Source organism: Neopsephotus bourkii, unplaced genomic scaffold (assembly GCF_033783945.1).
Source record: "Neopsephotus bourkii isolate Nb327-2 ecotype Australia unplaced genomic scaffold, CSIRO-AGI_Nbou_v1 NB_936, whole genome shotgun sequence".
NCBI classification, from domain to species: Eukaryota; Metazoa; Chordata; class Aves; order Psittaciformes; family Psittacidae; genus Neopsephotus; species Neopsephotus bourkii.
Window position 1 is genome coordinate 3,816,771 of NW_026901430.1, and position 124,480 is coordinate 3,941,250.

Sequence of the window (124,480 nt, forward strand, 5' to 3'; positions counted from 1 at the left end):
CGGCTTAAAGTGTGATAGCAACAGCTCTAAGGAAAGAGAACTGACAGAAGCCTTAGTGGACTCCAAACCCTCCCTAAGAATATCCACCTGTTAAGCCTGAGAAGGAAGACACATAATGCCTGCTATTTCCCAAACTGCCCAATGGAGTTTAAGACTTTGTGGCCTTCAGCTGTGTGCACCTAATTAACAAATGAGAAGATAAATTAAGACGACTTTTCAGCCTGTTTTCTTATGGCAAAGAGACTGCCATGTAGAAATAAAAAGATCTGTTCCCTGAAAAAGGTGTCTGTAGCCTGACCTTCCCAAAACCACTGAATGCATACAGTGAGAACATGACAACACCGAACTCCACAGCTACTGACTGGCTCTGCAGACACAACCACTGCTCCCATTAGATGTTCCCATGTTTGAACAGAGCATCCTCTCCAGAAGGGCTGGCATCAAATCCACTGTGAAGTGGAACTGCTACCAGCCAATGCCAGGATAAACTGGTGTTCTGGAGCATCATACCATCTCTTCTTCTTTTCTTATAGGTGGTCATCCTGAGAAAAAAAGTGGAAAACTGAGCATTCCTTTAGGGCATGCACCTCTCCAAGCAGAATACACAGCACATCTGCTAAGGATCAGCAGCCGCAGTGACAAAATTCCTGGTCCCTACCATTTTGTGTCTCCTAGATTTAAGCTCTAAAGTATTTTATTTGTGTAACATACCAGAGGTATGGAATAACACAAAACCAGTAATATACTTTAATATAGGATCAACATACATTGTACCATACCACACTAAGAGACAACACAAGTGAGGCTGTCATAAAAATACAGCCATTACTAATGTTTCAGATGACAGGAAATTAGGAAGTTTGAAAGCAGATGGGGAACTGCCACACAGCCTCCCCTTAGGTTCAGCTACCACAGCCTGAAGGTTATGAGAGGTACAAGAGCAATAAAACCACACTATTGTGAACGGTATCCAAGGCGATGTGCCCACCTGTACCGGAAGGATCATTACCAGAAGACATCAGGTTTGTATTAACTTTTATTGTCATGTATGTACAGCTTAAGAAATAAATCTCGATTTGAAAAAGTTCAGAAGTTGTTTCTCAACAGCACACAATGTAGACATACCTTTGAGGCAGCAAACATTACTCCTATTAAGGCTCTTATGAAAGGATGGATATCATGCAAATGCATTTAAAGAGTACATTACACTTAAAAATATGCAAACCAAGTTCAACTAAATCTTTCAGAAAGAGAACATATCAAACGTTATAACTGTGACCCACCAAAGCATTTACATACATGCTTGAAGCTAAGTACATGGACTACATAAACATAAGTAAAAAGTAACAACTGTCAAGCTACCTTAACCAGGTCAGAACTGGAGTCAGTGATCAATCCCTTCCAACCTCACAAGCGCCAACACCTGCACCAACCACAACATTTTACATTCACACACGCTGCTGCCGACTGCAAAATTCCATATGCTTTTTCAACCTGGAAGGCCCACACTTTTTAGCTTCAGCATTAATTTTTGATCACTGAAAGTACTTAATCCTGCCACTGAACCTGGGGAAGAGATATGCACAGAGAGCCCCTGCATCACAGCAGCACACAGCAGGAGCTGCGTAACACACGTTACTTCCATCAGGCATTTAGAAAGCTTCTGATTAATTTCCCTATGCTGAACCTCTTGCTTATGATTTCAAAGAGTGAAAGCTGGATTGTTTTTAAACCATAACCAGCTAACCAGCATTAGCACTAAATCAAACAAGCAATGCTAATCTACAAGAGAAAATTCTTACTTCATATTTTAGTATAGTAATGCTACTTGTGCAAACAGCATCTATAGATGGTCTAATACTAACCAGCAGGGAGAAAGCTTCATTCCTTCTCTGTTTTTACAATAAACAGAAATTAAATATAATGAATATTGTCAGCTGTGCAACTCTGTCATCACTAACATAACTCAAAGGACTGATTATTTGAAAGTGATGAATACGTGAAAAGAGAAAGAACACAACTGTTGTGACCTCTCCCAGGATGGAAAGTGCACTGCCTGCTGTGTGAGAGGTGCTAGATTACTTTTTGTTTCTTCAAGCCTCATGCTAACACCATCCAGTTTTAGTTACTACTCAAAGGAAAAAATGAATTCTTTCCAAAATTTTATATCATGAAATTTTTTTTGCCAACTCCCAGATTGCCTGAAGGCCCAGACTTCCCAGAAGTTTTGCATCCCATGCCATTCAGTGCTTACAAATTTCTTACAAAAACTATTCCTCATCTAAGAACATATTGGTTAAAAGTAAGAAGACTCCTTTACCTCAGTCCATCTAACTCTGAGTCACAGCAGCATATCATTTAGACACTGCTAGGCACATACTGTGTGTCTATCTGCAACCAGAATGAAAAAGGAAAAGAAAGATCCATTTCACTTTAATCCTGACCAGCAGCTGTTAGCAATTTTCTTTAGTTATCACTGTGGGACATGATGGATGGGAAGACTCAATATGCTGAGGAACTAGTATATAGTGTACAAATGCTCTCAAAGACTGTTGTTCAACAGCACATTCAGTTTAACTAGGAACTACAGACTCGAAGAGATAACAGGTAGTTCCTGGGAGCATCTATCATTCTTCAGAGAAGCTGTCTGATCAAGAGGATAATATCTGGAAGAACAATTGCATGATCTTTTGCTATATACCTAGTATATCATGTCACTGAATGAGGAGAAGAATGAACATTAACTCAGGTGGTAAAACCAAGAAACTGGCATAAAAGAACACATTGAGATATTACCATTTTAAGACTTCCCATACACTTACAACACAGAAACTGGATACACAAATACATGCAAGTCAAACAAAGCTAATCTACAGTAAACAAAACCAGAATACACTTATTTCAAGACTTAAACATTAAAATAGTCACCTGATGCTAAACAGGAGCAATGGAATAAGGTCTAGACCTACCCATATAATTCAGTAAAAATTCAACTGGCTATTCCAGCCCTTATTTCCCACCTCCTCTTACTTTTTATAATTCCAGGCTAGAAACTTACTGAATGACATGGGAGCCAAAACACAAATCTAAATAAGGTATCTTCCTCTCTCTATTAATAGCAATGTCCCAGGGATTTGTGATTATATATGTATGTAGCTGCACAGCCTTTTTCCAACCTATAATTAGATGGGATGTCCTTCTCCCAAAGATAAAAGAGGATGTCAACTACTGCAATACCAAAAATTCTATTTGAAAAGTCAGCCTTCTTTTCTGAGCAGACCTATCCCATCTGGGTTGCATACTCATTTAAAACGTATGCATTGACACCCATCACTAACCTTCTGTCTGAAAGTTGAGCCCCATCATTATTAGATGAAGCTCTCATCAGATGAATCTCAACACATGAATAACCTTTTCTATGCTACAAGACTTCCAAATTAAAGCACAATGAAATAATTAATAACTAGGTCCCCAAACAAAAGCTCCATTCCAAAATACAAATTCAAATCATTCATCTTTCAAAATGCTCAACCAAGTTACCATACCCATTTGCGCCAAATCTTAAAGACAGACTACCTAGAAAGGCTGGGAATTACTTATCAAGCTTACAGAGATTAATCCCGTAATACTTCAAAAGACATTCCAATATATTTTAAGTGACATAAAAGAATATGAGCAGAACTCTGTCCTAAGATTCAAGAACTTTATATTAAGTTCTGCAATTTACAAATACAGAAGAATGTAGCGAATGCAAAGCATGAAATACCAAGAGTTTAAAGAGGTTTTTTTTTCCCCACCTCAAAACAACTCAAACCACAGAAGGAAGCAAACTCTACTAGAGGAAATTTACAATTAGTCTTCAAGGGAAGTACCATGTAAAGCACACTGCATTAATCTAGACTTGACATTATGAGGGCATGTCTCACTGTAGCAAGGTCCATACTAGACACCAGATCAGAGACAGAAGATTAAAGTAAAACATTAGATGTCACAGTCACTGTTCTGCTGATCTGGGAAAGGCAGAGACTCCAAAGTGAGCAGAAACTATAAACCTGCTTAATAAAGGCCATTCTTTGCCTCTTGCAAAGTCAAGAAGTCATACATCCAACACTTTCATCCCTTCATTAAAATAGAAATACTAAAAAGGAGCACACCATAACATATCCCCATTGCTTCCGACTGACATGGTGAATCAAAGGTAAAAGCAGAAAGTTAGCAGAGATAATTAGAGCAACAAAGATCTTTTAGCACAAGCCAGCACAGCTACCAACCAGAAGATGACTTATTTGTTACTTAAAAAATAAGTTGTTAGTTGACGACTTCTGTTCTTTAGGCATAGGAAAGTTCTCATCTAGAGGTCACTCTGAAAAACACCTCACCCTGTATTTCAGCATGTATGAGCCCAGTAGAAACCACTGACAACGAAGAAAAAAAAATCCCCAAGTATTTGCTGGCTTTCCTTCTGAACACTTCAGAGAAAAATGTCAATTTAATGCTGACAGCAAACAAGGATGTCAGTCTAATTAGATTTTTTTGTTCTGTCATGCTCCTGATCCCAAGTACTCCTCTGAAAATAATCTGATCATTGATGAAGGCACAATTATACAAACCTTAACATTCATTCTAAATGTCGCAATGCAAAACAGGAAGAGAGGGGAGGGAGAACAAAGGTGAAGTATATTTCTCTTCAAATAAGTCAGTTTATTTTCCAACAGCCATATAAATTTAAAATATGAAACAACAATAATACAGCTATAGAATCTAGGTTTTCTTTCAAAGCAGCAGCATATAAAACATATAAAAGCTAAAACCTCAGCACAAGCTTCAGAAAAACAAGGACTGAGTTAATTTTGCCAGAGACATGAAACTCACAAAATACAGTACACAAAAATACTGGAATGCATAAGATATAAAGCTACATATTTCAGGTAAAGAAAGACATTGTAAAGGATACAAATTTTGCAAAAAGTAAACTGTGGGATTTGGGGGAGTACCATGATTACAAAGAACTTGGCAATTAATACATGTAGATGGAGAGAAGAACGTGGCAGTTTTATGTTTAGCATTCAATTTTCAGGTTCATGACTTCACTTTCTTGGCATCTTTTTTTCCAGAGTTTTCAGTAGCCAAGTCTGCTTTTCTCTTCTGTGACTAAAAAATGGGGAAGGGAAAATTCATAAATTCAATTAAATGGTGGCATTATAAAAAAGACAAATAATTTGACATACTTCACTATTCAAAAGGAAGATGAGTGACTCCCTCCAATGTACTACATATTTCAGTTCAGCTTGGTAGGATGTAATGGGAGGGGAAACAAAAATCTCAGCTTTAGACACTTAATTCCACTTTCCCTTCTATCTTTTTGAAAGCACCATATGGTCTCAGTGGCACAGGTACCACAGGTACCATGAACTGGATTACAAGATCAGGACCTTGACTTACACAACTCTGTTCTAAAGATTAGAGCTCTTTAAAATAAAACCACTTATTTCTTCTTCCATGAATTACTATATGGGGGAGGAATACTGATCAGAATAAATTAAAGGGCACATATGATGTAATATGTAGGTAGAAAGAGGCCATTGCTATGTTTTCTTAAAGAGTATTCCTCTGATACTTAAATAAAAGACTGGGGGGGGGGGGGGGGCAAAGGCCCCAAAATACTATGAATTGAGAATTATCTACATTAAAACTACATTATTGTCTACATTAAACTAGGAGAGTTGTGAATAGACAAATATTCCAGTTTAATGGTTTATACTGAACCAGTCAGTGCCAACAACTATCTTTTTCCTTTTCTAACAAAATCATTGAACTTCACCCCACTAGAAGTAAAGTAAGTGCTGTTAAACATACTGCTGTCACTTTTGCTCCTCGCTTCTTCTTTTCAGCTCTTTCTTTTTCCTCAATTTCCATGTTTTCTTTTTCTATTAATGATATAAGAGTATTGCAGCGTCTCTGAAACTCCTAAGGAAACAGACAACATCAAATTCTCTAAATAAATTACACAAATTATTTACATAAATATCTTCAAAATTCTTCAATTCCATCATATTTATGTTTCCCAAACACTTTCAATATTCATGTACTAGTAAGATTAGCTTAGTTATTGTTCATCTGTCTTTAACTTAGTGCAACCTTCTTTATAAACAGCAAGAGATATTTACTACAATATTCAAATTCCTGACAAGAAATTTTCAGGATTGCCTGTATCTTCCAAACTGACACCCTAAGATCTTTCATCATGTTTAGACAAAGCAAATTACAGCCTGCCAGCATGCTATGCCAGGTTTTAGTAAAAGAGGTCTCCAAGCACATCTTTAAAGCAGAAACAAAAGGGAACTTCTCTTAAAAAAGGAATCCATCTTAAGCAATACTTTACTGGAGCACAGACTCGCTTCTTGTGATAAGACACTGTAGAGTTCTAAAAACATAGCCAGTCTTCAATTATGAATTCACTGTTGTACTTTTAAGTCAAATAGCACCCAAAAGGTAGAAGGCCCTGCATGCTCTTAGCACTTCCAAGGCTTCCAAGCCACCTGAAATTGATTAAATGTCAAAAGGTCATTTATACATTAAAAAATATTTCGGTATGTTCTATGTACATTGAGAACAGCAATTCCATGGGGTTTCTTTGCAACTCAAAGCAGGAAGCTCTCTTCTCACACAAAAAAGGTGGAAAAATGTGCCTTATCTCTATTAAATTCAATGGAGCAATTTTCAAACAACAAGCTATCCTAGAATTACCTAATAGCATAAATCTTAACCAGCAACTGGTCCATTTGCAATGAAGTGAACAGGTGACCTTTTCTGCTCAGGACTTAGTCCCCATTTTCTCAGCATCTGTAACCTGTATATTGCTTCAACCATCATGTAACATGATGGATAATGATGCAGCCTGCAGACTTTCTTGATCCTGCACATTATGAAACAGTCACGCATATGACTCATCTTTGAGACATTAACACCTTCAAGCTTAATAACCCCATTCCTGAAGTTCTGTGGTTTCCACAGATGCCCCTGCGAAGGGTGCTCCATGGCCTTGGATAAAATCTCTGCCATTCAGAATGGACAGAGAGAATCCTGCCACTGTGTAAGTATTTCCTACCATGAAAACCAAATTTCTTCAGGGTGTTTTTCTTTACAATTCCCTGCTGGAAACTTTGCAGTCTGATACGCACCATTTTGCAAAGAGCGTATTATAAGGAGTCATTCCTACCACATGCATGCAAAAGTAACCCCACACTCCCCTGCCATACAGGTTCAATCATAATAGTTAGCATGCTATGCTTGTGCCCTGGAAGGTGACAGTCCTGCTGGAGCTAAAACACTTCAGCCAACAACAAAAAACAAACCCTCAAATTCCACCCACACAACAGTTTTTAGATAAAAAGGCAACAAGTCTGAGAAACCTTTTCAGTGCAAGCCATCCCAACACTCACTGAATCCCCAAACAAATGAGAACCTCTAACCCTACACTCTGTAGTTGAAAAAATGATAAGTAGAAGTAGTAGAGAGAGGATTGTCTGTATGTCAGAAGCCCTTCACCTAAATTTGCGTACACTGCACTCAAAGACTTAGGAGCTGTAGGTGAAGACTGCTGATAAGCTGTTCCATAATAACAATCAGCTATAACCTTTCTACTATATGAGAAACTGGTTTGTGTTAGATTCAAGACAAGCAATTAATAAGAAAGGACTAAGAAATAACCTTGATTCATCTGCCTAAGGCATTAAGAAAAATCATCCTCCTTCCTGGGGAAAAATACTTGCATAAATACATACATTTATTAAAAGTGTACAGGTTCATGGTTAGACAATCCAGATGGAGTACTCCAGAACATCTGCCGTGGATAGAGGATGGACTCAAAAACAATTTTTCTCTGGAGAATCACAGAAGCAGTTGACAGTAAGATGGGACATGCACACAGGTTTCTTCTACACTTACCATCAGAAAGAATCTGCATGATAAACCCTGCACCGAGCTACTGAAATTTCAATATGGACTGATCCATTCCATTTTATTACTATAAAAATAGACTTAAGAGTTTAAAATGCTTGGCACCTTTCGAGATGAGATTTTATTTAGTGGGGCCTGCTACTTTTCTCTCTAGGATGGAAACAGATAAAATGTACTCTGCTCACCTTTCATAGCTATAAAGACTAGTATTGCAATAAATAAGATGGGAGCACTGAACCATCACCTTCTGCATGACTGAAGGCAGAGATGCTGACCTGGGAGTGCAAGTAGTCTTAAGCTCTGTCAACAGGTCCATATATCCCTGTATTTACAAAGGAGCCATTTGTCTTACACTGGGTAGTTTGCAGAAAGCAAAATGAGAATGTGCATAATTTATGACTTCAGAAAACAGATACATGATTCACTACTGCCAGGATATTTTGCACTCTTCCTGCAAGGCCAGAAATAAAAGAACAATAATGACTAAACTTAAAAAAAGCAAACCTCCAGGCCTGGTTAAATAATTAAAAATATGACCATTTTAGGCATTCTCAATCTCTTTGAAAACTTACATTTTGGGTAAACCATCTGGTTTTGGAATAAATAAACGAAGCAGAATTCTTGTTTTCCAAAGAAATATTCAGAAGGAGAAGAAACAGAAACAAGATGGAAGATAAATTAACTATTATGTGGAACTGAAGAGACATCTAGTGGTTAGTAGAACAAAGTTTTCCCAGACAGCCTGGTAAGGTCTTTTCAGAATTATTCTGCCATTCCTCCGTGTTTTATATCAGTTTGACTGAAAACATGAATTTCAGTACTCCAAGAATTTTTACCCACTTTCACTGAATTTACTATTCATGCCTTTATAAACATTTGTATTTATACTTGGTTCATTATTTTCTTGATACCAAGTGACTTTCCAGCACATTTGTGCATAAAAATACCAAACTGGTGCAAAAATGGACCCACAGAAATTAATACTTCCACAAATGTCAGGATATTCGAATACATAAAATGCATCAGAGGTTGGTAGTTACGAACTATGAAACCACATGTATCATGACAATATAAGACACTTTAAATCAAATACACATAGGAAATTAAAAGACTACTTTAGCTTGGTATTTTCATACTATTCAACTGTGTAACAGCAGAAGAAATGAAATATTAATGAACAGAATTTTAAGAGAAAACGCAGGCCAAAAGTTTCACTATATCCCCAGTGCCTCAATTTCAATATTAGACACCACAGAACATATTCCTATGCTTTAACAGCAATTCACATCTCCTTTATAGAAGAAAGTTATATAGAATGTAAGGATCTAAAAGATCTCAACTGAATATTTACTCAACCTAACTATATATCAACTACTTTTAAATGCAGAGCTACATTTTAATTTCTAGTGCCCATTTCTATGATTTACTTAAATGGATTCCCCAACAGACAATTTAAAAGAAACTTTCTAACAGACTAATATTAGAGGTTTCTCTCTTCAAGGACATAATTTAAAAATACAGTATTTCTTCAAACAGACATTTTAGCATGTACAGCCTGTAATTCTAATTGAGGGCTCACTGCTGTACTATCCAGAAGCACTTTAACTGCTGAAATATCAAGCTGAAATTGTAATGCATAATTACAAGTAGCACTGGGAAAAGAAAATATTCCCACCTGTTAAAATACGTATTTTAAATACTTTATGTTTTATTTCTTCCTGGTACCATACCCAGAACTCTGAAAGCACACTTTATAAACAAATCCTGAGGCCAGGAAATGAAGGCAGTAAACAATAAGGCACAAAGGTTCTGCAACTGTTACATTAAACTACTAGAAAATCCAGATTTGTGTACGAAGTGGCATTTAAGTTAAGTGATTGCAGCACTGCATTTAATTTGCTTAGAAGACAATGGGGAGAAACTGTAACAGCTGTATAAGGGACAGTGTGCTTGACTCTTTTGTATCAGCCAGGAGCAATGTGGTTTTGTATTCAAGCAAACAAAAAAAAAACAAAACAAACTTGTATTATATTCTCTTAAGTATTAGCAAAGTCTTCAGGAAAGCATGAAGAAAGTTCAAGCACTTGAATGTGGTAATCTTTATTCACTACTACAAATTGCTTCAACAATTCTCACATGAATCACTAATTTCCTCATGCTTTTACAAATTAACTACCAACCTTAGAAAAACAGTATAGAATTCAGATGTTTTCAGTCTTTAATATTGTCCACTAATTCTGAAAAGCAGTCTGAGACACTGTTTGACAAAACATTTAGTTTACAATAAATGTAACAAGGACATTGGTAAGGATAGTCTACCTCTGCATCAATCCCTTTGGGTAACATAGGACCTCAGCCTGGCAGGTTTCCTGATATGTTTGTTTCAGCTGTATTGTTTGCTGTACTAAGGGAAAAGTTTATTTCATTAAAAACTAGAAATGAGAATAAAAAATTAAGTTATACTTCCAGTACTTGTTTCTTAGACTTCAATATTCTGGTACAAATCCAAATCTTACGTGATGGCATTTAAAAAAATGGAACCAAATACACGATATACTGGCATAGTCCAGGTAACTGATACCTACCATGGCAGTTCTAGATTTGATGAACCAGTCAAATCTGAACTGGGGAGCATTGCGTACACACTGCCTTAGCTCTTCGTACACGTTTTCTTTGTCAAAGCCCATCTTGTGCAACATGCATATTAGAAATCTGTCTTCCTCTTCTGTGTAGTTTTTCCCTTTGTTTGTTCCATACTGAATACGCAACTGATGAAAAGGCGCTTTATACCTTGCAATCTGAAGGCAAAACAAAAATGAGGACTATTAAATATACGATATTACATCAAGGACTTGTTACATATTAGCACAGATTACTGATACGTGTTATATGCTATATAAAATACTAGAACTCCCATCCCCAACTATTCATTTTCTGAAGGAATATGGAAGAAGTTAGCTGCAAAACAAAAACCTGCAATGATTACTTTGGCATCGAGAGCTTTCTTGATACTGATCCTCCGCTGAATTCTTGCCTCCCCTCGTTCAATTTGAGCCATAATCCTCTCAATGTCCTGTAGCTCATTACAACGTTCCCAGAAAACAGCTAAAAATGCAAAAGATATTTTGTAAAATGCAAGTTTTTCTGTGTAAATACAAAAAACAAAGACACAGTTTGTTTCGTACTAGCTAAAATACCATATATATTCACAGCATGTTACCAATATAAGGCAACTTCATGATTCTACAAGACTATGTTGTCAATGTTAATTAACTATGCCAAGTTCTAAATTTTGACTAAGAAGGGATACAGGCAGTTGAGGGTGTATTTATATGCTGCAAATTCAACCTTTCTAACAGTATTAAGTCTTCTGAAAAGAACCATCATCCGCTTAGAATCATAGAATAGTCACGGTTGGAAAGGACCTCAAGATCATCAAGTTCCAACCCCCCTGCCATGCGCAGGGACACCTCGCTCTAAACCATATCACCCAAGGCCTCATCCTACCTGGCCTTGAACACTGCCAGAGATGGAGCATTCACAACCTCCCTGGACAACCTATTCCAGTGCCTCACCACTCTAACAGGAAAGAATTTCCTCCTTATATCCAATCTAAACTTCCCCTGTTTAAGTTTTAACCCATTACCCCTTGTCCTGTCACTACAGTCCCTAATGAAGAGTCCATCCCCAGCATCCCCCTATATGCCCCCTTCAGATACTGGAAAGCTGCTATGAGGTCTCCACGCAGCCTTCTCTTCAAGCTATTAGTCCTATACACATCCAAATTCTAAATCTTGTAATTTTAAAAGAACATGTAACAAAACAATGGTGATGCCACATTAGTAAGAACCATTTCAAAATATCACAAACCTGAATACTCAATGACCTCCTCAGGTGACTTTCCCTCCACCTCACGGGCAATATTGTCTATATCATCACGGCCATATTTCTCATTAGCTTTAATAAACTGGTTAAAGTCTCTCTTATTCCAGTTTGTAAAACCCTGTGAGCAGCAAGAGATCAAGGTATTACCAGGTAGAAGGGAAACATTTTGCAAACATTTTGTCTTATGCATGTATCATTTGCCCCAATTGGCAATACCTCTGCAATGGCACATAGTTATGGTGGTTAATGGTCTTTCAGGATTTCCATAAACTTGTATAATCCAGGGTTTATTACTGAATCCTTAATAGTCTAAAGAGTTATTTCTTTGCATGACTCCACATGCATTAGTAAGAACTCTTTAGTCTTCTTTCTTTTTAAACTTTTTATGTGGTATTATTCACCAAAGAAACGAGCTCAGTGACAGGTTACTATAATTTTAAGTCACCCTTCAACAGATATAAGCAACAAATGTCTTTGGAGTATGGGGTGCAGCAATGCAAGTGTCATTAGAAGTTCTTAGAGCAGTGCAAGTACCTAGAGCAATAGCTCCTACTTCGGACATTTACAAACCTTGAACAAGACAAACAGTTGGATGAAAGCATAAGTATGTCAAGAAATGATCTCTAGTCCAAAAAGCTGCATTCAGATGGAAACTCTATAGCACTGTCAAATAGAAAATTTGTTACGTACTGAAGAAATGAATCCAAAACTGAACAACAGTTAAGTGAGATGCAGTGCAGAAAAGCATCATCCAAGAATGAGACATTACAATTTAAAGATAGGGAAAGGAGAAAACATGAAGAACAAGCAAACAAACAAAAAAATCACATGCCTGAACAGTGATTTGCAGTGCATTGAGTTTCTTTCATCACAGAAATACACCTACAAGGAACTCTGTCAGTTCTCCACCTGAATAAGCTCACTCCACAATTAGACAGCATCTTTACAAAAGTCAACATACAGACATATTTCTTTTTAATCATTAACAGCAGTACTAACATGTATATCAGCACCAGCTGAAACACTTCCTCCACTATAAACAGGTGAAATTAACAGTCAAATAGTGACCTTGCAAATTTCTTCACTAGGTACACTACCCCCAGTTCTTTTACAGGGAATATGGCAAACCAGAAAACCCTGTTACTTTGAGACACAGCCTTCTCCTTAATGTTTAGCTTTTAATAAGCTTACTCATCAGGACAACAGTTCAAAAAGCCAAGAAACTAGCTAGTGACAGGGATTCAGTCCCAGTATAAAAGGAACATGTTTAACAACCCAACTAGCACAAAATTAACGGATTATGACGTGTCTTATGCATCTGTGTAAATAAAGTACATGTTTTAAAGTACAGAGAGGCTTGACCTCTCTGATTAAAACCCTTTTTGATAGAAAACATGCAAGGTAGATACACATAGGAAAAACGCACTAAGTGGATCCACTATACAAGTTCTTGCTTCAGAAATGTTGCAGATGTTCAAGGAAATAGCATGTGACTAAGAAACTTGTTCAAGGACAGGAAAGGTCCCTCAAAGCAAAACCAAGCAAAATCATTACATTTCTTCCTTCTGCAGCATCAGTGTACCTTTCCTGTGCATATTTATCAATATTTATACTCCATAGTATTAAAAAAATAAGATGGAATACTTCAGCTGGTTTTATTTTACCTGTGTAAGAAGCTTTTCTTTCTCTTCCGTTTCCTCAGTATTCAGAGGCATAGACTCATCTATTTTCTTTTGTTCCTCCTTTTGTACCTGAGCTGCATTTGGGAGGTCAGGATTCCTGGGGACCTAAAATCAGGGGATCAATAAGCAATAATGCAGTAACATTATTAAAGAGACCATGCACTTTTATGTCAACCTTGGTTTACAATTTATAAGCACATTACATCTGATACCATCCACACCCACTAAGCATTTGTTGCTACAGAATAAAATCGAACAAAACAAAACCTGCACCCCACACTCTGGCTACCCTGAAGAAACCGAACCACCATAAAAGTATTTAGCTACAAAACTGTTCAAAATTGAAAATATCCTCCAAGAGTATGAAATACTGTCATTTATTTATGTTTGTTCCTTCTTGTCTCACAAGTTTCATCTTCACCTATAAGTAACAGAGGGGTTCTATTTATTTTTCTTAAGAAACTTCAGTGAGAAACACTGTATAATACATGTAAATATCGAATACTATTAAATATTAAAGCACTGATCTGTACAGGTTGCCAACTTGTTTTATCTAGGTCCAGACCTTGTTGCTTTAACCCCTCCTGCCAGAAGTAGGACTAGATTTTGTCAAACATATGTTGTAGTTTTGTTATGCCCTGTACTCCCCACTTCTACACACCATACCTTAGGGAAACTGGGGAGAAGCAGAGCCTCCCCTAGGGTCAGCCACCACAGCTCACTGATTTCAGTATGACTTTTCATTAACTAAGGATCGGCTCTCCTACATCCAACACCTTATAATTTATGACTACAGTGAAATATTAAGTTCTGACAGGTTTACTATAAAGCTACACATGCTGCCAAAGGACGGACCACAGGCACAACATGTAAACAAGGCCTACCAACATTTTATCTGTCCCTCTCCACACTGACACCAATTTAGTACTTGTGACCTTTAAACCATGTACTGCAATTCCATGGCACATAGCAGCAAACAAGTCAGAAAGCAGTATCCAGTAAAGATTTTGTAGACCTTAGGTATTTCGGCAGCAAAAGGCAAAGGAAGTTATGAGCTGGTTTTAATAGCTGGCTAAGAACTTTCTTGGCTTGGGTGGTTCAAGTTAAGCCTAACACAAAAAGCTTGGCTTTTACCTGTTAGATACCTTCTGATGTTGCTTATGGCAGTCTTCAGTTTTAATAAACTCTCTTCAGATGGAAAGCTATACTTCCGTTTCAAAGCAGAAAAACTTAATCACATTTATCTCTTTCACCACCAGCGAACAGTCATACTAAGTTTTTAAGATAGCAAGTATGCAGGTTTGACCTATGTAGTCTGACAGATTTCATTAACAGGACTGAAACACCTCTCTCTTTACAGGCATGTTGTCAACATTAACAATTCCTTCAGCCTTATTTGTTGAAGCATTAATTGAATAATTTCTTTCCCTAAGCTAATTACACTTCCTTTAATTCTTATTAATTCCACCCTGCCATCCACATAAAATTCTTCTTGCTTCTAGATTCTAAGACACCCTCTGCTTTTCCTCAAAAATTTATTTTGCTAATATTAATTCTACTCTTTGGCAACACCAATTTCCTATCTCTTGCTTCATACGACAAGTTTACATTCTCCAGCACATTTTATACGTGACTTCTTGCTGCAGTCTGCCATGAAACATGAGGCTTTTCAAACTAAGTTACGTGTCTGCAAGTAGGGGATCCATTTGATTTACTCAGCCAATACTTGCACAAGTAATGAAAAGCAACATCAAAACAGAGTCTTGTGTTCAGTGCTTGTCCAGTATGTCAGCAGGAAAGCAGGAGAAATTTAGCTAAGGCATAGTAGGAAGAGAAAAATAAGTCTGTCGCCTCATTTTCTTTTTACAGTAGTAATACATTCAGACTTCTCCACACCTTCTAACATTTTATATCCCAGCAAAATGCAACGAAAATTGCTGTCACTTTACCTACCTTCATATCAACATAAAGTCAACTCCAGTATTACCTTAAGCTACTTCCTGCCTTTCTGCACAAGATATACAAAAGCTCTAACACAAAAAGAAATAAAATCATATCCTGGAAAGCGATCTTATATTTGCCAAAAATCATTTTTCCCCCTTAGACCTCACCTCACACTTTTGGTTTTGAGAAGAAGTGTATGAAGCATCAGAACTGTCACTTTTTTCTACTCTATTTTCTTGCCAGAAACCCACCACAAAACATAAAGCTACACATATACAAAGTTTTTAATGAAGGAAGGAATTGCAGATTATTTTTTCTGTTCCACTGCAGAAAAGAAACAGGAGAATGGGGGTTTTAAGCTATTTCCTTCACAATGAGAAGCACACTGCAAAAAATGAGACCGGAATAATATGTATTTTTCAGCTGCTGTCTCATTTACTTCATTTAGCTATTGTCAGGGTTGCAGTAAATCCTTAAAGAATACAAATACATTTCACTAATTTGAAGAGGGGGAAAAAAACAAACCAAAAGCATTACCTTATATCCTATAGTCTTACGGTAATACAGAATTTCTTTTTCCAGAAGTTCAAATAACCGTGGTGGGAAAAACTGGAAATCCTGAATATTTGGTTGTTTTGGAGGTCGAGGAGCCTTCAAAAATACATTAACAATATATAAGCTTGATTTCTGTGCAATTAAACTGCCATAATTCAGCAGCATTGGCAACCTGTCCCTTTGTAAATACATGCATTTTATTACCAGCACAGGGTGAAAGCTAGGGATGCAACATGGGAGAGAAGAGCAGAAGACCAATATAAAATGCTGTCTATACTTGCCAACTTCTTACCTTTGGGACTTTGGGCTCGCTGACACGTAGGGCTTCTCTGAAATATGCATCGACTGCATAATTAGCTTTGCGTTCTCGTTTGGGAGGCTCTATCCATTCCATCATGCTTAGCTACATGCAGTATAGAATAAAAAAGTAAAGTAACTGTATGCTTTCCTAAAGTCACAAAAATAATGACCAATGTGGCACTGCAAAACAGAAATAGATTTCTGCACAGGAAATCTAATTGTTGTGTTCAATTTGGATACTATAACAGCTCAAAAATAAGCCAGCAATTATTCCCGATTATAACATGTATTTAAACACATAAAAGACTATACACAAATAAGGCAGTGCAGTGTCATGGATGGGTCCTTTCACAGTATTCTACTTACTTCAGACACCTGAATAAGGTTACAATTCCATCTACTAAAACATAATGGAAGGACTGGCCACTTGAGCTCTGAATCTGTATCTTGTGGTATTAAATATTTGCTGCTATTAAATTGCTATTAAATATTTAATTTAAATTAAATATTTAAATATTAGGTAAATCATTGTACAAACAAGTTCACATTAATGCTTATGACTAAAACCTTTACCACAAAGAAGACTTAAATCCAAGTTCTATGTATAAAATCATCATCAGGCCTGGTTCTTCCCCCCCCACTCTGTTATGTGGCAATAAAATAATACTGACTGCTGCAGTATAGCAGGATGCAACACAGTATTTTTGATGCAGAAAGGATAAAATTTGTGAAGAAAAACAGAGCTGAAAGCTAATTTAACAAAAATTCAGAATATTGATGCTTCTGCAGAGCCAAGTGAATTTTTCAGTAGCTCTAACCTTTAGAGCCATAAAATTTCTACTGCAGCCTTTATGCTCGACTCTAACCTCATCTTAGAAGACTTTGGGAAAAAAATTACCTTTTGTTTCTCTCTATAATCTTCACCTTCAAAGTTGTATAAACTCATTTCTGTGTCCATCGTGAAATTTCGTAAGGAGCTCTCTCCCATTTTCTGCAATCGTTCATTCATTTCAGCTGTCTAGAAGTACAAGAAGATTCTTTCAGGCTCACTCAAGCCAGGCTCTTCTGAAAAAATCAGCTTGCATCATTATTACAACATTCCCAGAGTCTTTTTCGAATTCAAGCTTTTACTTACATTTATCTTGTAACAAGAAACACCCATGATACTTTTCAATTTTGAACAATCTGACTCCAAGACTTTCCATTAAACTAAATTTATTATGCAGGAATGTAGCCCTAAAACTGTATCACTTAACTTTCACATTTAAATTCAATTTATGCCCAATTCTTTGGAACTGAAACAGCAGTTCATTTTTCCATAGAGCTATCTATTCCCTAATAAAGTTCCATACAGGTTTTGAGTATATTAGACACCAATTACGTCATTTATGGCTGGCATAAAATTAACATCTTTTTTAAAGACCGTGAAACAAATAGCACCTGAGATGCGGTGCACCCAGTCTGAAACAATTATAACCCACTCATCATTCTACTCTTCAAAATTTTCATAAGCCATAAAATATTTATGAACAATAAATAATTGGGCATAAAATATATTTACATAACCAGATTTCATTTCTGTTTTGTGCACATATATATTTAATGCTTGACACACTTCAAATTCCACATGAAACTGTTCTCTAACCTTCTTTTCACCTCTTTCTAAAATAGTGTTTATATCTTCTTCTGTCAGCTCACTATCTTTGGAAGCAAAAACATGCGTGGCTCCATGCCGGATCATCTGCAGCATTTCATCTTTCGCCAGTTTGTTGGATTGCTGGTCTATGAGCCTTCCTAAAATTAGAAGAAACATATTGAAAGTTACAGTACAAGAGTTCGAGCAGGACCATGCAAGCAGTAGCTTTTTTAGTTCACTGGCAGAACAAGAAAGAAAAAAATCATAAGAACCATATAGGAAAAAAAAAAATTAATTTCACTTTAGCTGAAAACATACAGAAATCAGGGACTTGAGGGGAAATAAAAAATAAAATAAATAAAAATTAAAAATAAATTTAAAAAAAAACAAACAAAAACCCAATGAAACTTTAGATTAAGACGTAACAAAGGATGTTTCACACTCAGATAGTCCAAATTTTATGTTTAAGATTTTATTCTTACAAGCTTAGCTGAACTTTTAAGACCAAACCTTTATTTCAAGCTGAAAAGTGACAAAGTATTCTGTAATAACCATTAAGAACTGCTACACTCACTTCATTGATTACAACCCAAATCTCTGAATATTCTTCCCAAAATTCTAGTTTCTGTCCCAAAAGTTCACTTCTTATCTCTTCAACGAACACCAATATTTTGATCAGCATCCTTACAATAGCATATATTTTTAGAAATATAAACAACCTTCAAAACTCAGCTTGAAAACCTTAGTTTTTGTGAAACTATTTTTCCAAGAGCTTCTAAACAAAGACACACAAAGCAGCTTTTATGTTCAATAAATTCAGATGTGGTAAGAAGCACATCTATGTAATTATTTTTAACTGTCAAACAGTATCTTTTTTTTCTTTTTTAGCATATCCCAAGTATCACCTATTCAGCTGTGGTTTGCTTTCCTCATTTAGAGTTTTTGTGTAAGTCTATTCCCATGTTATTTAGGCTAACATTTTTTTCAGCATTTTCAGCTGAACAAGTGCGTAACTTACACATTATAGTTTCTTTGGTTGATTTAGTGTACTGCTATTATACACAAGGCCTGCATTCTCTCATACTGTACATATGTACAGTTAGTTAACCCATACTTTCAGGGACTGAACAATTGTGTTGCAGACAAACATATATAGCAGTTGATACCTTGTTGTATAACTATAGAGTCCAGCCTCAGTTTTATTTCAGCTCTTTCTACAATCCTCTCTTCAACAGTATTATCAGTGATTAGTCGAAACACCCGTACTGGTTTCTTTTGACCAATACGATGCGCACGATCCTAACAAACATAAATCAGTGAGTGTTCAGCAACAAAAACTCACAAGCAATAGACAATTAGCTTGCAGAAACAGCAGACTGAAACTAGCATAGATTTCTTTGTTGCTTGCTTAATCACAAGTATACAAAAACGTAAAACCAGTATAGTAATATTTACTTATATCTGGCTATTACACCTTTTAAGTTTAGGTAATTCAATAGCAATAAACACATCTAATTGTAAATGAACATGATTCAATGTCTGTCTAGACTGCAGCTGGGGAAGTGGAAATACAGCAGTATATATACACAAACATCTGCCCTGCTTTCAAACTCCTTCTCCCACTTGACATAAGTATTGAAACTTTTACATCCCTAGCCTAAGCATATTAATTCCATGGGCAAAGTCCATGCAGCCACTGATTCACTACTGTAGTTGTCCCAAGCTAACTATAGTGAAACATCAATACACAGTTACACAGCTCATGTACAATACACAGCAAATGAAGTCATACCACGAACATGCTATATTTATTTGTAACAGAACTTGTGTTTATTCTCTCTGGAAAACACAAATATTACCTTGTCCTCTTAAATAAAAAAAGTTAAACTGGCCTTCAAGCTTGTTGGTACCAGGATTTTCTGACTGTCCTTTATATGACTCATGTCATTAAATCTTTTACTGTCCTGCACAATATTCATTTCTTCCTGAAAATCCTACTAAAGCTCACAAATCACACTCATCAGTCTCCAGGAAGTCAGTCTACTGTTAGTAGTCAACATGCATATCAAAACTTATTCACAGTGAACGATGAGTTATTCACAGTAAGCACTTGATGTGTTCCAAGCTCATTAAAACAATAAAAAAATATCCCACAACAATAAAAAAAATACCCCGACCCCCCAATCATGCAAGAATGATCATGTGATATTATTCCACATGAAAAATCATAGACTTGATTTTTCACCACCAAATGATTTTACACTCATGCAGAAACAAGGTGAATTGCAAAAGCAAAAGCTTTCCCAAAAGGGAGGAATAAAAAGCTACATGCTTTTAATTCTTTGCTATTATTAACAGCCCTCTATTCTTTGTTTACTGTTGTCTCCTGGAAATGCAAAATTAAAGAGTAATTCTACAGCTAAATAATACTGATACAGCCTTTTGACAAAGTAATCTTATTCAATTATAAAATAAAGACATTTATAGAGAAAAATCTACAGTTTCTTTCACAATTCTGTTCATGCTCTGTTTATTCCATTCCTTAGTTTCTTGGTAGTTAATACAAAATGAACAACAAAAAATCCAAGTTCTGCAAACACACAAGACACAACAACAACATTAAATAAATGCATGTTATGGAGTTCACTCACCATGGCTTGCAGATCTACTTGAGGATTCCAATCTGAATCATAGAGAATAACCACATCAGCAGTTGCCAAATTAATTCCAAGACCTCCAGCTCTGGTACTCAGCATGAAAATGAATTTACTGCTGTTGGGAGCATTAAATGTGTCTATTGCTTCCTAAGATAAATAAATAGAAGATCATTGAAGCATCAGAGTTTTCAAACAAGCTTCTAATATGCTGGTGGCTTTTCAATGAAATTTCTTGAAGTTTACAAAATTTCCATACCCAAACCAGTTTTCCATAGAAGTAAGAAACTAAGTTTGTGCAGGTGGGAAAAATCCATTCCAAGTCCACAAAATTACATTTTTCATTTAGCTGAGAAATGAATGAAGCCTACTTTACTATGGACTTTGGTTAATAAAAACATACCCATATCAGCCTTTCAAAACTGTAGCATTTTTGTTTTACTTTGAACAATGATGTAGCTACTTACATATATGTAAATAACTTCTTAATAAACTAACACATAAACCAAAGACATTTCTTATTTATATGCAACTTTCTCACCTCTCTTTCTTCATGTGGCGTCTGTCCATCCAGCCGGCAGTACTCATAACCACGCCACATGCAATAGTCTTCCAAAATATCCAGCAAGCGAGTCATCTGACTAAAAAGTAGAACTCTGGAACCTGACAGAACACCACAGAAGATTTTATGATTGGTTTTATGTTTTCACATTGATCTTAACACAGAGCCTACCATGGAGCAGGAGTAAAAATTCACGTGAAATATTCTGTACTATGTCTAACTTACTCAAATCAGTCATTCTTCCGCAGAGTTAACTTTTCTGGTATTGATTTAACTTCAGGTTATTTGATAACTAATATAGAAGAAAAACATAGCTGAAGAAACAGTAACACTTAAAATCATGGTAAGATAATTAACTGGCAGCTGATGCACACAAACTAATCCTCTCATCAGAAATTTTCTTGAAGACAGCAGAAGCGAGGCTCTGCTCTTCCTTTCCTACTGCTTCTCCATGTTTTTAGTCTTCCTTATCATTCCTGTAAGACCTCCTTCCCTCCATGTGTCAAGGTGTACAGAAAAATGATTATCACCTTGAACCTCATTGACAGTAATGAACATATGCCCTGGAGACCAAACAAGAATGAGTCTATGTTTAAAAGGTAGTTTTACTCACAACGAGCATTCAGATCACTGCTGTTCATAAATGGTACTCACCTTGCTCTCTGAGTTTTGCTAGCAGTTTATCCAGAACTAACATTTTACCACTGTTAGTGATGAGATGCGTGTCAGTGGTGTAAGGAGGGCCCGGCTCAGCACCATCAAATAGGTAAGGATGGTTACAGCATTTCCGCAGCTGCATCAGAATATTCAGCAGACGCATCTTATCCATTTTCCCAGCTGAATTCAGGATATCAATGTCTTTCATCAGGATCCTTGTATACCTGAAGTTTTACAGGTAATTTTGAAGAACTCTCAGTTTGTATTTGGTATTTAAAACATGAATAAAATCCTGCAATAACTCACTTATTTCAGGATGTGGGAGTTTCACTTATAATAATGAGCTATATTATTATGAAACTTGGTGAAAATGTCTGACCAGTAATAAGGATTTACAAATCCATATACATGAAAGACAATTTGTCTGTGAATAACAATGGCCTGTCATTTACTATGTTATCTTAGACTTCCATTGTAGGACTACAAAGTAGATTAAATATATCATTTGACTGAAGCTGCTAAATTGACCTGGCTCCTTTTCTCACATCTCTTCTGGGTTTGTGGCTCCTCAAGATTTTATTTTAATTTCAACTCAGACTTTTACTGGTGCATACATACTTGGAACAATGGAGGAAAACTTAGCAGGCACAAGTTCTTTCAAATTAAATTAAGGAAGGAAAAGAAGTTTCTGCTTTCTTCCTCCCAACCCCTTTCATTACCCTTCCTGAGCTCTTCGTAACTCGTGCATCTTTAAAAAGAAGCCCCAAAGACACCTATAAATAGACTTCTCCATCTGACTGTCTTAACATGCAACTAAAAGGAGAAAAAAAAACAACAAGAAGTCAGTGTCAAGAGCTGTAGTGTTCTTTCACAGAAAACAATCTTACTTTGCAGGATGTAAAGAACTTACCATTCCCTCTGCATTTTGCTGAGCCCAAGATAAATTTTTACTTCCTTCTTTGGAGGCAAACTCTTTTCTACTTCAGCTTTTATGCGACGTAATAAAAACGGCTTCAAAACCTACATAAATTAAGAGGTTTTCCAAAGATAAATTTACAAAAGTGATTGCCTCAAATACAAAATCAACAGATTCAGTTATCTGATATTTATTCAGAACTATCAGCAACTATTGCCATGGTAACTCCTTCAGGAAAATTCTGCTGAATTCTGCAAAATAAAGCTGTCCACTGATAGTCTAAGCTCACATATAAGTAACACTACATAATGAGTGACATATTCATTCTAAGAAAGGGCCAAACCCATGCTTTTATAGAATCTACTTACTGCCTTTTAACATAAGCTGCTTGAATTTTCATCAGCAGCATATACAAAATTCATAGTTCAAAGATAAGGCACATATGTTGTATTTCCACCTGATTTGATTTGTTACTGTATGAGGAAAAATATCTTTTATCTCATGCACAGTACAACAAAGGTAAAGGCATGCCTTTTTTTCAGGCTAGCATGACATGGTTATCCGTATATTGTTCTCAGTAATAAATGGTTTCAAAAAGATGCCAAAATTCTTCATTTTCACATTTTAAGGATAAATTTTGTCTGCTTCAAACAAATGTTGCAAAACACATGTTTTGTAACAAACCTAATGTCACAAAAAGCATCTATAATAGTGAATTCCAATATTTAATTCATGAAAATTCTGCCAGGCATTTCTGTAACTAAATACCTTCATATTCATCTTCTCACCTTGGAGATGAACAGAGAAATACCTTCATATTCATCTTCTCAACTTGGAGATTAACGGAGAAATAATCTGTTGGGGGTTCTTTTTACACTGAGTATGCTATTGACAGCATGTGATTACAGCTTTGATTACTTACAGCATGAAGTCTTTCCACAAGTTTCTGATCACCAAGACAATTTTTGGTGTCGAACCATGAGTCAAAATCCTGTAGTGAGAAACAGCACAATTGGAATGAACAGTTTATCATCTGTAGTTTTAACAGACACATATTGGCTCTCTCTCACTCCAGCTGTCAATCTTCAGACAAATGGCTTCTACAACTGAAAGAAATTCTGTGCCAGTTCCCCATCATGTTGTAACTTTCAAAGCAACTGAGTAACTCTACAGACAAAAGTACTACTACCCTGCTTAATTTACAATGGCTTTCCATGCTCATCACTGCAGTGTCCAAGTTCTTCTCATTAGTAATTGTGTAATGATGTGGCAAGAAGGTAAAAAAAAAAGAAACCAGAATCCTTAAATAAAGGGGATGGACAAAGCAAAACCAAGATAAGCAAGCAGTAAAAGGAAACATTAACGGTAACAGAGAAGAAAGATTACTTGAATTCCAAATGAAAAAAAGGCTTATGCATATTTGGATGCTTCCTATTCTTCATTCTGCATTGCCTTCACAAATTTTGTTCCACTTTTAATAGTTCAAGAATTAAGCCAAGTATTACATTTGCTATTATTTGTGTGAGACATCAGCATTAACAGAATGCACTGTTTCAACTAAGTAGAGCAAAAAACAGTTAGGTAAGCCACAGAGCTTCTACTGAATCCAGGTCTTTCACATTACATCCCTTACAAGGCTGGTCTTTCTTCTCTTTTGCAGATAGCAGCCTGGGAATCAAAATAACAAGAACAAAACAGTAATTCCAAATCTCAACTTACATCTGCAGAATTGAAGACATCAGGTAAAAGAAAATTGAGCAATGCCCACAGTTCATGGAGGTTATTCTGTAAAGGAGTTCCTGTAAGCAGCAATCGATTTGTTGTCTTGAACTCACGTACTATCTCCGACAGCTGGAAATACAACAAATATTTATCATCATCATGTACATTTAAGCACAATTAACTTTGTCAGTTTGAGACTTGAAACAATATCAGATAAATTTAAAGACAGTGAGTTACCTACAAAGTGCACATCTACCACCCAACAGTTTACCACTTATATTTGAGAAACCCCCACAACTAACAAAATCTGCTCAAATGAGGTGGAAACTTTTGTGTCAAATTATCTTCAACATAGCAAATATTTCTGAACTTACTTTTGACTTCTCATTCTTTATTCTGTGGGCTTCATCAATTACCAGGTACCTCCAGTTAAATTTTTTGAAGACAGATTTCTCTTTAATCACCATTTCATATGATGTAACACAAACATCCCATTCACCAGGCATCATAACATCACGGATAAAAGCAGCCTAAAGCAGAACAATGGAATTAATAAACATTTATAAATATGATCAATTTATATGTAATTCAGTGAATCCGATTTCTACCAACATTACTAATTCACTAAGGTAGCACAGAGAAGATGACTCTGAAACATCCTTTCAGTAACTGAAAGTTACTGTAACAAAAGCCTTCAATTCTTTGTACTTTAAGGCACAGACAGAACATCAGCTGGGGTTACAAAACACTTATTTTCTCCTATTCAAGATTAAGTATTTACTCTTCAGCATATCTTTTCTGTAATTTAAATACAGTACATGTTACCAATAGGGGAAAAACCCACTAAATTCACTAGTCCAATGATCCACAAAAAGTCAAAACAACTCATGCAGCCCACTCCCATCTCCACTCTTTCTAAAAGATCTTCCTTCTCTGTCCCACCTCTATTTTGTAAGGGGTACATACCTAAACATATAAATCCTTTTACATGAAAGAATATCACCTTATCAAAAAGCCATACATGCAGGTCTCCAAGAACTTAGTAGTGTACACAGATCACCCCAGCAATCAGGACTGAGAGAACTGTTCAGGTCTGCAGCCTTGAAGAGCTACCCAATAAAGCTGCACAATACAATTCACTGATTTACAAAATTAATGAACACTGTTGCAATGAAATACAGAAGAGAAAAAAAAAATAGGTGCAAAAATCAAAGAGGAAGACAACAGAAAAAAGAGGTCAGACAGCTTCCTTTGATCCCAGCCTATTATTTTCCCTACTGTCGTGGTTTAAGCTCAGATGGTAACTCAAACCTATGCAGCCGCTCACTAACTCCCCCTTATTTTCTCCTCAGTTACAAGCATAACATTTTGTATTTTCAATGCTAATACAGTTAAAGATGACTAAAATATTATAACTAAGTAGCGCAGGCAGAATTCCACATAGCCAAATGGGGTTTTTTGACAAATAATATCTTTGAAATGTAGAGCACTTACTCTGGCATCTTTATCTCCAATAAGGCAAACAGCACGTAACGATGGAACCCAGCGTTTGAATTCATTCATCCAATTGTGCAAAGTTGATTTTGGAACCAGGACCATGTGAGGCCCAGGAATGTTTCGGTAATGCTTCAGATAGCCTAATAATGCTATTGTTTGCAGAGTCTTACCAAGGCCCTGCATTGACAAAGAAGTGGGAGGAAAGAAACATGCTGAAATAATGTAGAGATAGTTTCAAACAATTTTCTTACTACATAATTCTGCCACTTAAGTTGTTGAAAGCAAACTACACAGCAAATGTTTGCAGTACAATTTCTTTCACTGCATTACAATTCCAGTTGTGAAAAATCTGTTGTAGAATGATGCATACTACTGCATGCAGTCTGAATACTATATGCATTTTAATGCTGAATTTTGCTGAGCAATTACTACAAAAATTCCAGAAGATTACTGCTTACCATTTCATCTGCCAGAATGCCGTTGACACCATTTTCATACAATGATATCATCCAGTTCAAACCTCTAACCTGATAATCTCTTAGTGTTCCTCCTTTCACGTCTGTAAATGCAAGATTCCTCTAAGTAGAGAAATACTAAGTGGAAATTTTAATTACAATCTGCTCAGATTTTAATTGCACCAAAGCAATCAGAAAGTTGTCAATACAACACTTACATGAAGGAGACTCCTCAAATCGAATACACACATTAGATGTTTTTCGACTCTCTGACAACAGTTCTTCATCTTCTTCTTGTTCCGTGCGCCTGTGACGGTAACTAAAGAAGGAATCCAAGATTCATGTTTATAGGAAATAACTGCAAAACACCAACTATAAAATCAAGAGAGAAAAATTATAACAGAAACAATCACTCATCTACAATGTGTGTGTTCTAGTACCCTGACCAAAATCATACCCTGTAAATAAGGTGCTCCTTATGGATCAATCCAGCTTTAATAGGACTCATATGAAGCCCTCTTCTCCAGAGCCATAACTACACCCTGACAAGTGTCACGGTTTCTCCAAGGCACCTTTTAATGAGCAACACAGAAATATAAGACACATATCCATGGTTGCCTTAGAATCAATTACTTGGTAACTATATAATTCAGTAGAATCACATATTCAACTAAAAAAAATAAAAAATAGAAAATACCATTTTGTAAATGTTCCAAAAAACTAGTTGCTTGCTATTACAAGACCCCTTAGAAACACTACATGCAGGCTATGCCTGCATTATTAAAAGAGACATGGTGGATCAAGACAATTGGTGCTGAGGATCTCATACCAGCACTACATGTGCATTGTCATGTTTTGACTTGGTCTAACCCCCCTCTGGCCCCACTGATATGTCTTCTAGCAAATGGAACACCAGGTGTATTTCTGGAGTGCACCTTGCAGTTCAGCATCATGCAAAAGAAATTCAATCTGTGTGCTCCAAAATCACTCCACATTAGGGACCAAAGCATTTTAAGTACTAAGAATCAGGAATTTATTTTAAAAGTGGACTTCTGCTGAAGTGCAATACTAACATTAATAGATCAGCATGCATACACCAAGCAGCTTTTAAAGAAATTATGAGACACCATTAACAGGAAAAGCTCTGGATTTAATTAAATCTGTATTAACTAAATAGATGTGCTATACTGCATAATTTGTTTGAAAGCGTAGGTTATAAATAAAACATACTCCCCAGCAGAAATCAAACTCTGTTTTTCATCCTTCTTCACCCGTGGCCGTCCCAGCTTGACTTTCAATGGAGATGTTGGTGACTTTTGTGCTGCAGGCTGAATAAAATGTGCAAAAAGTTCTGTCTGCTTCAGGAGGAATTCAAACCTTTTTGCTCGATCTGCTTTCTAGTTTCCAAAGTGGGGAAAGAATTAAAAAAAAGAAAAAATAAATAACTTTTCATAAAAAAGTATTTTTATTAAGAAACATGAGAACAACTTACAAGGAAAGAATGAGAAGACCACCTGCCAACTGTTAATCCAACTCAGAGGGCTACAAGCATATGAAATATGGTGTCCCTGCCCATGGCAGGGGGTTAGAACTAGATGATCTTGAAGGTCCCTCCTAATCCAAACCATTCTATGATTCTGTGAACAGTTGCTGAGCTGCTTCAGCTTACAGCTAAGCATGAACTGCTTTAGAGAACCCAAATGTAATACATGATAGTTCAAATAAACCTTCATAAACAGGACAGCAATCTGGAAGACATGGCAAGACGTGATAACCTTATCCCTGCAACTTAGTTGCATTCAAAACTCAAAGATGAGTAAAATGACTCAAAAGCAGTTTACCTGTACAGATTGCTTAAGTGTGCATGGCACACCAGCAACTGTGAAAAGAAGGACTGTCTACAAAAGATAAAGAAAAAACTTAGGTTCTGACTTACTCTGAGGAATGAAACCCTAACTTTATTCAAGTCAGTGGCAAAAATTTCCATATCCTCAACAGGATATCCTCACAGCTCAAGGCTATCAGGATTTGATAAACACAACAGTGTGGTAGTTCTGCCTTAAGAGGTAAGACTACAGCAAGAGATGCACCAGCCCAATACTGTTTGCATGGAAGTTTGTGAATTTTGCTGTCGGATCTCAAATTTCAACCATTTCAGATATGCCATATCAATGAGGCATATACACTTCTCTATAGAAACACAGCAAAACACATGTTCTCCTCTATATATAAAGGACAATATGTCACATATTTTTTAAGAAAAATATGCTAAAACTCAAATGCTATCTGACAAAATGCAACTGCCAGTATCTCTATGCCATTTTCATGTGATATATACCTTGCTATAAACTACAGAAGTGAACTCGTAGTTCTGCACCATAACCCTTCTAAGAAATATACACACAACAGGAAGCTTTTCTGCACGCAACTTACATGCAAGTGAAAGTGCTCTAACAGCAATAACAAACTGAAGGGCAATCAAACTGAACGTGACGTGCAATGCATGATCTTGCCACATGAGGGCAATGCATTACTTGTAATAGCGCACAGCTTACCAGCAAACAAGCATCTTTCGAAAGATCTCCTGAGAAAACATTACTTTTTTTTCCCTTGCATTCATTATTGGACCATTCTGTAAATATTTTGAAAACCAAATAAACTGTAAATAGAAACTAAAACTAGGGGGGGAAAATCTAAAAGGAAGAGTAAGGACATAGATGTTTATACTCACACAGGATAAGAAAAATATCCAATCAGAAGGGTTATTATTAAACTAATAATACATGCTATTTTTTGCAAGCTAACCATAACTGTAAGGTTCTATACTGAATGCTACAACAGACTTTTCTGCCTGCAGGATCATTGGCTGGGTGTAAGCAGCATGCCTTGATAAACAGTAAAGGTCGAGCTCACAACTGATGAAAGATAATTTTTTGAGACCTATTCCCTTTGCCTCTTAGAAAAACTGAATTAGAAGTCTAATTTAGGAAACCAACTTCAGTTACTTACTCAACTCATTCTCAACAAACAGATTTATCCATGTGACTTCTCTTGCCAGTAGGCATCCATTTTTCTAACAGTGATACTCTTCCTTGGCTTCTATGGTATCCAGTCCTTTCAGACTCTACTGTAACTATTAGACATCCACTTAACATGAAAGCTTTTAAGAAAAGAATATGTGTCATTCAAGAACAAGTCTTGTAATGGACTCTTGGTTTCAGCCTCTTTGTAATACATCAGCTACCCTGTTCTGCCTCTTCTCCATCACTACAAGCACCCTTCATTTGTGTTATGGACAGATGCTCTTTTGCATTTTTGCAGCACATACCTTAAGGGGCATATCAACATTTAAAACCTTTATGTTTTTATATGCTGAGAAACTGGCAGCTTCAGTATTTCTCTCAATTAGTGTAAGGATGCCTCTGACAGAATTCAAGGGGTCATCACATGAAGCTAGCAGAGACAAATTCAAAACCAAAAGGGGAATATTCTAAATATAAAATGGAATTGAATAGAAACTCCTTTCCCAGGAGGGTGTGGATAACTAAACTAACATGAGGGAAAAAAATGCCAGCAGACAAATCCATGGGGAAGGGTGGAGGAAGAGGACAGACAAGGACATGACAAAAAAAACACACAGTGACAACTCAGAATATAAAAACCACAGTTTCCAACTCCAGAAATCATGCAGACAAAAATATTCCTAAGGATGGGCCAGTGTTTAACAGAATTATCACTACCTGCTGCTTCTGTTCTCATATTTTTCTCTGTTAGTCACTACAAGAAACACCAGACTGGACTAGACATTTAAATGAATCTTGCTTTGTTTTCCTTTTCTGACACATCCAGTCTGCAATAACTCCTTGATCTAGTTCAAGCAAACAAACACACATCAAAATGCTGCAGAATGTTTTGCGGTGAAAACACTTACCATCTTCTCCTCATATTCTGGGTCAACTTCTTTGTCAGGTCTAGCTGCCTTTGGAGGAAGCTTGAGTTGGAATGGGGGATCATTCTTCTGGAATTCAAATTTTAAACACTTTGTAAGTATCAGATTCTTTATTCCCCCCTTTCCCCCCCTTTTTTTTTTTTTTTGCAAAAAGGTATCAACCTGAACAAACGTACACACTACAAGAGAAGCATGCTACTGTTTAAAAATAATTATTTCAAAATGAAGTTGACTGCATTGGTTAATACTATTTCACCCACAGCAGAACCTAATATCCATGATAAAACGAAAGCGGAGATATGACCAAATAAAACAAGAGTTGAAGATTTGTCTCATCCTCATGCTTATCACTACAAATAGGATCCAAGTTGAAAGTGTTGCAAGAAAAGTACTGAAAGAGGGTATAGTTTAATCTTTCACAGAGATCCTGATTTAAATATATAAATAAAATTTAGTATCTTGAAAATGTATTTTTAAAAGTTGTGACTTCTAAATGCAAAATTTCTAACTATAAATTTCTGGCTCTCACATCTCGGCTGGGTTTTGTTTGTTTTCGCTTCTACATGCATAGTCAGGAGCTCATTTGGAAGAACAGGCTTAACTACATTTAGCCATACCTGGGAAGAGCACAAATTATAAACCAAATCAATGGATGCAGCAACCACTACAAGGTATGCTCTTCAACAGGTAACAAAGAACTACCTTATTTACTATAAATGAAAGAAACCTAAAAAACAGTAATAAAACCAGCTGACTTTTGTGGTTTATGAGATTCACTTCTGTCTTCAATTGGTAAGCTCCAAGCAGGTTTCCACCATTTCAACTGCTACACTGTTGTATTAAAAACAAACACACAAAACCCACAAATCATTATCTTGGCAAAATATACATATATATATATATATATATATATATATATATATTTAAGACTTGTGGGAGAAATATTTGGTTGATTTTTTCCTCTACTCAGTCTCTGAATTACACCTTTCTTAACACACCTCCTGCAAATAAAAATAGTATCAATATTTTTTGGAAGACATTATAAAAATGTTTTTTAAAAGCACTGAATAATCTGAAAGGATTGCCAAAGAGCATGTCTGTATAAAATGTAACAGCGTCTTAATCTGACAAGCACTTTAGGTACCAGCCTCCTATAAATACATTACAATTAAATACTAATTAATCTAAATCATTCAGAGTCAAGTAGCAAAACAAGACCAAAGTGGGACTGAATATGCAGAAGTCAATATGCTTAAATTTCAGCATTGTTGCTGAAAAATATATATGCCAACTTACTCCTTAAATTTAAGCACTATCATACAAATGGGAGGAATATTTTCTAAAGTCAGAGATTACATTTTCAAGTTCTGGCCCAAAGGCATAATTCTCAGCAAAGGTGAACAATACCAAATATATAATGAACTTGTTTGGCAGGTTAATGATTTTATAAATGCATGAGTTCATCTTTGCAGGGCCAAATGATTATGTTGCAAATAGGTACAATTAGAAATATTCTACACTTAACAGCTTCTTCAACCACACAGGTAATCAGCTTATCTCAGAAAGCAATGTTAGGAGAGTACTGTTACACCAACATGCCAAAGAACAGGCACAAGTATATTCACACCTCCACTATATTACTATATAACACAGACTCCAGTAAATAAAGAGTGACAGTGCTTATTATCAGGCCCAAGCCTTGTTATTAAAGTGACAAAATACTCCTCCATAAAGGAAAACAAAATTGACAACAGGCCATTTCAGACATCTTCCTCACTTCCCCCAGAAACCAATTACACAGACAGGTGCTACTGGAAAAAAGCTGTCTGTCTACCTCAGGCAAGTATGAAGTTTCTCCTGGACACGCAAACAACTCAGTATTATGAGAATCCCTTTTAACTGCAAGTTTTCTAAATAATGTTATACAACATTACTTATGCCCCAAGGCAGATGGCTCTAGTGCCAGTTCTATTGTTATTCTGGGGAAATCTTATTTTCCCAGAAAAGCAAAACTCCTGCGGCATACAAATAAAATGCATTCAGAAATAAGTATACGTGAATAACACACTCCGAGTTACAGGAGTAAATGAACTGACACGCAAACTTACTGCAGTACAAGAATCACATCCTACACCTTATCTTTCCTAGACAAAACACAGTTTCCCCCCCACTCCTCATTGCAGTGTTTCTTTCAAACACTGATGACCCCAAAATACCAGAAATAAGGAATGGGAAACAGTCAAAAAAGAGACAAGACTTGGACACATGCATCCCAATACCCTTTCTCTTCCTCACAATTTACAAGGGAAAAAAAGTATGCTGCAGTTTCACTAAAGTACTGCTCTGGGTAGTAGGGACAAATACCAAACTGAACTCGCTTCTGCGTAACGTTCTGAATTATAAAAAAATCTAGATGTTGAAAATTATTAAATTTGTTATGAGTAAGAACACTTCTCCCTTACTACCAACTGGCTCACATACCGAATGCAACACAGAAACACAAAGTATTTCATTAAATGTAAGTTTTACCCTAGAAACTTTAGACAATGCATCCTCATCCCTTAAAGGGCTGACTCAACAGGAAACAGGAGGATCAGCTGAAGCCTCAGTACTAACAATTAACCAGCAAAAAAGGTACTTTTCCTTTTAACTCAGGGAGCAGGTGGCAACAATCTGCCACTACCTAAAGAAGGTTTCCATTAAAGACTAAACCCTAGGTAAGACAGTCCCCTGAAAACTGGTGTCACTTAAATACCTTACAAGATAGATGACCATGCAGCACTTCAAAAAGTAACAGACCCTGAGTATTCTAAGGATCCAAAATACTTCCCCAGCCCAGCCTAAACAGAGCTACTAACTTCAGGCTGAGAGATTTCTACCCAGTAAGTGCAACAGTTAGTTCTAAATTGGACAGGCAATGTGAACGCCTACATAAATGACTGGGAATACAAACTGCTGCTGCTTTGTTGACTTTGCTCTTGTAACCTGTGCCATTGAGAACTTTAAACAGATGCATTAGGAATAATTAGAAGGACCCTTTTTGTTTTTAACGCACACATATAAGTGGGAAAACATTCTGAAGAGGCATTAAGGCACTGGTTTGGTACTACAAGCAAGACTATGTACAATGAAGTAAAACAGTGAGAAGGGAACAGAGCACAACAGTTGTATTATATGCCATTATTACACAGACTGTGCATGTAACTGTATAGGTATGTAACACACCCGTGGTCCAACACTAAGTGAAATTCCAGTCTGAAGAGAAACCTCCAACAGCAAAACCTGGTGGGTTTTTTTCCCTCAAGGTACATATGGCACAGGACCACAGTGTTGATAATATTCAGAACCACTCACTGCTTTCAGATGATTTCTCCAAGCACGCCTTCCCTACACATTCAGCACCAACTTTTTTCCAGTTGACATGCATAAAATTTGGCAGAGTAAGTTAGATCCAGTACACAAACAGCCCCTGAACACTTCCCCCTGAACAATCAGGTGATGGTCAGAATTATCCTGTTCTGTATCTCATAGCTGTTTGCCTCCCATAAATAATGGAATAAAGACTTAAGCATTCTCTTCAAGTAAAAAATGAGCTTTATCAACTGGAATTAAAATTCTGATTGCACTAATGTAAGTATTTCTCCAGTGTTCTCCAATATCATAAATACATGCCAGACAGTCATCACTCTTATTAAGTTTCTGTAAGATTCATTCTTCAGGTTACATCTTGTTCAGTTTCCAAGGATACCTAAATACGTCACTTTTTAACCTCCTTGTGCCTTAGCCTTTTTCCCCAAAAACCTAAAGGGAAGAGGCTGGCAGCCATATGCGCTCCCCCGAGGGGTTCACTCAGCACCACCGCTGCATTTCAGCTGGCCAGACGGCAGCCTGCAGCCCCGAGGAGTGAGGGCATGGTCGGACCGCTGCGGCCCGACCCCCGCGGGCTGCACGGCGGGGAAGGGGCTCCACAGGCGCCTGATGGCGGCAGCCGCCACGGCGATGCTGAAGAACGGACCAGCGCCCTGCCTGCGCGGTGGGGCCGAGGGTGTCCGGGCAGGGGCCGGCTCGCAGTGCCGCCGCGCAGCTGGGCCGCGGCCCCGGGCCCTCACGGGCTGCGCAGGTCGGCCGGCGCGCTGCCAGCGGCCCCAGGCTGTACCCTCATCCCCGCAGGCTAAACCGCCCGCCCTCCCCCGTAGCGGTACCTCCTCGGCGCCGGGCTCCTGCGCAGAGGCTGCCGCGGCGGAGGTGGAGGGGAGCTCGCCATCCGCGCGGGCGGCGCCGGGGCCGGTGTCCATGTTGCGCACGGCGGGGGGGGGGGCCAAGGCCGGCCCCACCGCCCCAAACACCGCGCGGCTCCGCCCCGCAAGGCTCTCGCGATACTTCCCACACGCGCTGGTGGGACGCGTGTGCCGGCCGGGGTCGATGGAGGGGCTAATGGTTGGGAAAGGCACAAGGGCTTCTGTCTGCGGACGAAAGCCAAAGCACAACACTTCACCAGCTACTTGGAATAAAGATAGCGATCCCTGCTGGAACCTGAGCAGCATGCTGCTGCTGAGCCTCTGGGGAGGCTCCAGGCGCCGATTCCTGTCCGTCCCTCATGGGATGCTCGGCGACGCCTCGGTGTCTCCCTTGCTGCCGAATGTCACCACAGCTCACATAGAAGGCAGCGGTCAGGGCCGCTACACACATAAGGATTAGGTCTGGATGTGCAGAAGGGAGGTGCCACAGGTGCCTCAAAGGTTCCCGGACACCTGATGTGTTTGGAAACAGCGCTGGCTTTCGGGGCATGACCCGGGGCTGCCGTTGCTGAGGTCCTGCCCTTGTCCCGCCTGCTTCCTTCGTGATCTCCAGGGGCTGCCAGCCTCTGCTCGTGTGCGAGTGGCAGATGTGCCCTCCTGCCTGTGGCCACGGCACTGGCATGCACAGCTCATGGAGCTCAGGGAGGCAGCAGGGGCAATAACGCAACAGCTGACATACGGATAAGGTGCTGCAGGAGCCGGACAGTAAAGCAATGGTACGGGGCAGAGAGCTGCTGACCTGCCGTTTGTTTTCCTTGTTTTCAAACTCTGTTGCAAATAGCAAGCGCATTTTCCTAAGTGCCCAGGGTGTATTAGCGAGAAAATCATCTCAACATCTTCAGGGCTGAGGTACCAGCGGAACTCCCAAGCAAGAGTGGCCTATGAAAACAAAAGTAATGTTTTTTTTTCTTTAAGCTGTTTCAAATTCAGCAGTGTTTGTGTGCTTCATATTGCAAATGGCACTAATGAAGCCACTCAGTTTGGTTACTGTCAGCGCACACAGTTCTGACCGTCCACACACGGCATTCAGATTATCAATTGCTGAGCTGTAACTTTGTTCATGCTGCTGAAGGATTCCAAATCAAGCCCTGAGATGTCAGACTTAAAAAGCTGAGCGCTCGGAATGAGCTGTTTTACCTGGTGATGTCTTACAAAGGCAGTACCATGAGTATTTTCTCCAGAGAAATAGATGTAACTCTGGTGCAGGAGACAGGATGAGCCATAAAAGTTTTTTCATTCCAGTAAAAAGCTCATTAGCTGTTATCAAGATCTTTTTGCATAACACAACAACTAAGCTGAGCAAATGGGTTACTGCAGCTCACATACCCTGCATTTAGAAGGACCCCTGAGACCTCTTTTCCCTCCATACATTGATTCCAATAAGGTGCCATTTTGTGAGGAGCAGCTGTATGGCAGAACTGTTTCCATGACTGTCTGATTACTCTGAAATTCCGTATCTAAATTACGGCCCAACACAGAAGATTTAAGCTCTAAACTCACCCTTTTCATGCTGTGAAACAGCTGCAGAACAGTAACAGAGCTGCTCCGAATTATTTAGCATCCTATCGCCTCCTCTCCTTGTTGCATAGTTTGCAGCAAGGCGAGGCCCACAGCATCTGCAGTAGCCCTTCCACGTGATCTGTTTCTAAAAGCTTTGGGAAGTACATTTTTCATAGCACAATTGAGAAGAGTGACATGACTGGTTCTGAAAGCATACTCCAAATAGCTTTTCCAAGCAGGGCTATCTAGAAAATGAAGTTTACCGTTAGCTATGCAAAAATTCTCTAAGGTGGGAAAATTCCAGTCTATGTTGTTTGCCCTTAACGTTTACAGAAAATAGCTCAGCAACCATCTTTAATATTTGACTTCCCTGCTCCAGTTTCAAATGCTTGTAGCTTCAGTTTATGCAAAACACTCTCAAGTGTTTGTCACAGCTTGCTTTTTACTTGAAATTCACAGGAACATTATGTGCTGTACAAACAATCAAGCTGCTGCTTTCATCAAAGATCCCCTTTGGATATTTTTTGCCTGTGTGCTTAACATTTGCATTTGACACTTTGCATAGATGTTCTTAGTTGCTTCTCTTAGAAGATGCTGTGTACTCCTGTGGACCCACAGGCCATTGGCTGAAAAAATCTTAGTCATACAACAGTATTATAATGTGATAATTAATGAAATATAAAAAATAGTGATATTTTTGGTTTTTTACTGTACTTACAATTCTGCAAAATTGCAGAATTTCTCCAATTGTTTTTATTTGGAGGTTTTTTAACAGGGTTGGGAGGCAGGAGGCAAGAGGTCAGTTGTCATAATGAAGTTGTAGATTGAAGTAGTAGCTCTTTGTTTTCCCAGGATTATGATTCCTTATTTTACAGCTTGCCAAACACAATCGCCAGGGCGGAATGTGTAGTCTCAACACACTAAGGTTTCACAGCAATTAAGAAGGTCTCCTCTGTCCAACTCAGAAAAATGGCACTTGACATATTGTACGATGAGAATTATGTTTTCTTGTCATATGCAAAAAGAGACATTGCAAACACTTGGGCTCACTGTTACTCATTACTGCTGAAATACATCAAGAGCTGATGAGATGCAGATGCAGGGGCATTTTCATACACTATTCAGGTAAGGCTGTAAGATTTTTGACAGTTTGGACTGTGGCAACTCAACCTTTCCCAAGCAGGGGATTAATTGTGGTGGTCTTAATTTCTCTCTCACAGATATATATGGTTTGGGTAACTTTTTAATAATAAATCTCACTAGTGTCTGAAATTACCTTATAACCAAGTTGTTATAAAAGCCCCTTTTATGTGGGCTTGTGTGGACAAGTTGTATAGGTACTAACCTATACGTGTGGATGGAGTAATATTACCGACTATCAGACTGAAGAGAGAAATAGTACATGCTGAAAGACAGCATGTAGCAATCCCCCAAGAACTGATAAGCTTGAGAGACCACTAGACCTGTTGAAGTCACAAGAACAGGTAAACTCAGTGTACCAGGGGTCCCAAATCCGCACAAGGCCACCAGCACGCACAAGCATTAACAGATTGAGTAACTCAGACGACAGTCAAAAAGCAGTAGCTATGGCTGCTAAATACAGCTGGAGCTACAGGGCTCTGTATATACCTGCTGGGAAAAGAGAAGCCCTTCAAAGGCATTCTGAGCCCCTTAGGAAGCAAGTGAGGTTGGCTTCGCAGTTTAGCACAAACCAAGTAACTTTGTGTGTGTGTGTAATCGATCCACGTGAATGCGCTGTGTGGATGGTTACCTGCTGTTAGCAGATAACTTGATTCTGTGGATAAGAACAGCTTAAATAATAAAAGGTGTCTAATACCCTGGTTGCGGCTTGCGCCTTCCCTGCCTTCAAATCGGATTCACAAGTGAATGTACCGCAGTCAGATGCCACTAGGTGGCCACACCGACCTGTGCCGGCTGCCGGCCCTGACTCCAAGGTGATCCGTCAGCCTTTCTACTGTTTGATATGATTGCAGCTCAGCCTTAACACGGGTTTCATCAAGAACAGGAAAAACATAAATTAGATTTGAAAACCATCTTTTAGCTGCCGTTGTTTAATTACGTGTAGAGCTATATCATGTACATTCAGTACCTTCCCACTGAACAGTGGAAGTGTCCTGTTAAGCAGTGCCTTGAGTAGGTTGAATCCTCTGGTTCTGGAATCTGTTCACTCCCTTCTGCACATTCAGGAGGCTTTCCATTAAATGCCATAGTCCAAAATCCACATCGACTACTGGACTTCTTCCAATGAAGAAATCACTGTTGTTTCTGTGAAGTCTGCTTCCTGGCTGGAGTGGCTTGTTTGGCAGAGAAACCATCTCTCCCAGATTCCGTTATGATGTCTTCTGTTGCAAAGAATTCAGAATGCTGCCTTCGTTCATACATCAGTGGTTATGTCCTTACAAGTAACTTTGGTTATGCCCAGTGGCACAGTGCTGTGCATTCTTGCACTTACTGTGCAACCCCGTCTTACTCAGATTCTTGTTTCATAGATTCCCTTCCAAAATTTACCCACTTTAAGGTTCCAGATTCTCCCTTCCTCATAGGATTAGACAGAAACCGAGGCCTCCTCCTCTGGAGATTACAGTATAAAACTACTTCTAAAATGAGCTCTCGGTGTATGCCACACTCACTTGTACCCGGGTTTTGCTGGAGATGTCTTTTCTGAGGATGTCCCTTGCTGCAGGGCTTTGTGGATACTGAGCAGCTGAAAGCAGTCCAACCCCTGCATCATTCACTTCATGGCTACAAACAGTAAGTGATTACCTGATTCTGCCTTGGTTGCAGGCACGAGCACATCCAATGTACTCTATTAATCTACACATTCAGTATTCTTATAGAAAGGGGATTTTTGTTTGGTGCTGCAGACTTCATAGTCACACATCCATTTTCTGTATCAAGTTTTCATTTTACCCAACAGACAGTCTCTGGACTTGCCAATAAGGTTTACAAACACAAGACTTCATTCAGCATTGAAAACCATAACAAAATAGCTAATACATCCCTTGTATCTGGTTCAGAGAGCTGATAGCTTCACAAATACTCATTGTTTTTTTCCATCTTGTGTGCAATGTTTCATTTTTAATTCCAAAAATGTTGGGTTTAGCAGCCAAAGCTTTGCTGCTATACTGCAAGGGCTTCTAATATAGCTCTATTTCCCATCCATACACAGGTTTTGCCACACATCTTTTCACTTGATATCCACTTTTCTTGTCTGTGTGTTCATTTTCCCAGTGGGAGAGCCAGGAACACTCACAGTTTGGTAAATTATGGAAGTGAGAAGACAATCATTTCTTCCTGGATGTGATGAGCCAGGTTTATGTGATCACATTAGAACGTGTTAATTTACTGAGCCTCATCAGGAACTTGTTGCAGAGATACCTCAGTTGCCTGTATGGATAGCTTTACTTCTTTGCAGCTGTGAAATTAAACATAGCAGCTCCTTCCACGTTTCTGTGTTCCTGACCCCTTGTACTGTTACTGCTGTTTCTGCAGGTGACTGCTGGGTTAGTTCCAGCTTCTAAAAAGCAAAAATCAAGCCCAACAAAGAGAGTTCTTATTTTTTTCTCTCAGATTAGCACAGCAAAACAACTCAGCTGCCCACACACACAAGGGCCAGTGCCAGCACAGCAGCAAAGCAGACACATGGCAAGATGGAAGGTGGGATTGCAGCCACACTAATTTGCATCAATTTAAGCTACCATAAACCAGACTTTAATAAACAACTTTACAATTGTTTATTCTGCCCGGAAATCCAGATTTTGCCCACCTACAAGCGATGATGTCATGCAGATTTTCACAATGATCAGGGATTCCTTTGGAGGTCATACAATAAATCCTGATGTAATAAGCTGCAACTTTGCCAAAACCTGGAGTGTTGTGTCAAGAGAACCCCTGAGCAGAACAGGATAGTTTTGTGGAAAGGGAAAAGCACTTTAAAAGTGATTTTAGATCAAAGCAGAAGCTATTGAGAGAGATTTTTCCAACTGAAATAAATCTGAAGCACTTTGCTTCTCACTGCAGTGCCATTCTTTTCTCCCCTAACCTATGCAGAGGTTCTGTAATATTGAAAACCTGTAAATAACCTGCCCATAACACAATGTTGACTCTGGGAGTATCCAGCAAGCAGGCCAGTGCAGTTCAGCCTTTAACTCTCCTTTATAAAGGTTGAAATCCTTACTTCACAAGTTCTCTGCCCAAACCAAATTATCTCTTTCTTCATCAAAAGCCTGGGTCTGTGGCTTTGATTTCACACTGTTATCTCTAAGCTGATCACAAACTATTTGTAAATATAATAGTTCTTTTTCAAAGGTTTTAGCATGCACCAGGATCTCCTTCGACTACAGGAAATGCACAGAAGGATGCTGTAAAGTGCTGCCTCCATTAGCCTTGCAAACATGGCAAATGCATTGCATAAGCCAAAAGCCATCACTTTAGTTGCCACAGGCTTTATCCTGCTGTGAAAATAGTTTCAATCCTGTCCTTCCTATCCATTTTTACTTGCCAGCATCCACTCACTGTGGAAAACTGGACTGAACCTCTTGTATTTTCCAGAGAACCATACATTTCTGCTGAAGGATCTTTTTAAACTAGAATAGCTGCTTTTCATTTATTCTACTCCACATAGAATCTGCTCCTGCCTTTCCCCTCTCTCGCCCATTTTCTTTGCTATTTTGCTTCCCTGGCTGCCTGGGCCTTTTTTCTTCCTCATCCTGTAATGATTCTTCCTTTTTTGTAACAGTCTCAAACACACAGCTGCCATCAAAACAATTCTCCCTTTCCTGCATTTACATTCTTCACACAGGGCAACCTTGTCTGCATGCAGTTCAGATATCTGGTCTGTTTGCTGCAATGCCCTCTACACAATCATAATTAAACAAAGTAGTATTTCATTTTGTCTTCAATTACCTAGGAGGAGTAAGTGTCTGTTTCACCCACTGGTTTGCCATCAGCATGAAAACTTCTTGCAGATCACAGTATGAGAGTTAGGGCTCCTGTAACACATTTTGGGGCAACACAGAGACCAGAGGCAGACATTGTCCCGTGTTAATTTTCCTCTGTTCATTTTCTCATCACTCTGAAGTATTCTCTGGCCTCAGTAAGAACATTTTAGGGAAGCCGAGGCCCATCCTGCGCTTTGTGGTGAGCTTCCACATCTGTGAGCCTGAGAAGAGCTAGGTAGATATTTTTCACTTAAACATGAAACTACAGACTTGTGTTTTCACCTGTTTCTGCGGGTCTTCCCGTGACCTTACTTTGAGCTTCACATCCAAACTTCAGGCTGCTTTGGGTGATTCAGAGTACACTGGTTTCAGTAAATCCTCATTTTCAAGAGATTAAAACTAAAGTTTACTAGTGATCTGCTATTTCTGCTCTGGAAGAGGCCCCTCATAATCTTGATGTCAAATGGATTATTTTGGATTTCTGGCTGTTGCAGATTTGACTCTGTCATAGCAGCAGGATCCATTCATTGTGCACAGGTAAATTCCTCCAATTTGCCACATAATCAGTAGACCCTCTCACACATGGGCTGAGTAGTATTCATTATTGCTGTATATGAAAATTAAATTGTTTTAGCATCTAAAAGCAATTAAGACAATTGGAAAAGCAATTTTAGCTCTTTAAAGAAGCCCTCATCTCTACTTCTATATCTCCTCCTTCAGCCACCAGGATTATTTGCTGACCTTGAGAGGTCATTGATAAAATTGCCCCACAAGGAAATCCTCAAAAAGGGGCAATACGGATGCATATGGAGAGAATAATGGCTGTGACTCACTTGAGCTACACAGACATCAGGAGGTTGTTACTATGCAAACAGAAGCTGAAAAGTAGCAAAAGTGCCATTTTTAATGTGTGCTTCTGTGGATGACAGAGAAGAAAGAAACGTGTCTTATGGCAAAAGTGCCAGGCTAAAGGCTTACACCAAAGTGAGCCTCTGTTTGTTACCCCTCACTGCAGAAAAAGGCAGTTGTACATTTGCAAATGCAGCAGAACGCCAGCTCTTCCACCAGCTACTGTCCTGAGACTTCCCTATGAGATGCTGGATGTCTGCTGCCGTTTCCCAGAGGAGATGAGTGCCAGAGGGCGTTGGTCTGTTTGCTGAAACAGATTGACAGAGTTCTCCCTATGTGTCATGAGAGCTTTTGGTAAAATTAGATTCTGCCCTGTCCATAACAATAAAGGCCATACCCACGTGCAGCTTACACAGTTCATACACTTCCTGGAGCAAAACCACAGCAACGTTCAACTGTCTCTGTTTTCCTTTTCTATTTTCACAGTGGCTCCTGCATCCAAAGCAGGTACCTGACCCTTGGGTCCCACTGCCAGTGAGAGCCTGTGGGTGACCAAGTCTGCAGCCAGCTCCAGCAGGATATCTTTGTTAGTGAAGCAATGAGTGCAGACAGGGTCGGCATCATTCTATGCCAGTGGTCAGGCTTGTTTATGTAGTTAATTGTTTCAACAGCAACAACAAACCATGTGGCTCATGATCTGTGCGTGTTCCTCTGTTAGACCTGATTTGTATGGTGAGGACAGGCTACTGAAAGGAAGAGAAGGGGCTCAATTATCCCCTGTGACTTTGCTGAATTTGTCCTTGTGAATGGAAAGAGAGTGAAATATTTGTCTGCAGGGGGGAGCTGGGTGGTAACTGTCAGGAACAGCTGGAACATATATACTGTGTCATGTCTTTCTGTGGGACTGGGCTTTTCTGCTTGCTGTGGGAATGCTGCAGAGGCATGTTAGCATTTTGCTGAGTAAGTGTGGTGCGAGCTCCATGTGTAAACAGGGATCAGTCACTAGATGAGAGAAAAGGGCTGTTCTCCCAGTGTTGTGGCTGCCTCTTGCATACACCTCCACCTTCAGAGCCACTACAGGGTTTTGTCAATTAAATATGGAGCTATATCCTAGGAAAAATAAATGCTTGTGGGAATGTCATTGTAGCTAGCTCAGGTGTCTCTTCCTGCTTTGATACCTATACATCCGTGAGGAAAATAAATCCTCCTGGTTCTTCCCATCCTCTCCACCCCAACTATTCATCTGTCCACAGTGAGCAAGGACATTCACTGCTTTCAATATTAATAACAGCACCAGTTGCTCTGCAGCATGGAAGTGGGCAAGCTTAAACAGCACACTGACTTCTTTAAATCAGCTGCCTGTAGGGTCAGGAAGGAATTTCCCCTCAAACGCAATTAGCCAGTCTGTTCTATTCTGGTTTATTAGGGTCAGGCGTTGCTCTCCTGTGAAACTTTGATAGCCTGAGTTGGGCAAGAAGAGGAGTAGACCAGTACTTCACGACGAGCAGAGAATTCCTCTCAGGTATCTGGCTGATGTGGATTGCACACACATTCAGGATCAAACTGATCACACTTATTCTGATCTTTGCTTGTGGCACATATAAGAAGGTTTTATTTCTCATTACCCTGCTCTAATTTTATTGGTGGTAAATTTATTTTCCACCAGGTCAAGTCTCTTTTACCTGTGACAGTAACTGCCAAGTGGTCTCCCTGCCCTTATCTCTACCCATGAGCTGAGAGCAGCTTCAGTGGGCACCAGAAGGACAAAGACTGTGCCATGATCCAAATAAAGACAGATTCCTGCAATTTACTTGAGCCATACCATAACATGAGTGACCTCTACAATTAGTGTAGAACAGAGAACGATTTTACCTTCTGGGATTTCAATTTTGTGGTTTACATTTTATTTCATTTCACTTTCTCTGTAATCACATCGACAGGTCATATCCATGGAGGCTTCAGTCACTTTTGAGAACGTTCCCGTAGCTCTGCCTGCAGCAGATTTGGGGAGGCAGGTGCCACTGGATGAAGTTATTGTTACCAAGCAAAACCTGATCTCTTTCAAGGTAACCGTGTGATACCTATCGTAAAAAAAAAGCTTAAAAAGTGAGACAAGCAAACCTCAGCAAACATTGTAACTCTGCACTTTCAAACCTTGGCATTGCAGAAGTATTAGGGAACTATTTCTATACCTTTTAAGTTGGGTTTTCACAGTGATTCCAGCATATTCAACGTACTTGAAGTCCGAAGCTAAATGCTAATGGATACATGCAAAAGCTGGAACTAAAATAGAACAGCCCTTGGGTTTTACAGAAATGTTCAGGCAAAATACATTTTTCTTTGCTCCTCTTCCCACTCTGTTTCCAGCTCATTTTCTACATGTCTTCAACTGTAAGGTTTTTAAAACAAAGACCCTGTCTTTCCTCAACATGATGAAGGACTTAAGTAAAGACTCTTATCATTTAAAAGTGGTTGAAAAAAACGTGTGCATGGAGCAGGACAGAAGTGAAATCCCCCTTCCTCCATCAGGGCTAGATACTGCTCATTTTTAAGCCTGCAGTTTTCAAACACGTGACTGACACATTATGAACACAATGAAAATCATCAGGGTAAGAAAATAACTTCATTTGCTCTCTTCGTGTTCAGAGCACAAACACCACGAAGCCACAGCAGCTTTCATAACAAACGCGTTAACCCCCACGTGCTCTGCTTAATTACAAGTTCTGGCTTCCTGCATTTCCCCTCAGGCTACTGGCACCATCAGCAAACTGGCACGGATTGTATTTATTCTGAATGTGCTGAGCTGCAACGTGCAAGTGTTTCGGCAGGTGCTTCGCAGGCAGCTGAGCCCTTCTGCAGTGAGGACAGGGGCGGCTCACAGAGCAGGGACACAACCAGCAGGGAACAGAGCCGCTGTACCCCTCCCTGTCGCCATGGCTACCACTCAGCAGGCGGGTTTGGGGCAGAAGTGCCAATTTAAGCAACTGCTGATTTCTTATAACTGCCCCTGCATCCCCCATCCGTTGGTCAGGTGTGAGTGTGTCGCAGGCCACAGCATTTATCAGACCAGGAAACTAGTCCTGATCCAGATGGAAAATCATCGTTTTTTTCTCTTTTTTGACTCATTCTTTTCCACACAGCCAGTTTGGTGACTCAGTTGACATGTAGCCACACAAGCACACTATGCCTGTGTAATGAAGCAGGTGGCAGAAGGGCAGGGACAAGTGGCTTAAGAGCTGAGGACTTTTGGTGATTTAAGCAGCATTATCACCAAGCGCAAGCAAGGACAAACCTGGAGCTCTCCTCAAGGCTGTGGTTTGGTTCAGATCCGTTCGGCACTCCGGGCTCCTCACCACCCTGTCCTGCCCCATCCATACCTCCTCTGCTGCCCTGTTGCAAGCAGTTACGCAGCTGCATATGGAATCCGACATTCCATTCAGACCCAGCTGTCTGAAGAAAGATCCAGTAAAAAGTGGGTTACATGAAGTTTATCACAATTCATTTTAATTTTGGCAGACTAATGTTTTAAAGCCTTCAGATGTAAGGCTATTGTATCCGTCAGAGTGACACAAGTCACATGGGGAAGGAAAGTGTGACTTTCCTTCCCTAAATAAGTTCCATGGCTGGATGCTTCTCTCTGAGGAGAAGTGTTGCAAAGCCTTGTTCACAGGCGTGCTATTAAACATGTGAAGTTGTTAAATCATCCCTATGGATAAGGGATAAATGGAGCTGAGTGAAGGTGGTAGTAGAACGTAAGGTTGGGAATTAAGTAATAATGCAAGGCTGCATGAAAGTCACTCTCAAACAAAAACCTATCTGGAGAAGTCAGAGCACATTTTAAATATGTTGTTTATAGTCTATTCATGACAGTTTTCATTTATGGCAAGATTCCTTTATGACCAGAAGTAAAGCAAAGCACTAGCAAAAGGGATGCTATGAGTATATACAGATCTATTTGTATTGTTATGTAAATGTACATAGGGCATATATTTATGTGCCATTTATAGTACATATCATCTTAAGTACAATAAATACATATTGCCACAACATTTTTGTTTAAAATCACGAAGAACACAAGCATGGGTTCCGGTTGGTCAGATCCAGCAGTGACACTGGGAGCTGTGCCCAGCCTGCCCTGCCAAAGACCCACACATGTGCAAAATGCCAGGAAAACATCAAAACTCTCACCCAGGTGTGATGCTGCTGAGCACCGCTGGCAGAGCAGGTCTGCACCGCGAGTACTGAGCCTCGGCAGAGGCATATGAGACTTCTCACAAATCAACTGTAAAACTCAGTGAAGAATCACTGCATCCACTTTCAATCTAAGTCAATGATATATAAGCAGCTGCTTCAAAATGAACACAAGCTGCTCCGTCCTTGAAAAGCCAGGAGTTTCCTATGCTGGAGAGAGGCGCTAGCTCCAGGGATATCAGCAATGTTATGCACTGGCTTTCAGTTGTGACAGTGGGATGGCAACCTGTCTCCCTGCAGGCACTTCCAAAAAGGTCTGTTTGTGACAGGAAACTTAAGTTTATTCATAAAATCACAGAATGGTTTGGAAGGGACCTTAAAACTCAACCTATTTCCAACCCCCCTGCCACAGGCAGAGACACTTCCTACTAGACCAGGCCCCTTAAAGCCCCGTTCAACCAGGCCTTGAACTCTGACAGGGATGGGGCAGCCACAGCTTCTCTGGGCACCCTGTGCCAGCTCCTCTGCACCCTCACAGGGAAAAACTTCTTCTTTATATCTACTTTAAATCTTCCCTCCGCCAGTTTAAAGCCAATCCTCCCTGTCCTGTCACTACATGACCTTATAAAAAGCCCCTTTCCAGTTCTCTTGTTGGCCCCTTTAGGCACTGGAAGCTGCTTTAAGGTCTTGTCAGAGCCTTCTTTTCTCCAGGCTAAACAAGCCCAGGTCTCTCAGCCTAGCTCCAGAGCAGACGCTCCAGCCATTGGAGCATCTCTGTGGCCTCCTGCAGACTTGCTCCACCAGCTCCACAACCCTCCTGTTTTGGGGATCCAGAGCTGAACAGCGGGGGAATCTGCATTTAATTGTAGTAAATTGATAGAGGGGACCAAATGCCACTGAAAAACCTCTAAACCCACAAGCTGCAGAAGTTCGGGAGTAGTGGAGCAGGCAGACGGTGGGAGCTGAGGCAGACATCTCAGTGCTGATGGGGTCGGCAGGTGTGTGGACCGGAACCGACACCGGCACCGGCATCGACACCGGCTGGGCCTCAAGAACCGGGCCACGGCTCTTCTCCTGCCGCCTCCGCTAACCCCGCCGGGGGCACCGCGCCCAAACGGGGCTCCCGGGGCCGCAGCAGCACCGCTCCCTGCGGGGCGAGCGAGCCCCGCTCCAGCGGGCAGGGGCCTCAGCATCCCGGGGCGCGGGGCTGAGCTCAGCTCCTGGGGCGGCGCGGCGGGGCCGGGGGTGCCGGTGCCGGTGCCGGTGGGTGTCGCAGCCGCCGGCTGCGCGGCGGCGGTCCCCGGGCGCCCATCACGTGCTCGGTGTGTTGCATTGTGTTTGAGGCGGAGGGAGGGCTGGCCGTGTCAGTGATCAATGTCATGACTTCCTCCTCGGGCTGGAGCAGTATCAGAGCACAGCTGAAGGAAGCTGATTACTGCTGCTTGCAAATTGGCTGGGAACAATACACGCGCGCACACAGCCCCGCACACACCCGCACACACAGCCCGCACCCTGGCTCCCGCGTCGCCGCTCCGCGCCGGGGGGGAAGATGAGCTCGGGGGACGTCGTTTGCACCGGATGGCTCATTAAATCACCCCCCGAGAAGAAACTCAAGAGATACGTAAGTGCAAAGGCTCTGCCGATGTGTTTTTTTTTCTCGCTAAACGGATTTGGGCATGTGCTCGGTGTCTTGCTGCTCCTCTGAAATGTCTCTCCCGCTTCGGCTTTGCCCCGGACCAAAACAAAAAGACTCGCAAGTCCATGCGCTTATGGAGCTTTTTAGTTTTCACCCATGTTATTTTATCTTTGGAATTAACCTTTCCCGGCTCGTATAAGATTATAATACTTCAATTGTTATGCAACGTGTCTTAGGTTAAAAACCGCATTTCGGTTTCAGTTAGTGTTGCCGTAACTAACAGAATTGCTGTAACAGAATTTCAAATGTCACTTTTCCAGGGAAGGGCAAGAGCCTCCTTATAAAAACAGCCTAATACTTCAAATTCTGAGTCTCTCTTTGTTAAGATGCTCTGTCATTTCCATGACACTTGCTAAAGGCAGCGTCTGCAGTAGTTTTATTTACCCATTTAACGTGCCAGATGCAGTTGCTAGCAGAAAGCTTGACTTTGTGTCTGAGATAAGGGGTGCTAGGAGATGCCGTGCTGTAAAGTTCCCGATAGCTGGAAGGTGAAGGGGGCTGGTGAGAAGCAACGAGCTCTGCGTGCATGGAAGCTGCAACTGCAGTGTGTGTAAAGGGGGCCCCTTGTTTCGTTCTCTATCTGCCTGGTTTTATGAAGAAAAAAAAGAGAAAAGGGTGTGTTGCCAACATAGGGAACTGTATCACTGCGAGGAAGCCTCTCTGGGTAGAAATAAATGACCCTTGGAAAAAATGGCTTGGGACAGCATTATAAATGTAAGCCTATGGCGGGCCATTTTGCATACTCATTTGTGATGGTTCTTCACCAGGCATGTTGTTACTGTTGTTACACTTTTGAATAGTACTCGTTTGAGTCATGTACTTCTAACCTAACTTACCCCCTGGCACTGCACTGTGCTGGAACGGTGCCTCCATACGTGCCCACTGCACTCCCGAGCCATATGCATCACTTACATCATTTGTCGTGTTCACTTCTGTTTATCAGCATTTTTCCTGGACTGCTGATGTTAGCTTTTTCTTGTAATATGAGGAATAACTGTCTCATGAAGAATGTGGCTGATATCATTTGGAGTGTGCTTTCTCTTTACACTAAAAACTAGGAGGAAGGAAAATTTACTGATGTTCGAATTTACTTTCAACTTATTCTAAGCCAGAGTTTCTTCTTTTAGCTTGCAGTATTGCTTTGAAATGGCTGAATATTTCCTCTGTTCGGTTAGCATTTTCCAATTCTAAAATAACCACTACGACATGTCTCAAGGGAGCTGCAAATAAAATGTGGATATCTAATTTTTGTTGTATTTTGTAATGAGCGTACTAATAGCACTGTATAACTGGCACTAGACAATGTAAAAGCCACTGATTCACCCAGCTGGTATCATTAGTAGCTCTGTCAGTGAAGCTATTTTTGATGACTCAATATTCATAAAAGGGCAAAGTAGAGAAAACAGAATGTGATAAAGCTGGGATTTGAAAGCCCCCATTATACAGTCAAGATAATAGTCACAACAGGGGCTCTGATCAGCTCACAAGGCTAGTAGCAGTCTGCTCTGCTCACATTTTGCACTACAAAACCCGGGGAAATTGGGTCTGTGTTATTCTTCAAACATCAGCCACTAGATTAGCCAGTTCTCTGCAGATTAGGCTTTGCTTTCTGGTTAGGAGGATAAACTACTGCTTTGTCCGTAATAGAGCAGAAAGAAATCTGCTGCAAGTACAGCAAAGATTAATGTCCTTTCTGCTATGACTGGTTACACAGTGAATGCTACAATCTAAATGGAAAATGCCTCTTTCCCACTGTAAACTGTTTCCCCCCAGTTTTTGCATAGTTTCACCGGCGTGGTAGCTTGTGCCTTTTGCACTCGGGTGGTAGATAGCTCGGGCTGAATCACAGTGACTGCTTAAAAACAACACAAGCTTTAAAACAATGACTGTTTAAACTGACTTCAGTAGGTGTCAAGTGTCAACCGCTTACAGGAGAATGGTGTTGGCTCTGGTTCTGAACTGACAACGTGCATAAATCCCCAAGCTTTACACCTCCCTTTGTGTTCAGCTGGCAAACCCCATGGGCTGAGCTGAGGCTGCCAGGGAGCTTCACATGGGGGCTTGCTCTGCTGCTGGCTGGGACCCCTCTCGCACTGGAGCGACTCGGCTGCTCTCACAGGGTTGTCTCCCAGTTTACGTTTTCCTGAGTTCAGCATCCGGCCTTTGTACGGTCTGGCCCGAGGGTCTCTTGTTTTACACACAGATAAATTCTTAATCCTCAATCCATCACAGTCACTAAGAAAATCCAATTAATTTGGAATGTGTAGTTAAGAGACCAAAGTGATGAATTCAGGTTGTGAGACTGGGAGCTGCAGATGGTCCCACTGAAGCCACTGAGAATATTTACAGTGTTTGTAAAATTAAACAAATACATCTTTACAAGATTGGAGCCCAGAGACTAAAGTATCACTTCACTGACGCTTGTTTCTGATGAAGCAATTAGGTTTTCTATGTGTAACCAAGTCAGAATTTGGCTCTAGGTAAGCAAAATGCTATTTTCAAAACTTTGAGAAGCAAAAAAGCAGGTGTTAAGAGCCTATATTTTTCCTGCAATGTCTCACAAAGCTGATGCTCTTAGTAGCACTATTCTTAGAAGTGTCTTATCATTCCCTAACAAAGGCTGCTCTCTTGCATGTGCAGGAAACGAACACGAGATTAATTACCCAAGTGCAACTTTCTGTAAAAACAGACAGCTTAATGCTGAGCACAGAGAATTCATTAGAAAGCACAGGGAGCTTCACTTCAGCAGTGAAATGCTCTGACAGTGCTTTAATAGCATGTACAATGCTTATCCCCCTGCCTGATACCTGAACCATGAATCCACCACGTCAGCCTATCTAAAGAGGCAGTTGTGCAAGGAGTCTCCCGGGAGAGCCTTTGGTGTGTATTGCAGCTCTTTGTCCCCTAAGTGTGACCTGAAAGCTGCTCTGCTCTCATTTCCCCACTTGGTTCCAGCTCTCCTCACTGTCTGGGGCTGTGTGGGTCTGCGGGGAGCTGGGGAACCCCTGAAGCTCTGGGGAGCTGGGGATGGGGCCACGGTGAGAGAGGAAGAAGCTGCTACCAAAAACTAGGAACTGGTGGTGGTGGAGGTGAAGTCCGTCATTCTGTAGACCAACAGTGCTAAGTTTCAGCACTGATGCTCAGCCCCACAGGAGGAAAGCCTGGCCCCACTGGAGATTGTTGGCATTGAGATTAGTGGATCATGAGTACCAGCTTCTGTAAGAAGTCAGATGTCATGGCAGAGTCTGCTTCAGGTTTGATGGGGGTTGCAATGCCTTATATTAGTGCTAAACATCCAACCAGGGGTTTAGATTAGGCATTCAGAGTGACAAAGGGAAAAAGTGTTTATGCTGATGGTTTTCATATGGAAATATATCTGCTCACTGACCGGTAATATTTGTTTTCTGTTTATTGGAGAGGGGAGAGAATAGTTTCATGGCCTAGAAAACAAATAAATTGCTACAGCCAGTGCAAAAAGTCACTATCAGGGGTAAAAAAGACATGAAAGAAGGCATAGAGGATGTCTAATGAAATCAGTGCCATTGAGAAGTCACATTATTCATGTGTTGATTAGGTCAAGGAGGGGGATTTTTAACAGGCAGTTAATTTCAACCTGTCCTTGCAACCCTGTCCTGTAGTTTATGACACCTGTGAGGAGCAGCGGCAGGAGTCAGCCAGCCTGTCCCCCAGCTCCTGTGAATGCCACGCCAGCGCTTACTGTTAGTGTTGTTACGTGGTTTGCAGTAGTAAAGGTCTATATACAGATGCTTTGTTGTTGTGAGTCAGTGCCGCTCCATTTAAGTCGATGCTGCACAGCTGTACCCCAGCTGAAGAGCTATTTTTAATCTTCAGTACTATACAAATTGATGAGGGAAGACCACTTGCTCAAAAACAGGCAAGTTTCCCACTTTACTTGAGTGACTGGTTTGTTCAAGCGTTATTGAAAGTCAAAATTCTTTATCAGCATCTCTAGAACAAGAATCCAAAATGGACCTGCGTTAGAAAATTGAGCCTTGCACTTCTTACCACACTTCTCGGAGTGTCTGGTTTGGGAAGACAAATAGAGGGGTAAAATAATGTACCAGCTACAAAAAGCTAGCAAAGCAGTGTGGGTTCCTGCTGTCTCTGTGCAAGGGGCACTAAGTGCTGTCAGAAGGGCAGAGAAGCAAGGAGCTGCAGGCGGGTGCCTCTGACCGTTGTGGGGATCTGCCAGAACTCGACCACAGCGCACCATTGCCAGGGGTTTACAAGATAAGAGAATCTAGACAACTTCTCCATTTTTAGCTGAAGTTCTGGTATTTATCAGGAGAACAAACGGGGAAGTTACTGGCCACTAAAAAGAAAAAGCATGGTAGAATTATAGAAGAGTTTGCTCAAGTAATAGGAACAAGAGTCCCACAACACTGCTAAGGGTGGGTGGGATGCGGAGCGTCTGCTGTCTGATCTAGCCATGAGCTGGTGTCAGCAAAGGACATTGCTACCCTCACCTAAAAGAAATCCCCAAGTGCTGTGTGAAGCCAAGTACTTCTGCTGCTGGTTTGGGCTTTTGGGGAAATTTCACATAAATAGCTATCAAAGAGAAACCTCAACTTCATTTGTGTCCATGCACTCTTTTATTTGGAAACGGCTCCTACAAAACCTCACCCTTGAGCTCTCTCCCCTCTGAACAGTTGCAGCTACCTTTTATATCCTGCTGGAACCAACATCCCCAACTCTCATTGAAATATCTGAGTTCATTTAACCAATTTGTGCAGTTTTGGTAAGTCTGGTTTGCAGGCTGGGTGAGGAGTCCCGTGTGATGGAGAAAGTTGACAGAGCCTTTTAGCTGGTTCTAGCTGAATGTTTTGCACCTATGTTTTCACTGCTGTTACTGCATTTAAAAATCCAGCAGATATTCTGTCTGGTTTGTATATTAAGGAAGAACTCAGTCTGGAGAAAAATAATACTTCCATACAGAAGCTCCCGTGCTGCAGACTACATGTTATCTTCTCTATGAAATCCTGACCAAATTGATCTCACTGGTAAAATAACAGCAGGGTATTTATTTTAGGGAGGAGTTTCCATTAAACATTTGTAATTAGCTAAGTACAAATCAGACCCGTTTTCCACCCCTTAACCTTGTTTTGGTAGTTTAAATGAGATGTTTATTCTAGACCATTTTCTCCCATTTTAACCTTGCTTTGCTAGGTTAAGTGCAATGTATTTTATACCATTTTCTCCCATTTTAACCTTGATTTGGTAGGTTATGTGCAATGTTTATTCTACACCATTTTCTCCCATTTTAACGTTGATTTGGTAGGTTATGTGCAATGTTTATTCTACACCATTTTCTTCCATTTTAACCTTGCTTTGGTAGTTCAGATGCACTGTTCAATGAGATAGGCTGACTTCTAGGAAAAGGTGATTTCTAACAAACACTGCTGTTCTTGGCAACTTGTGTATCAGAATGTGAAGCAGAATAATTTCCCTTGGATTATTTATTTGGGTGGAGCTGTAATAGCCCTGAAGCCCCAGTTTAATCTTGGACTACATGTTTTCAGTGCACAGGAATGTCCAGCTATTGGTTTCTATTCAAAACAGAATCCCACAAGTTATCAGGTCTTTGCATTCAAAAATAAGGACTTAAAAAAAACATGCTAGTTTGAAATAGTGAAGGAAATGTTACCATGAGTGGTAATTAAACATGCAATCAAACATGTCTTAGAGGAAGAGGCATTACGAGTAGTATTTTGGTGAACTCTTTGTTATAGCATGAAAGCTATAATATGGATAACCACATTATTTCTACCAACGATGCATTACAATACTATGAATGTGTATTATTCCAATTTGATTGCTTTTAGGGAAAGGGACAAGTTTACTCCTATAGTGCTACTCAGTAAAGAAACAGTCGTTTTATTTTCTTTCTTGTCCTTTTCCTTTGAGTTGGAAATGAATTAGTAATGTGACAAGACAAGGAAAAAATGCCATCATTGGAACGAAACTTGCATGTCAAAACATTACATCCAGCCAGATAAAATAGATTTTCTTCTCTCTCATTTAAATGTTGGATAAAACACAGCGCTTCAACTTTTTCAGTTCTTCTGCTTTACAATAATATCCTTCGCTTGTTTCAGTTTGTGTTGTGTCAGAAAACCCAATGAAACCAAGAAACAAACAGCCATGCAAAACTGGGCTCTAAAATTTGCTGCAACTTGGCGCTTGTTAAAAATAAACCAGCACTGGTGTCTGGGCTGCATGGCAGAAAAATGCTCCCTTTCTGAGACTAACTCATTTGTATCTTTGTAATTGTTAGAATGAGACAACTGTTCTAAGAGATCTTGTTATTCCCATCCCTTCTGATGCCAGAAACCCCACCTGACCCCTGCAGTCAAAACAGCTTTGTAGCTTTCCACAAAAGCCTTGAGCAGTGCGCTTCAGCTACCCAATATCCTTTCCAATAGAGCATTTTACAGAAAGGCAGCAAAACGACATTATTAGTATGAATTTAAAATTACTTAGATGAAGGTGTTAAATGGAACTTAGGCTGTCATCTGGAAGTTTTGACTCGGTTTTGACAATGCTTTTTAAAAGACAGTAGTTTCTGAGAGCCCTGTTAGTGACAAATATTATTCATCCTGTGACTTCCAAGTCTCAGGGACCATGGGTTATGCATTCACATTTCTGTTGGGCACAATAATTGACATAATGGGACCCTGTTGTAATCTCAGCAGAGTGCCTAGCTCGTGAGCAATCCAGTTTTACATACCAGGCTTGCAAACTGTACAAGTTCAAGGATCTTACAGTTGTGAAGCCATTTTTTTCAAGCTACATGAATTGGTCATGCCAAGGAGAAGCCAAGAGTTCAGAACAAACACGAACTATGTTTTACTTGCAGGCTTTACAAACTGCACTAAATTTACAGGAGTGTTGAGTTTATAAATGCGGGGAAAGCTGAATGTGCGTGCCTGCTGTAGAGCTGCGCTTTCAAGGTCTGTTGCTGATTCCACAGAAAAGCCGCTGGCATTCAGAGGTGGCTGTGCTGATCAGATCACTATGCGACAAGAAAAAGCATCTGAAGAGATGCCAGCTGGGTTTACAGTAGCAATGAAGGAACAGTTTCAGGAGAATTCCTACAGTGCTTCAGGAATTGCTCACTGGTAATCCAGCAACCACATCTGTATTGTTTAATAATAGTTACAGTGGGAGCTTTACAAGCTGAAGAAGTTTTATCTTTGAGAAGTTAAACATTTTGAAGCCATCCTAAGAAAACTATTGAGTTGTCGCTGAGGCCTGAGGTTTAAAAAGAAGTAGCACTTTAGTAGCTCAAGGAATGGCTTTCTTGAGATGCTTAGGCACTTTGCTCCCGCTGAAATAGGATTTGCAGAATGTTATCTCTGGGTACTCCTCTGGTTCCAGGGCTGGTTTTGCAGGTCCTCCCTGGCTAACTTTCCCTGTAAAAGAATAGGATTTGGACTCTGACTCCAGCTCCATTTTGTTCCTTTTGAAAGTGCTCCTTTTGACAGAGAACTCCGAGCATCATATCACCCTTGAGCTATGGGTTATAAAATAAGGGTGATCTGGGTTTGAAAAGTGAGGGAAAACTACCAGATAAACCCCATCATTATTTCAGCATCCGCCCAAACTCCTGCTTGCGTCTGCACTGAGCCTGAGAAATAGTCAAGCTGAACCATCATTAAGACAAACAAACAAAAATGTTAAGGGGCAGTGTGACTGGCATAGAAAGAACAGGCTTCATGACAGTGACACTGCTCTGGATCGCTGGTGCATCCCTCTGCATTGGGCTGGCAGACTGGAAACCTAACGATACTGGCTTTTAAAGGGAAAAATAGGAGCATTTATTAAAGTGTTACTAGACTGCAAAGCTTTAACAGTTTTCTTATGAAAAATATGGGGTTTTTTCTTTTCTTTTTTTTCAATTTCATAACTGAAAGTACTGTTGCTATGTTACTGTAGTGCTGTGTAGGCTGCTAAATAAATACAGGGAGTTTAGTCCATGCCAGAAATAGAAAGCTGGGTCAGAGGTGACACTTGGGACATGTTGAGAAGAAAGAGAATATATAATTATTTCTTTCCTTCCTATCATTCTCTTCAGTCTCATTAACCCCAGACTACTTAGAAGGAAATTACAACAGAACTTCTGGACATGTGAAACTGTGAAACATTGACACCTCTGGAGTTCCATTATGTCTTTTGGCTTTGTTTTTCGCAAGATCATATTTGCAAGAGAAACTAGTAACACCATGGTACCTTGCACGCTTGTGAGCTGAATAGCTACTTGGAGGTACCAAAGGGCATGGGGAACTGTTGAAAGTTCACCCTGCAAAGGTATGCTCAGAGAGAAAACCTGGCAGAGGGAACAGGCTTTAAGAGAATGTGCTCCAGCGTAGCCAGAAACAGGAAATTTGAGTCCATTGTGCTTTTTGGGGTAGTCTGGCAGGTTACCAAGGACCAGATATATGAAAAAGTGCTTTGGCTGTTGTGGAAGCAGCCCTAGGTACCCACTTGCACCTTCAGCTGCTCTGTAAATGTGGCTTGTGGAGGTGCACGAGTGCCTTGTTTCTACATCTCAGTCATTTTTATCCCTCCTGTGCTGCCTGCATGTGCTCTTTGTGTACAGACCTTAGCACAGCAAGCTCTCCTTTAAGCTCTCATGGCTGATCCAGTAAAGGTACCACCAACTGAATGTACTACAACTGTAAGTCACTGATGTGAAAACTAGAGCCTCCTCCACCGTGACAGCATGAAGCACCCCTTATCCTGGGGACGAGTGCTGCAACCTCATCACTCGCAATGAGCAGCCTTGACTTTATGTCCAAAATGCTCTCGCTGATGCTGGATGCTCCAGGCCAAGCTCCACAAGCCACAGAGCTCCTTAGCCCCAGTGCTCTGGGCCTGCCTTGCCCCCATGAGCATCAGCAGCCCTGGCCCCGCAGCAGAGCAGCTGGGAGCTGTCAGACCTTCCCATGAGCAGGAGGTGGGACACGGAGATGCGGACCCAGCTCACTCCTGTGTGAGCTAACTTAGCAGATCTGTAATGAATCTGGAAGATCTGCGCCTTAAATATGTATGTTTACTTATAAGCAAATTATTAATGTGACACAATATGAGATGTCTCACTGCTTTGTGAAGTAGGGAAGAAGCCCACAGCCATAATCTAAACCAGTTCAGCACATGCGTTCCCATTAGATATTCCTTCGTGTTATTTTTATAGTTCCCCCTACCCAAGAGACCTTTGGGACTGAAGCATTCCCACATTTACCATAAAACTTAAATTAGAAGGCACAACAAAAGCCAATGCTGCCAAGTACATTTATTCTTGTTCCTAAATTGCACTTTTTCTTAATTTTCTTTTATTTGTTAACACTCCTTGAATGGAGGGCTGGAGTTCAAATGTCTGGGAGTATTCCCTAACACAATGGATATGAATAGCTGCTTTAATAAGAAACTTTCATAATTTTCAATGCAAATCCAACCCTTAGTGCCTTAGACCTTGAGAATTGTCCGCACAGTATCTGAGGTTCTGTGTCAGAAATTGGACAAGTAGCTTGGCATCCATCAGGGCTGTTTATTTACTTACATTAGGAGCTTGCTGCTGCTGCAGTTGGAGACATTTCTTGTTTTCTAGCACAACCAGTATTTAGCCTCAGGCTGGAGGAGAGGGTGTTAGAGGCTTTCTTGTCCCCTATGGGGTTGAAACCCTCATTTCGGCTCTGTCAAATCCTTTATCCTTGCCAGAGACTGCATTTATCTCAGACCCTAAAGAGCAATTATTGTGATTTATCTGTCTTTGGAGTGAGTAAGATTTTACCAGGCATTTTCTACACAGAGTTCTCCAGTGGGAAGCCTACAGCCTGTCCTCTTCAGAGCTTTGTTGCCCAAGCTCAGCAAATTGCCCAGTTTTAACCAGCAGCAGCAGTATTGCTAAATGGAAAGAAGGATGAGTTATACCCTCTACGGTTCTGTTACGTTATCCTCCTGAAGGACCCATTTGTCTTTCATTATATTTCTAGGTCCTTTGTGCTTGAAATGATCTTCTAAACTTTATAAGCGAAGTTGGTTTGCTGGCTAGTAAATTGAAGCTGTTTACCCATTAGAGTATTCCAAGTGGGCTGCAATGACGTTTGCCTGTGGTCTTTGTCAGGGTGAAGAGCTTGGTTGTTAAAAGTGGATGAAATTATGTCAAGGCAGAAGATTGCAGACATGTCCAGGTTTTGCATAATCTGTATGTAGCTGAGTGAAGATTAAGTATCTGTACACTGCTGCTTTAAATCCTTAAGGACTCCCCTCGCCATAGCACTTACCTTGTCGTGAGCTCAGAGACGCTCTAGTGAAACTTGCCATTTGAGAACGGGCGACATGACTTTGGGAGATAAAGAGCCAGAGCAACCTTGTGTGAAGCAGTAGCTGTGCGGTCCTTTCCGGAATAGTGATGGAGAGAGACAGTCACAACCCAGTGACATGTCTAAGGAACATTTCCAAGCAAATGATTTGCATGTGCTTTGGCAACCTGAGCTATGTGAAGATTTCAGCAGTGGCAGCCCTAATTCTCATATACTCAGAACTGACTGTGCACCCACAGGCAGGTTTCAGTTTGACTCGTTCTTCAGGTTTACTGGATTTAGAAATGGAACTGGGATCTCTGTATGAGCATATCATTGTACATTCTAGTTCAGAGATTAATTTTTTTACTTTAAGAAAGTAACTGTCTTATGCGCCATCTCTGCGTAGGAATAAAAGATAAGGAGCATAGGAAAGCACTCGGATATAAGAACTTGTACTATTAATGGCCATAAGGCCTAGAATCATTTACCAGCTAGCAACTGGAAACTGAAGGCAATGAATGGGTAAGAATATGTGAGAATGCAGTTTCACTTTATTTTGTGTAACATCTTTTGCTCAAAACTTTCCACTCAAAGAGATCACAGACAGATAGAATTATGGTGAAAAATAAAAGCAGAGTTGCAGAGAAGTTGGTAACTTCTTGAAAAGAGTAAACATTTAAAAACCTCACTTTCTATTTGAGAGATAAAAATCAATGCATGGTGCAGCCATTTTTGCTTTGCCTGGTAGAAGATTTGCATGACTCACAGCCAGCAGCATGCTGAGGACCTAGAAATACTCAAGACAAAAGCAGACACTGGCTGCTGGCCGCTGGCTGGGGAATTCCCATAGCATCTCTGAAATGATGATCCTGTTTGATGGGGCAACACACAGAGCACAGGGCAAGTGCATATGATGTTTCTCCCCTAGGTGAGGTTATTAATCTGAAGGGTGAGAGACAGTGTGAAGGCTGCCGAACACCTACTGTCATAGCAGTCAGTCCCAGCTGGTGAGGCTGGGTGATGTAATGGATCAGGCAGGAGGAGAAAGTTTCCAAATGGGAGGGTGTAAAATCTGAAAGGCTGCACGTAGGAAAAGAGTCGCAGTCCTAATTCGAGTATGCAGGCAGCTCAGCAGATGGCCCAGCAGATGAGTTGCTATGCACCGCTCTATGTGTGAGAACATGAGAGTAACAGCGAGGCTCCGTGCAGAAATGTAGCCCTGCCCGTTGCATGGCATGGTGTAACATCAGATACTGCATTCCTTGCCCCAGCTGCACCCTCCGACCCCTATCAGGGTGCTTTGCTGGTCTGCACACTGAGCTTTCCACAACAGTATTTCATATTGCTGCTCTGTGTTACTGCAATTTCCTCCCCTGTGCTTTGCCTTCCCTCTCCAAACACAGCAAGAGCCATTCCCAGAAATGCAGGTCCTTGCCAGTCACACTAATACCAACATTACATTTCTGATTTCTCCTGCCTGAGGCTGCAGCTCAGGATGAGCTGGCTCGACTCAGAATGGGAGACCTCCACCTTTGGGTGGCCGAACAGCCTCACAGGGGTGTTTTGAGTTTATTTCCTACAATTCCAGTTCCTCCAGCAGTGAAGTCCAGTGGCCAGAGAGAAGTCATGTGCATCCTGTGTGCTTCCACCTTCCCTAATAACTGCAGCTCTTCGGGAATTTTAGGGAAAAACTTCAGAAAATCTCTAAAAATCCATGGTTTAAGAACTGAATGGTTTTCACATCTGACTTTCTCCAGGGCATGTGTTTTGCTGCTTAGTGTTTGTGAGACTCTGGGGCACCATTTGCAAATCATCTATGGATTTGCAGCTAGATCCTGGAAAAAGCCTCTTTACCACTAACAGCTTGGAGTAGCCGTTGACACCTTACAGTCATGTTATACTGCTGTTCAGCATACCCATGTTAGGAGCTTTTTTTTTTTTCCAGTGGTTTTCTAACAAACCTCTGTTAATCCAGAGCAATATATTCATATGGGAGATTCGAATAATCCATGTTTTGTGATACAACAAAATTCTGCCTTACTAAGTTTTACCACTAAGTTGGTTCAAGGAGCTCTATTTCCAATGCAGTCTATGGGGGAAACTACATAGGTGAATAATGATGCGTGAATTTAAATCACTATAATTATGCTAATAAACATCTCCTCAGATATTCTTGGGATGAGTGACATCTTTTTGCTTTATCTTAAACCACTTCTGAAGCAGTGTAAACTAAACCAGGAACAAACAATGTCCTTTTTTTCCAGCATCAGAGTGTTCCCATGGCATACTCCTGCCAGCAGATACATGGCAGCTCAGCTATGCTAGTAAAACTGCAGGCAAGCCCTTGGATTCAAGCAGCAACAACACTAGCAGCAGTAATCCCTGCTTTCCCACATACTATCATCTTGTCAGATTCCTTTTATCATCTTGCAGTCTTAAGGTTTTGTATCTCCTTTGCCCTTGGTATATTTACTTGAATTGCAAACAAAGAGATTAAGTAATCCCTCCTAGTTCTGTTATAGTCGCCTGGAGCTGGCACTAAAACTACCAAACACACTGAGCTCATCCAAGTGTAGACTGTCATTTCCACCATGAGTTGGCCACTCATTGGGATGACAGTAATTCTGTGAGCCTCTAATGAAGGCTGTTTGAACAAAGTGATGGACAAGGATGCATGGTTGAGGGTATTTCACTATTGGACCTTTAAAGTGTCTTCAGTAAGGAGAATGCTCTGATCTTCCATAATTAAATTCTGTATATACAACAGCCAAACAGCAACACCAAAATCCACAGTCTGTACAATAAAACTCTCTGACATGTCTCTTGGCATAAGGACTGTGAGTGAACGTGAAAGGTTTATGATAGTAAAGGAAAAACTTAAACATGATGATCTGTCTTACTGTAAAGAAGCAGAAGGATGTTAAAAACCATGTTATGCTGGCTCTCATTTTTCTACATAAATTAATATTTTGGACATTCTGCATGCTTACAGTAAAGCAGTTAAATAGGAAATAGTGAAATCCACTATGAGTTTTACATAACTTTTTCTTTCATAACATACTTGTGCAATAGAGGAGTCAGAGTGTAATAATCAAACTATGCTTTTTCCGTGACTGAACATTAGTGGCTGTCTGGAAAATTGCATGCCACCTATATTCAGTGAGCTGGCTGAGCAAGGAAGTCACCTCCAAGGAAACTAAACCATAAAATTTTATGTGTTTGAGTAAGTTGACTCTTGCTAGGAAGTAACATAAAGAGGACAAAAATATCTTGTTTGCCACCATTCCTCTTTGGAGATGGTATCAGTCAGCACTGGAGTGCTAACACTGCTCACAGACCTGTCTGCAGCCGCCTGACTTGTCCAGGGATTGTCCTCGCATAGGAATGATGGCAACAGACCCGATGTGTTTCTGGTGAAGGCACTGGAGGAGCCTCCAGAGCAGCAAAAAGAAGTGCTGGAAAAAACCTTAACCTTTTGTAGGAAGATCTTTTAGGAAGCAGATGCCCTTTCTTCCTGTAGCACTTACATTTATGGTAGTAACTCATGTGAAAAGCTTTGGCTGAAACAGCCGGTTATCACTCTGCTAGTGCAGGGTGTTGCCTGTCTCTTCCCAGTAAAAAAAGTGAGCCACAGACAGGGTCTGTTCTGGGAACAGGCTACAGGTACTCCCATTAGTCAGCAAATACCGGAGCCCCAGCGCAGGGAGTTAGCAACAGGGGACAGGGAGTGGGGGGGACACTCCAGCGCCTGTTGGTAACCCAGTTATTAAAAATAAATGTTGACTCGATGAACTTCTAACCCAAAACCTGTTGTGTCAGAAAGGGACTCTTTTAATACTTGTCTCCTAAGGTCAGGGGTACAACTATGAGAAGACTGGGGACGTCTCAGCTGGGTGGAAAGAAGAGCTGAGCTATCCAGTTACCTAGCTACACAAGGCCTTGGCAGCTTTGACCTGTGTCCTTTTGAAACCCATGTCTCACTGTGTTATATACTTGGCTTATTATTCCTGGATTTGCTCATCTTTTTGGTGAAAATGTTATTAATAAGTAATTTAGTTCAGGGGAGTAAGAAAGAATCCAACTCTTTCTCGTAGCATGTGTAGTGCATTTAGTGGTTTCAATCCTTAGCTTATAATTGCTCTTTCCTGAATATGATGCAGTTGGGAAAATTCTTAGTTTCACCATGTCAAGCCATTAATTGATCAAGGACCAAAGCAGACGCAGAGCACTGTGGAGAAGGTTCTTAAGTATTGAAAGTCACTGATAGTAAACCTTGGTGGAAATGGTGCCTGGCTGCAGCTGGGGTACTTGCCTTCCAGTTGCACATTCTGCTGGCTGCAAATGCAGTGCTGCTGCTCTTTCCCGGTGCAAAGACAAGTCACAGCCACTGAATGAGTCATGGATCTGTGCTCAGCTATGTCTGACACATGAAACGCTGGAGCAGGACAGAGGCAGCAGCTTTGTGGTGTGGGAATGCAAAACATACACACACACAGACTCTTATGTCCATGGCAGCCCAAGACCTGAAGGTCTCTTTAGAAGCCTTTGGCTTCCAACCAGCTCCGCTTCTCCCACGTTCTTCCTTCTAGTGATTTTCAAGGCTAATCCTCAGCATCCACGCGAGTGTTTCCCTGGCCTCCTTGGGTGGCTGCAGCCAGTAACAGCCCCACATAAAAGCAAAATAGCCACAGGCTTAGAAAATGGCAAACAAGCAGGAAGATCTCTTTTTACCATTTCTCTCCCTTGATCTGCAGCTTACTTGATCACACGCTGTAAAATGGATTGTGGGATGCGGCTGTTTTGCTTGTGAGTAGGGCTGTGGTCCTGAACATCTAGAGAAGCAGAGATGCTCCTCTGGGAGGGTGTTTCAAACACAGAGCACCTGACATCTCTCACATAAAACCATGACAAAACAGATGTTTCTAACACAGATCTGAAGCAATTTGTGAAGTGAAATTAATTATAGGTATATGTTGTGGGGTTTGATTGAAACATGGATTAGAAAGTATGTGAAGCAACACTATTTCTAAAGACATTGATTCTTTACAGCAAAATAACGAAAGTGAAAAGAAAACAAAGTTTTATAAAACAATAAAAACAGAGTACTGTAACTCTGGTTCTGCAAAAATGCAAACATTGTGCACTGGATGCAAGAAATAGCATAGGGAAGGAGCATGCGATTATTTTAGTGATTCATTCATCTTCAACTTCAGTTACACATTGTGGATCTGATTTTGCACTTGAGAAAATCTTGAGTTCTCAATGAACACAGAATCAACCATGAAGAAGGAGTCTTGGATTAAACAAGTGTGAAGTCCTAATCTAGCTGTCTTTCAAGGCGGCTGGATTATTCTGCTTGATTTTAGTAAGAATTCAAATAAACTACAGTGAAGAGGAGTCTCAGGTTACAGGAGAAAATTAGCATTCAAAGAGATGGACAAAGATGTCCTATGGCATATTTAAAACACCAGCAGGATAGCCTTCTACAGGCTTTATTGAAAGACGAGCACCCAAATATCCCCAAATTCCCAGAGAGGCTTAAAACTCTGTCTTCATTTTTGTTTTTGTCACTAAATCATTGTGTAAATAATGCATATTGTAACTTCATGACAGCAGTGCAATAGTATGAGTAAGCACTGTCACTCTCAACTTTTATTGAGAAGTAATAAGAAAGTCACAGAATGAAACATGAACATATGCGATGGGTTTAAAAAATGCATTTGAACAATCAGTAGGACCAGAAGCATTGCAAGTGCCAAATTATTGTTGCAGAAGTATTCTTTTTATCTGTGGGTCATGATTTCCAAGAAATGAGTGAAAAATGTAAACACTTCCAAGCATTTGTCCCTTTGGGCAAAGGGAGTATTCGACAACAACAACAAAAAATACTTCGTGGACAGAAAAGAATTGCTGGCCAAGGCATTTTAGACAGAAGCCAGTAATGCCGAACGTGGTGAACAGTCAAGAAGGAAAAACTTGGAAATGGTTTTATCACCAGATCCTTGGGAGTGCTCCCTTCACCTGAGCTTTAAAATGAAGTCTCCTTCAAGTTTAAAGAAACAAACTGGAAAGTTCTTTTCTGTAGTAGAATTCAAAGCAGGAGATGGTTGTGGTAATTACTGGCAAGCAAATAGTAAATACTCTCAGAGGTGAAAACCACAGAGCTGGAAATCATGCCTCTGCTGAGCAGGGTCAGATTCTGTGCTTGATTACACTGCATGAATAAATCATTGGAAGACACATTTCAAGTTCTTTTTTTCAGAAGGGAAAAAATAAACTGAATTCTTTTGCAAAGCAAGGCAGAAATGCGCAGAACAACGTGGCATCATTAGTTTGTTGCATTATTGGTTTAAAGATGCCCTCTAGTAATACATGTGCAAGTATCCCATTGCTCCTGTGCTAGATTGTAAGATTCATAAGATTGTTTCTAAGCATTTAAGTCCATTCTGTTTCCTATACCAATTCTTTGATGTTGGTTTGATACTATGAGAAAAAGTTAATCAGTGTATCAAAGATCAAAGGCTGAGAATCCATCTGGATAGGATGAACGAAAATAAGCAGCACAGTCTTTTGTTGATATGCACATTAAATAATGGTACTGGGACTGTTTCATCTAAAGCAAGAAGCACATTGGAAGCCATAAAAATCAGTAAGGTTGCTTTTTCTTTAAAATCACTTGGAATTCACCCGAGCAAATGCTGTAACTTTTGGAGCTGCTTAATGCTTCGTGTTTCACCTCAAGTCTTCATCTATCCAACTTCTGCTCTGCACACAAAAATAGCTATGACAGTGCCACAGGAAGGACTAAAGTGAGAGCAAAATTCTTTGAGTTGTACCTGGTATAGAGCAAGACCCTCAGAAACCACACATTTCAGCAGTGTTGAGTGCAAAACCCGAAAGTGGCCAAGGCGTTTCTGTCTGTTGCAATCCTTGAAATTTCCCCAAGAAAATACAGTTTCTGGGCAAGGATTCACGTTATAAAATCTCCCTTGCCTTCTTTGGAAGATTTTCTGCTTTTCCTCCACATCTTCCAGTCAGTCCATCGGCTCTTTGGAAAGACTACTTTTCAGCATACTTCCATATTTGAGGCTTTACATTGTGTCACTTGTGTTTATCATGCAAAGTATGGGTGGATTTTGTGTGTGTCTGGTTATCCTTGTAATCTGCTGAAATCAGAAAAGGAATTTTCCCCCTTGTTTCACTAAGGCCGGGGTGCTGTTCGTCAGTTTCCTGTGTGATACTCTTTTCTTCCTCTACAATTTTCCCTCTGAATCGGAGTCTTTGGGAACAGAAGAGGCTCTTCCCTTGGCATACCCTTGGGAAATAGCTCCCTGATCTTTTGCAGTGACAACAAACATCAAGACAACATCACCATATAACTCTTCCTGGGCTTTACCAACTATTAAAAAAGCCTATTTCCTAGTTAGGAAAGGCTTTTTTATCTGCATAAGGATTATTAGATCAACCACTAAACTTCCTTACAAGTTCAAGAGTATGCTTGTCTTTTACCATCTCTCTGCCTGCCTTTTAAAAGCCTCCTAAACAGCACCATGTCAATGCCTTCTGAATTGCTCGCATCTTTGCTGCAGCCACACTTACTCTTTGCCTGAAAAACATCCGTGTACTTCTATGTTAAAATTCACTTACTTACGGCTGATCTGTGTAACAGAAATCTCTGTCCTGCCCACCGGGTGTTTTACCTCCCAGTCAGCTTCATTTGTTAGATTTAACATTTCTGTAACCTCATCAGCAACACACAGCCTGGTTGGCTTACTGACTGTGGCATACATGTTCCTTTTTACACTGCATCCTCACAAGTCACATTTACAAACTGCTTCTCTGAGAAACATGGTAAGAAAAAGTCATAAGCAAAGGAGAAGAGTAGGAGTAATTCCACATTCAGATCTAAATTTGTGTCAAGTGTGGGATGAAGTTTAAAATAAGAAAAGATAATGGTTGGGGTTCTGTTGTTTCTTTCCACCTCTTTGAAAAGTCATTTTTGTTCATACTCTTTACTTCTTTAAAAATGTATATTCAAGTGACGGACCCTTGCTAAAGTGTTTCATGAGTTAAAATTAACCTTAAAAGTTAGCAGGAGGTGATACTTGCTCTGCATTTATTTCTACTTTATTTTTTCATATCTGACCAGAAATGGGTAACATGCAAATGTCTCTGTGGTTTAAGCAAATAAGCCATGAAGCTCAAAAAAAGGAAAGCACTTACTGCTTTCTGTGTACAACCACTGCTTTCACATGTCTCTTTTGTATCTGCTAATGCCTGTGACTATGGCTCCATTTTTGCTCAAAAACATTCTGTGTTGGGGTGGGAGGCATCAGAGGAAGGGATTTTACTTGTTTGGTTTTCTCCTCGAAGGGAACTCCTCCAGTATCCGGGGAATGGCACAAGGATGCACCTTGTCTTTCCCTGCAGAGTGCAAACTATTTGTTATTCAAAGTGTCAGTCCACAGCAGAAAGCTGTAAAGGTTCCAAACACGGTGCCCATCCCCAAATGGCCGTGACAACATCCGTGGTTTTACAGTTGTCTTCTACTCACTGTTCCCTGCGCTGTTGCTGTGTGCAACACCCAGACAACAAGGGCAACACCTTAAAAGAAAACTTCTCATCCAGGGCCACCCTTTTGGGGTATTGTGTGTGAGAATTATGTCAGCCTTTGCAGAACAGAATCTCTTCCCTCTGTGCAGCTCTGGCTTCAAGTCTGTAGCTTGAATGTGGCTTAAATCACAACAGGATTTTGCGTTGGTATGTTTTAATGAAAGCCAGAGGAAAACAGTAATTTCATTATAATTTTCCTTTCCCTCTTTACTGTATTAGTTTATTTTTGACAACTTTGTGCTTTTGGATTTAGTTTAGCTCACATAATTTTCAGTTAAGATGAGGCACATGGCTTTAGCGAACTGTGAGCTTTCACCAAGTCGGCTTTGCTGCTCCTGTTAGACATTTTCTTGCTCTGATGGAAGGTTTGATGCTTCCAGGCTAATGTTTTTGTCTGGGTTATTAGTGAATCATAAAGGTCTTGCTCCACTGTATTCTGATCTATTTTATTTGCTGATGGAACCATGCTTCATGGCCCTCTAGTTTTGCAAAATTGTTTTTATAGAGAATAAGTAAATCAGAAACACAACTGATCAATGACCATTCTCTTTGTTTAAAATATGTATTATCCTCCATATTCAGAGTTGTTCAGTATTCTTCGTACTTTCACAGGTCTCCAGAGATTGGGTCAGATGTTTTTATAATTAAGAGTTAAGTATTCTAATGTCCAAACCACTTTGTTCTTCATTTGTTATTAACCTGGCTTATCACATTGCACTTGAGGCTTTCATTTACATACTTTGAAAGTGTTCGGTTACTGAGCTTTCTTTATTATACCATAAAAGATCAAAATATGTTGTAAATTTTGACTTTTTTTAGAGAGGGAGAAGAGTTGAAAAAATGCATTGTGCCAAGGCAGCAACACAATGCAGTCTTGCATAAGCAAATGTATTTTGGTTAGGATTAAAAAGTAAACTTTTTGAGACACATTCACTTGACTGCATTCTGGCTTCTTTTAGAAGAGCTTAGTCCTTCCAAGTTTAAGTTTCTAATTACTGACACAGCTGATAGTGACCTGACTGCTGCTGCAGGCACAGAAAGACTGAAAGGAGGTCTAGAGCTTGAACAAAATCTTTCTCCTAATTTAATAATAGTGAGAAACCCTATAAAAACACTCTCTGAGACGTATGGATTATGAATATATGGAAGAAGAAAGATCAGCTCACAACATTCATACAGTCCATTAGCCTCAAGTGGATTTACAAGGTGAGTCTGATGATATTCTGGGTGGAGGCTGCCTGTTACACAAGGGAGCTGTGCAGAGCCCACCCCTCAGCTCCCCCGTGGAAGGGGTGAGCATCTAACAACATCTGTGCTGAGCTTGTCTCATTGAGCATCTTCTAGGTAGCTGAGAAATGCACTGTTTTGCTGTCCAGACTTCAATTCCTTTTCATAAGTATAGGTAAAAAATAAGTGTGTGATTCAGAGCTTGGCTTCAGCTGACCCGTGGGTCGAGCTGCTGTTGTTTGTTGCTGTAATTTCTATAGTTACACTGGAAGCACTCTGGGCATTTAGGTATTCTGACTGTCGAAAGCCAGAAATAACTAGTTGGAATAAAAGTGTTAATAGTCTGATGGCTGTGTGTGAGTCATAGCCACAGTGGCCTTTGAGACAAAAGAGAGATTGCTCTGAGTACAACAGTGGAGAAAGCCCTTCCTCTGTGCAGCCATGCTTATTGCAGGTCAGATTTAAACTTCCTTACTCAGAGCACAAACAGCTCTTCTATTTATACAGTCCAAGCTCCCATACCTCAAGATCCTTTTATCATAAAGTCATGGAAAAGACCTTTACGACTGAGTTCAACTGTTAACCTAACACTGCCAAGTCCTCCACTAAACCATGTCCCTAAGTGCCTCACCTACACCATCTTTTATATATGTCCAGGGATGGTGACTCAAAGAAATACTTAACGGATCATTGCAAGGCTTGCAGAAGCAAACACTGACTTCTTCCCAGAGAGCTCCGAGACAGGGAGAGGTTAACCATGCCTGATGGCTTTGCATGGCCCACTTGCAAATCAAAATCAGTGGTCATCCAGCATTCAACACCCAAGATTTCCAGATACCTCTCATTCACATGTTCATGTATGGTGCTTACTTGTCTGTCTGTGGTGCACGGCTTTTGCATTAGAAGAGGAAGTGTCCTCTCATTTTCATGCTATACACAATGCATATATTTCAAATACATACTGTGAAAAGACATTTTTCAGAAAGAAAAACCTTCACTGTCTTTAAAGTGAGAAGATGGTTAAATAAGAGCACGTCACTTAGTTGGACTCAAGATTCTTATTTCATCTTGCCAAGCACTGCTCAGACTTTGGGCAGTGAAAATGGCAGGGAAAACTAGATTATAGGCCAAAAAAAAAAAAAACAAAAAACAGGCTCAATTCCTTAAAATATTTTAGATTAAATGAGGTCGAAGGCTATTTCTGATCTTGCTGTGAAGCATGTGCTCAAGTAGGGTCCTTTCTAATTGTTCTAACCTCACTGAAGTCTCAGGATCAAAATGCTCAAGGGTGTTTCTTTGCTCCAAAACAAACTCCAACAGCCCTTATCTCACATCACTTTTTGTGGGATTCAGTTAGCAAAGCCAGTTACTGTGAACTTCACGCTTCTGCTTACAGCTCTTGACACGATCATTGCTCTGTAGACAGAGCAGATCGTGTTGAGTTTTCTTGTCAGCGTGAAGATAGAGTGCCAGGGGCTGTGGCATTGCAGCAGCACAGCTTCCTGCGCTGTGGGCAAGCCTGGAACTAGGTCAAACAACAACAGCAAGAGATCGTTGAAGTATTAGAAGATGTGTATCTTCAGGAATGAGACAGGGGACTCTCAACTCTGTAGCCAGACCATTTTTGTGCAAAGAATCCCAGGAACTTCATGAGGATGCACATAGAAATTAAGGATTATCTAACATTTTTGATGACATGAAGATTGTCTGTTGCCATGAGAGAGCATCTTGCTGCAGAAGGATGGAACAGTAATGTGGTGTATGATTCTTCCCTGGGTTTGTGTCACAGTGCATTGTGCATATCTGGGTTTGCGTCAGAGGCCCAAGAGCTCTAGATGTTGAAATAAACCCCTGGATGCTTTGTGAAGAGGAGTGCAGGAAAAGAGCTGAAGACTGAAGCAAGTCTGAGTAACAGGCTTTATCTTCTGGGGCTTTGTTTTTCTGCTATAGTAGAGAACAAGCCTAAGTCTACAAGGAGCTGAGCAGGAGTGTTTTGCATGTCTGTTTTTGTTGGTTTGGGTTTTTTTTGTTGGTTTTGGTATGGGGAGGCTGCTCTCACACCTACACACTGAATAGCCACCCTCATTGCTGGACTGCTTTACACTTGCTTGCCAAGGCGTGAACTATTCTATATATACCGTGACCCAGTCTTTTAAATGATAAAGTGATATCAGGCATATTTAGTCTTAAATAAAGTTCTAGATGTGTCTGAGTTGTGAATGTAGTCACTGGTTCAAAATCTGCCAACGATGAGAGCAGGCGGAAAAACCCACGTGTATGAGAGGCTCAACAAGATCTTGTTAACGTGCCTTCTTCTCATGGTCTTTGTGAAGAGGTATCATGGCTTCCTGCCATACATCAAGTAAAATTATTGGGTCAGATTGCTGGAATTAAGATGTGGTGAGAAAGACTACTCAGCCCATAGATAACTTTCAAACTGTGGGGGAATAGATGCCCCTTGCTGTGGTGGTCCATCACTGCGCTTTTCACATATGTGATGAAGGACAGAAAAAGAGCATTGCATGCAACACCACTGATCACAAGCTACAGGGTTTTACAGTCTGGGAGTGCTAGTAGTTTTATTTTCTATTTCAGCTTCTTGCCTCATGGCACTTCCCCAAATTAGTCCAATCACCTTGAAGACATTTCCCTACATAGAGCAGTGATATTGCTGATTTTCATAATAGTTTCATTGAGAAGGTAGAAATATTTGAATTAAATTATGATTTTTTTAATCTTGTTATTTTTCTACAAGTACTTTTTCATTTATTTCCTTGAAATACATTTTAAATAATTGCTGTGTAATGGTTTACCACTAAATTGAGTTTTCAGAATAAATGTGGCACTTACTTTTGCTAACAGGGATACTCTATATCTGCCAGAAATACCTGGGCATTTGTGTAGCTTAGTATACAGTTATTCATGTTCATTATCTTTTAATTCTGATGTTAAAGAGGTGCCATTGTGAAAAGCTCTCTTTCCCCCAACAGGGATTATTTTATATGATTTGAAACAAGCTTCATTTAAGTGGAATTGGAATTCAGTAAAAAAGCACAAAAGCAGTTAAAGACCTTTTCAAAGGACTTTAATTAATTAAGTGAAATTACCTACAAATAAGCATAAGCTCGATAGGTTTTTCTGTGTTTAATTTTTCACCATTTTGATTGCAGTTCTTTTTTTTTCTTTTTCTTTGGTGAAATCATATTCAAATACAAAATTCCAGTTCCTTTGACACTATCTATTTAGAAAACAGTAAGTGAAATGCATGTAGGAGTCAGAACTTCAATGCAAACTGATAAACTGCACAGTCCAGTACCACTTCCTTCTGCTGTTTAAGGGAACTGCTAAAGCTGAAAGCGTGATGTCACCCTTCTTACCACATTATAGAATTGTATTATAAATCTCATATGCTGATACCTTTCAGTAACACCCTTGAATTTCCTTGAAGCTGAAAACCCGTGAATGGTGTCTGCGTAGAAGTGCTGCATACGTTGAACCTGTGGGTTAGTGCTTCTTTGCAATAGTACTGTGACTTGACTTTGGGACAGCTCTGCCTTTGCTGGGCAGGAAGAGTCAAATCTCTTCTTTCTTGCACACTATGAAACACAGTCATAGAATCACAGAATATTTTGGGATGGAAGCGACCTTAAAGCTCATCTAGTTCCACCCCCCCTGCCATGGGCAAGGGCACCATCCACTAGACCAGGTTGCTCAAAGCACCATCCAAAAATCACATTTACAGCCCAGGATCCTGTCCACCAGGTTATATATGTTTAGTTGTTTAAGGAAATACCAGAAACAGGCCACGATCATTCCTACTCCATATCCTGAGAAAGGAGAGTCAGAAGCAACCAGTCTGCGGGTGAGTCATGCAGGAATACACTAGCACATGACTTGTATGTAGTGGTTTTGCCGACTGATGAGTAAAATACAAGAAACAACTAAAAGCTTGCTTTGAAAAGCCTTTGTTTGAATTATGTTTCCTTAATTCCTTGGGAGCTCCCAGCAGATCTGCCAAATGACAAAAGACCATCTATGTTAGGTCCTACCTTGCCTTTATCAGCACTGGCATGGTGTAACGAAGCCAGTGTGTGGAAGGACAATAATTGCGCTCTAGCACTGAACAGCTATGTCACTGACAGATGAAGGCCATCAAGGGGTATTGCGATACCATGTCTGCCTCTCTCCTTTTTTGAGTTCCTAGGGATACATGGGTTTGTCAGCTTCTTTCTTGGCAAGACTGCTCCAGTGCTTTTCTCCAGGTATCCCCCACCCCAGCCAGTGTAAGAGCCATCAGCCTAGCAAAGGTGATGAGGCTCCTCTTCCTCTTCAGCCAAAGATTGTGCTGAAAACCTCTGACCTGGCAATGTCACTTTTAAAGGCTGCTAAAAGTTAGTTAAAGACGTAGAGAAGGGAATGCAGAAGGCTGTTAAAGATGCAGGGAAAGCAGAGTAGTCCTCCCTCCCCTCAGCCTCAGCGCCTGCCCAGCGTCACTGACTGCACTGGCTGCAGAGGCAGAGGGAAGCTGGAGGAGGAGGAGGGGGAAGCTTGCACATTACTTGCTCTCACCATCCCAAAGGATCAATTTTCAGACCATTACCTACTTTCCCACACATGCAGACACACATACTTCACTGATCTGGAGAGGATTTATAAATTAGCATCTGAGGGATTACTATCAGTATACAGACACCCATTTGCTTTAGTGGTTGTTAGCGGTTCTCCAGTAATGGCTAATGCCGAAACCCCGAAGCAGCTCGGGTTCTCTTGTCCTGCTGGAGGCAATGCACGCTGCTATCAGCTTATTTTTCTCTAAGGCACATGTGGTGTCTTTGGGATCTTTTAAATCTGTCTTCAGCTTAGTCACAGAGCAGAGGCTTTCTCGATTCCTAAGCCAGCCCGACAGACACAGCTATCTACCGAGCCAGACTAGCCCTCTCCAGCACAATCGCAGGAAGTTATTCCAAGCCTCAGACAAATCCCATTTCTATCTCTGGAAGAGTAAAAGGTCAAAAAACACCAGGCTGTAGCTCTGCCAGCAATAGCAGCCCAGGCCGGCGCAGCACCGCGCCGAGGCTGAGCCGAGCGGAGAGCAAGCCCACGGCTGTGTCCCAGAATGGCTCTGCCCTCCCGGCAGGCCCATGGCTCCTACCCGCATGTCTCCGGGAGGAGGTGGATGCATGTGGGGCTCCGAAAGGGCTCCACAGGCTGCGTCATTCCACAGGCAACCCCAGGAGAGGGAAGAAGGAACGTGTAACTACCAGGTTACCAAAGCTGACTTTCTCTGGGAGTCAGGAGCCCTCTGATCCCGCCTACCATATTGCTGTTGGCGTCCAGCCACATCCCCATCCTCTCCCAGCAATAGGCAGCTTAATTAGCACAAATCTTGATTAGCTCTTGCCCTCTGCTTGCAGTGTGTTAGCAAAACAGGAGGTATCTAGGGCTCCCTGCGATTCTTTAGCAGCAGCCAGGTGCCCCAAAGCCAGGTCTCCGAGCTACCCTGGCCTGGCCATGCCTGCCTCGGACACTTTGCTGGTGCAGTGGCTGCTCCTGCAATCAGAGCACAGCCTTTCACCCTTCCTCACTGTTCTCATATGAGTTCAGTAACAGGCGCTTCCCCCCCTGTGACTTCACTGGCTTTTCTGCTTGGCTTTAGCAAAGAAGATACCTCATAACAATGCATACAATGGCCAGCCCACGGCCTGATGATTCAGAGCGCGATGGGGCTACTCCACCCATAGTAAAAACTTGGGTGTGATTTTGAGAAAGCCTCGCCTGAGGAGCTGGGAGAACTGCCTCAGCCCGGGACAGGGGCTGTGCTGCTGGGAACAGATGGGGATGGAGCTGCTCCTCCCTGAGCTGGAGCCCACTGCTTTGGCTGCATGATCCCCACAGCTTGTTTTTCACTTGTCCTTCTTCTCTCACCTTTCCTGCTCCTCCCATTCCTGTCCTCCCAATTCTCCTGCCCGTTTGGGGCTCCCCTACTCTCCCATTGAAGATCTCACTATAACTCTCCCTTTGACAGGCTGACAGGCTGAGAGAGCTGGGGCTGTTCAGCCTGGAGAAGTGAAGCCTCTGAGGAGACCTTAGAGCATCTTTTAGTGCCTAAAGGGGTTGACAAGAAAGTGGGAGAGGGGCTTTTGACAAGATCATGTAGTGACAGGACAGGGAGGAATGGCTTTAACCTGACAAAGGGGAGATCTAAATTAGATATAAGGAAGAAATTCTTCCCTGTGAAGGTGCTGAGGCACCGGCACAGGCTGACCAGAGAAGCTGTGGCTGCCCCATCCCTGCCAGTGTTCAAAGCCAGGGTGGATCTGGATGACCTTTAAAGGCCCTTCCATTCCAAACCATTCTGTGATTCTATGATTTGAAAACAATTACTATTGTTCTATTTTTGCTTTGTTCCTAGGACATAAACACCCTTGAAATGACACCTGTTTAAACACAGCCTTCATTCCCTTCTTCCATCACTACCTACAAGCGCCAACAGGCCTGTGATACCCCCATGCTGTTGCTCCTAAATTAACCAGGCAGGAGTCTAAATAGCAGAACCAGAGGCAAAGTATTGCCTGCCAGAATAGAAGTGGGTTTGGGATCTGTTAAAACAAAGGGACCTGCAGTGATCTGTAGCTCCTGTGTGCATGTGCAGGGCTATGGGGAGAGCAGCACTTACAACCAGTGGTGGCTAAGGCCTGCTTTGGGGATACATCTATGTGCTGTCCTCGCCATGGGTACCCAGGTACTGTGTTTGGCCTGGGAATGTGTTTTAGCCACTTGCTGACAAAGCTCTCAGCTCTACTCCCTACCAGTGCCGGGCAGCTTCCTCCCTCCAGGATACTGTGTTCTGCATGAACAGGGCTGAACTGAGCCGCATGGTTCCCAAGCACCACATTTCAACTGAGGGCAGCAGGGAAAGTCTCATTTGTTTTTCTCTAATAGACTGAGGACTGTGGGTTCAGCCCAGAGCCGAGGATGTTTCATATGGTTTCTTTGTTGTAAATCTGCCTGTCTCCACACCCTCCCTAAGAGAAATGCTCTGAGCATTCTTTGTTTGCCAGCGCGAAGGCACTGGCTGTCAAGGATCTGCACTCTTTGAAGCAAGCTAAAAGCAAATTGTTGGACACAAACCTTCAGTTGTTCACCGTTCTGCAGCTGGAGCATCTCTGGTGGGAAGAGGAGGAGGAAAATTCGGCCTTGACGAGGAAGGGAGTGCAGTGCCCTCCACACAGGCAGGAGAGCTCCGTGTATTAACTCTGCTTGTACATTCAGCTGATCAGGAAATGGTTGTATCTGTGGAGAACCTGGATTTTTTATGTATCTATTTTGTGGCTTGAGCAGATCTCAGAGGATAAGGCTATCTTGGCATTTCTGCTGCTAGTTTCTCTGCTTTTACAGATCTCTCCCGTAGGATTAGAAGTAATAAAACCCACTTAAAAACTGAAAACGAGGTTATAGGATTTCAAAAATTGACAGAGGAACTTCAAGCCAGCCTGAATTTCACTTCAGCTCCTGTTTTGCAGTTCAAGTTGACAGCATCATATTAGCATCAGCGTTAGCCACGCTTGCATTTGCTTCCTCCTGAAGTATATGCAAGCACTGCAGACATGCAGAGGAACGTACACTGCTGGGTTTGGACACAGCCTTGGGCAACATGGTCTAGTGTGAGGCATTCCAGCCCATGGCAGTGGGGTTGGAACTGGAGGATCTTAGGATCCTCTCCAACCCAAATCATTCTATGATTTTATGTTGGTTCATTCAGGGCCAGCAGCAGCAGGTGGGACACCCCTATGCAATAGCATTCCAGCCTCAACACCTCCTCCTCTTCCCTGCTCCTTTCCCTTTCCCTCGCTGCATCCAGGCCACAGTTCTCCTGCCCTGGATGGGATGTGCAGCAGGGAGGCAGCCAGCAGCCTGCAAGTAGAGAATGATGTAGGCACAGACGGCATCCTCGTCCTTACTGCTCCTTGGTGACCTCATTCTCTGGGTGTAGCTCAGAGTGCAAAAACCACAGAAAAAAAAATGGGATAGGGAAGGGAGGAGAAGAGCTAGAGAAGAAGTTGCAGAAAAGCAGAAATAAATGCTGTAGTTTTGACAATGACTGTGGAAAAACCCAGATGGCTCATTGTCCTAACTTTTGTAACAGTAACATTGATCCCATTTCACCATCCCACAAGCACATACTCTTCTGATAGCTTTATGGTTTTAAAAAAGATTAAGACCCGGATAAGCTGCACAACACCACTGCCCTCAACTGCATTTACCAGTTTACATTTACTGAGAATCTGGCTTTTGGTGTTTCATAGATTGGTGTGCTGACAGGTTGAAAAATGATAGAAAGGGAGCTATTACCCTTCTCCCACATTGCTCATATTTAAGATATTGCTGAGCACATTAATTGCACGTTGTTCCCAATAGATCAAGCTGAACTTTCATTTCTGAAATCTGTTTTCACTCCCAAACTGTTCCACTATTTGTGGAGTTTGGCAGAGTTTTACTCCTGCTGTACTCGCAGAAAATCTGCATTACAAAATCCTGACAACTGACTGAATGTAACCCCAGTGAGAAGGCACCTGCTCAGGAAGGCTGGCCCTTCCTTTTGCAAGCTGCAGCTTCACAGAGGAACCGGCATGCTTTGGCTGTGCCTGAGGAGCCGGACAGCGTGCAAGGCCAGGTTTGCCAGCTCCCTCCAGAGCTCCACCACTAGAGTCTGTTGTGGCACCTCTCCTATGGAGCCAGGCTGAGAGAGCTGGGCTGGTTCAGCCTGGAGAAGAGAAGGCTCCTTAAGGGGAGACCTTAAAGCAGCTTCCAGGACTTTAAAGGGGCCAACAAGAAACCTAGAGAGGGGCTTCTGACAAGGTCATGTAGTGACAGGCCAAAGGGAATGGCTTTAACCTGCCAGAAGGGAGATTGAGATGAGATCTTAGGAAAAAACCTTCCCTGTGAGGGTGCTGAGGCGCTGGCACAGGGTGCCCAGAGAAGCTGTGGCTGCCTCATCCCTGGCAGTGTTCAAGGCCAGGTTGGACACAGGGGCTTGGAGCAACCTGTTCTAGTGGAAGGTGTCCCTGCCCGTGGCAGGGGGTTGGAATTGGATGGGCTTTAAGGTCCCTTTCAACCCAAACCAGTCTGGGATTCTATGATTCACCCCATCACTTGAGTGCCACCTTGAATGTTCTACAGCACAGAGACAACAGAAACTACCCAGCACTAGGTTAGGCACATTCCTGAGTGACACCAGTCTGCTTCCCAGAGGCCAGCAGGTTGGAAGCTGGTTTTGGATATCCTGAATATGCTGCCTGGGTTATGCAGTGCTGTGGCCACCTGAAACCCATCTGTCCAGACAGAGCTGTTGTTTATCAAATCCAGGGTATTTCCTAGGAAATAAATCATGGTACATGATTGTTTTTAATAGTGCCGTGATCAGAGTGCAAGCCTGTAAATATGAAGGGATACCAGAATTTGGAATGTTAGGGATAAAGTGTGCAATGTGCCAAATTTAACTGTTTTCCTTTCTCAGCCCGTTATATTCAGATGTTGAGGAAATGATTTAATATTTCTGAACATGTTGTGATTTCATCGTTTGGTTCAGCAAAAGGAAGTTTGAGAAGTCATGCAAATTAAGATAAACATTATTTGCCATGCTGATGTTTTTCTACAGCAGTGCTTTACAGGGTATGGCAGCCCAGAGCATGTAGATATCTTCATGTCAAGACAAAAGTTGCAGCAGTAGCAAAGGACTGAACCAACTTAACCTATGTGTGACTTGCGGCTGGAAGAACCAGTCTCAGGAGGAGACAAGAGAAAGGACTGAGGAGGAGCAATGCAGCTCAGAACAGTTCTGAGCCTGTGCCAGGGACCACAAGGTTTGCATGGTGCTCATACCCAGCTCCATCAGAGCATTGTCTTCTGTGGGCCAGTGTGAAGAAGGCAGAGCATGGAACAATACACTGAGAAAAAAGGCACAGCTCTGCAGAATTTCACAGGCAGCAGCGTTGCCGTCCCACAGCAGAGCTGAGAAACGTGCAGCTATCTCCTGAGCATGGGAAGTTTACATGATGAGTGTTTGGATCTCAAGCTGACTTTAACCAGCTGACTTTGTGAAACGCACCTAAAATGTGAAGGGGAGCGGAGCTCGCAGGGTGTCAGTTCTTCAAACCCCTAGCCCTGAAAACCTTTGGATGAGGCACAGGGAGCAATGGCAACAGAAAAGATTCTGACAGCCCAGAGAGAGTTCTTCAACAAACACAAGAAAACCTGGCACAGGGAGCACTGTTTATAGTTTTCCCTAACATTTATGTATTTTAAAATAAAAAATTGCAGGCAGTGGATGTTGTAAATTATGGGCCATATGAGCAATGGCCACTTTTCCACAAACTAAGGAGAATGAAAAAATCAGTCTAAAAAGGTTTAAAAACCAGCTCAGCCTCCTGTGAAGTGTAAAGCAGAGATGAATTTAAGACAGCTTTTAAAGAAGAAAAACCAGTTCTGGAAATGTAACACTGCCTAGCAGAATACTTAAGGGTAAACCGGCACAATTTAGTTGATGAGAAGACAGCTGAAAACAGCAGAACTGCAATCAAAAAAGATTTTTATATTCCTTAGAGTAGCTTGTTTTCTAATATTCAAGTCTGAAATGAGCAAAACCAGCTATTGAGCACTTCCAGCTTCCTCTAGTGGTGTTGAGGTTCAACTCAACCCTCTCTGGAGGTAGCATGTGTCACCTAATATACCCCCACTCCTCCCATAAAACACAGCTGTGCTTGCATACATGCAATATAGGGACAGACTTCAACGCATGTCACCATGTGTTTTGGTTTGTGTCTTACACTCTCGGTGCACTCTTTAATGCAATTATGATATTTACCAAATAGGTCTCACAAATAACTCTTCATTTATAATCTGTTTTGTTTTCTGTAAATATTCAGTGAGAGAATGTGGTTGGTGATGACTGGCTTTTGCTGAGCATTTGAATCACTCAGTGCTGTTTCCAGCTTGAGACTGGAGAGACCCAATTTCTTGAATCCCATTTCTTTGACGAATTTGGACCTTTCCAAATTGCAGCTTATTCCACCAGTAGATGTTTGATGTCTGGCTGGAGAAAACTCACTGTTGATGGCAGCCTGTGTATGATGCACAAAACCCAGGCTAGACCCAGGAGGGGAGAGTTCATCTTCTGATGGTTTTGATAGAAAGGCTGCTCGTCAGTGCAGAAGCAGATTTTCTTTATTCGTCTGATTTCTTCATATCATGTTTCCATTTCTGGGAACCTCTGCACTTCTCAGAGCTTCCTGTCAAAAGGAGGACCTGCTCCCCTCAGAGCAAATGGGAGCATTGCCATTTGCATCAGTGGATTTTAAATGTCACCACAAAGGCCAGGTGGCTCCCATGGGACTGTTTGCAAGCCAATACATAGGTCCCAGCGGAGACCTTCAGAGTGTGTGTAGCTAGGAGTGTGCAGTGAAATCAGTGCCCCCCTCAACATGCTTAAATCCAGAGCCCATCTAGATTGCTGTTAGAATACTGGACCTATTTCGGTTTTTCCTCCTATCTTTGTACATACGTCCAGAAAGGTTGGTTCTTATTTTCAGCACGTGTCCTGCTCTGTCGGACAAGTCCTCCCACACATGCGTGCCTCCTCCCTGTTTTTCTGCTTGCCTCCTGCACACTTCCTTTCTCCAGGCAATTTTAGGAGTGAAAAGAAGTGCAAAGGTCAAGGCGTTTTGCAGAATGTAGCCGTGAATTCATTAAGGATGTTACAGAAAACACCAGCCCAGATTTGTCCTGGAGTGGACATGGAGGATACGTCTATTTACTCCTGTGCGCACCAAGCTGGGAGATCAGCTGAGCTGCTGAGCGAAAGCCTGAACGTGGGTTCATTTCCCTACATTGAACCACGTTGTTATGATCAGACAGAAGTGTTGCAGCATAAACACTTGCAGTTTTTATTCTGGTCCTGCTGGCTACTCTGGTTTTCTTCATTAGGTCTGACAGCATGTTGTGGAAGGGTTTAGGTTCAAAAAGGAATGAAAGCAGTGTTGTGGTCCCCTAATAAGAGTCCCTTTGCCCTATTTCCTGTTTATGTCAGAGCTGCCACATCATGTGAACACAGACAGTTGTAGGTAGGCTGCGTGACTGTTGCTGACCTCACGCCACATGTTCGGTTAACAAGGTGAAACAGCAAAATGTGTTGTTTGTGCAAAGAGTACTGAGAAAACTGCCAGTTCCAAGTAAAACAGAGGGAGAGGGAGTCCCGATAGCCTGAGGCAGGGCGCAATCTCCAGGCAGCTCTTTCTGGTCTTTAACTGCTTTGCACATCTGTATTTACATCGTGCTTGCGAGTTACAAGAAAGGGGATTAGCCCCAAATCTATTTCTTTCTTTAGCAAAGCAGGTTTGGAGTTCTTCCATAAAAGCTATTAGTTTAGCAACCTTGTTCAAAATCTATCCAAACCCCAGTCCCTTTGGTATATATTTTCCTATACTTGCTTCCAAAAATGACTGAAAACTCCTGTGACTTAGCTTGCTTCAGTTATCCAGCAGATGATTATACCCAGTATTTGTACTTCAGAACTGTTGTTCCTTAGACAACTGAAGAGCAATCTTATTTTTATTGAGGTTGCTCTTCAATAAAATGGGAGGATTTCAGGGACCCGCGCAGAGCCTTCTAAAAATCCTTTAACATTATGCAAGCCTTTTGGATTAAAGCCATTCTAAGAAATGGAAATTTACCTCTCTCTAAGACTGTACCTTACTACCGTGCTGGTATTAAAGAATTTAATGTGAACATGTCAGAGAGATCAGAAGGGTTTCCAGGGTGTTTTACACAAGCAGTTTTCTTGTAACAGTAGGAATCCCTATCATGCGGCAAGAGGTTTCAGTGGCACTTTTCCCACTCAGATAATGAAGTTCTGTTGTTAACTCCAGGAGGACCTGTGTCTGGGTGTTAGTTTTTCCTTTCTGCCTGTTTTCAACTTGTTTCTGTAGAAAACCCACTCCTGCATCCTGAGAAATCAGAATTTTCTAACTGACCAGAGGAGTGGCCCTAAGCCAGACCAGTGGTTTTCTGTCCATCGACCTGTGCCACCTTAAACAGATCAATAAGGATTCAGATGGAAAGGCTGCACACAGATGTAAGTGCATACAGATGTGGGTGTACGGATGAGCATCACGATTGCCAGGAACACAGCATAACTTCATAGGCAGGTGTATAGCAGGTGAACAAACCACAACACATGCAGCACGTAATGATCATGTACCAGTTGTGAAGTGCTTTAGGATTGAAAGGTGAAAAAAAAGCACTCCAGAAATCTAAGCTGTGTTCAGGATGATAATAATGTCATTTTAGATACTACTCATAAATATGCTGTGAGGGAATATGGAACTAAAACCCTTGGCTAGCTAGCGAGGCTGTAAACATCCTCATGTAAAGAGTCCTGCCTGTAAGTCTTCACTGTCAAGGAGCTTAAATGCTGCAGAGATGTAGCAGCAGTCAGAAGGTGTCATTTGTGGGGCAGTGAAAGGGAATTAATGTTTCACTGTGCCCACCCTCAGGAAGGAAAAACCTGGCAGAGGAGGGCTCTGGGTGGGAGTAGGTCCTTGAGTGGCTTTAGTTGCTTCAGTGTTGTCTTCTGCTGTTGGGACCTCTATTCTGAGCTGTGACCTACTTTACATCCCCATTAAAGTAAAAAAGACAAAATGAAACAGAAAGGAGAGGATGAGGATGTTCACAGTGCAGTCAGTGTCCACACCAGGCTGTCCTAGCAGTTTGACACCTCTCACCCAGCATCAGGGCTGCTCAAATTGCGTCATGCAGGGATCCTGTCTGGCCAAAATCAGCTTTCCTCCACCCGGAGCTTTTGGACACTCAGCTCAGGACCATTGTGACAGGAGCTGGTGGCCCACAGGAGCGCTGTCAGCCCCAGCAGCGGGTGGCCAGCCTGGGGCTGAGGCTGCACTAAGAGCACTGCAGGCTCTGCCCCTCCTGGGGGCTGCCCCAGCTGTATGGATCCCACACCACAGCTGGCTTTCTTTTCCTTAGCTTAACTTCTCAACGGTCCCCCAGATCCCTCTGGGTGATGCTTTATAGGGATGCCATGTCACAAAAATTCCAGTTGTTTCTTGCAAGTGTGAGACTGCCATTGCTGTCTTCTTAGCCCCCACCAAACACAGCCAAGAGCAGTGTGCCTTACAGCCAAGCACAGTGCGGTGGGAACAGTTGGGTCCTGCCTGCACCACATGCCCCAGGGCAGGGCAGGCAGCCCTTTGCAGCCGTTTGACACATTTCAGTCCCCCAGGTCTTGGTGCTTTCTAGTGTGGTAGGGCTCGTTGCAGCTGGAATCCAAGCTGGTGAATTCTTTCCCCGTAGCAAGATTTTGCGGAATGAGATGCACTGTCAGCATCTTCCCCTGTAAGCTCAGGGACCTATCTGAGCAGTGTGACCACAGCAGCAGCATTTCTTCTCTGCTGGAGAGCCCCATGAGACCCACCTGCTGGGAGCCATGAGGACAGCAGTGTGCTTTGTCAAGCAGTTCCTACTTGCATGAGGAGCAAGGGGATGCTCTGCCAGTATGCCAGTGTTCTCAGAGGAAACTCCTAATCCAAATGTCTGTGAGAAGCACAGCTCTCTTTTTTTCCTGCTCTTACTAAAGGACAGAGGACATGAATAAAATGCCATTTCTTCATCCAAGCATCTGCCTTCTTCCTCCCTCCCCAAAATGCAGTTCTGTTATTAATTTTACTTTCAGAACTTGTTTTCTTATCTTCCACAACAGTTTAAAGAACTTAGAACTCCCAAGTTTTTGGGTCACTGTGGCTTTGACCCTTCATGCCCAAAGGAACCCATTAGCTTTACAAAGAATCTGTGTGTTTATTAACTAGCAGTGACTCATTCTGCTGCAGATGTTTGTATATGTAAAGCACCATAAATATTATGGATTAGGATGTAGAGCAGGGAATGGGAACGTGTGTAGGTTAGCAGGCAAAGTATGACTATGGGACTTTTTCTTCTTTTCTTTAGTGTGTGCCATTTTTAATTCACAAACCACAGGTTTCTTTTTATGAGAAACAGAAACAAAGGAACCCTCTTTGCTGCTACAGGACATCATCCTGTGATGTTTTATTACAAAGCTTTCATTGCACTTACAGCACAGGAAATTTTCTGGTTGCTGCTTTTAGACAATTCATGTATCTGTATCACCTTGAAAGGAAAAAGGTATTTCCTCTTCCACTCTGTGCCCTTTGCATCTCCTCTGAGAAAGACTTGTGCTGACTTTCTTGAAATAAGGTTCATTTAGAGTCATACTGAAACTACACAGTCAGAAAGCCGTGTGACTCAACAAAGGGCTCACAATTTAACAGATGGAAATACACTGTTCAGTGTTGTGTGTCCTGAACTCACTGTAGGATGGTCCTTTGAACAGGATGAGCCAGCCTGTTTGTGCTAGTCTGTGTTGAAAGTTGCTTTGTATGGGAGCACTGGTTGGCTCACAGCTTCTTCCCACCATAGCTGAGCCCTAACCTCAAGAAAACAGAGATGTAGTGGGCATGAACAGGCAGGGAAGAGAGAGCTGATGCCTTTCCAGCACCTTAGTTTCCTGGCACCCAAGGGAGAGATGGCAGAACATTTCTCCTTCTGTTCTCTAGGTTAAATAGAATACATGCCTTTGGAGGCAGAGGAAGCCTCTAAGGGAGGAGTGTTCCTCTCTGAAACTGAGTATTTATGGGGTTTTCTTTCCCATCCATAAAACATAAGTTTCAGCCTCTCACTGCTGAAAAAGTTTGTGAGATCTGAGTCGAAAACCAGACAGTAAGGGAGACAAAATCCAAGAGAATTATTGAACCAGTGTGTGATGGGCAATGAGCTCAGCTGTTCCCGGAGCGCTGCACAGGGACATGCTGGAAAGGACAAGCAAGCAGCCTCATTAGGGAGAGATTTATTATGCAGAGCTGATGGGAGCTGCAGACCAACAGCCACAACTGAAGTAGCAAAACCCTAACTCCAGCTGGGTGGTTTACGAGGTCCTTTTCATCTCACATTTCTGCGAGTGAGTTACTCGAGTGCTATTACCGAGCAATGCAGACTACCGAGCAGAAGTACCGCAAGCCTTCTGCAAGGGTCTTGCAGTCCAAGGAGCACAGCCTCTGCAGGGCTGGCCCTTTTCTCTTCAGAGTGGCTCATAGAGCTCCCAACAGTGTCCTCAGCTTTTTTAATGCAAGGATACTGGCTGGGAGCTGGTCCTGACTCCTTCGTGATGCACAGGTCCCTCTTGCAGGGACCGCACTCTGCAGTCCCAACACCTCCCACTCTGTGCAGGCAGGGGAAACTCATAATTTATATGGTCTTAATGGTATTAGACAACAGCTGCTTACAAACCTGTCTACATATGAATTTTAACTTCCTCTTTTAAGTCATTTAAGGGAAATGCTATAAAGTTCCGCCTAACTTTTTCCCCCAATAATATGTTTTAAAATTGTTCTTTAAAAAAAGACAAGCTTTGAAAACTTGTGTCACAAATGCTGGCATTCATGCAGGACCATTATCCTGCTGCTTCCCTTGTCCCAGGGCTGAATGTGGCTCAAGGCTGCAGAACCACAGTGAGCAGCAGGAGGAGTGCAGTGCACACCACCAGCCGCAGGAGACAAGCCATGCCAGACCCTTCTCTGGTGGGATTTGCTGTTTCTCTTCCCAAGGGAGTTTGCAGATGGGAGGAATCCCAACTGTTCGAGTCTTTCACTGTCCTCCCCATCACTGAGCTCTCAAGCTCTTCTCTCAGTGTCAGACCTCCCCGCAGCAAGCCTAGGGACGAGCACATGCCCTTTGCCCAGAAGCACGGCTGCAAGGCCGTCAGGCAGGCGAGGAATCAGTCCACATCCGCTGTTCCTCCTGCTTCCCTTGGCCGTCCCCTGCTCTGAGTCCTGTAACATGAACATTATCCTCATGGGGGAGTTGTGAGCACTAATTTAGCTGGTAAAGAATTTCAAGTTTGTTGGCTATTCCCTGTTTTGTTATTGAAACCAGAAAAAAAATCAAACCCCCACAGGACAAGTTATATTTCAGGCCAATTTAACTCATTTAGCTGGTATGTGCTGTAATTAATTTTTTAGATGTCAGATACTGGATATTTTGTACATGCAACTGAAAACATGATGCTCAGACAGGAGGTAAGTGATGAAGATCCTTGGCTAAATCTCAGCCCCATCTCATTCTGGCATTGTTTACCAGCCAGCTGTTTTCTCCGCATGTAACAGGTTTTGCTCACACCCTGATTTATCTGACACTGCAACCGTTCACATGTACCAGCAGCCCCTTTTTAAACCTCACACCACTTACTCAGCAGAAGCAGGGACATCAGATTGTGGAAGTAGTGATCCCTTTCTTAGAAACCCCACTGAAATGGAAACAGAGCTATTCCTCTTCCCTTCAGAAGTGGCCCTGGAATTCCCAAAGTGAAAAATTCAGGAGCAAGAGACGAAAACACTGTTAGCTCGTGTTGCACAAAACAACATGCTGGCGTCCAACCAGCGCTGCTGCAAATTCTTTCTTCCTTTTGGCACTGAACTATTCCACTTACGAAGGACAGATGAAAATTGTTCTAGATTTATGCTGGCTCTTGTCTGAGCGTGGTTGTGCTTTCCTGATAAAGCCTCCTCTCTAATGCCAGCAAAGCTTCAGAGGACATGTAGACGTATCATCATCGTATCATTCCTTCGTCAAGAAGGAACTAATTTCAAGAGGCCCACATGTAAGTGTAATATTTCTTCATGACATATAGATCCTTTCCATAGTGCAAGTGAGGAACCTAGGCTGAATCCCAAGAATTGGTTCCTATTTAAGTATATAGGTTACTTAACCATGGGAGTGCAATCTTTCACCCTTAAACTGAGCCAAATTCCCTTGTAAATTTGGCAGCGTGTGCAGCTCCAGACTAACTATTGTCAGATACCATTGGCTCTGATGAGCTGGAATAACACCCTTCTTCCATAGCCCCACCATTCTGGCCATGCTGGCTCCTCCACTGTCAGCTCAAGACACTGCAGGGGATGGAAGGTGCTCTCTAGCCTGACACCAGCACCCCACAGCAACACAGGGACTGGACCTCTGCGCAAGGCTCATGGTGATACCGACTGTGCCATTCCACATCATGCCCTATGCCCCCATCGTGTGGGCATAGTTAATGCTGCAAAGACAGAAAAACAGGGATGGTGGGAAGAGCTGTAACAGGGAAGGAGGAGGCAGTCTTGTGACTGGTAAATCATAGAATCATGGAATGGTTTGGGTTGGAAGAGACCTTAAAGCTCCTTCAGTTCCAACCCCCTGCCATGGGCAGGGACACCTTCCACTAGAGCATGTTGCTCAAAGCCCCATCCAACCTTGCCTAAATTAGATGGTAACTGCACTGGAGAGGAGCTGCTGTGGGGCATGACTGCCTGCCCTGCACGGGGGTGCTGGGCACCCTCTTTACCTTTGGCCTGGGCTGGGGAGCCCTGGCCCCCTTACAGCAGAGCATAGTACAGGAGCTGCCTGGGTCCCCTCAAGCCAAAAGCTTCTGCCAGCATCTTGTGTGGCCAAGGCCTGCCACAGCTGAGATCCCAGTGCCTCTAGTGTGCTGCATCCCTTTCCCTGGGGAAAGGAGACACGTAGTTCACTGCAGGCAAATGCCAGGAAAATGAGGAGAGGATGTTCAGCTCTTGGAGATAAAAGCCTCATGCTGAAAGTTGTGTTAAAACCCCTGCTTTGCCTATGCCATGGAGCAGGGCGATTCCTGTCTATTGACAGTGTCAAATCTGCTCGTGTCCTTTTGCAGGCAAGCTGAGAGTGTCTTAAAAACCTGGCACATTGTACACACAGCATTTCAGGATAGGCAAGGATGCTTTGTGAGTAAAGGCACATATCAGTGAAAGTTTCCTAATGGAAGTGAGCCACTGGGGAGAGACAGTGACAAGACTGGATATGTCTGGTGGTACAATGAAGCTGATATTTAGAGCAAGTACCCAGGGAAGATCTGGTCCTGCCCCTCCCAACATCCTACCCGCTTCTTGGTGCTGGTCTGCCTGTCCCCCAGCAACCTGGCTGCAGTGCTCCCCTTTCTCAGTGTGGGATAGGATGGTTTCCTCTGGTTTTACTCCCTTAGGTGGCAGGCTAGGAGCAGTGTGGCCACAAGGCAGCAGGCAAGCCCATCAGAGACCATCGCCCTGTCATGGCACCAGCACTGGTTTCACGAGGGGCTGAGTGCTTGTCTTTGAGCCCTGAGCCCGTGAGTGCTGATTCACTGTGCTGCTGACTCAGGCTGTGCCTATTTAAAGGCTGCTGTCCCTGGGTGCCTCTCCCTCCCCTCAGCTTCAGGTCCAGCATCAGGTCAGTGGCACAGGCAGGGTGTTTGCTTCGGTCCCTGCAGCTCACAGTGAGATACCAACCACCCTTGGGTGCAGAGCATGTTAATATCGGGGCAGTGAACAGTGGCAGCCAAGGGCTGTTAGCTTGCCCGGGCTGACAGTATCTCCACAGGGCAGTTCCTCTGTCCCTCTCACCCCCACCTTCCTGTGTGTTGCCTACAGCTCATGTGCTACTCCCAGGAGAAAAAAGCCCTCTGTTAGCAGCAGGACAGGGCTGGCTGGCTGCACGGGACACACCACAAGCTCAGGGAATGCTGTGAGGGCGGCAGTGCAGGAGATGGAGCGGGGAGGCCCACCCTTCCCAAGGGCAGTGCAGATCTGGGCAGCTATCTGGCATTCCTTCCCCTCAGCCCAGTTGTCAGGGCTGCCCAGCTGTGATAGCCAGTGTTTTCTCACTCAGCCTCTGCTGCTCTCCTCTCCCATCATGAGCCGCGCTGACAGGGCACCTCTCCATCTCCAGTCTCACAGCGCCAGCCAGCTGATAAGCCTGATCACATTGTATATCTGCAGGGAAACAGGTCAGCAGGCAGCTTCTTGGCTAGCACAGAACCAAAACCAGCAGAGCCACAGCCGCTCACACCATGCCAAAGCCCGCCTTACCCTCCAAAAAGAGGGATGAGAGCTTTCCCACAAAGCACAGCTGCAGTTTTCTCTCTCCTGTCACGGGCTGCCCAGGTTGTGCAGAAGCTCCAGCCCCCTTTACACTCATGAAGGTTAAAATGCTAAGGAAACGGGGACAGGTACTGGGCCATCCTGCGTAAGGGTGTTGCACAGCCACTGGCAGTAGCTCTGAGCTGGCCCCAGCCTCCGGGGCTCAGCTCCCCACAGCTGCATGGGTGTCACGTAGGCAGGGTGTCCCCAGCTGCCCTGATCCCCTCTGTCCTCACCTTGCTCATATGCAGGTGATTTCCTCCAATTCCCATCAGAAGGAGACAGGTATTTAAGCTGCAGGGAAAGGAGTGAGAAGTGGTCTTGCAGTCTTGGGGAGATTTCATAGTGCTTTTCTCTCTCTAGCCTAGTAGCCTCCTTCTTTGAGAGGCAAAGGAGCAGGTCTTGTTTGGCTCACACCTCCCATAGAGTTTCTCTTTTGTTGTTTAGGGGTGAGAGTGTGTCAGGGATTGTGACCTTTCTGTTCTGATGTGTCTGTGGGGTGTGCATTAAGCATTTACTGTGCAGCACTTGGACTGCAGAAGGCAGAGACGTGGACTCTTTCTAAGGCTGTATATATGAGATACCTGCTGGGCTGTGTTCTGCTGTTGGAGCTTGCTAGGCAGGAAAGTGTTTCCTCCATTGAACATTTTTCCTTAGTTTCTATTTCCTTTGGGGGTGGGGGGTGTTCTTTTTTCTTTTTCCCTGGCTCCCACACCGTGAGCCTGGTCTGAGGTCTCGGTGATCTGTTATCTCAAGCTACTGTCAGCAGGGACCACATCACTTTCAAACCTCAAGAGGTCATGAGGACAAGACTTCAGTTTCTTTGTGCAATGCACTTTGCGCCTTACCTCTGCTTCCTGTTTATCCCTGAGGTGTCCCCCCTCTCTGAAAACCCCTCCTTTACACAGGGGGTATGTGCTTGGTCAGCCTTGCAAGAGCTCCCTCTATGACATTTCAATCTTTGCTCCCTGTATATTGCTCTTGAAGACTTTTTTTGCTTTCAAGCTAGATTAAGGTGCTACCAGGCTGACTTCTCAAGGAATGTTTGGGTGACAGACTGTGGAAAGCTGCACTGAAGCAAGTCTCTTCTGAGTAGGAAACAAAAAAAAACTCCAACTTTTTCTTGACAAATGATTGTTGCTATTTTTTGTTGATCATTTTAAACTATAACCATGCCCATAGGAGCTCAGCGTCAGCATAATCTTTGGTGCCTCTATTGATCCTAAACTGTGCCAGCAAGGATGCTTACAGCTCAGTGAAAACGTCCTGAACTCAGTTATTTTGCCTTAAAACCAAATGGTTGGCTGTCTTCGAAGTGACAGACAGATCCACTCTTTGAAAAGGAGCATGATTTTTAACTCAAACACAAGCCATCATCAGATTTACATTGCTGTGACATGTCATTTTGTGAAGACTAAGATTCAGGTAGGGCGGTTGTGGTGATGGTTGTTCAGATGTTCCTTTAATGAACTTTAAACTTGTGGGGAAGCAACTAAAGCAGCCAGTGGCCGTAGCGCCCAAGTTATTGCAAGCACTTGGGCAGTGCATGAACCCCTGGGCACCTTTCTGCCATCAGAGCTGGGGCAGCCTCAGCCTTAGCTTCAGCCCCTTTAGTCTTTCTGTTTTGGGCATGACTCTATCCAACACAGGGTGCATGGACTTCGGTAAGGGGGAAGCTCCTAATGTCTTATTTTAGCTATTCTCTGTGGAACAGAGCAGAGGGTGGATTTCTTTGGGCCCTTGGAGTAGGTGCATTGGTGACAGCTGTAATCAACACAGAGGTGCTTATACTGTTGGTGAACAAAAACAGCTGCTGGGCAAAAAGAGGAAAAATAGGTTATTTTGTTTCTAGAAGCTTTGTAAAGTGATGCTGCATCTTAGTCCTGCCAGGACTTCCTCTTAACCTGTATGGGACCCATACCTTCAAGTCACAGGGGTCTAAAAGATATCAGTGCTTGCCAGGTTTGCTTTGTGTTGACGGTCACTTGAAGTAGTGCCTGCATAGATCATGTGCAAGGTTTGGGAGTTTTCCCTTTAACTTTTTAGCACTACAACTCCCTTAAGGTTTGTTCCGGGCTTTCAGAAGTAACTGGCAGCTCATTAACAGCTTTTTATTGGCACTGAAAGCAGTAGGAGTGAAGCTGCACAGGTCATTAGCTTATGTACTGCAACACAGGGTGCAGTCCTAGGTGTTTTCAGGAAGAAAAATGTGTTACAATCTCTTCTAGGAGAGATTATAACACCATAGATGAGATGGCGAAGTACTGGGTTTTGATTATACCACGCTGGCAGGCTAAGGATGAGAGCAGCGTAGAAGCGCCACTCCTATTGACCTCCAGAGGGACAACCCTCTGCTTTTTTTCCTATCATAAATGCAAGCTGATAGCAAGCACTTCATACCTAAGTGGCATTTTGGCCAGCTTATCAAAACAGCTATAAAGCCTAAAAGAGAATGAGCATGTGTGTGCTGATTGATGTATTGTGTGGCTGGCACTAAAAGGACCCTGTTTGTGCCATTCACAGGCATGGCGGAAGCGCTGGTTTGTGCTGCGCAGAGGCCGCATGAGCGGGAACCCGGATGTGCTGGAGTACTACAGGAACAACCACTCCAAAAAGCCCATTAGGATCATCGACCTCAATGAGTGCGAAGTGCTGAAGCACTCAGGGCCCAACTTCATCAAGAAGGAATTTCAGAACAACTTTGTCTTCATTGTGAGAACCACCTACCGCACCTTCTACCTGGTAGCCAAAACCGAGGAGGAGATGCAGATCTGGGTGCACAACATCAGCCAGATCTGTAACTTTGGACATCTAGAAGATGGCACAGGTAGGATCATGCTCGTCTTGGGGGTTGGGAGGATGACCAGTGGTTCACCACAGCAGAACACTGTGTGAAAGGAAGCATAGACCTTGTTGGGCTGGGCAAGGTAGTGTGAGACTTAGTTTCCTATAGCTCCACAGAGCACTGAGATGCTGCTAAACCCTGATTTGAAAGCTATCAAGGATCTCGCTACTGCTGGATACACTTAATAGCTGGCCACTTGGTCTCATTTTAATGAAGCAATTCCTGCTAGAACAACAGCAGGTCCTTAATAAGAAAAGGTACTGTTTATGTGAAAAGCTGACTGTTATCTTCTGGGGCCATTTATTTCATTACATGTCCCATATTTATTTAGTTTGGTTAATGTAAGACACCTGTTCCAGGAAAGGGTCCTGCAAAACTCACATTTTCTCAGGCTTTGCTGGATGTGGAATGTGCACAGGCCTGGGTGTATATGCATGCACATAAATCAATGACAAAAACACTGAGCTGTCTTAGGCTTTTAATGAGAATTAAAAGTAAAGAAAAGGCAAAGGACAGGAGAGTGTTAGTTAGAAGTGTGTGTCTGGACTTCAGAGATGGTCCTGCCAGAGAAGCATAAATTCAGCTTGTTTTGCCAGGACGTACACTTGTATATACTCAGTAGGGTGAATTTCTTGGAAAGCTTCCAAGAATTAACTGCTCCAAGATGGATGTAGCCAGTAATTAAAGTCAGGACCTGTATCATCATTAACTTACCTTACAAATGAGACAACCGGGCTCAGATAACAGCAATCTGTCTTCCTCTTGACATTTCCAAGGGGCAGATACAGCAGCAATTTGAGAGCTTCTTAGGAAGTGAGTCAGAAGGCAGTGCAAGAGCAGAAAAGGGTGGTGATGGAGTGACTTGATCCCAAGGGCAGCAATGTGTTTGGGGGTATCACAGTGTGCCATGGTCCCTGTGCTGCTGTTCTCAAACTGCGCCTGGTGTCTGGAGCTGCCATGTAGCCATACCATTACCTTGTAATTTGAAAAGAAGCAGAAGTCTATGATGAGATGTTTTGTTTTAATCTATCCTAGTTCCTGGCCTTCTTTTAATCTTCTCTTCAGTAGTTTATCCTGAGAGGAAGTGGGAGTCGAAAGAGCACTGCAGTGGTCTTGCTGTAAATGTGATGTGTGCTCTGTTCCCATTCCCTTTAGAAACTGCCAGGAAAACATGCTGACATATTTTTATGTGCCAGTACAAACTGCTCCTGAATGCAACAAGCAAACTAGAGCTGGTAGCTTTGAGGGACTGGAGTCAATAGCCCTTTGCAGTTTGGATATAATGTGGGATATTCAGTAACCCCCTTCCTACAGATCTGTCCTTGCTGAGCTCTTGTTCGTGCATTGCTACTTCTGATGCAATATTATTTTATATATTATTTTAACAATTATTCTGAAATTAAGGTAAGTCTGTCCATGCAAAACAGCGGAGGGAAAAGTAATCTTTGTGTCTCAGATGTGCATGCAGGCTGTGAGGATGTGTTCAGGGAGATGTGATCTGTGACAGAGGCTATCTGCCACAGAGGCTATCCCAGCAAGGATGCATTTGTACTGGGAAATGTCTATTTTGTTATGCTGCTACAGTGCAGTATTGCTTGTAAGACTTACAGGTGGGCAATACTCAGAGTGTTACACAGTGTATTTGTCTCCCATCAAAGAGTGCGCTGCAGAGCCTTGGTTCAGTATAAAGTCTGGCTCCTGACCTTACAGCACACATGACAGATGGCATATGCTAAGCTTCCAGACATGCACTTACTGTATCTCTAATGGTGAGTAGCTCCTTCTATTTACCCTGCAGTCCATGCTGCTGAGGTCAGGTCTGGAGTGTGTTCAGGTCAGGCTGCAGGGCACATTCAGACTCTCCAGTTTAAATCTGCACAGTTCCATAGGTTGCACACTACATTTCAAACAGTTGCTAATTGCTTCGGCTTTTTGGAAGCATCTAAATCCCTCAAGAGCCTGTAGGTTTAAACAAATTACCCTTCAAAATTAACATAAGAAGAGAAAAGCTCTGTTAAATGCCATATGCTTTTTTGACTCGAATGATACTGTGTTAAAAAATAATAGTCCCTGAAATGAATCATCAAAAGAAAGACACATCAATTGCAGGGAATTTTAATAAGCAGTTCTGTATATTAAAATAAATTTCAAATCCAATATTATATTATGAAATCACTCTTAATCCTTGCATCTCTGAAAATTTGCTGTGACTTCGAGGCCAAAACCAACACAGAAATCACAGCCACAGGTCCACTCCATGACTCAGCTTTAAACACTTTCCCGTTGTTCCCAGTTAGTCCCTTACAGTAGCAAAGAAGCTGGATCAACATCCAGGCCGTTGTCATCAGGGCCCTCGGGGCTGAGATGCAGGCAGCCAGATGCAGACCAAGCAAACCAGCGGCTAAAGGACAGTGTTCTGTCAACAGGAGAGGGACGGCTGGGACATGCGAGCGGCAGGCAGATGTCAGGAAGCACCTGGGAGGGCGGCTGTCGGAGGGCCCTGCCAGCAGCAATCAGTGCGCTGCAGCACTCGCTGCCGCCTGGAACCGTGTGTGCTGGCGGTGCTGAAAACGACGGGGGAGCTGGCACCTTCGGGGAGGGAGGAAGAGGCCTCTCCCTCCCTGTTTTCCTACCAGATCTATGTAAGATCTTGTTTCCACCTCTGGTGAAGGCTCCCGAAAGAGCAGTTGTTCTGCACAATGGACGTATGGCCATGCAGAGAATTGAGAGGACACCTGGGCCAAGAGGCCAGGCAGGGGAGGGGATTAAATGAGGTGGCATCATGGGCATGCTTTATCCCTTATTCAAGCTGAAATCACAGTTGATTGACACAATGCAGTATAGCATCTTTCCACTGGAGAAACCGCTGTGAAAATTGTTTATCCTTGTTCATATCCATCCTTGCCCACTGCTGGGACTTTTTTCCTTTCTGCCAGCTCCTCTGGTGGTTTCTTTGCCTCCTTAAATGTCTCCCCATTTGTTTTTTTTCTTTGTCAGTGTGCACAGACCCTGCTATGGCATAGGGATGCTTTGGTTCTCCGGGACCTTGCTGCAACCACATTGGGGAGCATCTCCCCGGCCAGGGCAGTGTGGTAGGAGCAAGGGCAGGCAGGACCACTGCACTGAGGGGCTACCTGGAGGGACTATTCTCCTTGCAAGCATGCCTTCTCCCGAGCATCTTCACATCATTTCCCCCTCCCTACAGAGAGGGGCAGGCAGTGCCCTAGCAGGCTGGCTCATGGCAGCGCCTGTCTTTTGTGCAGAAGCTCAGGGGAGGTGTGACAGCTCCTCCCAGTCCAAGGGAGATGCTGGAGGACAAACATGGGGGCTACTCGCTCCATACCCCACCTTCAGCAGAAGAATATCCCTTTCCAGCTACACAGACTCAAGGCTGCTCTTTAATCTTAGCTCTGGCCCCTGGCCAGGAGGGTGGGTGGCATTCCTGCCGCCTTGGTATGGCCATGCAGCCTGATGGGCGGTTGCTGTGAGCAGGAACCCCTAATTCACCATGTCCCTGCACTGCTGCTGCACCATAGCAATTGTGGGGGAGTGGGCTGGGGTCTGTAACAGTAACGAGAAGCCTTCTGTTCCTCCAGCCAGTGGCCCTGGCATCGATGCAGGGCAGAGATCTTTTGGGTTAATACCCACTGAAGCAGTTATTTTGGCAGCTGAAGCCCCCCGCTGTGTCTCTGGCAAAGGGGAGGGCAGGCACCAAACCTATTCTCTGCCTTCTCACTGTTGCAAGTGGCCATGCATAATTTATACTACCCAGCTGCTGTCACTGTACAACTTTAATGTGTGCTGATCCAGTTACCAGCAGAGCTGGCAGGGACAGGGACAGTCTGTTAAGAGCTGGCTGCAGGTCCCTGAGTCCCCGAAGGTTAGAAAAGGGCAGGGCTGGGCTCTTCCCATCCCTCCCTCCTCCTCACAACACTTGCCATGTGGTCTGCAGCTCGAAGCCTTTCCTGATGGGATAATCCATGGCTAAACCCTGTGAGTACCAGATGGAGTTCAGGCCTGTTTGTTCTCTTGCACTAATAATCCAGAATGTCATTAATTTCTTTCTTATGCACTGTGGCAGATTTTAGTTGTTGGTTGTTGTTGGGATTTTTTAAATATGTGGTCAGATGGTGACGTGAACGTGCTTCTCTGAGATCCCTATGGAGTTCTCTGGTGCATATTTGATCATCCTCAGCTTGCAAGACAGCTCCTGAGTCCAAGGTTTGAAAGCAGAGCTGCTGTCTGAGCCAGCACAATGAACAAGAGAAAAGTTATGTTTCAGATGGAAGGCTGCAGCTCTCAGCTCTGCTTTGCAAATGTGAAACCCCATAAAAACCATTCCTTCCAGGTGCTCACTGGTGAAATCCTGCTGCTATAAGCACCTGCTCAAACTTAAGCAGATAAGAGAATCACAGAATGGTTTGGGTTGGAAACGACCTAAAGCTCATCCAGTTCCAACCCCCTGCCACAGGCAGGGACACCTTCAACTGGAGCGGGTTGCTCCAAGCCCTGTCCAACCTGGCCTTGAACACTGCCAGGGATGGGGCAGCCACAGCTTCCCTGGGCACCCTGTGCCTATGTCTCATCACCAACTTAAGCACTTGCTTATGTGCTTTGCTGACATGAGGTCCACCACTGCACCAGACCTTGAAACTTACCAAGAGGAAGCATCAGTGAGTCAATACTGGTTGGTGGGAAGGAAAGAGGCAGCTCCCTCCCTGCTTTAAAGGAGTGAGGTGTGGGGTAGTGCAGAGAGAAAGAAAATCTGCTGGTTTACTGTTCTCACTGAGATCAGCAATAGGCCTGGTTGAAGCCCATGGTGGCCGGTATGGAAGCCAGGGTCATTAGAGGGGATTTTTTGCACTTAGTGATGTTATTGTCTAACCCCCCCCCAAGCCTTGGCAGCCCCCTCCATCTCTCCTGACATGGTTGCACATACAGCTAGCACCTCCCAGGGTTAAGAGGTAACTGCAACAACCCATTACGGTGCCAAGACTCCTTCATCCCTTCTGCTCAGCTGCCCTGTCTGTCCAGCAGGGATGGAGGTGGGTGCGGAGCTAAGCTGTCAGACAGCTCTGTGCGGCCTGGGCCAGCCCTGCTGTCTGCAGCCCAAATCTGCTCCATTGCCCTCCACCACCCCTCTCTGTGCTGGGAGGACTGGAGTGCTCTGTCACTGAGCACAGGCTCCCCTGAGCCTTGTAGCCTCTAGAAACAGTGTCCCTTTTCCCAGCAGAACCAACAAGCAATGACAGCTACACCACAGCTCTCCTGGCTTTCATGTCTGATGAGACAGGCATAAGGAGTTTGCAGACAAGTTCAGAGGTGCAACAAATACAGCTACCCCATGAGCTGCAAAGCTCACTTTTGTCCACTGAGATGAAGAAAGTGGGAAGAAATCAGTCCTTTCCCTTGTCACCATTATTTGAATTGTTGGACATGAATATTTGCATTAGGTCCCAAAAAATACTTGCTAAGAGACTGCTGTGCCTCAGCAGTCCCCTGAAAAAAAGTTGTCTTCATTACTGTCTGCAGTAGGGATGCTACAACTCTGCAGGAGCAGGAGACCCCAGAGCAAGGTGGGTCTGCACCTTCTGCAGCCCCTCACTTTGGCAGCTGGCAATGGCCAGGGTGAGCGAGAGCTGTCCCTCATCTGGGGCCATCCATTCCCATTGCAGGTTCAGTGGAGAGCCTGTCTCACACGACCTCATCCCCGCAGCCATCACCAGCCACCTCTACCCACGCCTCCCGCATTGCTGACCCCTCCTTCTCAGTGGACCACACTGCTGCTGATGCATCTGCTGCGGAGGAGACCCCCAGCGAGTCGGAGTCGGTCTTCCTCCCCGACTACCTCTTCCTCTCCAACTGCGAGTCGGGCAAGCTCAGCCACAACAGGTAGGTCTGGGCTCCTCCTCTGCCTGCCCAGTGATGCCCTGGGAAGCTGGGACAAACTGGTCCTTGAGCCCTGCCACTCGGGGTTGGCTCCTGAGCACAACAGGAGACCATCAGCCTAATCCAATTTACAGGGTATTTTTCATAGCACAGATTAGCAGTCAAGCATTGCATGTTGGTGCTGTCACTTTCCTGGGTGGGTGGCTGGCAAGCTCACACACAGCCTCCCTCCAGATGCCCGTTTTGCTGGCTGATGCCCAAAGTGCCCCAGTCCAGCTCAGGGAGAACTTGCACAACCATAGGGAAGGGATGGTTTTAGTCCTGAGCTATGGGGTTGTTTCCATTTTTGCTGTATGCTTACTCAGTTGCAACCAAGAGGAAAGAAAAGCACAGGTCCTAACTCTGTCTCTGTGCAGGTGTGACAGCTGGTCAAATTCGGACAGATCTCTGGAGCAAACCTCATCAGATGATGTCTTTGTCGACTCCTTGCAGTCCCAGCCTTCCTTATACCTTGTACAGCCGTCCAGTGCAGGCACTGTGCACCAGGATGGGGCCCCACTGGCCAATCCCAGCACCGTGCCAAGGAGCATAGACGTTAACGGGCCACCCAGTGACATTTCCTCCTCTTCTCCACTGCTGGGGACACCACTGACTCCAACCTTTCAGATTGACAAGAGCCAAAGTGTGCTGCCCTACGGCGTGACCCAGCTGGACGTCCTCTCCAACACCCCTCCGCCGCGGCCACCCAAGCCAACCCACTTCTCAGACAGGAGAGGGGAAGAGGTTGGTGGTGTGGCCCTTCAGAATGGCCACGCAGGGATCTGCAGGGCTCAGGTTGCTCTGGTGCCCAGGAGGATCTCCTTGTCCAGCTTAGACAACGTGAGGAACTGGAAAGGTGAGTGCATTTCTGAGAGCCAGAGAAGCAGGACCGGTAAGGGATGGAGCTGCCCCTGAGCACAGAGCGATGCCCACCTCCAGTTGTGTCTTCCTGTCTTCCCCACTGTGTAATCACACAGCACCCAAAGCTACCTGAAATGCTTGTTTCAAACTAGTTCAGACCTGTCCTTCACATTCAGCTGCTGCTCCATAAAAGCCCCCTCAGTGTGTATACACATGGGCAGCAATTTGGCTGTGATCTCTTCAGGGTGCCTCATGGCTTGACAGTTTTCTATGCCCCCTCCCTCTCCAGAAGGGAAAGCAGTAGAAAAAACAAAACTTAAAAGCCAGCCACAGAATCAGGCGATGCCAGACGCAGGTCAAAATATGGGCTTGCACATGGGAAATGCCTCTGTGCTGTAGCTGTGCTGCTCCACTACTTCCAACACTTTCCGTAACAGCAGCATGTCTTTACGCAGCTTAGAGTAAAGAACAGGAAGCCAGGGAGACACTGGGGATGGGATGTAATCCCAGTGCAACCAGGGACTCTGTCCTTGAGTAAATCCCACTCTGTCCTTGCACTTCAGTCAGGGTAGCCTGAAAACCCGCTGCAGACTGAGGCTCTGCTGCAAAGCAAGGTCTGCTCTGAGCTGAGGTGACTTGTTCTGGAAACACCATCACGGCAAACAGAAATAAGTCAAAAAACAGAACATCAAGGTGTAAAAACCCAGCATACACAGTATGAGAAAGTCTTATTTTGTGGAGCCACAGAATAAAGAGAACAGAGGGAGGCACCTGGAATAGCTGCCTGGAAATCATCAAGTATTCTGCAGTGACGGGGTATTTTTGACAAGGAAGAAAATGTAGGTTTTCAAGGATAAGTGTCCTTAAGATTCCTGTAGTTTGAACGCTGAACCATTTGATCTTGCTCTTAAAGCTCAGAAGCTAAAGCAAGGAGACCTCTGCCCAGCCTGTTTATCAGTGTACAAACAATTCTTGGAAGGCTTATGACGAAAGAAACACCCATCAGAGGAATTGGTATTCTTACTTATCAGTTACTTTTGGTTACTCCCCAAAAGGTGCTGCTCTGCTCCTGCATGGGTGCTGCTCTAACGCCAGTGTGTGTGAGACAGTTAAGGTTCCTCCAACCCAATTCACAACCAAATGTTTTTAAGAGGATTAAGTGGCCAAATGTCATGTTCTGCTACAGTGCTGCAAGGTTATCTCTGCCTGACAGGGGGCAGCAATGAATTAATAAGTGGTGCTATTTTTTCTTCCCCTAAGTGCAGATGAAACTATTCGAAAGGTTAAACTCTGAATTAAAATGTGCTTAACAAGAAAGATCAGAAACAAGGAACAGGGAGAAAGCAGCTGCTCCTCACCAGCTCCCCGAGTGAGCCCACTCCAGTTATTTACTTCATGTTTTGCCCTTGGCAATCTGTAAAAGCTGAACAGATGTAGTGAATCCAGTGCAAAGGCAGTGTATGCTGATGGCAGTGCCATGAACGGGAGCGAGCTGTATAAGTGTAAGGCCCCTGTATCCTGGCATCTGCTGGAGTGTTCTGCCTCAATGTCTTTTTGCCAAACTAATAAATAAATGTAGCTGTCCCAGGACAGTGACTGTCTCTGAATGTGTATCTGTGCTAACAGCATTGCTTTGTTCTTGTTTAGCACCTTGGCCTTTTATGCTGATACCAACACAAAACTGCAGTGCAGTATTGACATCTCCACCGTCAGAGCAGGGACCGGATTAGCATGGTTGCAGGGTTTAATGCATTCTCACAGAAAAGCTATTTTCTGCACAGAAAATCCTTTTCCAAAAAAGAATGGCAGGTGTAAGCATCTCCCACTGTTGGTAATCTATGCACTGAATTCTGGATTTTAGGGGGTTTGCCATTTGCTTTAAAATTAAAATTGACCTACAGCAAGACAAAGGCCAGCCTGCACAAGGGGATACACTGACTGGTGACCTTTTCTCTGGCTGTTTCATCCCCATCAGTTTGAACCACTTGTACCACATCAGCATTTCTGGGTGACAAAGAGAAGAGTTTCTGTGTTACCATTAGGTTTCCCCATGAACCGTCTGTACAACAACATGTGCTTCCCTGGCACCTTACATATGAGGCTCCTAAATAACTTTCCAAACAATAATGAATTAATATTCCCTGCAGTGCTTCTTCATATAATTTATCCAATCTGACATGGGAAACAGAGTGGGACTAGAGCAGGAGCTGGGTTTAAATGTTTGCTTTGTTGCTTCCCTTCCACACCACACCAGTCTTTCTCCAAGTGCTTGTGTTACAGGAAGTGTAAGTTACACCTGGATTGTGCATGAGCATGTTCCTCAGTTTCATCATGCTTAAAATAGACGTAATCACTTTTGAAATGCTACTGAGTTAGTTCTGGTCTTAAGTGTTATTGGATTTCCTCATTTAGAGTAAATACTAGGAGTTATGGAATCTTTATGAAACTCTGGTTAGATTAAATCCATTTCCTTTACTCCAGCATTATCTCCGTACAGTGGCACTGCCTTATCACATTTTTAATCCCTTTAATTTTTCCCTTGCAGCAGATATGGAAGGCAGCTCCTTAAGAAGTCGGGATAAGAGGCTTAGCTTAAATTTGGTAAGTAAAGTACTCTGCTTGCATAAATTTAGAAGGCTGGCACAGGACGGACTTCAGAAAGTGAATCGTGTCTCATTCTGATATCCAGTCAGTCCTCCCCTGTGCTCAGGGGAAGAAGCACTTGGCTTTGGGCAACTTCTGTGCTGCTGCTTCATGGCCGTAGAAAGCCTTTGAGAAGAGAGGGAGGGGAAGGCCAAAACCCTGAACACACTGGTTTTAAAGCAGATGAAGCCAGGTTTATTATGAAAAAGGGTACCAGTAGCCTCAAGAATTAAACTGTTGACACAGCACCTGAGAACACTGCTTATCTGTTGAAAAAAAAAGGACCTGAAGAAGCCTATCACTTCATGATCTTGAGGGATATCTGTTCTTTAAGGGTCTTGGCTCACAAAGCACCTGTGATTCAGGACTCTTGTCACACCAAGCTTCCTGACTTTGCCTTTGACAGCCATGGTTGTATGTAGCACCATTACACATCCCATAGCCAGTCTTCTGCCTGGTGCTGGATACTGCCTTCTGTGTGAGTTGTGGCTTTTTGCTGCTTATATGTAAGCTCTAGTGGTGGGCAACATACATTTCTCTCTCCTTTGAACACTTGAAAGGTTTGTAATCAGTTACTCTTACGATTCAGCCAGCACTAACCTACATTAAATGAATTTCTAGTGTTTACTCTCATCTATCAGAAGCAACCTGTAGGTCTGTGTCTGCTCTCTCAGCTTCCACATTTGCAAAGATCTAGTTCATCGTATGTTCTCCTTTCACATGTTTTTTTATATGTAGGAGCCTCCTTCATTTTATAGATCAGAATTACTGCTGGGAGAGGCAAGAGCAGCCTCACTGAAGTTGGAGGATTTAACCTACTGAAGTCACCAATAAGTTTGCTTCTAGTTTACAGCAGTGACTTGTAAAGCTCAGAAGTGGACTTCTTCAGAGCTGGAGTGTTCATCTAAACTCAAACATATGTCTTGTGTCTTTCCAGCTTGAGCCTCTCATGTCAGGACCAGCCTTGGGCTCAGATCTCTTGCCAGCTTGCAGGGGTTTAGCTGTTCATTTGTTGACCAGTTTCTTTTCCTCCTTTGATTCTGAAGCCCTGCCGGTTCTCCCCACTCTACTCGACTGCTTCAGACAGCACAGAAGACAGCTATGTGCCCATGCGCCCCAGCACCTCTCCCTCTGCGCCTGGCTCCGACTGTTCACCCGATGGCTACATCCCCATGAGCCCTGGCTCAGCCACGTTTACCTTCCCTGTCGTCAGCACTGAAAAACTCACCAGCCCCTTACCTGAGCTTCCCTCGGACCTGGAGCCCCCTCCAGTGAACAGAGACCTCAAGCCTCGTAGGAAATGTAAGTTCAGACCTAAAGTGCAATTGGCAGCCAAGGGAACCTGATAGCAGGGACAGGGGTGGCCTCCTTTGATAGTGCCCTGGGGGTATTTTAAAGGGCTTCCACTCTAGAAGAGGGATTGAATTGCTGTGTAAGTGCCTTATAGTGCTGTAACATGGGGTGACTCTGCAGGGTTGTTTGTGAGCATCAGAAGAGTGTCCATGCCTGTGTTTGCAGTCAAGAGCAGCTGACTGCATTAGCATGGTGCATGGCTTCAGGTCCACTCTGACTGCAAATGACCAAATGGACATAGCCTTGGAGAGACAGCACATTAAACCCTGCAGCTCGGAAGTACATGTACTGCTGTCTCACCAGCTCCCTGACCTTCCAGGAACAGAACATCCAAACACTGAAATATTCAAACTTGATGTGTGGGCTGTTGGTTAAAACTGTATTGGGCAGGCGCAGCTGTCTTGTTTAATTAGGAATTTCCTGCAGATGCTTTTACTGATGGTAATTTTCCACTTCTGCTTTTCATGGCATCTCCAGAATCTGGGTTGCACTTCCAGAGGATATACTGGGGACGAAATTCAGCTTTGCACTGGAGAAATTGCCTAAACCTAGCCTGTATTAAGATTCTTTGGGCTGCAGAGCCACAGGGCTACTCAGAAATTGGTTCAGAAAACGCTACTGTGAAATGGAGACAGAAATCAAGACCATTGCCAGGAAGCAAAGCTCAAGCTTAGAGGGTTTTGGGAATGGAGTGGAAAATGGATGTTGACTGGTGAGAAGAATGATCCTCCATGTGGAGGATGTTTTTATCTAGAAGAAAGCCCAAAACCTGTTTTTACCTGTAGGCTGAACTGTCTGCTCCTCTTGAGGGCAGCATATGCAGAGCAGATTTGAGACAAGCATGTGGACCTAGTGGGGCACTTGCTCTGCTTATGGCTGTTGTATTTATTGTGTTATTTTAGGGTAAATGAGGGACTTTGCACCTGTCTTGGTTATATCTATTATATTCTGTGAAATACTCTGTTAGGTTCTTACTGTTCATATAAAACTGTGTTTTTCTGAACTGAACTGAACTGAAGCTGGTACATTTCTTTAGCTCTGCTATTGGAAATGTAGTTCCTTTTGTATCTATTTGCAGCACGGCCACCTCCTCTGGACTTGAGGAACCTCTCCACAATCCGGGAGCATGCTGCTGTGACCAGGATGTGGACCGTGCCTTAGTAAGTCATCAAGAAACCTGCTGTTCCAATCTTTTAAGCATTAACATTGTGGAATGTGGTTTAAAATAACTTATCACATCCCACAAGAAACAGTTTCCTGGCAAAGTCCACAACAAAATTTCCCCAGGGTTCCTTCTAGGATCCCCCAGGCTTTTGCTGTCTGTAAAAATCAAGGCTCCCTTTCACAATGGGAAGCTCTGGGGCATTCAGCATCATGCAGTGATGCTCAGTCTGTTTTGAAGGTTCCTTTCAAAAAGACTGGAGCTGGCCTGCACTCTGGTGTGGCTGCTGCAATAGGTAAAAGCTTCACATGCCTAAATTATTCCTTTCAAAGCGATAGAGCTATTTTTGTTCCTGAGAATTAATATAGCAAAGGAAAACCAAATAAGATAAAGATCTGCCTGACTTGTAACCTGGGTGTAGACTTCTGTGCTGCCACACAGCAATTCCAACTTCATTTGTTGTTTTGTTACTGGAAATTAGTTTTGGGGTAAAACGAATGCATTTGGTCCCAAAGCCCAGGTACAATGAACAGATGACACTGTTGGGAGCCAAGGGCAGTCTCCAGGGAGCTCATGAGCAGGGGAGGACTGCAGCTTGCTGGTTGGGGGGATCTTGGTACTGTGGGAAAAGGCAGAGAGGAGAGCCAGCTGCATGCAAAAGCAAGAATTCCCATCAGCCTACTCCGCATACACCAGACACTCCGGGAAACGTGCAGTCTTGCTAGCATAAGTGCCAGACAGGCATTTCCACTGCCCTGCCTTAGGTAGCCATTTGAAGGGCAAAAGGGACATGAGGTGGACTTTTTCTCATTGCAGACCCCTCTCTCAGCTGTACAGCCCAAAGCTGGTTAAGCCCTTCAGTCCTGCGTGCTGCCTGTTAGGGAAACCCAGTAGCCTGCCCCCCAAGCATCCCTGCCAGAGCACTGTGGTTAATTAGTGCTGACACAGTGCAGAGTGCTGAAGGATAACGAGCTCGGAGGGAGTTTGCCTGTTTTACATTAACAAAACTAAAAAAAGAAGTATGCCCGGAACTAATAAAGCAAAGGAATTATAGTGCTCATGCTGCACAAAGTGGCCATCTAATTTCCTAACAACTAACCCCATTGTGCTAGCCTGCAATAATTTACTCACAATATACCTCTGGCAGTTATGTTAGCGGGAGAGATTTCCTGGTACAAGGGCTGAGTTGCAGCCCTCTCCATAGCACAGGCAGCATGTGTTTACACTGTGTTCAAAGCCAGACAAGTTCCTCTGCATGCACCTCCAGTAGCTGATTAATTCACACCAGTCTCCGAAATGTGGATGCCCACACAAGTGAGTAACTGCCCCATTGGCATATATTACCCGAATGAATGATATCTGTCTCTGTGCCCCTTGTTGAGTTGCTCAAATGTTTTATGCTTTCTGTCGTATCAGAGATGACAAACTTTCATGAATTTCAGGGGAAAAAATCAACACACAGCCACATAGCATAATTTTTATAGAACTAAGGAGTGGTTTTGGACATCCTCTCCATAAAGGCTGCAGCGTTAGTGTGAGTTTATTCACCATATGGACTGTGTCAGGCTTTGGCTTCATTTCAGAGCATCTGTAAGATGCTTCCTTAACCTCTCCTGTGTTTTTCTTCATAGCAATCGAATGAGCTTTATCTCACCAGAAAGAGACGGTATTAATTCAGCAAGAATATTTGCCAATTCAGTTTCCGGAGAAGAGGAAGAAAGTTACATTCATATGGTAATCTTCATTTTCACACAGCCATCCTTTGCTTTATTCTGCTCTGTCACATTGATGGAGAATGCAGAAGTTTGTTTTCTAAGAAAAAATGTTGAGGAGGTTTGTCCTTTGCCTTCTGTGTTTTAAAAAAATGATGAAATGGTTTTAAAGCAAAGACAGTGAGACCAATTTACGGAGAGATGAGGGGAGCCCTTCTTCTGCTCCGCAGAACTCAGCTGTTCGCCCACGAATGTTGCTGAGCAGTTCCAAGAGATCACAGGGATCAGCCATATTTACATGAGAACTCATTAAGGCAAAGGAAAATTAAATCTTTTCACCTTTTAAAAGTGTGCCCCGCAAAGTCTCCTAGGAAATGACAGAAAGCCGTTAGTGCACTTCCTAAAGGAACACACCAAATATTGTGCAGAAACAGAACTCCCATTAAAGTCTCTTATTGCTTCTGCTTTGGCTGGTGGCACTAACCCCACTTCCCATCCCATGAAAGAAGAACATCTGGCTTTGTGGCTTCCTTTTCTTCATTCACTCTTTAGCCGTATCTTGCAAAAAGACCAGAATATCAGTTTCCTTTGAATTTTAGGTGGAAATAGATCACAAATCCCTTGATCTGAGCCAGTGTCTACAGATCTGGCTTCAGAGCCAAAGCCCAACAGCAGTGGCTATAGAAACATACTGCAAAACTGACCACAATCTCTGTGAACCATAGTCTCAAATTTTAACCACACCTCTACTAAATCCAGGTCTGCTCAGGAGGTCAGTTCCAGTTGTAACTACTCCCCATTTGATTTTTCTAGTCAAATAAAACCATCCATACATTTGTGGTCATCTGTGATTTTCCTGAGATTAATTTTCAGTTCCTAGATTTGAACAGAATTATCACCATTTTTTCAAATTCATAGAACAGTGATGATTAAGAGGGCACCCTTGCAAATCTGAGTCTTCCATGGCCTTGGGGTGAGAAACTGGACACAAGTCCTTCCTGGTGACATTGTATGAAGGTCAGCCCCTTGTTTTGCCATAATTCCCGGGAGAAGAAGACTCTCACCATTTCTTTATGCTACTCTGCAATCAATCAATGTTACCCTGTGGTTAGTCACCAAATGGCACCCTTGGTATAGAAAATTACATGGGTGCTGACTCCTCTCACTTGCGTTCTGCCAGATGAGTCTCCCACTTCACAGTGTGGCCCTGCTTCCTTTTAGGATCATGTTTTAAGAGCCTTAAGTGTTTCTCTTCTTTCCCGACAGGAACACAGACAGGCAACATCTCCATACAGTGGTGCTTTTCCATGGACAAGGAAATCTAACCTTGATTACTTAGCATTGGATTTTAATTCTGCTTCCCCATCCCCTGTACAGAAGGTATGAGACATCTGAAAAACCCCACAGCCTCCTGTCTTTTTGTCTGTTGGGAGGAAAACAAGACTGAGATTCACACTCTCTTAGGTGCCCTAGGTGCCACGATGAAGTCAGTTGTGTTTCCAGCTGACTGCATTTGTGGCAGGCTCAAGATTAATGTAATAAAAGCACTATTAGGGTGATAACAAGGTGCCCTTAGAATGACTCATGGGGTCATTAACACGAGCAGAGGGCAAGAGGCTGTGCTGGGATGTGCAGCCATGAGGGCAAGCTGCTTGGTGCTTGCAGGATCTCGGCATCTCTCTTTTCATCAAGTCTCCACAAACCCATTCCTACTATTTTTCCCCCCAGTCTCTCTGCCGTAACAAGTTACAGCCCATGATAAGTTCACAAGGTGAAACTCTACCATCTCTTGTAACATGGCAAAATGTGCATCCTTATTCTTGCACCACCAAAGGCATTTCAATTTCCTTAGCCATGCTGAGAAAATACATTTCTTCTTCCAAAGAGCTTATAACCTGCCCAGGAGGTGGGTAGATACCACTGCAAAGTGATGAGCTGTGGTTGGTTTGGGCCATTTTACATCATTTTCCCAATCAGCTAATACTTCTAGATGCAAAAGACTACTAAAGTTCCTTATTTAACTCCCCCCCCTCCCTGTAGTTAAAATGCAGTTAGGTTATCCCTGCAGCAGGATTACTCAGATGAGAAGGGGATGATTGTCTGCATGGAAATAGCCAGAACAGCATGTTTCCCTTGCTCGCTGTGCTGGGCTGAGTGACAGGGTGACAGATGGATAATTATAGCTAAAGCAGGCTGTAAAGCAATGCTTTTGTCAGCTGATGTCACTGTGAGCTTCAAGGTGAAGTGAAGCAATCAAGGAACAAGGGAAAGGGAAAACAGAAAATCAAGACAAGTTTCACTAGCATCCCTTTTCAACCCTAAAATTGATATGTTGGTTTTAACTCTCTCCCACAGAAACCATTTCTCTCTGAAGAGCAGAGAGTGGACTATGTCCAGGTAGATGAACAGAAGACTCAAGCTTTACAGAACACTAAGCAGGAATGGACAGATGAGAGGCAATCGAAAGTCTGAAGGAAGATGATCTGGGATCTGGAGAGGGTGGGTTTTTTTTTGCACTGGAACCACAATGTTAATGAAGCAGCTATCACAGTAGAGTTCAAAGGCAGAGAGAGTTGTGAGATGCTACGATCTGTAGAGGAATGGCATTTTTAATGGAAACCTTTGATTTCAGCTGGAAATAGTATGTTGAAAGAGTGAGTGGTTCACTGATGATTAAGTAATGCATTACCCTTTTTACTGCCCTTACCAGTAAGCTACATGGTACCATTTTCTGGCATGATTCTGCGACGAGTCATACACTTAATGTTAACAAATCCACTACATGTTGCATTAATCTAGTTAGTCCCGCCTTCTCCCTCTGTTGCATAATTCCTAGTTGCTAAAGCTATTTTTTTGATATTCCTACAAATACTGCAGGTGCTAGAGTGCTTTTACAGCAGTGGGCATCCGCAGGTATTGGTGACTAATCAACTAAGGGCTAAAATACTGAAACAATAAAAAGGACTTTTTGAATATACAGTTCTTAAGCAAAGAGAATCTTGGAAAATATTTTTCCCCTGGGTTTAAAGGGTCTGACTCTGAGCTGATGCTGTCAGAAACTCAAAACAGGACTATGTACCGATGGGACTGGAGCTCATGATCTTTGGCCGTCTGGGTGACGGTCATCATGTTAAGTTTCTCTCTGTTGTGGCTCATACTTGTTGCCTTTCTGTCTGATCCCTACTGGTGTTTTCTCCCCTATCTTGAGGAGCTTCTTCGGCACAACACAGCACAGCACAGCTGCTCCTCTAGCAGGAGGCTGCAGGCACACAGCTCTTGGCTGGCCAAAAAATAGAAAGGGAAGCTGTGAGCCTGTTTCTGCAAGTCTTGGGAAAACTGGCAAAGGATCAAGAATGCTTTCATCTGAACTGCAGAAGAAATGCCATTGGAATTGCTGGTAGCAGCCCTCAAACTGATTGTTTCACTAGACCCACCCCAAAACAAAAAGAAAGAGAATGAGGAAGTGCAGTGTTCTCCAAGAGAGGCCAGCAGGCCTGCCAGCATAAAACAATGCGCTTACGCAGCATGAGGACCTCTGGATTCAGGAAGCTTATCTACCTTGGGACTTGTTACAGGCACTATCTCAGGATCGCATATGTGTATAGTTTATGACATACTTAACTTAAAAGCTTGGCTGCAAATTTCATCTTAAGGTGGTTCACAGGCACCTGATCCATGGAAGTCCGCAGTACCGCTGGGTGACCCACACTGGATTTGATTGCGCAGGCTTTGCTCGTGTAGGTAAGTCCCACTAGCTGTAAGAGGTCTGATCCTGTCAGTACCCACAGACAGCTAGGACCTTGCGCAAGATTTCCTCTTTGACAGTGCCCAGTCCCTGGCCTCCCTTGACGTGCCTGTTGCTGCCACATGCGTTACTGTAATCTGACATCCCAAAAATGCTGATTTACCAAACAGAGGTCGTGGAAATGTCACCGCAGAAACCACCAGCGTTTCAAGGCTCCTGCTTGCTGTCCTCCTTGCACCCGTTCTGCTTCAGCCCTGTGAGCCCTCTGGGAGGCTGAGAGACACGTCCAAGTCACACGTCCTGCTGGGAGAGGCAGTGTCGCTGACACAAACACCATTTTTCTCCTACCTCAAGAGAGCTGAAGTGCTTGCAAGTCTCGCTGCTGCTTTAGCGCAAACGCAAAGCTGGGGATCCCTGCTGACCAGGCTCTTATTAGCTTACCCTGTGAGAACAATGAGGTTCACCAGCGCCTTTATTGACTCTGGGGCAAACTGGGCACCCAGGCCTGTGGACATGAGGTGTCCTGGACTAGAGCTGCTCGGATAAATGGTGTTTATACTGCAGATAGCTGACCTGCTGCTTCTTTCTACTCTGTTTCCCCCTTTCCTCTCCTCCCCTCCCCAAAGCTCTAAAGTGAAAGTTAATGTTCATCAAAGTTTTGAGAAGAGTTCAGACTTCTCCACGTAAATCTTGTCTGTCTGGTGCAAAATTTGCCTTGTGAAAACCCAGCTCTTCTGTTTTAAAACTGCTTGAGGAGAGCTCTGAGCAAGCGTGCCCTGGGTGTGGTACTGCTACAGGGGAAGTGGGTTTGGGGAGAGGCGGCGGAGAACTGCGCCTCTGCAGACCTGCTGGAGGGGAAGTGAGGAAGGGCCACAGTGACGGAGGTGTTTGCCTTCCTGCTCCAAAGAGTTGCCTTGCTTTCAAGGTGTGCTAGTAATACATGTCGCTGAAAGCTGGTGCATGCTGCGGGACTGAAAAAGTTAAAAGACCAGCTAAGATGTAGGGGACAAAAAGCACTCACAAAAGACAGGTAAAATTATGCTATGCTGCCACAGATCCCGAATTGCCAAGTGATGGGATGGCAGCCTCCAGTGCGGGTGGCAGTAACACACGAATCAGCTCCTGTTTGATTGGGAAGTTTCTTATCATGCTGTCAGAAAACCCTGTGAAGTGCAAAACCACCACGTTACAGGAGAGCACTGACTAGCTTGTTGTTCCTGTTTATTGTACAAACATTCAAACTTTGGAAAACCTGGCTAAGGGATTGTTCAGAAGTTTAGGATAGAAGGAGCTCTTTTGGCATTTTGTTTTCCCTTAAAAGGACATAAACATATAGCTTGACAGGGTCTGTCCTTGGACCTGAATGGCCTCTGTTCAACTTCATGTGTCCCCTGCTTGCCCCCAGTGCACTCTTATCTTGATCAGATGCTGCTCACTGGTTCCTAACTTTAACTTCTAAACTAAAAGCTAGGTTTGGTGGTTATTCCGTTTTTTCCTGTAAGGTCTATTGTACCCCCTGCTCCAGGGCCTGTGCCCTGCATTCTTGTGTAAGCACAACACGCAAACAGGAGCAATTAAAAAAATACCCCCCAAAAAAGTGTTTGGAAGCAGAGCAATGCTCCCCCAAGGCTTTTATTCTTTTGTTTTAGTCAAATTTCACAATACTTTAGAGAAGGAAGATGGTGGGAGAGTTGCAAAGGCCAAATCTGCTTGGTGGCCACCCCATCATGAGGATTTTGGTGTGAATGGAGCCACAGCAGCGCCTGACATCCCTGTGGGCTGCCAACCACTGCAGCACCCCTGGAACTTGTAGGTGGCAGAGGAGTGATGTTACAGAGCAAAAAGGAGTCACTGCTTCAGTAAGTCTGTTCTTAAATACTGAGCCCTTGGCCAAAGAGAAGGAAAACCTGTGACAGCACCTGAAAACCGAGTCAGCTTTTGACAGCTTTGTGTCTGAAAATGTAGTCCAAAGCTGTACATTTTGGCTCTGGGGTCAGGCAGGCACACTTCTGGTGGGGTCTGCTTTTTGCTGTGGGTCTGCTCTGTAGTTATTTGTATGTATTTCTTCAAAAAGTATCATGAGAGCTGATGCAGAGTGAGGCTCTGCACCTAAGTGAGCGTGGGGTAGCCAGTGGACCCTGAGGAAACCCTTGTCTGCTGGGGAGGGCTGGCATTGCACAGCTCAGGACTTGTAATGCCTTGTCCAGCAGTGCTGGGGTTTCTCCTTTGAAATGAAGCACCGAATGAGCAGAAAAGCTTTTGTTTAATTGGAAGTGTCACTCTGTGGAGTTGTCAGATGATGCTCGGTTGCAGGAGGACGTGGAAAACCCAAGTCAGTCCTGCGGCTGCTGTCAGGGTGATGAGCTGAATTCCCCCACAGCTGGTGAGTGAGCTGGTATGCCAGCACCCCAGCATGGGAGGGAGGAGACCAGGGTGAGATGGATCTCTTACTGACATTGTCTGTAGGCGCTGAATATAGAAACAGCCTGCGTCAAGCACCTGCTTGAAATACACCCTAAAGAATCACAAAGAAATCAATCTGGTCTGAACTTCCTCTGTTGAGTGAGAAGCATTTCAGTGCTTACTGGGAGTTACACACACTCCCAAGGTCTTTACTCCGTTTGGGTTTAATATGGCCTTATTCTGCAGTCTTTCAGTCATCGCGCATTTGAGCAAGGCATAGCAGGATCCAAGACGCATTTTCTTTTAGGTCTGAACTGCACTTTCCAATTATAATTCCTTTCTTGCAGGAGGCAGCATCAAATTCCTTACTGACAGATAGGAATACTTTCCTTGAGAAATCACCATTGAACTCGAGCCTGGTGTTGTCACTCAGCTCACTTTTGCCAATGGTAACGCACTCTCCCTTCCATGTTACTAACTGCATTATAGACGTAGACTCTGGAGTTGCATTCACTTGAATGGTCAGTGGTTTAGGAATTCAAAGACCATCGGATGCTGTGATGAGAATGAGGCACAGGGCAATGCCTTCCCTTTGTTCCCCTGTTCCGCAAAACTTGCTCAGGTTTTTAAGAAGAAAACAAACAAAAAAAAGCCACCAAAATAGCAGACTTTTGCCATGTCAAAGCCAGAATATTTTTTGTTCAAATCAAAAGAAACTTTTGTCTTGTGCAAATGAAGCATTATACGTTTTTGTATTTGTAAATCTGTGGGGAAGCATTAAACAGTCATCTCTGTTACAAAGGAGTAAGTCATTGATAGAGGGAAGGAGCTCGCCTTCCTCATGTTTCATTGTAATGTTTGTTGTATATATTTGCACATTAAACTGTGTATCTTTTTTCTAATAAATTAATATAAAATGTAGCTGTGATCTTTAATTAATTTAAAAAGCAAAGGTACTCATGGGAGAAACTAAATATTTCATTTAATGCTTTTTCCATTTTCTAAATCTTTTTAGGCTGTGACTTGATCACATAAACTATTTGGATGCACATTCAAACAAATTGCCAGTGAATGTCATACACCTGCGCGTCAGGAAGGGTATTTGCAGGTGGCTTGACCACAAGGATGAAGTTGTGACCTGGGCTTGTGTTGGCACCTCCTGGGACAGGTGAAAGGAGGCAGTCCATGGAGCAGAGCTGAGCCAGCCTAGCTGCTACCCAGCAAGGTAGTTTGAGAAATGGTTTATTTATTGCTTCAGGCAAGTGTCACCTTTGGAACTGCATGCTTTGTAATCCTGGCTGGATACCCACTGTGGTGAATTGAGGGACTTGTAGTGCCTAGAGAGCCATCGATGGAAACTTGGTTGCCTAGCTCTAGAAGCACAGACACGTGTAATTCAGATAAGCCTACGCCTGGGGGCTTGACACGAAGGAACTGCATGACATTTGTGCTCAGGCAGGGCAGGTCAGGTAAATAGAAGGTCAGATAAAGCCTGACTGTTGGTTCACGGGCTGCTCCCATGTCCTTTCTCCAGCAGAGACTGCTCCCTAGGAAAGAGACCTCCCTGTCCTGCACCAGCCCCAGACCCTCTGCGGTGAGCCAGAGCCATGATGTCCCATCGTGTCCCCTCCGCAGGGTACTTCCCAGAGCAGCAGAGGTGGTTGTCACAGCCTGTCCCACAGGCAGGGACTGCCTGGCCCATGGGAGCCAGCCCTCCCCAAGGAATGAATCTCTGTGGGTAAACAGTGCTGAAATGAAGCAGTACAAAATTCAGGAAGCTCTCAGACTTCTCACACCTCTGTACAAAGTACTGTGGTGATTAGATACTAGCAGTAGGGGGGAAACCTGGTAAGAAAATGTATGACTGCAAGCACTTGGTAAAGGTCAGTGCTTCTACTCACATCTCCCATTTCAAACCATGTAAAACAGTTCCCTGAAGCAAAAAGCCACAGATCAGCCACCCAGGTACCAAACTCAGGTCACCTTCATGGGGCACAAAACACAAACCCCTCCAAAGAACAATTCCCCATTGCCCCTGTGCTTTTTGCCTCTTTACCTCTTTTGCTTAAGAGTGCAATCACTTTGGTCTGGTTAGATGGGGCCGGATGGAGCAACCTGGTCTAGTGGAAGGTGTCCCTGCCCTTGACAGGGGGTTGGAACTGCATGAGCTTTAAGGTCCCTTCCAACCCAAACCAGTCTGGGATTCTACAGTTCTATGCATAGAGCACTACCTTAAAATGGACATTCCTGTGTAATCACTTCCACAGGGGGAACCATATCAACACAAGGGTACAGGTCTTGGGCCACAGCGATGATATCTCATTTCTCACCATCACATCTCCAAGAACTTTGGCAAAGGGGGACAGGACTTGGACTTTATTTCTGATTTTCACGTGTGCTCTGGGGACAGTGACTCCCAGTGCTGGTGAGATCAGCAGAGACAGAACCTGGGTCTGTGGAGTCCCAGTCCTGCCCTTCTATCAGCAGCTAATGCAGCTGTGCTTTGACAGCTCTTAAGATCTGTATTTCCCCATCAAACAGCATTGAAAGCTCCTCTCCCAGTTTAGAGCAGAGAGTGCAGAGAGGCTTTGCTCCAGCAGTTATACATATTTATAGGAGCGCACTGGGTGTCAGCAGCACCACATCCAGTGCTTCAGCACAAAGGATGCATCTGGCAGAGGCTCAGCCCCTTCCCACCTGGGAGCTGATCCCGGGCCCTGTTGTAATGCAGGAGTGAGCAGGGAGTGACCCAGCCTTTCATTCATTGCTCTGTTTTGTTCTGCTTTGATATTTGTTTTTCCTTTCACATCTGATTTTAGCATAAGCTCTTTGTTACACAGCCCCATGTCCTGCTCTGACAGCTCGGGGATCTCAGCGCTGGCAAATTCATTACCATGTAAGAGCCTGAAAAGCCCTGGCTCTGCTGGTGGGCTCTCATTGAGGGCCTTAAAGCTTAATGCAGTTTGGGGGTGTTCTCCTTGCATGTGTTTGTGGTGGTGGTCGTTGCAGTTTTGCTCCTTCATTCAAAGATGCTTTGCCTGGGAGCTCAGCTGCTTGGAATCACGTCTGACGATGCTGCTATCTATGGACTCTATGGAACTAGATGTTCCTGCTCTGGCAGGGGGATTGGACTAGATGATCTTTTGAGGTCCCTTCCAATCTCTAGCATACTGTGATACTGTGACTCCTGGTTTTGCTTCTGCTGCTGCTGTAATTGCTTAGCTTCCTTCTCCACATGAGCAGCGCAGAGCTCTGGGAAGGCACAGAGCATTTTATAGAGCTACAGGATGATGGAAAAGGCAGAACATCAAGTGCAGGCAGTGCTGGCAGGTGTCTGCCAGCCCTGGAGGAGCTGCCAGAAGGCAAACACAGCTTTTGCCTTTAGGTTGCCAGATCAAAGTTCAGGAAGAGCTTTCAGTGTGACCTTTTGTACAGCCTGACAGAGATACATGTACAGCTCTACAGAGATAGATGGGATTGAGCAATAATGGGATTCAAAACATCTCTGAGGCTTCAGGAGCCCTTTGGGTCTGTATTAATGCAGCTTGTGGGGAGCTGTCAGGCAAAGGGAGCCAAGGCTTTAAACAGGAGTCCTGGTGGGGTTTGGGTGCCTGCACCCCTGGGACATCAGCTGAGATCCCCTTCCACAGCTGGGGGTGCTCAGAGGCCCCGAGCACAACTGAAGTGCCTCAGGACATGCCCAGACAGGGGCTGTGCTATCCCCCTGTGGCTGCACCCTGGAGCGAGCACAGCCCCGGGGCAGACAGAGGGCTGCAGGGACAGACGGACCCCCTCAACCTCCTTCCACTGCTGCCTCAACCCCGGCCTCTTGGGATCCCAGAAACCCAGACTGGCAGAGGCTTTGCCTTTGGCCATGGGAGCACGCAGCTCTCCGACATTCACATCTAGGGTATGTCCATTCAGGTTGTGAACTGATGAGGCAGTCAGCAGGGCAGGAGGCAGGCTGGTTACAAGGGTTTTGTGCAAAAAAAAGGAAGATTCATCATTTCTTTAGTTTGAGTTCCTCTGCAGTTAGTCAGAAATCATCCGGAAAACCCACTGAAGGAAATCCGTCCTCTTCTGCCTGGTCAGCACAAGCAATGTGCACACACAGAGGATGGCGAGGAGGGCCTGGCTCTTTCCAGGCAGTGATGCAGCAGAGACAGCTCGAGAGCAAACCTGCATGACATGTAAAGTAAAACGACAGGAAGACAAAATAGGGATGGATTTCCACAATCAGCACATCCAGAACCTGCCTTGCTCACAAAATGAGTATTTGGAATAACTCCAGAAACATCAGTACATTTCCTCCCATGTTCAGATAGAACACAAGAGCATTTTTCACCATCCATACACCTCCTCAGACTTTGCTTTTCTCCAAGCAGCTCTGACTGTTCAATGATAGACAAAGTTTATCAAACACCTTTATTTCTACTGCAGACTTGCCCATTTCCCTCTGCTGCTCTCACCAGTGTATCATGGGGAGGGAAACCTGCAGCCGCAGGAGGAGGCACACAAAAATCACACTAAGCCTTGCCTACAGATACTTTGCAACACTGGGGTCTGCTTTCTTAATATCACTCACCCAATTGTGAATGCAGGTCAGAACAGACTGAAAAGTCAGATTTCCCTGATAACTCTGACACTGGCACCACAGCCAGACGGAGTCCTCTGCCTGGAAAACATTGCTGCAAAGGCTTCTCAGGGCTGCATAGCAGCAGTCAGTGTGAGATGGAAGCAGTTACTCCAACCCAGGACTGAGCAACCTGTTTGTCAAACCCCGCTGTGGCGCTTCCCGAGGCAGTGCTCACTTCCCTCCGCACCAGCCATCGCAGTACAAAGGGCCAAGGGTAGGGCAGGAGGGGAGAAATACAGTGTGAAAAGCTGCTAGGCACAGGGTGAGATGGTGCTGGCCAAAAGTGAGCCTGACCCTGCTGTGCCCAACACCTCGCTTCTGCTCCCACAGGGATATTACAGCCCAGGAGCCTCCCGCACGTTCAGTCACACTTCACAGGAGGCTGGCAGAAGGTTTAGGATGTGCGGGACGTGGCCAAACACATCTGTAGCTGAGTGGGTGGGAGCCCACGGGAATACAGCCTCCACATTCCAAACCATCACCGTTTATTTTGCCTTGGGAAGCGTGCAAATAGTTGTCCTTCAAAAGGTCTGGAGCCTCTCCTGGTCTGCTGCTCACATCATGTGTAGTGCTGCAGCTGTCACCCCAACAGGAAGGGGGAAAAAAGGGAAACTGGTTTGGTGACAGAACAGCCCCCATAAAGAGTTTGATGTGTCACAGGATCTACTTTGTGCTGAGATTGCTGGTTTGATAATAACCATCCTCAGGAAATACCCCAAGGCAAAGCCAGAGGGGAGAGCCAGTGCCAGGACCTGGGCGTCTCAGGTAACCTCAAAACGAATCTCTGCTGCTGTCAAGGCAAAGAGGAACCACCACGGCTGCCTCCTTAAAGGCTGATCTTCCATCTCGACTTGTGAAAGCTCTCAGGGGGAAGTGGTCACTCTCTGCCTGTTGGTTGGAGTCCCCAAACAGATGTTATGCCGCAGTGCTGAAGAGAGCATTCCTTTTTAGAAAAGTAAACACAACGCTGTTGCCACAGACCACGCTTTGTCGAGGATGGGGCTGAAAGTGGATGGAGTTCAGCTGTATTCCTCTCGCTCTTCCTGCTCACTTTCATGGCAGAGGGAATCGAGACCAGCGATAACTCATGCAGCCTAGTGCAAAGCAGAGGGAAATCCCGGATGTAGACTTTCCAGTACAAGCAATTCACCTGGATTTCTCTGCACAAAAAGGTGGTTTTCATCAGGTCGCTGGTAGTGAAATCAGTCCAAGGGCTGTTTTGACTGGTGCTAAATTGAATGAAGAAGTCACTGCCCACAGCTGCCCTTTCCCAGCCCCTGCAGTGACCTCTGTGGAGGTCCATGAGGTCCAGCCCAAATAACCCAAATCTTGGATTTACCAAAGTAAGCCAGGATTTATGATATGGGTTTATTCTTCTGTATCACCAAGTTAGACATGCAGGAAAGAGCCTGAGGATGGCCAGCAAGCAGGGACGCTTGACGCCAGACGCCTTACCCACATTCTTCTTCCTCACTTTACAACCCATCTGAAGAAGACTCCTACCCCTAAGGGGCTGCCAATGAAATAGTATGGACTGGAATTAAAACCCAAGCACACTTAAATCTGTATAAGAACTATTTATATCTATATAGTGTGCATATATATAGCTTGAGGACATATATATGTATATACTTGAGAAGCACAAGACATCTGTCTCTCATGCTGGGACTTGGAGGTGTGTGGGGGCAAGCCTGGAGCTGTTCCTGTGCAGAGAACAGAGCTTCTATTTTGGTTTCTGCCTCGCTGCCCTGTGCCTGTTCTGCTGTGCCAAAATCTGGAGCCTGTGTGCACACCAGCAGCTCCCTCCCTGTGCTCACAGAGCAGGCAGGCTGGGGAAAGGCAGAGGAAAATGCTTGTTTCCCCGTGCCACCTCCTTCCATGTAGGTGGCAGATATGGCCACCACTGGCAGTGCACACTGTGATGGGGATGCTGCAAACACAGCCAGACGTGCTGACTTCAGTCTTTAGCTGCACATGGGGCGAACAGAAAACAACTTTCTACTTTGATAGTTTCATTTTATTGCTGTTTATTTATTGATATCCATATCTGGCAGGTATGAGCCAATGTTGTGGCTCCTGGCATGGGGGTTGGAAGATTAAGCTGAGCTATGGGCTACAGCAGTCGGCAGTGATGCCACCTGTAATGATTTTGCTTCTGTTCCCTACTTAGGTCAGTAGATGATGGTGGCCAGATTTCACTCACACCTGTTCACCTGTTCCCAATGGGATTTATTGCAATATCATCATTGGTTCTGGTTTGTCAGAGATGGGTACCACCATTCCAGTCAGTGCTGTTCTGGGATGGGAGTGATGGCAGTGACCGTGCAGCTCCGTACCCAAGTGATGCAGGTCCTGCTGCAGCAGCACTCAGGCGTGCAGCGCAATGGAGGTGTGAGCGCTGGATGAGCTGGATACACAGGTCAGCCTCCATATTAATATCTCCCTGTGCCTCGGGCTCGTTGTCCCCAGGAGATAACAGATATCTCTCTGTGCCCAGGCCCAGGGCTGCTCTGCCCTGTGTGCAGGAGCCACAGGGTGGGAACGTGCCAACACCCAGCAGTGTTAAGGTGGAGGAGCTCTGACCCACTCCGCAGCTCCACAGCTCTGCTTCCCAGTGCTGTCAGTTTTGCATGCCAGCAGCTCTGCAGACCCTGTCCTTGGCATCTGCACCGCTTCTAACCTTCTGAAACAGGCAGGCAGCTATCCACATTCACACAGCTGTTTTCTTCCTGTGGCGCATGGGCTCTTGTGATTGCTGGACGGTTCCCATGCAGGGTGGTGTTCCCAGACGCAGCGATACCCATTGCCCCAGGAACAGGGCGCCCATCACAGCTCATCTTGGGTTGAGGTTGGGCCGTTGCCCCACACTCCCAACCCATGACCCTGCTGGGCATTCTGGCAGCAGCACTGTGAAGGGCAGCTTGACTGACGGTGCCCACGATAAGCACCCACCCATCAGGTCATCAGCAAAAAGAGGCATCGGGATTAATTACACCCTGGGAAGAAACTTAATGTGAGTCTGTGCCTTATTAGACACCAGAAAATCCACTCTTCAGTCAGGGCTTCTCTCTCATGTGGATTCACTGCTGTTTAATGAAGTGTGAACTCCCATTAAAGTTTTCCTGTGGTTAGGACATTTGCAGTGTGTGGTTTCTCTGATGTCTTATAAGCAAGGGTTGGCTGTAGCCTTGGCGAACACAGTCAGTCTCCAGGCACGAAACCAACCAAAGTTATTTACTAGTTTATTTATTAGTGCTGTGGGACATGGGGCTGTTTGTTAGATCCAGCATTTTCCCATAAAAACAGGTGAAAGGACAGGAGGGAAAGGCAGGCTATGGGAGCCACCCCATCCATCCCACAGCACCCAGTGCCTACCAGTTCAAGCTCTTTCCCCCACCATGCCCATCCCCTCATCTGTCTCTTAAGTGTTGTCAGCTACCTCTGTGATGTTTTTGGTTACATTCTTGGTGTTGCCAGTATCTTGACTGGGTTCATTTTAGCTTGTGTAGTAAAAGTAGTCATGCGTAAAAAGAATCCATCTCCTGGATGATTTGGAATCACTGTATTCCAATGGCATTGACTTAGTGCTTGCTGCACCAGCAATGACAGGTAATGTGAGTAACAATTTCAGCTTTAAAACACTTGTAACTCTCTACTGTTCACATCTACTTCCAGTTCTCCCTTTCAGGGTCAGCTTTTCAGAGGTTTGTGAGCACTAGTAACACAGCAAGAGGCCTTAAGGGCATTTCACAAGTGCTTTAGCTCATTTGCCCATGTCTTTTTCCTTTTCCCCAAGTCTAGATACATGTATGTGCTGGTTTGCCCTTATCTTCAGTTGCACTGACACACTTGAGGAATTGTGTGTTTCGAGGTCCAAGATTTTCTGTCATAGACTTCTGCAGCTTTGTCCCTATTTACTCATGAGACATTACCCAAGTGTCTCATGTTTACCATCATTTTGTGTTCCCATTCATTTATTTTGAACAAAACTAATGCCCACTGGGCTGTAATTTCCGTGACTGCTTTAAGCTGATTTTAATACAAGATCGTTTTCCATTAACAGTGCTATATGGTTTTGGAGGCTGTGTGTGTTGTTGGCATATCAGAACTGCTCACGTGTACATACACAACCACATACAGGGCTCTGGCAAATAAATAAGGCTTGTCCTGGGACAGCTCCGAAGCCAAAAGAGAGCTCTCCCCCCCCTTGACTTCCTTAAGCCAAGATTAATCTTCCAAGGTAAGCTTTGGATCCTGAATTTGCATGGGATTCTCCACTCAGCTCCTGCTTTTCAGACTCTCCCCATAAACATACTCATAATGTAACCGCCCAGACTGGAACAGGTTAAAGGAATTATAACACACCTATCACTTCACACTGTAGTATTTAGTTTGGTTTGAAAAAAACCAGCTTCACCAAGCAGAAAGGTGCTACAGGGAAGAACACTGCTACAGGGAAGTACTGCAGAAATAACACAGAAATCCTCTCAAGTGTGTCATTATTGACAGCAATACACCTGAATACACCTGCAGGGAATGTGATTAGTGTGTGGGCAGGAATGGGAGCCAGCTGCTTGTTGCAGGAGCCACGGGCCTCGTGCCCTTCTGCCTCCCAGCACTTTCGCAACTGCAGCATAATGCCAGATTGTTTTTTCCTTCCCCTTCTTTCTTTTCCTCTTTCTTTCCCCCCTCGCTATACAATCAGCAATTTACGAGTTCAAACTTCAGCAGCAGAAGAACTTTCCCCCCCCATCTCTTCCATGCCTCTTCTCTGTAGGTCACTTCTGTCTTTCCACACAGAGCACGTGCCATGAACTCCACTCCTCAGCACTCATCTTCCGTTGCATCCTCTCTTTTTTTTTCTTGTTTCTTTATTTTTACACTACATTTTTCTCTTTAATTATTCTCTCCCTGGAATTCTCACTGATCCTGCACTAAAATCCCAACTCAGATGCGCGCCAAGTCTGAGTTTCAACCAGGCAGTCTCCAATGACAGACTCATGGTCTGATCGTCTCCTATTTTGCAGTTATGCAAGGTTTGGTTGAATTTAGCTCTGGAGAGTCCTAGTTCTGGAGCTAAACTTCTCATCAGCATTTCACAACTCAGAAAGAGGGAAATGAAGATCATTAAGGGACTGGAAGAATATTCTACTCATAAATCCAAGCTGGTAGACAGTGTGTGGGGTTCTTTCTCTCGTGTCTCTGCTCAGATAAGGATTAGCCAACTAGCATTGAAACCCATCCTGGTTTTAGGCTTTTTAAATGATGCTCACGTCTCATTTCAATGACAGCAGTTTCATTCTCCCAGGTTTAAGCTGGGATTGAACAAGTCTTGACTAAATATAGAGGTTTGTAATTTTTAGATCACCATCACAGTACTTACAAAAATTAATTCAGCAGTGATTTTTCTCTCACCTGTACCTGGCAAAGCAGCAGCCACCGGTAAGGTAGGTTCTGCAGTGGTTTGGGTCCAGTGCTGTTGAGCAGATGGCATTTATTGACAAACCTGCTGCTAAACTGTTTGCATTCCTGGGGCTGTAGGTGCAGCCAGCCCAAAGCACACTCACTACTCATTACTAAAATACTCATTTCCCTGGAAAACCATCTGTGTCATTCAGTCATGACAGAACCCAGAAACATCCCATTCCCTCCACCAGCTCCCCAGCACTATTTATATGCATCCATGCCAGCACTGTGTTTCCTGTCTCCTTTCTGAAGCCTTCATCACTCGCCCTACAGTAAACACAGGACAGCGAGACAACTGAGACGTAAATTGTATTTACCATTTCCAAGTTTTTATCCTTACAAATACGAACTAAAGTCCATAGGTGCAAGAGAGTGGCAAAGAGCAAGACTTGCTGGTGGAGCAACCTAAATGACATTGTATAATGTACTGCTTTCATATGAAAGGGGGGAAGGTGAGAAAGAGGTGGGCAAGGAGTATTATGAAGAGGTACCAATGTGGTGTGAACACAAGCACAGCCAGCTACCTGGTGTAAGATGTGCTGTCACTCTGGCTGTGGTCTGACAGAGCCACAGAGGCAGTGACCAGTGGACAGGTCTTGCATGGCTCCTGAAGAAAGATGTGAAACCTCAGCTCAACCTCAGCCCTAAAAACATCAACACTTCCTTGTCTCCTCAGGACCAACGACTTGTTTAGCTCTGGGGAGCTGAGAGGTGGGTAAGGTATCACTGCATCCCTCCCTAGGAGCTATTTACGTACACCTCAATTAAATTTCTATGCAACAATTTGCTTAGCTAATTGTTCATCTTTCATGGTGTCATGGCACAATCCCTCCATAAAGACATCCTTAATTGAGGATGATGAATGCACCTTGCCACTCCACCCTAAGGGGTGGTAGCTTTTACTTCTTTGTCCTTATCTGATTAAAAAGGTGTAGAATTTCACCCAGACACACTCTTACTAACAAAACAAAGTTCCTCATTGCATCAGAAATGTAGATGTGTCTCTTAAGGTGGGTAGATGATGGCCCAAATTGGTTTGTCACTGATTTCCTCCTCTATACTGACAAGAACTCCTTTTCCTTCACTAGTGGATTCATCAGGCGTCAGATGTCTCAATAGTCTCATACCTGCATAAGTCTTGAAAATGCAGACACAGAATCATAGAATCAATTAGGTTGGAAGAAACCTTTAAGATCATAATAGTCATAACCCTTAACCCAACACTGGCAAGTCCAACACGACAATACCACATTGACATTATATATGACCACAGAGGTTGCCTAAACAGGGGAATCTTCTTAATGATCTTCAGTGCTGTTCTGAACAAGGACCTGAGCAGCCCACTCCCCCCTCAAGACTAGCCCTGCTTTGAAGTCCAGCTGTATCGGGTGACCTCCAAAGGTCCAGCCCGAAATACATTTTCATATGCTTCTGTGTCCATAGAAATGCACCTATGGTATGTTTTATGATTTGGAATAATTCTTTCAAGTATTCCATCATGGCATAATTTGTTGTATGGAATAGGAACTACACAGGCACTCTGTAATTAACAAATTAAACCTAAAGAAGGCATACTTATAAAGCACGCCGAGGAGATGGCCTGAACACCAATGAAAAACTGACTTGTGTTTCTGACTGATCAGCTCTCAGACTGTGCTCAGTTTGTTGTGCTGGGCAGACATCAGCGCTGAAGGGTGTGATGTGCAGCATCCACGCTGGATGCAACCTGGAGCAAGCCAATGCACTGACTGAAGAGGGACATTAGAACTCATATTTGGGCCTGACTAGCATATAGAGTAAAGACAGAGCCACAGCAATGGGAAACACTCAACTCTGAGACTTTTATGTGAAATTTAGGCTTTCTGAAACAGAATAAAATAAGAGAGTCCCTGCAGGGGGTGGAGGTAACACAGAATAGCTGCTGTGCTTCAGCTCACACCCTCATGTATTACGAAATAGCTTCTCTGTTTAGACAAGCCCCAAGAGATGTAGACATTTATAATGCGTATTTAATCTTTTCATCTGTTTTTTTTTTCTTGCTGTTTTGATGTTTCCTCAGGTTTTGAAGATTCAAGATTTTTTTTCCCCCAGAAACTACAAGTCTTAAGGCAAAAATAAAGGCAGCTAGAAATTGCCTGCTGCCAGTCAGACTGAAGAGTTTGTAACTTCTTCCAGCACAGGAAATGTTCAGTGTTTTAATAGCAGTGACCATGTTGTAATGTATTTATGCCCTTAGGGTTGTAGAAATCCTTCATTCACAGCATTACCCACCCCAAATCATAGGACTGCTAATATCTGTAGTGTCATCATGCTTTTCAACAGTATTGGGAGATAGACAGCTCCACTTGAGAGCCATCCCTGCGTGCCTTCCTTGTTCCGTTTAAACCTGTATTGGGTCTGTCAGGGATGGTGTTAAGTTTTACCCCCAGCAGCCCCCATAGAGCTGTGCTCTATGTTGGCAGCTAGAAGGGTGCTGATAACACACCAGTGTTTTGGCTACTGCTGAGCAATGTTCCACCAAGGCTGCCTCTCCAACATTACACCAGGAGGTTGGGGGGGGGGGGGGGGAGGCAAGATCTTAGGAGGGGGCAGAGCCAGGACCACTTGGCACAGCTGACCAAGGGGTATTCCAGACCGTGTGCTGTTTGCTGAGAGGAAAGAGGAGGGGAGGCCACTCTTTATTGCATTTGTCTTTGGAGCAGGTTCAGTGTCATCAGCAGCACACGCAACAGGCTCAGCAAGGGAGGCCAGGCTCTTTCCTTTTACTGATGCTGCTTCTGCGGATGAAGCCTGCAAGAGGAAAGTTTTCCAAGGAGCTTTCATTCCGTCTCTGCAACCTGCAAGATGGAGAGTTTTCCTATAGCGTGCAGCAATACTGCGAGGCCCTTCTGAACCTCTGCCCCCCTGCAGACACCAATGTCACTGCTCCGTGAGAAAACCCATCCCATCAAACCTGACAGTGAGCCCTGTTAGATCAAGCTATGACAGGCTGAGAGAGCTGGGCTTCTTCAGCTGGAGAAGAGAAGGCTCTGGGGGAGACCTTAGAGCAACTGCAGTGCCTAAAGGGGCCAATGAGAAAGCTGGAGAGAGGCTTTGGACAAGGGCCTGTAGGGACAGGGCAAGAGGAGCCTGACAGAGGAGGCTGAGATGAGCCATTAGGATGAAGGTTGCCATTAGGTTGAAGGTTGCCCATAGGATGAAGGTTGCCATTAGGATGAAGGTTGTCCATAGGATGAAGGTTGTCCATAGGATGAAGGTTGCCATTAGGATGAAGGTTGTCCATAGGATGAAGGTTGTCCATAGGATGAAGGCTGTCCATAGGATGAAGGTTGCCATTAGGATGAAGGCTGTCCATAGGATGAAGGTTGCCATTAGGATGAAGGCTGTCCATAGGATGAAGGTTGCCATTAGGATGAAGGCTGTCCATAGGATGAAGGTTGCCATTAGGATGAAGGCTGTCCATAGGATGAAGGTTGCCATTAGGATGAAGGCTGTCCATAGGATGAAGGTTACCATAGGATGAAGGCTGTCCATAGAAGCCCATCCCTGGCACTGCCCAGGTCGGACGGGGATCGGAACGTCTTGGTCCAGCCAGCAGCTCCCGCCCCGCCAAACGCCCTCTGACGTCACCCGTGACGGAGGAGCCCCACG

The 124,480-nt window shown here is 43.3% G+C and overlaps 2 protein-coding genes across 4 annotated transcripts; one reads left to right on the forward strand and one right to left on the reverse strand.

Annotated features, from left to right (window-relative positions):
* Positions 1–1,018: 1,018 nt before the first annotated feature.
* SMARCA1 (SWI/SNF related, matrix associated, actin dependent regulator of chromatin, subfamily a, member 1) lies at positions 1,019–34,703 on the reverse strand. 2 transcript variants are annotated; one of them, XM_061358111.1, is made up of 24 exons: positions 34,576–34,703; positions 30,356–30,442; positions 27,655–27,821; positions 26,643–26,743; positions 26,428–26,528; positions 25,967–26,146; positions 24,847–25,002; positions 24,470–24,601; positions 23,673–23,741; positions 22,745–22,854; positions 21,832–22,058; positions 21,157–21,278; positions 20,613–20,765; positions 19,128–19,260; positions 17,971–18,119; positions 17,224–17,343; positions 16,318–16,428; positions 16,008–16,121; positions 13,509–13,631; positions 11,830–11,962; positions 10,946–11,064; positions 10,545–10,757; positions 5,857–5,967; positions 1,019–5,151 (listed from the first exon to the last, which is right to left on the reverse strand). In XM_061358111.1, exons 1-24 carry the CDS (start codon positions 34,666–34,668, stop codon positions 5,080–5,082), a joined length of 3,096 nt encoding a protein of 1,031 aa, XP_061214095.1. In that variant the 5' UTR covers positions 34,669–34,703; the 3' UTR covers positions 1,019–5,079. The 2 variants fall into 2 exon arrangements, with proteins under 2 accessions (XP_061214095.1, XP_061214096.1); XM_061358112.1 differs by lacking the exons at positions 1,019–5,151; positions 5,857–5,967; positions 10,946–11,064.
* A 12,707-nt stretch (positions 34,704–47,410) lies between these two features.
* On the forward strand, positions 47,411–107,455 carry GAB3 (GRB2 associated binding protein 3). Of its 2 annotated transcripts, none has more exons than XM_061358128.1 (10): positions 47,411–47,793; positions 90,599–90,902; positions 96,596–96,812; positions 97,226–97,704; positions 100,258–100,310; positions 101,399–101,654; positions 102,784–102,865; positions 104,499–104,601; positions 105,846–105,959; positions 106,935–107,455. In XM_061358128.1, the coding sequence occupies exons 1-10, from the start codon at positions 47,722–47,724 to the stop codon at positions 107,049–107,051; spliced, it is 1,797 nt and encodes a 598-aa protein (XP_061214112.1). In that variant the 5' UTR covers positions 47,411–47,721; the 3' UTR covers positions 107,052–107,455. The 2 variants fall into 2 exon arrangements, with proteins under 2 accessions (XP_061214112.1, XP_061214111.1); XM_061358127.1 differs by having other exon boundaries at positions 47,412–47,793; positions 100,255–100,310.
* Positions 107,456–124,480: the final 17,025 nt, after the last annotated feature.

Coding starts and splice junctions, on each gene's coding strand:
- SMARCA1 (XM_061358111.1), bottom strand. CDS start 34,668: ATGGACACCGGCCCCGGCGCCGCCCGCGCGGATGGCGAGCTCCCCTCC. Junction 22,855..23,672: donor TTGTGGAAAGACTTCATGCT/GTAAGTAATCAA, acceptor TAATTTATGTAG/GTTTTGAAGCCGTTTTTATT. Junction 17,344..17,970: donor TAGAAAGAGGTGAAAAGAAG/GTTAGAGAACAG, acceptor TTGTACTTCTAG/ACAGCTGAAATGAATGAACG.
- GAB3 (XM_061358127.1), top strand. CDS start 47,722: ATGAGCTCGGGGGACGTCGTTTGCACCGGATGGCTCATTAAATCACCC. Junction 97,705..100,254: donor CAACGTGAGGAACTGGAAAG/GTGAGTGCATTT, acceptor TTTCCCTTGCAG/CAGATATGGAAGGCAGCTCC. Junction 105,960..106,934: donor CCCCATCCCCTGTACAGAAG/GTATGAGACATC, acceptor TCTCTCCCACAG/AAACCATTTCTCTCTGAAGA.